We start from the raw sequence: 109,697 nt of genomic DNA, 5'->3' as shown, positions 1-109,697 counted from the left end.
TTTGTTTGTTTGAGACAGGGTCTCACTATGCAGTCCTGGCTGTCCTAGAACTCACTATGTAGACTAGGGTAGCCTTGGGTTTACAAGAGATCTGCCTGCCTCTGCCTCCCCAGTGCTGGGATTAAAGGTGTGCTAAGGATCGTCTTCCACTGTACCTGGGGCTGATTTGGCTATAGCAGACAACCAATGGGCTTCCTGGATCTGCCTGAATCCATGCCTACACTTGAGGTTAGTCTCCAAGCCTGGCTTTATGTGGGTAATGAGGAACTACTCAGGTCCCCATGTTTATCCATCAGGAATTCCGTACACCTCCTCAGCATTTATGGTTTAACTTGCTTGTTTTTAAGAAAGGGTCTCAGGCAGCTGAGGCTGGACTCCATATAGCCAAGAATGACCTTGAGCTTTAAACTCTCCTGCTTCCACCTCCCAAATGCCATGTGCTAGCCCATCCAATCTACATTTGTTAATCATGCTGGGAGAAAATCCATCTTCCTAGGGCAATATAAAGAAAGGTTCAGATATCTTTAGAAAGCTCTTTCACAAAAGAACACTAATTGTCACTCTGTCTTTAATGCAGTGTTGAGCTTAATGATAGAAAACTCTTGAACACTGCCTCTCCTCAACCCGAAAAGCCAAATGACCTATAAGTAACCCTGAAAGAAAACATTAAATTCACCCCAATGAATGGAAGAATGGAGGGGGTAAGCTTGAAATGCCCCCATATGGGGATCCTACTTACTAACTAGGGTTGTGGCGGGGGCTGGGGGAGGGACAGCATCTACTGGTGGGGGGGGGGGATAATAACTCCTAGATAAATTCTGGCTCCCCAGAGACAGAACCAAAATGTAATTCTGTTAAGACTGAGGAGGGTTTAGTAGAACTGACTTACGTGCTTATGGAGACTAGGAAATCCTATTGCCAGCCATCTGCACACTGGAGACCCCAAGATGCTGCAGGCTTGCTCAATCCAACTCCAAAGGCCTCAGAATCAGCAAAACCGACAGTGTAACTTTCAGTCCAGTGCAAAGGCCCAAGACGCTGGGAGTCTCTGCTAGCAGTACTTGAGTCCAAAGGGGTTATAAAGCTCAAGAGCAGGAGGAACATCCCTGCTCCAGAGGAGAATCCACTGCTGCTCTGGGTTCATGTCCTGCCTAAGCTCCCTGCCCAGTGAGTGTCCATCTAAAGAGGTAGCCATTTCCCCACATGCCAGCCTCTAGAACAGCCAACATTCCCACTAATACTTTCCCTCCAGTGTTCTAGGTATCCCTTAACCTAGGCAAATAGACACCTAACCCTAACCACCACACCGCAGAATATGCCTGTATTCACTCCAAGAAGAAAAACTGTAACCTGCAGTGAGGCTTCGCTGTCACTGTTCTCACTAGGCAGGTCTTACAGTAAAACTTGAAAACTACCCATCAAAATCAAGATACTGATTTATTGTGATCCCCTGTTGATACAGCCTGGTAGATAGATTCACATTTGTCTTGCTAGATAGAAAAGCTCAATATGAAGCTACAGTTCAACATAAACTACTGTTAGGACTTTAGTACCTGAAGGCCACACTGCTACTCAGTCAGGGCAGGGATGACTTCTCCAAACTCTTAAACAACTAGCTACGGAAACAAACAGAACAGAAGTGGGTTCTGTACACCAATGGCTTGTGCTGTAAGATCAAGAATGGACAAATGGGACCTCATAAAATTGTAAAGCTTCTGTAAGGCAAAGGACACTGTCAATAAGACAAAAAGGCAACCAACTGACTGGGAAAAGATCTTTATCAATCCTAAATCCGATAGGTAGCTAATATCCAATATATATAAAGAACTCGAGAAGTTGGATTCTAGAAAACCAAATAACCCTATTTTAAAAATGGGGTACAGAGCTAAACAAAGAATTTTCAACTGGGAATACCAAATGGCTGAGAAGTACCTGAAAAAAATGTTCAACATTCTTAATCATCAGGGAAATGCAAATCAAAACAACCCTGAGATTCCACCTCATACCAGTCAGAATGGCTAAGATCAAAAACTCAGGTAACAGCAGATGCTGGCAAGGATGTGGAGAAAGAGGAACACTCCTCCATTGCTGGTGGGATTACAAGCTGGTACAACCACTCTGGAAATCAGTCTGGCAGTTCCTCAGAAAATTGGACATAGTACTACCAAAAGATCCAGCAATACCTCTCCTGGGTATATACTCAGAAAATGTTCCAACTTGTAATATGGGCAAATGTTCCACTATGTTCATAGCAGCCTTATTTATAATAGTCAGAAGCTGGAAAGAACCCAGATGTCCCTCAACAGAGGAATGAACACAGAAAATGTGGAACATTTACACAATGGAGTACTACTCAGCTATTAAAAACAAAGAATTCGTGAAATTCTTAGACAAATCGATGGATCTGGAGGATATCCTGAGTGAGGTAACCCAATCACAAAAGCACACACATGATATGCACTCACTGATAAGTGGGTATTAGCCCAGAAGCTCAGAATACCCAAGATACAATTTGCAAAACACATGTAACTCAAGAAGAAGGAAGACCAAAATGTGGATATTTCAATCCTTCTTAGAAGGGGGAACAAAATGCCCATGGAAGGAGTTACAAAGTTCGGAGCATAGACTGAAGGAATGACCACGCAGAGACTGCCCTACCTGGGATCCATCCCATAAACAACCACCAAACCCAGATACTATGGCAGATGCTAGCAAGATTTTGCTGACAGGAGCCTGATACAGCTATCTCCTTCAAGGCTCTGCCAGTGCCTGGCAAATACAGAAGTGGATGCTCACAGTTATCCATTGGACAGAACACAGGGTTCCCAATGAAGGAGGTAGAGAAAGTACCCAAGGAGCCAAAGGGGTCTGCAGTCCCATAGGAGGAACAACAATATGAACTAACTAGTTACCCCCAGAGCTCCCTGGGACTAAACCACCAATCAAAGAAAACACATGGTGGGACTTGTGTCTCTAGCTGCATATGTAGCAGAGGATGGCCTAGTTGGTCATCAATGGGAGGAGAGGCCCTTGGTCCTGTGAAGGTTCTATGTCCCAGTATAAAGGAATGCCAGGTAAAGGAAGTAGGAGTGGGTGGGTTGGGGAACAGGGGGAGGGGGAAGGGGATAGGGGATTTTTGGAGTGGAAACCAGGAAAGGGGATAACATTTGAAATGTAAATAAAGAAAATATCTAATAAAAAAATAAAAGTGGTTTTGTGTAATACAATCACAATCGAGATAAATGAGCCAGCATGTAAAAGGCAAAATTGAGAGCATTTTCTGAATACAGCAAATCCTGTGCTGGAGAGATGGCTCAGAGATTAAAAACACTGACTGCTCTTCCAGAGGTCCTGAGTTCAATTCCCAGCAACCACATAGTGAGTTATAACTAACGATAATGGGGTCTGATGCTCTCTTCTGGTGTGTGTGTGAAGAGAGCAATAGTGTACTTGTACCCAAAATAAATAAAACGAAAAAAGAAAAAAAAAAAAAACAGAAAAAAGCTCTGAACAAAATTAAAAAAAAAATCCTTTTTACCTTAGATAGCTAAGGATTCTAAGATTATATATTTTTTGTATGTGTGGGGGAGTGGGGGGGGGCACACCTGAGTGTATGCCCACAGAGGCCAGAAGAAAGCGCTCACTCCCTCGGAGTTAAAGTAACAGGCAGCTGTGAGCTGCCTGACGTGGGTGCTGAGAAATCAATGTAAGTCCTCTGGAAGAGCAGCTCCTGATGGTAACTGCTAAGCTATCTCTCCAGCCCAATCAAGAGTTTACTAAAAGTAGATTTTAAAAAGAAAAGTAGTAGTTATGGACACATAGTTGATATGAATTAAAACAAACCATCAAAAGAATAACCGGGTAGGGTGGGGTGGGGTGGGGGGCAGACTGGAGAGATGGCTTAGCAATTAAGAACACTGGCTGCTCTTTCAGAGGTCCTGAGTTCAATTCCCAGCAATTACATGGTGGCTCACAATCATCTATAATGGATCTAATGCCCTATTCTGCCTGATATCCTCTTCTGTCATGCAGTCATACATGTATATATAACACTCACATACATAAAATACATAAATATTAAAAACAGACATTACCAACACATGAAATTGACAAGTTTGCTATGACAGGCATCTTCTGCATCCAGGTTCCCTGCCTTCTGCTACTAACAACTATGTACTGTTCCACTCCCACAATGCTAGGGTTGGTCATTGTGATCCGAGCATAGTAAAGATTTGGTGTTATATCATACTTGAGATTCCAGTACAATCTCTTTGTTCTCTTGGACCACTCACTGTAAGATGTTACAGTGACAGTGTCACAGGGGAGGGGTGCATTTGGTAAGGAACTGAAGCCTTTGATCAGAGTCCATCAAGGAAGTGGACCCTATTGACAATCTAAGAAATTATTTTGCAGTGGGTATTTCAGCCCCAGGCAAGCCTTTCAATGCAACCCATGAGAATACCTGAGTCAAAACCAAGCGTCTCTGTTTCATATCTGTGTGTGCTTCCTAGTACAAACGAATGATAGGATCAGCACCCTCGACATATGAAGAATTCACATGAAAGACAACTAACCATAGGGAAAGAAAGATCAAGCATTAAAAATGGGCTCGTCACAGAAGCGGGAATATAGTGCTCCTTTAAGATGCCCAATATGACTAAGCAGAGGAACCTACACTACAATGAACTTTGATATCCTTTGAACTGAAAGATCGGAATGCCTGACTCTCAAGAGTGGGTCAGGATATGGAACAGGTAGTAACCCTTACACCAAAATTACTAGAATATATAAACACAGTAACTTTGGAGGTTAAAAGTGGCCTTACCTTAAAACTGAAAATGTAACCCTGTCTTAGTGTTCTGTTGCAGTGAAGAGACACCATCGCAGAGGCAACTTACCAAAGCAAGCATTTCACTAAGGGCTTGCTTACAGTTCAGAAGGTTGCAACATCACATCACAGCCAAAAGTAGGCATGCAAGAGTAATGCTTGGAGCAGAACCTGAGGGGTCGCATCTGACCTGCTGCAGGCAGAGAAACACTGGGCCTGCTATGGGCTTCTGAAACCTCAGAGCCCATCCCTAGTTCCACGCCTAATTCTTCCTTAAAAAGCCCACCAACTATGGAACAAACATTCAAATAATGTGAGCCTATGGAGACCATTCTCATTGAAGCCCCTACGAACATAAATTAGGACTTCCACTTCTAGGTATAGATTTCAGAGAAAGTACTGTGTCCATAAACACATAAATATTTGCAAGCAACCTTGTTTAGATTGGACAAAGTTCAGGATTATAGCAGACTATATACAATGAACCATGCATGGATAATCTCACGATGAACCTTGGGTGAAAAAAAAAATCAATCTTAAGACATAGGAATATTCAAAGTATATAACAAGTGAGCTGTTAATATATCCATTATATCCATAATATACAAATAAGTATATAAACAAATAAGTTCTTTTACTTTTCCAATAAACTATGATAAAAGTACCCCAAACTGCCAGTCATCTTCAGATCCTTCGTTTCCTCAGTGGATAGTAGACTCCTGTTAGCAATGGTCAGCACAAGGCATGGTATTCCTGACCGTCCATACAGGGAACCATTTTTCCAGTGAAAAATGGTTCTGTGTGTGCTTCCTCTTCTGGAAAAATGGTTCCTCTTCTGAATTCAGTCATGAATTTCCTAACATGCTGTCTGGCACCTGCAGAGAAGAGCCATGCAGTGATGGCCCCAGACAGCATAGTACCATCTGGGTGCTGACTATATGTATGGATAGAGCAGTGGCCAGAACAAGCAGAGTTGGGGGAGAGGCGGCAGTGAGATGGGGGAGACTAATCTGCTTGAGTCCTGCCATTTCACACCCAGACCGCACTTTTACACTGGCCAATCAGGAAGCCACTGAGCTGTCAAATAGCTGCTGGGATGCCGGACAGCAAACAGTCTGAAAGAAAACACACCAGGCAAAGGGGTTTCCTCTGGTTGTGAACCATGCCAACTTGGTCCTCTCAGCAGGTCAGCAGAGGCAGACTTGCAGAAGGAGACAGACATGATACTCTGGAGACCAAGTAGAGGAGAAGACCATGACAGTTGTGCTGTGTCATCTGAAGAGCTCTAAGGAAACACAAATGCGCATGGTGGGCCTGCTCTCCAGTGTACACACTGTTACCAAATAAGGCAAAAAGTTGAGAGGACCCTTTTAAGGGCATCACTGCAGTGTGGACGGGGCCTGTGCTGCTTTCCTCTCTCCAGTTGCAATGCAAGCTGAGATCCAGCCTTTTGGACCCTTGAGTGGGAAAAGAGATTTCGTTGTGGGGTGGACAGAGTAGAGCCCTCCCACCCAAGGATCTACGACACCAGAGTGAGTAGCTCCATCTGTGAAGACAGTAACGGTAAACCATAGTGAACTTCTGCTTTGTGTCCAGCGTCCACACCTGAAATACTGAGTGAAATGGGTGCGTGCACACTTTTTGGGCTGGACCACATGAGCTGGGACTTCCGTGCTTCATTTTATGATTTTTCTGAGTTACTAAGCAGTAAGGAGTGTTTCAACATTTAGCATATGCCTGTGCATGAAGGCTAAACACATGGAACATCTCTACAGAATCATCTATCCAGGGTACAAAAAGCAAGGAACCTTTTGGGACTCCCCTTCCCCCCCCCCCAATAAACAAAAACAAAATTCAAATGCAAGATAATGGTTCTTAATAGTTCTTAACACTTCTTCATAGAAGAGGTGACAAACCTACTTTTCTACTTATTAAGTTGTCCGATAGATGCTTCTTCAATGTGATTCAAAATTTACACACACATATTTTCCTTAGAAATTCTCCTGAGGGTCGACATGCTGGGTTACCAAATAAGCTTGTTACAAGAGTTCCCATTCTTCTATCATCTCACAAAAATGAGGTATCTTGTCCAGTGAAATGGTGCTGAAATGAGGATGGTAAGTACTCATCTTAGCCGTCATCTGTACCAGACGAGGGTTTGACTTCTTAGGAACCTAAGCCTATGAAATGGCACTTAAATGTTGCCATTACAGACTGCCTTTAAGGGTGGTTGTCAAACATTTCTGAAATTACTCTCCAAAGCTTATGTCTGCCCATTTCCTAACCTCTTGGTGTCTTTCAATTTTCTATGATCTCTATAACTGCCAACAGAAACTGATGGCGGCTGATCTTGCTTGTCAACTTGACTACATCTGAAGTCTACTTAAATCCAGACAGCTTGACACTGTGAACAATTTTCTTGATTGGATCATCTGAGGTTGGCAAGCAAAATCTGGGTCACACCTGGTGGCACCCCACATAAAAGGACAAAGAAAGAAGCTTTTTGCCTGTTTGCCCTTACTCTGACTGGTAGTTTCTTACTTCCTTTGCTGGTATTAGAACCTACTACTTCAGGATTCCAGCAGAGACCTAAGACATGCTGAGACATCCACTGAACAACTCTTGGATTTCTGGCCTCTCCACTGAGAGACACCCAGTGTTGGGACCAGCGAGACCACATCCTCTAAAGCCACTCTAATAAAGCCCCTTTAAAGCATACGCATAGGTATACTCCATGGGTTCTGATTCTCTAGAGAAACCGACTAATACAGCGACGACTAATGCAGCGACGTCTTCTCCACAGGGCTGGATTCCTTCTTTTGTTAATGTTGTTATAAAGCTGCTTTCTTTCTCTAGAGTGGGATTTGACTTCCTTGAGCTCACTCAGCTAAACACCTTACTCACTGTTTTGGACATTTCCCCTGACCCCTCCTTTAAAACTTCTATTCCTTTATAAGCTGCAAACCCCGATGCCATTTTGATGCTATTTTCATTGATCTGCATGTGTCTACTTCCAAACTTGGTGCTGATTTTCATCACCTTAAAACCCCAGCCTCTCACCGCCCCGAATCTCTCCTGAAGTTTGATTCCCTTTGGGCTTCTGAAAACCTGCAGTCATGGTTGGACAACTGCCTTTTATGAGTGACTCTTCTGAAATCAGACTTCCTGAAACTTACAGCTAATTTGCCCCTAGTCACAGTAAACGTTCTCTTCCCATGCATTCTCCTTTCCCAGGAAGCATGGACGCTCTGCAAGTGGTCAGGAAGAAACGTTAGCCAACATACAGTGGCCGGTCGGACTGCTGGTCCAGGGACAGCTCTTACAGATGGATGCAGGAAGACGACAAGGCCAAGGGATGTCTGTGCCACATAGCTACTGCTGAGTAAAAATAAATGCAAATGATTACAGCTGATTTACTTTCACCCTGATTAAGCATCTATTTTTTCCTTTGGCAAAGTTTGGAAGAAACTAAAAACCAGAATAAAGTACCTAAATTAGTTTATCCCAAAGACTACTGTACTTTATAAGCTTAGCATCTCCTTTCATTACCTGGACTCTATCACATTTAAGGCGTTCCAAGTCTCTTTGGTTCCAGCAGCAGTAAAAGATAAGTACACATCTTAACTGACCATGAAAAGATTGCTTTATTCCATGAAAATATTCTCAACAGAGAACACTATCATAAACAAGGCTTTTTACCATTAAGAAATCAATATGTGCACAAAGTGGAAATTACTATGAAATTAAGAGATTTCTTTTAGACAGCTCACATGTTCAAAGTTTAAGAATGGTTTAAGAATGACTTAAAAACTGTGCAAGTCCAAGTGTCTTCAAATGTTATAACCCATACACAGGTTGCACTACTCCACATGAAGGAACTTGCCTACTATGGAAGCAAACACCAGCTTTAGAAAAAAACCCAGTAGCTTGAAAAGAACAGTCTGTACAAGAAAGCTTTGAACTTTGCCCTCTGTGATTGTTAGTCAGACAAACATAAGCACTTCAGTCTCTGTACAGAAGACAAACACAGCCAGGTCACATTTCCTTCTCATTGCTAACTTTTGAAATAAAAATAGCACTACTTTTTAAAACTACTTCATGTAGTCTGTCAGTATAGAATAATGTCACATTATATAAATAACCCTGTAACGAGATTTAATATCTAAAACTGTATAGTTACTAGCCTCAAATGTAATATACTATATGTCAGCTGCATAACAGTGGTGTACTTGATCTTATGAAGGCATTAATGTTCACACAATTGTCATTCAGCTTTAGCGTAACTGGTAGTATGATTCAAATAGCATTGGAAAATATCATTAAAGCAGTCACACGGTTTCTAAAATATTGCTTGAAATCCAATAATACACAGAACGTTTCACATTTTCTTTCTCCCCTCACAACAGTAAGAACCAAACGAATGGAGCTTCAGTGGTACAAACAACCTCCCTTCCACCCCCCACCCCCCGCCCCGTTACAAGACCACTAAGAAATTAGTTCCCATACAAGTCAGTAACAGAATCACAAATTCGCGGCAGGACACATGAGCAATGAGGGCACTAACGACAACCGTATTTACAAGTATAAACATACAGAAATTCCCATTTTACAAGTAAAAGTGCACAGAGATCATTACAAAGTCTCACGCAATTTTATCTGGTTCAAACAAAAGCATCACTTGGAAACAGACTATCATTAAAATAATCAAGGGAGATCGTCACCACCCCGTTAAAAGGTGAAGGGGGAAGGTCCATCAAACGTCTCATAAATACACCGATGAAAGTAAAATGGACTCACACAGGTCTTTAGTTTGATGCATGAATTTGAAGATGCACCACTGCACATGGTAGAGCTCTAGAAGCCACCTACCGAGGCTACATCACAGCTGCGGAGGTGCCACAGTTAGAGGTGGAGCACTGAGCTGGCACATAAAGCCCTTTGTGGGATACTGTAGTGGTAGTGTTGGCAATAAACAGATTTAGGCACTCGATTTTAAGGCAGCATTTGAATGGAAGCAGCTGACTTTTGACAATAGTCCCTTCGGTGTTATTATGCCAGGACTTCAGTGCTGACCAGATTCTCCCAGACTGAGGTGCTGAAGATGTGTCACATTTCAGAGTCTTTAACTGGGCTGTAGGCTAGAGCAGAGATGTTTTCTTTTTCTTATCATAAATACTTCAGGTTCACAGACTATGTCTTCATGTCAAAACTGGACTGTTTGCAGTGGGGAAGTTTTAGCAGCATACACAGATACTAAGATGGAAACATTAGTGCTGAGGTGGCTGACAAAGTGATCTGCACTACAAATGCAAAATGAAACAAAGCTTTGACAAGAACAGGGGATTACAGAGACATGCCTGAAAACTCTAAGCCCAGGTCACGCGAGACATGCAACAGGATGTTAAGCAAGCACAGAGGTGGTGCAGGCAGACAGTGACAAATGGTAAGGGCTCTAACAGACGACGAGTCTAGAAGCCAATTAAACAGAGCTGATGACGACAGTCCTAATGGACAGCCCAAAATAAGACAAACTTTAAGACAGCTCTGTATTCTTTCTGATTTGGTATCAGTAAATGAAAAAAGAGGTCAGCCATTGCTGGCTTTTCTTTTCCTTCTTCTATGTGAACAACTGTGGACTAGGAATTTAAGGACTGGTACTAGAATGACTTTTTAATGTATGGAAATGCTAATGAAGTTAGTAAAAAAAATCTGCATGCATTCATGCAACTTGCTTCTCTCACTCTCTCTTTCAGCCTGACAACTCTAATACCCTCCCCCAAAGCAGCTGCATGTAACCTCCTTCAACATCTTGCCCATTTCCTCAGAAACCCTCTTCAGGAACCTGCAGTCCAGGAGGAAAAAGAAAAAAACAATTACTGAAGACCTTTGGTAAGACCAAAAGGAGCATTCAGTTTAAAGTGTCTGTCCCAAATGTACCTAAAATCATTTTATAGTCAACTACTAAACACACCAGAGAACTCTGAAACACAAGACGATCAAAGGCCAATGTTACTGCCTCCTCCCTTTATCTCCTCACTCAACTAACAAGGATGTGGTCACATGACAACTACAGTGTACAGCTGACTGGACAAATTCCAACAGATGCTTTTGGCAATACATTAGAGAGGTACCTACTCTGACAGTCGACGATCCAACTAAAACGAAGCCCTCAACAGTGGTAGAGCTCTTCCTTTATCTCAGTAAAAAACCTGTCTCCTGTTTCTCCTCTAAGAACACGCCTGCCACACTTTCTTCCTCCATTCCAGACTGTCCTTTACCTCCACTGAGTTAGACTCAACTTCTCCTATGAGTAACTGCCAGAAACTAAATGAACACTAATGAAGTATTTCTAAAAGACACTTTCAAGTGAAAAGTACAAGTGGAAGATTAGCTTGGAATGAACTTTGTACAACATTGAAAATTACCAGTAAACCTGAAAATAGTTTCAGGTCTCAATGCTGTTTTATTCGCATACAAGCTCTACCAGGTGACTTATCCTGCAATCCCTAGATGAGCTCATATTAAATAGATTATATACCAGGTATTCACTTTCTTTCTTTAGGAAACCAAGTTAGGAATAGCAAGGAAAATGACTGTTATTTTACCTAATTATCCAACTATTACTTCTCGCCCTAGAACCTGAAGCTGTAAGTCCAAGCTCCTGAGAGTCAGCTTTCTGCAGTTCAGAACAGGTTTGCTTATTTTAATTCATCAGTCACTGTTGTTTCTGAGGTGCAGGGGGCAGGAAACATTCTACCTATGATTCTCGCCTAATAATCAAATCTATTATTTATAAGGCAGAAAAGCACACATCCTTTACACACACTTAGGCAGGACAGAAAGCAGAAGGCATCGATTAAGCTTCCACACCAGCATCACTTGAACAGTAAGGCGTCAAAGAGTTTCTGGTGGCAGTATTCACACTCTGATCAAGCCTGCACTCAGCTCACATAGTGAACAATGCATCAGGATGCCTTAACGCTTGGGTTTCTGACCTGTTGAATGTGTTGTCGTTTTACGTGTACATGGCACAAACTGCCTGGTTAGTTAGATATAAGTTACTGCACCTTTACTGTTTTTCTCTAGAGTAACATCTATGTATGTTGTGGGAACGTAGCCTTCTTCACCGTTCTGTCTCCGAGCTCTTGTCCATCCATCACCTTTGTCCTCCTCAATAATGTACAGAACTTCACCTTCTTTCATTGCCAGAGTACCTTCATTATGCCCTAGGTGAAAAGTTTTCAAAGCATATGCAGCATTAAAGCACTGCAATGTTAATAAAAGTTATAGATACAACATACTACCAAACATGAACTACTACATTTCATCATACCCAGATGCAAGAGCCCATGGATTGCCACAGTGGCACCCTATCTGTGATTTTCTAGTTTACTCGATTCAACACACACATTCTCATCTGAACTACATAATAAGCCTGTGAGGCGGGGCTGCATAACAGACTCAGCAACCAGGCAGAGCACTATGTAATTTGACAGGGTAGTCTAATCACTGTTTCACAATTCTAATTCTTTCCCCAAATTTGTGTATCTAAAACCTTAATGAAGTATGAATCAGAAAATAGTACCGATGAGAGAGGGTGAAAGACAGAGCATATACAGAAGAGATCCTTGGAGCAAGCTGGCTAGCCAGATCTGCTGTATTAGGAAGCTCTGTGTTCTATTCAAAGACTCTTGAATAAGGTCAAAGAGCAATTGAGGATGAGTCAAGCCTGACATCAGTTTCAGGCCTCCATTTGAACAAGCACCCATGTACATGTATGTGCAAACTTGCACATATGTATACCACACATACACATGAAAACAGAAACCATAGTGTGTGTGTGTGTGTGTGTGTGTGTGTATGTATGTGTGTGTGAGAGAGAGAGAGAGAGAGCGAGCATGTGACAGGGCATAAGTGTGGCAGTCAGGACACCTTCAGGTATCTCTTCTCTTTTCATGTGGATTCCCAGGAACAAACTTAGGTCCTCAGTAAAGGCAGCAAGGGTCTTTACTCACTAAGAGATCTCCCTATCCCTTTAAATATATTCTCTAAAAATGAAGAGTAATTAAAGATTTCACTCAATTGTAACACTAACACATGGAGAAAGGTGATGAATTACAGAGCTTTCTATAACTGTTGATGGAGGTGTTACTCTTCTGTTAGCTGAAGAGGACTTTGTTTTTTAAGAGTCCTAGAAAAGGAAAAAACTAAACGACTGCAGAGAGAGCCACACCACCTCTTCCCAGTCTCCAGCCCATTCTCCAGCCACCACATTACAGGAGAAGGCACTATAGTCAGTAGCAGCCGCTGAGCTGACCACTACTCTGCTCTCATTTGAACGGGAAGCCCGCAGAATCAGCATACAATAGATAGCACCCAGCTGTGCCTTATGCCTGCCTCTCTCTACCATTAACAGCAACAGAGAGCATCAAATGACATCTACAAGCTGTTTGCTCCTGGCTTGGGCCACATGCTCAAGCTGCCACAGCTCTGTTATGCACATGTGAGTGTAAGATCTAGGACATAGAGCTGTAGGTCATCGTCTGTGTTAGGATCTGGCAGCATTTCAATTCAGTTGTGTGTGCAAATGTGTGTTAGGCGATATATTTATAACATAGTTAAAACAAAACTATACAATTACTGAACCAGGAATGTAATTTTCTGACAATGTATCTCTTAGCCACTTAGCTAAGGATGCTAAAGTATCACTTATCTTTGACTTTGAAGAATCAATTTTACCAAATATTACATATTATGAACATCACACCAGGGAGGGGAATGTGCAGGGGAGAGGGTGAGGATGGGAAGAGGAGGGATCAAGTTGGAGGGAGAGGGGCGGACAGAGGGAGAGACTACAGCCTGAGACCCATGCCATGAGAGGGAGTCTACCCCTGATACTTTTAATGATACTCTGCTATGCTTACACACAGGAGCCTAGCATAACTGCATAACTGTCATCAGAGAGGCTTCACCCAGCAACTGGTAGAGACAGATGCAGAGACCCACAGTCAGACATTAGGCAGAGCTTGGAGAATCCTCTAGAAGAGGGGAAGGAAGGGTTGAAGGCGCCAGAGAGGTCAAGGATGCCACAAGAAAATCTACAGAATCAACTAACTTGGGCCCAAAGAGACTGAACTGCTAGCCAGACAGCATGCATGGGATGAACCTAAGCCCTCTGCACATATGTACCACATGTACAGCTTGGTACAGCTGTGGGAGTTCTAGCAACGGGAGGGAGCCTGGGCTGTCTCTGACTTTTGCCTGCCTTTGGATCCCTTCCCCTAACTGTGCTGCTTTGTCTAAGCTCAACAAGAGAACAGATGCCTAATTTTTCTACATCTTGATATGTCAAGGCTGGTTAATAGCCATGGGAAGCCTCTCCTTTTCTGAGGAGGAAGGGGGAGGGGTGGGAAGTGAGGTAAGGTGAGAGAAAGGGAAGACAGGCTGGAGAGGAAGCCATCAGGATGTTAGACAAATAAACATCATCACCATCATCATCATCATCATCATACCATCAAAAGGGTAGATAGCTTTGCAGTGTCCAATGGCAGGCAGGGGATCATCATCTTCGAACTCATCATCAAACTCACTGTGGTGACCATGTTGCTGGGGTGGCCCACGAACTTCTTGGTTTGCATCATCAGTGTAACTTCCCTCAGGGCTAAAAACCATTAAAGTATCTCTGATCAGATATCGCCAACACGAGAACGCTTTGTGTCTTATTTAGAAGCTGACCTCAGGAGAAATTAAGTGTCAGTGCCATCCTTCTATATTGAGTGCGATTTTCAAACATTAACTCTGCAGATTGAATGTGGTAATTCAAAATGATTCTTCACTCACTTTCCTGAAGTAAACACTTCAAAGATGACAATGTTTAGAGCAATGATCAGTAAACACACCTCACTATTCCAGGACCTAAAGAGGACATGGAACAATGTAGTAGACACTAATTTCTCATGTCAGAGACATTCCTGAGCAGAATCACCCAGGCCTACGGCACCACAGGGAGGTTGTTTGTGCCCCAGCTCCTGAGAAGCCATGAGCACAGCATGTGCATGGAGGTGAGCAGCTTCTGGTCCTGCAGAGCAGATGAAGGCCTCTGCCCAGGACGACTGCCCTAAGAGAAGCTCACTTCCTTTTCTCCTTTAACCTGGAGGAAAACTGTAAGCTTAAAAAAAAAAAAAAATCAGATGTAACTTTAAATCTAGCACAGGAGGAAGAACAGCCAAGAGGTAGAAAAAAATTGAGTTCTATGAATAATATCTAGGCTACCTCTTAAATTATTTAATGAAGCAAATTTTTATTCAAAGACAGTGTAAGAATTCATTTTGCTTAAAACCAAGACTCCAAATTCTAATAAAATGAATTCCAATTGATTAAAGGAAATTAGTATGTTAGAAAATCCAAGGGTTACTAATTTTTAACCTAGTAACAAAGCCCAGTGACCTGGAGCTCTTTTCTTTCCTGGAATCAGAGCAGCTGGCTAGGAGGCACACAATCAAGGGGTTTTACCTCTAAACATCTTACACCATTTCCTTCAGCATTGACAACCAGATACAATGGGCATTCTAACTTCGATTTTGTGTTTTTAGAAAATTGAGATAAGAAATATAAAAAAATGAGCCTGCTGAAATTATGCTGCAATGATTAGACCAATATCTGATATTAAGCCAGTCAAATTTTCTTAAAGCTGAAGCACAGTTTACTGATTATCTTATGACAGGAAAAACCAAAACCAAATCCAGCATACTAAGGAGGAAATGTAACAGCAGACCTTGCAGAAAGCTAAGCTGAGAACTGCAAACTAGTAAGATGTAACTCTTTTCTTCTTCATCAAACTCGAAGCAATTTGACAGCACTTTTTTTTTTTTTTTTGGTCCTAAGTTATCCATCTCCACATACACCTTAGTGGACTCTCTCCCATCCCTGGGCTTCCTAAGCCTGCTAGGGTTTCTTTGTTTTTTGGTATTTTTCTTGTTCTGTTTTGTGATATTGTTGTTGTTTTTATTCTTAGGTACTCATGGATGTGATAGACTAGAATTGAACACGAAATTTCCTATTTTACCTACAACTATTACCTAATATACAGAATAGTTCCAAAAGACTGGAGTTATTTGATAAAGTTAGTAATGGAGAGAAAATTGAGAAAAAAGATGAACATTAAATGATTACTGAAGTTAAAAATAAAAATTAAACAAAACAAACCTGACCTTTCTCGCCCCTGTGTCACAAGATGATTTATGTCACTGCTGTGTCTTCTGTCACCTCTTAGACCTGTTTTGCCTTCAACTTCAGAGAGCCATGCCTTCAGAAAAAGACCAAAACAGCAGACAGGTCAGTAAGTTTGAAAGTTCCTAAGGAACCCTGAATTAAAATGCACTTTGAGACTTTATGATTCTTAGAGAAATTTTATTCCAATGTATACAGTGATTAGGTTTATAGTTGACTTTTTTTGTTTGTTTCTTTTGTTTTGGTTTTGCTTGTTTGTTGACAGAGTTTCTCTGTGTACTCTTGTCTGTCCTGGAACTTGCTCTGTAGTAGTCCAGACTGGCCTCAAACTCACAGAGCTCCACCTGCCTCAATCTGGAATTAAAGGTGTGTGCCACCACTGTCTGGCCTTTTATAGTTGAATTTTAAAAATAGTATGTTTAGTTTCATATGAAAGTTCAAATAACAAAATGAGTAGGCTGTTAGTTTGATAATTATATATTATAATAATACTTTCAGTTCATAAAATTTAAACTTATATTGGTATATAAGTCTGGCAAAATCCAATCTATTACAATAAAGTTTATAAAATATTTAAAAATGCACTTTCATCTCAGAATGCTGAGTTAACAAATGTACCTCATTCTTGTGGATTTCCATTCGTAAGCGGTCAATGTTATTCATGGTCTCTGCTAATTTAGGCTGCAGACTTCCTGGATCCCCCATTTGTGGATTTTTCTCATACACATCCTTCATTTTGTTGAGTGCTTCTCTGAGAAACAAAAGGAAACCACAAAATTAAGCATCCACTTCATGTACTTTCAGAGTTCCATTTATCTTTAGAGAGTCAAGTTTATCTGAACCTTAAAAAGTCACACTTCTAAGTTTGGACAAATATATCCTAATTTAAAGACAATTTGTGCAGGGCTGTGTGTGTGTGACTACGTATATACAGTCAGTAATTTAAGGAAAGACTTTTAAAATGTGTATTGCTTGAGTGTTTACATTTAAAAGACTTCTAATAGAAAGAAACATTTGTTCTGTCTTGCTATATTACTTATACATACATGAGCTTAGTAAACAGCTGGTAGAATAGTCCACAGTGTTCTTACATTCATTGTTTCTTAAACCAAATTCATTACTTTGCTTTGTTTTGAGACGGTCTCACTAGATAGTCGAGGCTGGCCTTTAACTCTTGCTCTTCCTAACCTGTGCCATCATTCCTGGCTCTAGAGGAAACATTACTTTATTAGCATTCTGCCAGCATCCCTTATCTCATCCCCACAGCATCACTGTCCTCCTACTCATCTATGCTGGAAATAGTAACCCCATCTTTAACCGTGCACCCCCTTCAGCTATTTGCCAGTTCCTGATAGCCTGCCTCCTCTTCTCTAGTCACATTCTCAGAGATTATGCCCAATCAGTTCTCTCTGATGCTAGCACCCGACACTGTTGACTAGTACTCCTTAATAGTCTGTTCCTGCCTAACCTAAGGCTTCAATTTCCTTTTCTCCTCCTCGCCTCTGCTTTCTCAGCAATCATTCACTGGCTTCTTCTTTGTTCCACTTTTAAATGTCTGTTATATAAATGACAAGGGTTTTCTCATCTCATCCTACACTCCTCTTTAGAATGTTTTGATCTTCAGATGATTCTGCAGTGTCTGTCTCCATCCAGGTTTTTAAGTTCTAGATGTATAGCTCCACACTCACCTAGACACTTTCTAGATAGATTTTTCACAAAACATAAGCAAAATCTTTACTTTCACCCAAGCTTCTTTTTCTTTTTCAATTAATTTTATAGCTCTCTCAGTATCTACAAGTTAGTTCCACAACAACTTCCCTGCCTCCTCTCCTGATCTCTGATCTACTCAGATACAAGGCTCGGTGACCTTTAGAACAGTTGCTAATGTGCTATCATCCAGTTGAAATTGCTAAGGCCCCTAACCCCACTACCAGCAGACTGGTACACGTCGTTAAGACTTTTCCTAACTCATTCTTTTTCCCTTATCCTATTACTTCACTTACACAATTTCTAACCAAGTTCCATCTCTCCATTTATACAGCGAGAGCAACCTCCGATGGCTATTCTGAAGAATTTAATGATGTTTCATGTAAAATGCCTGATGTGTACTTATGATGATCCCTCAACCAATACTGAACTCAATTTATACATTAAAAAGTGTATACAACAGACGAGGCGGTTGGTGCTGGCAAAACTACTTTTGACAACCAATTGCCATGATTTGGGTTTCTGGGTTGTTTTTTTTTTTTTTTTAACAAATTTGTGGAACTCTAACAGGGACTAACAAAATGCTATAATTAAAACAAAAACCAAAAGTCAACCAACCAACCCCTGACATTTGATTTTTACTTATCTAATATGTAAGCCATAATGTTTTCTAGTTTAGGTCGTTTTACTCTTCCCTAAAACAAACAAAGGTGTGTCACGGGCTGGAGAGCTGACTCAGACGTTAAAATCACTGACTGATCTTTCAGAGGACCCAGGTTCTATTTCCAGCATCCACATGGACGCTCACAACCATTTCTTTTTTTTTTTTTTTTTGGTTTTTCGAGACAGGGTTTCTCTGTATAGCCCTGGCTGTCCTGGAACTCACTCTGTAGACCAGGCTGGCCTCGAACTCAGAAATCCGCCTGCCTCTGCCTCCCGAGTGCTGGGATTAAAGGCGTGCGCCACCATGCCCGGCTTCACAACCATTTCTAACTCCAGTTCCAGGAGTCTGCTGGCCTCCACAGGCACCAGGCATGCAGGTGATACATAGATATACATGCAGATCAAACACTCATACATAAAGAAATATAAATAAAATATTTCAAACATTTCAAAAAGTGTTTCAATTGGGATATATGATTTGGGGGAATGATAGGATTGAACTTGGGTCCTCATGAATGCTAGGCCAGCACTTTTCCCACTGACTTATCCCCATCCCAGAACCAACGATTTGGGAGCACTCTGTGTCAGTGTACACATCACTCATTAGTTCCAGAAGGGAGAGCAATGAGGGAGGGCTCAAGGAAACACTACTTTTGATCTGCTTCCTTCTGCAGCCCTCGGTTAAGCTCGTCAATGCGCTGCTGTAACTTCTTCCGCCTCTGCTCTGGTGGCAAATGACTGAAATCTTCTAGTGCTGGGCCCTGAAAAGAGAGTCTAAATCATTATTAAGACATTTTCAGATATTTTGTTTTTTAACTTTACCTTTTTTATAAATGAAGCAACTAACTTCAATTTTTATTTAGCTTCAACTTAAAAAAAATCTATACAGATGTACTAGTAAAATTCAAAGCTTAAATTTCATATTTATAAAAACATGAAAATAGGCAGGAAAAAAAAAGAAATCTTACCAAATACAGGTAATTATTAACTGTATCATATTATTTCAAGTCTTGACAGTTAAAATGAATACACACAAATCTTCTTACAGCAACAACAAAATGGGAACACACAACATTTCTCATTTATATTATTGAACTACTTTGTATATACTCTTACATAGAATTCTTAAGGAAAAAAAATCCAGTCATGACATTTAGAATGCCATGAATATGTTAAATAAAAATATGAGATTCATAGCTGAGCAACATAAGCAACTTACCGCATGAAGACAACTAATTAATGTATACTTCAATACTGCAGTTAGTTTTTGAATGATTATATTTTCTAGACCATTCTTTGGAAACAAATTAAAATCTGATTATTAAAAAAATTAAAGGTGTAGTCTACGGATCAGAAATTACATACATGGAATACACTTCCGGTCTTATGTAAAACCAAATGACAGACCTCAGGTGTTTCTGAAAGAGATGACCCCTGTTTTCTCTGTCTCCCTCCTCTCCAGGTGAAACAGCAGGCTCTAACTACAGTGTGTAACTCACACCCAGATGCTCCGCCTCCGTCTCCCCAGCACTGCCCTTACAAGTGTGTGACACCATGCCCAGGCTCCATGCAGTCCTTTAGGGAACATTCCTCATCAGAAAGGTTTTAATGCTCCTGAATCTCGGTGAATTAAATGTTAGTATAAAGGTGCAGATTCTTCTACTATCATGTCTTTCTCCTGAAGACTATGCCTCACTGTGTAGCCTAGCCCTGAACTCCCAGCTCTGGTCTTAGTTTCCAGGTGTTGGGGTTAAAGGAGTGTGTCACTGTCACCACACTCAGTCCCATTTCTTCTTAAATGTCATTTTAGTCATTGTTAATTCAGCTACATTCTATAGAGATTATAGTAGAACCATTATTAACTACTGAATCCATTTAATATAACCTGTATTAATATATTACATTCCAAAAATAATACTTATTCTTTATTTTTCTCAAAATGGTTGAATATGAATATTATTCTCAATTTTTTAAGTGCTACTGAGACAAGCCTACAAAATAAAATGCATTCTTTCTTTCTGGACTACTTACATCTTTCACAGATGCTTAATAGCTTGATTTTACCAGTTACAAGGTCACTCTGTTCACTTTTAAATTATTGTATTTGAGTAATGTGTGATTTCCCACCTCCATCTAAGCATAGGCTTTTACTAGAACTTAAGTTCCAGACAGTTGTGAGCTACCATGTGAGTGCTGGCAATTGATCCTGGGTCCTCTGTAAGAGCAGCTAGAGGTCTTAATGACCAAGCCATCTGCCACCTCTTCACACCTGTGTCATTTACTTTTAAACAAAAGGAAACCCATTTACAGGAAAAACCATGATCAAATGTTACCATTAATTAATAACAAGTCCCTCCAAGACTCTTTCCACAGTGGCCCATAGACTATGGGCACTCAACAACCATAATGACTAAAAGTGGGGCCACTGTTTAAGTGGCTTTTTTTTATTTTATATCAGGTACTGTCAATCGACCAAACCTAAACTAAATGATGGAACAGCAAAATTTCCTATATAAAATTCCTTTAAACTTACTAGATAATGACCAATGTAATTTACCAGATTCATTCTAATTTGGGGCCAGGGATTACACTATCGTGTAACAGTACAAAGATAATCTACTTTATATTTTGAAAAATAATTCTGAAAATAGTTTAAGGAAATGAAAACATATATTTCAGTTTAACAGGCTTTGGGGGGGAGTTATCATTATCAATTATCAATGGGTAAATCTCCAAATATCTGTGTAATGCTAATGCATTTATTACCTATTAACTGACACCTAATATTTTAACAATAGGAATCAAGACACGTGCACCCCTAACATCTCATTTCAACACTGTAACACATTCTTACATAAGAACATGAAGCAATTCCATTATATTTACTAAGAACTTCAAAAAGCCATGCAAGGCACTTAACAACCTGTCTTATAAATGTCTCAACTAGAAATGTCTACAACAGGAATCTGCTTTCTACATCTGTGAACATAGCTTGCTATGCAAGCACCCAGTTGTTCTTCATAATGTAAATCCATCATTTGTATGCAATAAAGGCAGACAGGACACCTCAAACACAGAGGGATGGGAAACAAATACTCACACACACTCTCACACAACACACAATACCTCTGCTTCCCAACAAAGAACAAAACCCATTATAAAATTAGCAAAACTTTTTTCTTTTCTGGAAAAACCTAGTAAAACTTATGATAAACATTAAATTTGTATGACCTTTTAAAGAAAGTAAATTTTTTAAAAGTGTATTTCTAAATTTTACTTCTGTAAAACATCAACTTTTGCTCTACCATGTACATTTAAATTTTTAATTAAAAAATTAATTCTCTTTAACATTACATGGTCTCTATCTAATAACATTTAAGAATTTGATGGGTTGATGATAGTTAAGCACATTATTATCTAATCTATGACATCCAAAGGTATTGGCATATGTTGGACTATGGATTAAATTATTTGAAAAAAATCATACAAGTTGAAATGTGGAATGTACTTTAACACGTGCTCTGAATTAAATCAAACAATGTCTTTGGAATATTAAATGTTGGTATAGTATATAGATCAGCACACAGGGCTTACCATCTTCATCGACCACTGAATAGTTCAATGGAAAACAGAAAGAAATGGTAAATTATTCACATGAAATCATAATACAGAAGATGCAATAACCCATATTTTTTACAGTATTAAAATAAATTATGTACACTTTACAATCCAAACAATTATGCCAGAAAAAAAAAAATGTAAGCACATTTGGGAAAGCAAATTGCTTGCACGCACACGCAAAAGAAAAAAAAAAAGAAAAAAAAAAAAAAGGAAGAAGAAGAAGAAAGGAAAGCACACACTGATAATGGGCAGATATTTTCTAAATTTACTAAAGCTCAAAACCAAGTCCATCCTCCTGCCGTCCTGTGCTCTCTTTGAAGGAGAATGGTGTGAAGGTGTTTGTTTACTCAGATTGTCCATTTTCAGAAGCACTGAAATTTGAAATGTGCTGACTGAAAAAGATCGAACGTTAGCCATTTAAAAGGAAATTTATGAAATCTTTATAATCTAAAATGTCCTTCTCAATGCTTCACAGAAAGCATGACTTCCTGAAGTTTCATTGCCCAAACACTATTTTGGATTTAAATATATCAAAGTTTGGTAAGGGTAACATTCTTATGGTGTTGTTTTTTAAAAAATAAAAATAACAAATGAGGTACTCAGTATCAAATTCTCTCTATATTATTAGGCTCAACGATTGAGTTTTGCTTTGAGTTTTCTATTTTTTAGGTTTTATTCTGAAATCAATGTGCCTGAAAAATAGCCCTAAATTTATCATTTCACCCTTTGGCAACCAGAATCCAGAGTTACCCTTTCAGAAGACACGGCATGAGCAGAGTCTGAAGAGATCAACTATGGGTGCTCTTATGAATCAACATATCACACACCATTCTGACACCAGGATTCTGCAAATGGCCCAGAATGTATCACACAGGACCACACACACACAAGTGCACATACACACAGTGGCCGAGAATATTCATCAAACTTTACAAATTTTCACACTCAGCACATTTAGCTAGTCTTAAAATGCCTTCATGCAGAGCCCTGGAGACACACGTCAGGGGTGGACATTTGCCTCACACGTGCAAGGCCATGGGTTCAATCCTCAGTATCCCTCATGAAAAATAAAACACAGTCCCTGGTTTCTAAATCATAATTTATTTAAGGAAAGATAGTATATGTCAGATAAAATTTTCACGTAAAAAATTTAAAGACATTAATAAATATCTAGCAAAAATATCTACCCCTTATCTCTGATGAGTTGGCCATGTTTATTAATGATCATGACAAAAAGATGACATTTGCTATCCATTGTCTTTCTAAACTACGCTTAACATTCTTTAGACTGTCAGTACTTTAAAGAAGAAAAAATCATTTTATTTTGCTATCACAAAATTCATAGTGAGAAAGCCAGGTAATTAAGAAAAGATATCAATAGTATTCTTAAACACTAACAAAACTGTGTATGACAAGGAATAAAACAGTTAACTGAGTTGCCTCATCTTTTACACTAATTTTCACTACTGAGTGATATAATTACTTTTCTAATTTATATTTTAATCTTTTAGAGAAAATAGGGTAATTATAGCTGAAATAGCAAATGTTTCTATTTTAGCTTATCTACTTTTACTAAGTAGAAAATAAATTTAAATTCACTGAAAAAGTTCTCTATAAGAACAACATAAATTTGGTTTTAATACATGTTCAATGTAAAAATATCATTTCATATAGAAATAGTTTACAAATTAGAAAACTTCATATAACCACTACATTTTAAGGTCGTACAAAATACAGGAGAATTAACATTAAGTAAAGGAATGAAAACACTCAGGTGTGTGTCATCTTAACACAGGCCAAAACCCCGGGAGCTGTATTCTGAAATCTGTAGGATTATGTATATATAATTAAGACACAAATATGGACTCCTATTATAAGCTAGGTAATTCTATTACTTTAAAAAGGAATTGCTATGAAAACAAAAGAAAGTAGTTATAGAGATTTAAAAAATGCTAATTTGTGTATTAAGCAGTCAAGTTTGGGTGTTCTTCCCACACCCCCACTTAGAAGTTGAGCTCAGAGGGCAAGTGTAGAACCTTCCCCTTGGAACAGGTCTAGGGGCACAGCTGTCAAACTCAAACTCATCCTTCTGATGGAACACTTTTCAAATCCGTAATTATGAGACTGCATATACCAGTTTTTCTTTAAAAGTAAACATATGTATATGTTTATTGTATGTATGTGTTTTAGAGAAGCTACTTAGGAAACATAATATCCAACAAGACAGAAAATAGCATCTGAACTGAAGGTACAACTCAGCAGCTAGAAGCTGTCCAAAGACCTACACTGTAAGCTTAGTGGAATGAAAATCCATGTAAATACACGTTAAAAAAAAAGTTTATTAAGGCCTACTTTCTTTGTGGAATTCTTGAATGGCAAGAAAACATTTCTATCTCTAGCATTAATTTTCAAATATTATCCAGTAAACTCTGAAATATCAATCAAAATATAAAAATGTCAATCCCAAAGATAAACACTTTCCTCCCTGTTCTGTCCTCTAATCCTCTCGTTAGTTACTATGGCAACTAAGACATGGAAATTTAAGTTTTCCAGAATTATAAAAACAATGTGTGACAATTTAAAGCAACATATGAAAATAAACCTAATAATGGGTAAGCTAACCATTTTTAAGTGTTGCTGTTGTAAAATTCTAACTGCAAATTGTTCAATAAGAATGCTGCACATTTAAGATTCTCTCTCCAGGCCTTATAGTTCTAAACTGCATTAATTTTTCCATATAATTAAATTTACTATGTCTCTCTATGAGAAGCAACTTAAAAATTCTACCTCATAACTAAGGCAAGAGATTCCAAATAAACCTCTCACACAAGAATAAACTTCTCTGTGAGGAGCCTTTCTAAGGGTCACAACTTGTCTCCATTATCCACACTCAGCTAATGAAGCTGAATGGTAAAAAAGTTGGAGGAGATGCTAATACACTGGGCTGGTCTGTTATTCCTGGCATCAGGTGTCTAAAATGCACTTTAATTTTGGGAAAAGCTACAAAAAGAAGAGAGAAAGAACACACTATTCGTGTATTACTGTTAATATTCATATATTACTGTTAATATTCATATATTACTGTTAATATTTGTATATTAATTACTGCTAATGATCTGATGCTATGTATGGTTAGCACACCTGTCTTTCAAATAGCCAAAAACTCCTATAAATTAATCTAAATTGTAGCTGTATAATTAAGAGCATTACCTAAAATTCAAACATAAAAAAGTGAAAATGTAGCGGGTTAGGCAAGTAATTTAGTGATAAGTAGTTTAGAGTAAGTATTTCATATACACAAGGACCTAGATTCAATCTTCAAAAACCAAGAAAAACAAAAATTAGTCCTATTAGCATAATGAAGTACCATTAATTTATTAGTAGTGTAACAGTCATTGCTAAGGGACAACGCACTTGAATTTTTCTAGTCTATACATTTTCATTTGCAGAGTACTATTAAAAAACTAGATGTCTAAGGCTGGTCAATTAATAAAAAGCAAAAGGAAAACTATAGTAAAAAGGTTTATATTTAGTTTAAGAAAATGAATTCCATATGAATATTACTCAATAATAACTAAGTATTTTATAGGCCTTATAATTTAATAATACCATTTAGGATATTAATTTGATATCTAAGATTCTGTATTTAATATACTTAATCTTTTTAAAATTTTTTTTGCTTTTGGAGATATCATTTCTCTGTATAACCAAGACTGCTTTTAAACTTCATATGTAACCCAGATTAGCTTCAAATTCTATTCTCCTGCCTCAGCCTTCCAGGTACTGGAATTATAAAGCTGTGTTTCATTCACATCGGCTTTTTAGTTTTTTATTAAGGTATTAGAAATTATATTTTATGCATCTGAAAGTAAGAGGGCATAAAAACAAGCTTGACATTTTACTGTCAACAAAACAAGATTTTATAAAGTTGTTGAAGTCAGCATTAGTGACAAATCATTACAAAGCAACTCCAGTGACAAATTACTGAAAGTCTTAAAAATGTAAATACATTACAAGACAATGGTGGACATATGATTTCACATAAACAAAAAAAAGCTAAAATATGACTGTACCCAGCACCCTCTTTATAATACCATTTCTTATGGTTGAACATTTCAAATGTTATAAAGAGGAGTTGTTTTTACTTGAGGGCAGCTATACTTAATTCTGTGGTGATTTTAAACTATGTCTTTATAGGAGAGCCTTATAATGAGGGTGGAGAGTATTGAAAAGCCACACTACACACACAATTAGGCCATCATGCATTTCAACCCATTATTAAACTTACCCCTCTTTTGAGGCTTCTGAAAGAAGGAATTCTGGGCTTCCCTGTTTTTATTTCATTCATACAATAATGCACGGGCTCAATGGAGAGTGTGAGAAACTGGGACCCATTAGGAGTACTGGATGTGAATAAACTAGTAGGGGTTAAGGGTGGGGACTGTGGCTAATATGGAAATAAAGAAAGGAATCAATAAGCCAAATGTGCATAGTTTGTTGTCCTAAATGAAAATTCTATTTCTGGCAACATATTTTCACAAAATACACTTTAAAGTTTTCTATGAAAATAGAGAATAAACAAAGTTTTGCTAAAGCTATTATCTTTTAAAAGCCAGTTACTTTTAAACAATACCATTTCACTTTTTTTTTTTTTTTTACAAACTGATAGATTAAAATAAAGAGTATACAAATTATATTAGAACAATATAACCTAGACTAAAATAATTTTTTTCTGGATTTCAGCATGTTAGCATCATAATGGATTCTATATAGGTTATATTTAACTTGTACTTGTCAAGAGATAAAGGCATCAACTATAGTTAAAGTTATCACACAAAATACTTCTAAAACTGTATCTGATTACTATAACAGGCAAATCTTCCCACCATCCCTGGCTTTCCTCTCAGGTCATCTCCTCTCTTAAACAAGCACTGGTGTCTCATCTTTGTAAGCTCCGGCTCCTGTGCTGTGACCAAGAGAGGGCTCACCACCCAGCCTCTTCACTGGACGGTATTATTAAAAGCATAGTAAAGCCCGAGTTACCAATAAATGTGTTTTTTAAAGACAGTAGCAGTTAGATAATTTGAGTTAAATTTTATATACTTTCATATGCCAAGATCTAAGACTAAATTAAATTACTTAAGCACACTTTAAAAAATTACAGTGTATCAGACAGAAGGAATACATCTCTCCTTACTGGTCCAACACAACCACTAAATCGACAAGAAAGACAAAGTGCTGGTTTATCCCCTTTGCTCTTGTGTTGAGCTATGTTTGTTTAGCTTCTAAAAATTAGTAGGACATCAAGATCTGGGGCTTGACAAGAAGAGCAAGATTCTCTTAGTAAACTAGAGGTTCCTAAAAGCTGAAGTTAAATCAAAAACACTAAGCCCTTCTCATGAAAATTGCATATGGATAATAAAAGGTTATAGTAGCATGAGCTCTAACAGTTAATTTGACGCTGTTATCATTTATCCCGACTAAGAATCCCCGCTGTAGTAAGCAGTAACAATACGACATTGCCTTAGAATTCTGGCACTCTATATAAATAAAATGTAAAAACATGTACTTTAACTAGATATTAAAACTCAGTTAATATTCTTCCACATTATTAAGTGCTCAAGGTATAAGACTGTTTTCTAATTAGTGAAAGATTAATTGAATCATTCAAGCTGAATGAAATTACTCCTCTATAAGTCATAAATTATTATCCATTCAACGTCTTTTTCAACTTACTAAGTAAGAGTTTGATTAGCATATGGGGATTTTATGTTTTTTACCTTTGGCTTCTTTCCAAAGAGCCACAGCTTGCCCTTGGCCTTCCCCACTGTGGACTTGGAATCCATCTTGCCGCTCTCCTGTTTGGCTGCGCTGATGGTCCCGTCAGAAATGGTTCTGTAAATGTGCTGACTGTAATCTTCAAATGGAAAGTCTCCTGGAGGTTCAAAGCCAGACTTGAAGGAGTCTACAACCATTTGAGAATCCTATACATAAGAAACAATTTTTTAAAAGTAATTTTGTTAACAGTACATTCGCTTTCAAAAAAATTTTTAAATAAATTTTAAAAAATAGTTCTATAGTAATCACCAAAGGCTTAAAGAAAATAATTTCTCCCTGAATGTTAGAAAAAGCATTCAATATATCAATCCCAAGTGAAAAAATATAACACACACATACTTTGAAACTCTCAACTAAAGAAACTAAAAGGCCCTCCTTTTATTATTATTAAATGCAGGGACTCAGTTACAGACAGGCTAGTTGCGAGCTTTCACTGAAGGGCTTGCTCTGAAGACTTGAGTACATGGCACATCTCTGACACTGTTTCCCCTCAGGATGGCAGAATCTACCTGTCCATGCTTCTCAGGAACTCAGCATTTACTGCGAACTAACGAGATCGAAGACTATGCTGCCCTTTGCCTAAGCTGTGATGCTTCTGGCTCTATGTTCTCAAGAACAAGACTGCGCTATGACCTTGACTCCTGATGCCCTCTTCTTCTTCCTCCTCCTCATCACTATTTTACACTGTTTCTTGATCAGCTCAAGCACTAATTCTTGCATTCAAGATGGACTACACAAGATCGATCTGACAACACTAGATCGATCTAACCACATCCTTCTCTAAACTTTCATTAGAATAAGAGCATAATATAATTTAAACACATAGTTCAAAGGTTATAATCTTGGATTAGAAAAAAATATTGGAAAGGAGAGGGCTGCAAGTTTCTTTTAAAGAATAAGAGTTGACCTTATTGTAGGAGTCTAACTTACGCGAGGCTTTCTCACACAAAGTATAATTAAGAAGCAAGTATCCCTTAGGTCACTTTACTTCTTTCCCAAACCATCTCATTAACTCACATGCACAGCCCCACCACACGCACCAACTCAGAGACAGTTACACAGTACTTACTCTCCTTTCATCAACTGATTTTGCTGCAAGAATCATTCCTTCTAAACATTTTGAGATGATAGGAATAACTTTGCGTTCTGAGTCTGCAAACCCTCTGTAACATTCACTGAGTTTAATTGTCCTTCGTTCATCCATTTCTTGTAGTTGCTAATAATCCAGAATTCAAACAAGGAGGGAAATTGAATTTTCTATTCTGTAGAACCATTAGTGACCTCCCCAAAAATATTTCTTCCGTATTACACTTTTATTTTAGACCTTTCAATGGTGCCATATAGACTTAATAATTCTTACAATCTAAAGCCTGTTAAATAAATAATAAAAGGAGGAAAATACAAGGCCTTTAATACTCATATTAATAATAATAATCTAAAACATTAACAACTGGCAACCAGGTCTCTGCTCCACACCTCCCCTACCCTTTTCTCTTGAATTTGGGTAGTTTTATGCTTTCAGGAAATGTTCCATTTAAACACCAAACTCTAGCATTAATCCCTGCCCCCTCTTTTAAAGCAATTATCCATAAGACACAAGTCTAAGATGCGCTCCTTAAACTGGTTCAGAGTACTGGAGTTAAGAGCTAGCTGGATGAAGGATCACAATTGATGGCCTACAAACAGGGACCCAGACCTTACTACAGACTGCAGCTCAGAGTTGAGGGCATGAAAGGCAAACAGTAAGTCACATCACCAAATACCCCCTCTCCCAAACTCACTATGGGAAATATGCTAAGACAGGTACATTCAGCACGTTAAAAGTCATGTTTGCACCCTTGCTCTTAGCCAGTACTGGCCTTTCTCCTCAGCTTCTCAAACTCTACTTCAGATCACTTTTTGTTGTTACTTTCTAAAGTCTGGGGACTTATTTTGAGACCTTTCCTTTTTATTTCTTTGTTTGATCACAAAACGAGACTGCTCTAAGCAAGTTCCAAAGTGGCCCCCAAACACAATAGGTAATTTACTTATAAGTTGAATTTTTGTGCCATAATAGTACCATAGGGAACTGCACTATTAGGTGTGGCCTTGTTGGAGAAAGCCGTCACAGGCTCTGAAGGCATGAGCATATATATATAAGCTCCATCCAGTGTGGCAATTAGTCTCCTGACTGCTTTCGGATCTAGATGTAGAACTCCTAGCTCCTCCAGTACCAAATCTGCCTGCATGATACCATACTTCCTACCATGATATTGGACTGGATCTCTGAACCTGTAAGCCAACCCCAATTAAATATTTGCTTTTATAAGAGTTGCCTTGGTCATGGTATCTCTTCACAGCAATAAAAGCCCAAACTAAGACAATAACACTAATAATAAACATACAGAAAAGTCTGTGGTTTTAAAATAATAACATCTACTTTTCACATAATATAATTAGAACAAAATTTATCAACAGTGAATTTTATACCTAGTGAATTCAGAAATATTCTGATTTCTAAGGTATAATACTTGAGTTTTGGAACTGGAGGTGTAATATCATGTAAAACGCTAGGTTTTATTTCCAAACTGAAAAAAAAAAATTCCAACTTAAAATTAACTCTTTAGCTAGGCATGGTGGTGCATGCCTTTAATCCCAGCCCTGGGAAAACAGGAGCAGGTGGGTTTCTGTGAGCTCAGGCCAACCAGGGAAGATAAACAGTGAAACCTTGTCTCAAAAAAAATTCTCTGAACTCAACTAGACTAAACTTACCTTGTAAATCTGAGGAATTACCACATAAAAATGTTTGTGCTGTTCTCCATTAAAATTTTGCAGCTGTGCAGCATATTCATTTTTATTCTCATCAGCCATATGTGTACGAAGGTTCAACTGCTGTTTGGCCTACAGGCAAAAATGGTCCAAATGATTGCCAAAAATAAAGTGATTCATTTTTCTGAAAATTACAGCAAACCTAAATTGTGTTATAGATAACCCAACAGGTAATGAAAATGCTTCCAGATCTTACAGAGTCTCCTTATGACAATCCCTCTGTCCCTATGAATGAGCTCTCCTCTATTCAATACTATAAATAGTCTACTTATAAAATTCACAGAAAATAATAAATGAAACTAAAATCATAATAGATGTAAATAATGATTAAAATGTTGAGTACTGTAATACTCAAAGTGTTTCCATCTCTAGAAAACCAGAGGCACTTATTTAAAATAGTTCTGCCTTTAATTTCTTGCACAAAGTCAAAGGAGTATTATCTTCTCTGACAAGAATGTAAGTAAAACTGTTAGTTCTAACACAGTGAGTATTAAAAGCTAAACAAATTTCCTAACTGATTGGGTTGGTTTGAATATGCTTGGCCCAGGGAGTGGCACTATTAGAGAAGGTGTGGCCTTATTAGAGGAAGTCTATCAATATGGACATGGGCTTTAAGACCCTCATCCTAGCTCCCTGGAAGCCAGTCTTCTCCTGTCCGCCTTTGGATGAAAATGTAGAACTCTCAGCTCCTTCAGCCCCACATCTGCCTGGAAGCTGTCAAGCTCATGCCTTGATGATAATGGGTTGAACCTCCAAACCTATATGCCAGCCCCAATTAAATGTCCTTCTAAGCATTGTCTTGGTCATAGTATCTGTTCACAACAGTAAGACACTGATTAGACTCTGATCTAAATTAGGAAGTAAGAATTGGTCTCCACAGATTCCACACTGCACACCAGCAGTCTCATGTACATACAAAGGCTGAGGCCAGAGAGGCAACAGAGTGGCAGTGCAACCTGAGCACAACATGGCAAAAGTAAAGGAAGAGAGGGAGGGTGGGAAGAAGTGCGAGTGCTGTGTGTGCTGTGTATACATCAGGGCTATGAGTTACAGAGCACACTATTTTTTTTTTTTCCTTTCTTTTGCTAAGGATTGAATGTAAGGGCTTTATCCTTGCTGACAAGCACTCTGGTTTGATCCTCATTCCCAGTTCTATCTATCTATCTATCTATCTATCTATCTATCCCTCACTCTTAGGATGCTAGCTTTTACAGATGCAGTTACTTAGCTTCTAACACTAGTTTATAACTATATCTTGTTAATTCAGAAATAAACTGACTATGAAAGCAGGGTAGCCAAGATCATAGATAAGTCCACAAAACCTTATTTAATCCACGGCACATCACAAGTTCCTGCAAGTAAATACTATGGAAACTAAATACTATAAATCAAAGTACAAAGTATTTCTACAGAGAAAAAAAATGAAATGAGACAAAACCTGAGGTTCCAGCCTAGAACGTTTCTTCACACACATTCTTTTTCTCCTTCTACCATAAACTATAAAGTGGGACAAAGATTCCAAGTCCTAGCCTCAAGTCCTCCTGACCTGCCAGGGGACACTCCTCAAGGTCCCAGCTAGGATGGAGGTTTCGGCAGCGTATAAAAAAGAATAAAGCTACAAGCTCAAACAATTGAAGCCTAGTCTAATTTTCTAATAATAAAGAGATTTCAAATAACTGAACATTAAGCCATGAACACTGAACTCCTGAAAGTTAGGATAAACTAACTAGCAGCCGTCTTGTATCTCGGTTTCCCCATGCTTAGTGACTATGTAAAGCTAATCCTTGTAGACAAATTCAAGGGTTAAATGTGACTCCACTAAACAAGTAACTTTAAATTGCCTGTGACACAAATTTGAATAACCATTATTTGATAATGACTCAAAGAAGTGTTTAAAGGTGAATGTCAACTTTGATACATGTCCCATGCTCAAAATACTATACTATACAAAATACTCACAATACTATCGAGTAACACATTATTCAATTATGAATATGGTATAATGCTGGAAAGGAAATCATATAATTAAAATTAGGATATAAAAACTTAAATAGCAGGATCAAAGCTCATAATGGATAAAGATGTCCATACAAATTTTAAATACAGTATGTAAGTTATAAGAGGCACATTCTCATACCAATACACATGTAAAGACAAGATAATCATGAACTCAATCATGGGAGTCAGTTCAAACATGGTTGCCTAGATCCTAAACACTCACGTCATATTAGCAAGAACTCAGTGCTCAGATAAGGGAGGTAATCAAAATCAGAACTGATCAGACACACAGTATTACAGTCAGTTTTAGAATTATTATTCAAAACTATTATTTAAAAATGTATTTGACATTTGTCTATGTAACTCAAAATGTGAAACAGAGATGAGTACAGCCTATATAAGGAAATAATAAAGATGGGGGTGGGGTGGGAGCTAACTGAACTCTATCAACTAACAAAGGAGAAACTAAGAAACAGCAGTTACAAGACCAATCAATCTATCAGCAAATTACGCTACAGAATAGCCAGCTCAGAATCAGTGACATGAATTTCATTGAGTAACCAGGTACCATGGTGATAGCTCAATGCTTACATTCTGTAGAGCTGCTGAAGAGGACTACTGAGTCACACCCAATTAGCATACTTGGGCTGTATCTCAGTCTTTTTATTCAATTTAGGAATAAGGAAGAAAAAACTCCTAGCAGCCAGTTTATCCTGAGCATTATGAATGCAACTAAGGCATTATGTTATCATTTTTCCTTCTCAGACCAAGTAAACAACATTTGCATATTTTAGCTTTAGATATAATAATGACGCAAAGGTGTGCCTTCTTTCCATGCATGTAATATTTGGTTATCAAAGTAGGATTGTTGACTGTACGCAATGACTACACTCCAGTAATAATACTGTTTTATAGCAAGTTTAGAATAATCCTCACCTTTTCAACATCTGCCTTGGTGGCATTAGTATCATTATCCAACCTTTCATAACTCTGCTGTGCTTTCTCCGCTTCTCTGCATTCTCTTTCAAATTTCTTTTTACTCTGTAAAGAAAATTTTAAAAACTTATTTGTAAAGTAGCTTAAATGTTCCTAGTGTGTATTATGTACAAATGAACTAAACAATGAAAGTAAACTTTGTTCTTTCTAATTTGGAAAACTAAATGTATTATAACCAACTTATATTGATTCTAATATTTATGTCGTAAATATCAGTTATTGGTTATTGACAATAAAGAAAAATAACATGAACATAATACTCAACTCAAAACATATCTAATTCTCTGTCCATAACAAGAAAAATTTTATTATAAATGAGTCTTCTTTGGTTGGTATTGGTGTTTGCTTCCATGGTTTTTAATCAAAGAAGCACAATACAGTTAAGATGTGGAAATATACTTTCAAAGTGATTTGATGTTGTTTCTATCAGATATCTCAGGAATATGATCAGCAGAGACACAAGACTACTTGTTTTTGTGTTGAGTTTTTCCTTAAACCAACAAAAACTGGGTTGTACTCTGTGGTCCAAACTGGGCTGGAATTCACTTGTGTAGTTCAACCTATCCTTGAACATTTAACCTTCCTTCCTCAGCCTCAGAGTGCTAGGGTACATGTGTCACCACATCCGAGTTTTATCTAATTCAAATTACTATTACTTTAAAAAAGCTATTTATGATTGCTCAGCAGTTAAGAGTACTTGCAGCTCTTGTAGAAGACCTGGGTTGGGTCCCTGTATCCACAAGATTGACTTGTGGTTCAGTAACTCCTGTTCTGACACCCCTCCTGTCCTCTAAGTGCACGAGGCACACAAATGTGCACATAAAAACATGCAAAAAAATTTTTCATTCATAAAAATAAAAAATTTAAAAGCTATTTACAACTGAGATATAATATATACACATGCACACAAGTTTAATTTTTCAATAAACACTTACTGCTATTTCAACCCACATTATTTAAATCTATCAATTTTGTTCTCTGGTTTCATTTTCTCCTAATGGTTTCTGACATGTATAAGTTTGAACTCATACCAGCTATCCCAGTCTATAGTTGTTTTCTTGGGGCTTCCCTTTCCTATAATCTTTGCATCTCTGCTATGTGGACACACTAGGCTCACTATCATCCTGCAGGACCACATTCAACAGTAGCTTTCAGGAAGGTTTGTACAATATCATTTTTAAGGTGAGAAATGTTTTTATTGTTACCACCCATCCCATCCCATCCCCGGCCACCATGTCTATGCTTTCTGAACTCTGGGACAGCCCTTTACCACCACTTTTAAGTGGCTGAGTATAAAGTTGGAAACAGTTTCCTTCAGAGATTTAAAAGTACTACTCTATGATTTTCTGGTTTGTATATAAGTAGGCTGAGATACGCCCAATCCTGTTCTAATTCCTGATTCATTGTAAACGACATGTTTATTTTGTTGCTGTCTTGTTTTGTTGCTGTGACTAAATCTGTTTCTCTCTTAGGTATCTGGAACCTCTCCTAAGAGTTTAGAGATGTCATGTACACAGCTCTTTAAGAGAGGTTACAGCATTTGTTTACATATTCATTGAGGGGTGTGTCCTCACAGAGGTCAGAGGTGCATGTGCAGGAGCCAGCCATCTCCTTCCACCGCCGGCTATGGGGTCAGAGATGAGGATAAGTGTTGATAGCTTACAGCACTGGAAGCTGGCAAATTCTTTCCTCCAGAAATTCATGACTTTACATTTGAAGGCATTGTTTTCCTTGACTTACTTTTATCCATCTTTTTTTTTAATCTAGCATGGTTATTTTGAAAATTTGAAAATTTCTAATTTTATTATGTTGTTTTGTATTTCTAACCTCTGTCTGTTACTTTTACTTTCTGAAAGATGTCTTCAATTTTGTCTTTTTCTCATGGACTTCTTATTTCTCCCTATATGAAGTTCTTTTCTTATTTACACCCTCAATTTTAATAGTAGCTACCTTTATTTCCATGGATATAGCATTTCCTCTATTCCACAGAGAAAATTAATACCATTTTTAGATATTCTTTTTTTTTAACCTCTTTATCCTTTCATAGTTGCTGTTTCTTCTAAGTTGTTTTTTTTCTTCTATATATTATTGTGGTCTCTGAACTGATATTTTCTTTCACTGTCTAGGAATCCTTGTTTGTGTGTTCTTCCTTTAAACTTCCATTAAATCTATTCTAGGTGGGGCTGGCTAACCCTGGTCTTTCCCTCTGGAGTGAAGCAGCCAGGTAGTTTCCTTGGAAAAACCCTGTGTAATTCCCCGACTCTGTGACTCTGTGAGTTTGTAAGAATCCCCAGAGAAAGCCTCTATTAAGTCTGTGCCTGGAAAACGCTTTATGATCTGTGTTCTGAGAATTACTCAGAAAAAGGAAGCAGAAGACTTGAGTATTTTGTACTGACACAATCCCACTGTGGTCCAGTGGCTATGGGCTGACACAAATTGAGAACAGTAACAAACAGGTGTTTTACATTATGTATCTTATTTGTAGAAAAACATACACTTTTCTTGGAACATCGAAGCAATCACAAGTACAAATGAATTAAAAATATTCCTTCCCCCATGTATAATTATACAATATAGAAAATGGCATCTATTCCCTATTCTTCCACAGCAGAACCTGCTTTCAATACAGAGGCTGTTAATTGCTGTGGTTTGCTGTCCCAGTCTCCCCACAGGCTCATCAAAGGCACCTAGGAGGAAGTCTGCTGGGGTCTTCTGCCAGTTTTATGTCCTTGATTAAAAAAGAACAGTGAGAAAGAAATGTTCCTCTTTCCTTGCCCCTGGGTGCAGCCACGCTGAAGAATAGGAAAGAGCACACTTCGATGAAGCAAGCACAGAGGACATGGGGCACTAGTGAAGCCACTCCACGGCTGACTAGGGAGCTGCTGTTTCTGAGCTCTGCACTTAGGAAACTGTAAGTTGTCATCTGGTGCCTTCTGACTGCAACATGGTGCTTCTAACATTAATCTCCTTAAGTTCTGACCACTCTGTCAACATCTACCTCATGGGCCACTCTCTTCTGCCCTCCTTTTAAATGTCACTGTTCATCCCGGGAGCAGTGACTTCTAACTTCTTCCTTCAATTGTTTCACGTTCCTCATTTCCCGTTTGTTAGAGCTCCCTTTAACTATTCCGGACACATTAGGTTTCTATAATTTCGTTGTGACTAAAAAGAAAAAGAATTAGGAAATAGGCTGCTATGTTTGCTTCTACATATTAAATATAAATAATGCTGGTCTCTTTCACTGGACTCCAGGCTCCACAAAACAAAAGCCGTGTCCTATCTATTTATGAACATAGAGGGACCAGGACAAGTAAAGGGCTGACTAGGGTTGAATTTACTTTTTCATAATATTGTTAATGACTGAAAAAAAATACATTATTTGAAATACCTAACTTTTGTAATGGTTCTGTCTTACTTTGTAACCTTTGTAACTTTTCTTAATAACTGCCAATTGTTCTAAAGGCGAGTCAGCACGTATTGTAAACAGATTTATGTCAACACCCATGTCTAGAGGAACCAGCACCTCCTGAGTATAGGAGTATGTTATTCTGTGCAAATGAAAATAGACACTCTCTCGCATACTTATTAGATGCTAGATACTAAAGATGCCACTGACTAATTTAAATTTTAATAACTAAAAATCCTCCCTTAAAGTCCTGGTGTAACCAATTACAAAGAAAATGAAAACAGAGTATTAATATACCTGAGAAGTCTAAATCAGCATTGGTGATTAAAAATCATTGACACTTAAATAAAAATAGAATCTAAGTTTTAAATATTCATTTTAATAGGAAAACATAAAAACATAGCAAATATATGCATGAGCCTTCAAAATGCCAAAGATTTGCATAGTATGAAGAGACACCGGAGTACCTTGCATGAACTTGTAGATTTTCAGTCTTCAAGCCCCTCTGACAATCACAACTAGACATATTAAATACACACACACACACACACACACAACTTTCTTCAGCACAATTCTTAAAGACTACAGTTATCTATTGTAAAAAAATGCTAGCAAAGAGCCAATCACTTGGAAACCTGAACATTTAAAAAGTTCATCTTATACTAAAAAGTCTTTCAATCAAGCATATCAAGTAATAAGACTATAGTGTCTATGTGGACACCTTGTTTATGTATAACAGAACCTTTTTAAAAATCCACTATAAAGGACCTTAGGGAATTTTAAGTAAACAGTATGCAGTATGTTTTCTAAGTCTGTTCTATAAGGTTTTTTTTTTTTCTTCTGCAGTTAGAAGCGTACAGAATTACTGGACTACTGAGCTAGAAGAAAGCTCTTCTGTATTCATATGTTAAAAAAAGGAGGGCCAGAGAAATCTAGTCCATTAAAACATTCAAAAACCACAATCTTAGTTCTCTCCTCTCAAGCAAATAGTTTCCCAAGATAACTGTTTCCTTATTCTCCAAACCCCACTTACTGGATAAGTATCTCTAGTATTTATCAGGATATGAAGACTAAAGAATTTGTCCCACTATTTACATAGGGAAAAAGGAAAATGAAATGAGCTCAATCCTTTATATTTCTTAGTTATTATACAGCAAAAAAAATTTTGGCAGATTATGAATAATAGCTCACCTACTACACAGCCCACAGATTGAGACCTGGACACAGCCTCCAGGAGCAGGTGTCGGGGATACAGGGGGGAAATGGCTTGGTGGGCAATGGTACTTGCTGCTAAACCTAATGCACTGAGAATCAAGGGACCCAGATGTGAAGCTTCATGGGGCTTAGGGGTAAGTCTGTCTGTGCGTTTTTCATTAAACATGAAAACACTGTTACTCACATTATCCATCTGTTTCCAACACATGTCAAGGTATTGTTGAGCTTTTCGTCCTTCTTGGAGATGCTGAAGATTATAACCATCAGCAAACAAACAGAACAAAAATAATTACATTTATATACAAAGGGAATTCCAACATCCTCAAAAGGCTCTTAACTTTTTTTAAGGTGATAAAATATATACATGTATATATAGTTATGCATCTTTAGAGTTACAAAGAAAGTAAAAAAACTTATTTAAAATACATCTTATAGGTTACTTTAATGCTTTTAAAGTAACCTTTAAAACAGGCATAATGTTAAAGAAAATAATGATCATCTTCACAGAACTCACTCTTCTATAAAAAGTCAGGTAACAAGCATCACATATTTTAGGCTTGCAAGGCAAACAGCACTGTCGACAATTGTGTAGCCTTAGCAATGAATGCAAATTAAATCCGACTTTATGGACACTCAAATTCGTATTTTATAAAATTTTACATGCCATAGAATCTTTACTTGTTAATTCTTTTTCAACCACCTAAATATATGAAGTATTCTTAATTTATGGGACCTAGGAAACAAAAGTAAGTGATAGGCTGTATTTGGTCTGTGGGCTACAATGTTGCCAAATCCTGATCTTAAATTCAGATTATAAACTGGTAACCATATCTCACAGTTTTTCTTTACTGAAAATTTTTTCGCAGCATATTCTCATTTCACGATTTTTAATCAAGGAAATTTAGTAATATGGATAACCAGTTTGAAACTGAACATTTAGTTCTAAAAAGAAAAATAATTATTTTCTGAAACTATTTCATAAGACTGTTGTAATTAGATGAAAATTATAAATATTACCATTTTTCTTTCCGTTTTCAGATCATGGGCATATCTCATTAATTCACCATATACTCTGTGCGCCATTTCTTCTGCTACTACCTCTCGCTGTCCTGCATAGTCGTTTAACTCATTAAGGATGTTAAAAAAGGCGATACATGAAGTAAACCTGGCAAAACATAAAAAATAATGAGATTTATTTTTGCTTCCATTACCATTTTTTTGGTGAGGTATTTTTGGTGTCTGGATGTTGATAAGCTTAATATACTCAACCTAATCCCAGCTACTGGTTCTATATTAACTACTTATGCAAAGAAAACCTGCATTAAGCTCAAGTTGGACATATTTAAATATCTTTACATAGCCTTTAATTTATAAATAAAGGGATATTTGGGGTCAAAATATAGTAAGAATACTACCTGCAGGCTCTTTTGACATAGTGGAATCTTTAGGTTGCCAAATGACTGGCCTGAGCTTGGGAATCACTGGGTGGATTCCTAGGCTTGGCCGCTGAGCCTGTTGCAGAGATGGTGCGCTTGTTCTCGAGGACAGAACCTGCCAATCATACCACTCAAATGCATCTTGATAGCTGATCTACAGAACTTTGCTATCAGCTCTGGATACAGCTGCCTGTATGCCTGCCCACATCCTGAATGGAAATGTACCATTATGGTTGGCACCAAAGAGGGATAAAGGGGGCAAAAAATAAGGGTAAAAATGTGTGTGAAGGGAAGGAGAGAGACAAAGAAAATTACTGTGTTAAAATGTATACATCTACTTGGAACACACCAAGGAACACTCTTAAACTGAGGGCTCAGACAGGGCTGGCTCCCTTAAGAATGCTAAGAAGCAATAACATATACAAAAAGCTGTTGAATTTAACCTCATTTAATTTCTACAGTTTACAACCACCTGCATATTAAGATCTCCAAAAAGCCCCCTTCCCAAATCTCTTCTTTTACTCAGGATTCAAAAATTATTCCCCTAATTTCACCACTTTTCATTATCCTGAAATGAAGTGTGGGAAAACACCTTTCTGCTGGAGAATAAACAAGGCAAGCCAAATCCTGGTCTAAATTTTACTTAAAAAATCCCACTTTCATTTATTTTTTAAAAAAGAAAAACCCTAACTATTGATTAAGTTCATTAAATTATCTACCCTCAAGATAAATAGTAGCTTCTTTTTTTTTTAATAAATATTGTGATGTTTTTATTAAAACAACTTTAAAGAAAAACTTAATGAGATTATTTTAGTATATTTTACAAAGTAAAAGTTTATATATGATGTCCTGAATACTTTTAATGTGCAATAGCTAACAGGTTAGCTTTACCTTGGCTCTTCATCTTTGGAGGAACGTTTGGGACAGTACTTCTTAACCAGATTTCTAGAAGAAAAAAGTTTTGATTTTATAAACAATACTTTTGAAATAAAAGTTTTTAACCCTAAAAATTGCCAATTCATTAAGGATTTAAGAGAAGACTATTGTATATAAAACACTTAGGGCAACAACATGATCATCTTCAAACATTAACATAATAACACATGATCACTATATTTTGTTCTTAAAATATTAACACTATTTCTGTTTATGGTATTGTAAGTGCAGTTAGATTACGTATAAACTAAAAGGAATTATAGGAAAACAATATTCAGTATATGAAACTGAGTGATGGAACAAAGACACATTTCAAAGATCATCACTTTTGTTTGACAAATCAGATATTTTTAATAGTAACTGAGGCAAAATATATAAACAGATGCTAAGGGGATAAAAGAGCAACTGGCCACCATCCTCTACCGTGCTCCTCCTCTATGGAAATCCCTCCCCATTTTAAGATGTGGGGCCTCTTTTATACTAAAAGGTGCTCGACCAGCAACCACACCCCTGTCCTCTAGCTTGCCTTTCTGTAATCAAATAATCACATTCTAACTTGTGACTACGTGTGCCTAAATCCCCCTCTATCCATAACATTCTTATACTAGAATGCCACCTTATTTCATACATATGAAATAAGTGATATGATAGTACAGAGACTTTGGAGCTGGCTACACTGGGATATATGGGCCTGAATCCTGGCTAAATAATGTTTATATAACCCACAGCAATTTACACTAATTTCTCTGTTCCTCAGATTCCCATATGGTGTCAACAGCGCCTACCCTACAGATTTCTGAGAAGTTACTGAGATAAAACATTGACCACAGTGCTTTACATATAATAGGTTTGCTTTACAATATATGGACCACTAAAGGTGCAGAGTTTTGAAAATGCGTGAGTGCATGTGCACGCCTGTGGAGGACAAGCAGGCTGCTCCCTGCCCTCCACCGTGGCTGAGGCTAGTGGGCCTCCACACTTCTCCTGGAGACTCTTCTGCTTCCATCGCCCATCTTGACCCACAGTGCTTAATGACATCCAGGAGATGCCATGTCCAGATACACTGAATTCAAACTCAGGCTCTCAAGCTTGAATAACAAGCACTTCACCCATTGAACCACCTCTCCAACCTGACAGGCTTTTTGAGGAGTAATTTTGTGTCTACTAAATCAAAAATTAAAAAGATGAGACACGTATTTTTTTTTTAAAAATCTCATGAGATATTTTCCAAAAGTCTAAGAATACAATGGAATGGAAACAAGAAGAAACTAGCCTATCATCATGATTTAACATAATCATTAAATTATTTTCAGAACAAATTAATTCCTCTTATAATTTAGCTTATTGAGTCCACAAATAATTATGTGCTATGTACTAAGAGGGCCTAAAATGAAAGAGACATCTCTGCTCAAGAGATACTTTCTTGAAATAAGACAGCTGCAGAACAGTAATTATGAAGTGTGGCATGGCAAGGGTTAGGATGAAGTACAGAGAAGGTGCTGTGACAAAAAAGAAAAGCTACCACCAATCAAGTGGAGAACTGGGGAAAAGTTCACCACAATCAGCATTACAAAGTCCTAGGACTTACGTGTGATTTTAATCAAAAGATGAGTATTTAAGAAATGATGACATGCTACTCATTTTAGTCTTATTTCTGTTGCTAGGAGAAAACACACTGAAAAATTACTTAGGAGAGAAAGGGTTTATTCAGGTTACAACTGCAGGTCCTGCCAAGTCAGGAACTTGCAGCAGCTAGACAGAGTCCTAATCAAGAGCAAAGGGAGCATGGGGCACAGGCACCATCTCAGCTCTACTAGTACATAGTCTAAGACCCAAGCTCAGGAAACGATGCCACCCACCATGGCCAGGCCTTCTTGCCTCAACTAATGTAAGAAAGACAACCTCTCACAGACAACCCCACAGACCAACCAGATGGCAACAGCCTCTCACTGAGACTCACGTCTCAGGGAATTCCAGATTGTGCCAAGCTGACAATTGAAATTAAACATCACCATTTTCTCCCTACACACACATAATTTTTAAGCAACTGTACAGGTTCATGCACAACATTTTATTAAATACTACTGATCTAGACTGGTGAAATATAGATCTTTCTGAACAGTATTACATGAACAGACTACATAGCTCTCAAAACAGCTTTTTGTAAAGAAAAAAGGCTAAAATTCCCATTTCTCTGACTATTTGTGTAAAGAGCTAAATAAAAATTAGGAAACTGGAAAGCCCTGAGGGGAATTCTAAGTACAATGAGCAAAGAGTAAGAAGCAAGAAGGAAATTCATGAAGAACTCTAAGTGGGCTCTATGTAGATGGCACACCAAAAATGAACCAGACAATGTTTGGCACTAAGGTAGAAAGGATAAAAGGGAACACAGAAAAAAACAAAAAACAAAAAAACAAAAAACCCTAGTCATATTAATGAACACAATTAAGTTCCAGAAACATAACCAAAACTCACTGTAGCACCTAGATTAATTTCACAATTCACCTAAGTCCCAGCAAAGATGCTAAGTGCTCATCATTATTTCAGGTGTTAGAAGAGTCCTAACTATCAAACTAGTAGTTATGCAAAACCTACAGTCATTCTGAAAGGGAACCCAAAAGGGGAAGATATGAGGAAGAGATGACAAATCTAGGAGTTAATTATATAAGCAAATCCAGAGAAACAAAAATAGATAAGTAGCTGCCCAAACCAGGAAAAAGAGGAAATTACTGGGGATGGGTACAAAGTTTATTTTTGTGATGATAAAAATGTTCTAAAATTATAGGGCTCTGGAGATGGCTGAATCCTGAAGTGTTTGCTGTGAAGCATGGAGACCAGAATTTCATCTCAAGCACTTAAGTAAACAGTGGCATGCGGAGCAAGGCACACCTGCAATCCTAGTGCTATGGAGGCAAAGTAAACATCTGAAGCTGCTGGTAGCCAGCAGTCTGTTTAGTCAAATCAGCAAGCTTACTGCAAGATTTTGTCAGAGATGTCTTAAAAAATAAGATGGGAAGCCCTTTAGGACTCAGGCAGAGCCAGCCTGTCATACACAGTGAGTTCCAGGGGAGTCAAAGATACATAGTGAGACGCTGCGTGTGCGCGCACACGCACACGCACACGCACACACACACACACACACACACACAGAGGGAGAGGTCGAGGGAGGATGATTTATTAGAATGACTTACATCGGAGAGAGACAGACACAAATGGTTCTAAAATTATACAAAAAAAGCACTAAATTGTATATTTTTAACATATAAATTCTATCGTATGGGCTATATTTAATAGCCTACTTAGTTATAACAGTTGTTTAAAAAAAAAAGAAAGAAAGAAAGAAATGACTATTTGAGTAGATGCCCACCTGCAATGGGTACCTGAAATTCAGTAACTAGAATTTATCTTCTTTTCAAACCTTGTTCTTTTCTCACATCAATAAAACAACCATCCACCTAGGATCTGAACCAGGAAGGCAAAATTTGGTTATCACTCTCTACATTTTTTCAATATTCCTCCTACTCTTCTCTCTTTTTTTGTTTTGCAGTTCATCAGGATGACATGGCCAATTCTATAAAATGGGCCATGAGTGCTGATCTATTTCCCATCTGAAGCTTGTTCTTGATGCCTGCTGAAGCAACTGTACAAGCCTTGGGATGAGACCAATATGGAAACAGTCTGGATTCCTGAATTACCCTACAGTCTCATGGACTTAAAGCAAACTACATAAGTACAAAATAAACTTTCAGTTAGTTATGTAGTTTCTGGGATTTGGAAGTTGTTATTCTAGTACAAGCTAGTTTGTTTTAAAACATATCTCATTCATATAGCTATGAAGATGGCCACACAGTAAAGTTAAAGAGCATTTATCAATATGATCCAGGCCTTACTAATCCAGGTCAATGAAAGTCAATCCTTAAACTTTTATTTTATTATAATTCTTGGGAAGGATAAGGAGGTGTGGCTCTGATGACAGGATTGATACTATATGAGTCTGAAATCCCTAAGGGGATTTTGGTTTTTGAAAAGGGGCACTAGAAGGAGGGCACACCACATCACCTCAGGCAGACTGCAGGAGTGGAGTACTTACTGGGATGGGATTAGTCACCCTTCCTGAAAAGGGCAGCAGGGGAGGGGGAATCCTTGCAGAGGATCAGTGAAGTTGGCAGAGGAAGTGTGGTTATCTGCACAGCAGGAATGGGTGGTATCTTTGTTACTCTGCCAATTCTGTGATATAAAGCACCATAATCAAGGCAACTTATAAAATAAAACATTTAATTCAGGGCTTAGGGTGGAGAGCTGAGAGCTTACATCTTGATCCACAAATAGGAAACAAGGAAGAAAAGACTAGGAATGGCATGGGTCCTTTGAAACCTCAAAGACAAGCCCCAGGGACAAACCTCTTCCATCAGAGCCACACCTCCTTATCCTTCCCAAACAGATCCACCAACTATGGGCCAAGTACTTAAACATAAAAGATCATGGGAATCATTCTCATTCAAACTGAATGGGGAGTCTAGCTTTCTTGCTAGGGATGGGGCAAGCATGCTTGGGCAGAAGTAAAGGGGTTACCAGCTTTAGTTAGGACTCCTTACCTGAAGAGGGTGTACAGGATGGGGAACATAAAGGCAGACCAGACGTGTTTCTTAGGCAAGTGGCAGAGGTCATGTGGACTTAGTGAAGAATTCTACTAGATCTTCAATGTAGAACTAACACTAAATACCTCTCAAGCTATTCCACAAAATAGAAAAGGAAGGAAGACTTACAAATTCCTTTTACAAAGCCAGTATTACTCTGATAACCATAACCAAATAAATAAAAGAAAATTGCAGGCCAATTATTTTTAATGACCATAGACACAAAAATCCTCAAAATACTTGAAAGCAGACTTTAAGAACACATTAAAAAGATTATCTATCACAATCAAGTCAGCTTCATCTCAGAGTTACATAGATGGTAGATGAGCTACATAGATGATAGATGATTCAACACATAGAAATCAACAAAAATAATCCACCATATAAATAAGATTAAAGCCACATGATCATCTCATTAGTTGTAGAAAAGGCCTTTGACAAAATTCAACATCCTTTTATGATAAGAGTCCTAGAGAGGATAGGGATACAGGGGATATCTCGACATAATAAAGGCAATGTACAAAGAGCATACAGCCAACATCATCCTAAATGGAGAAAAACTCAAAGCATTTCCAATAAAAATCAGGACTAAGACAACGATGTCCACTCTCCCCACTCCTGTTTAACACAATACTGGGCTGGAAGAGTAAGACAAGTGAAGGAGACAACAGGATAGAAGTAGGAAAGAAGGAAGCAAAAGTATTTTTATTTGCAGATAGTACAATTCTATATGAAAAAGATCATAAAGACTATAACAGAAAATTCCTACAGCTAACAACTACATTCAGCAAAGTAGCAGGATATAAAATTAACACAAAAATTCCGTGGTCTACGTATATACAAATGACAAACCTAATGAGAAAGAATTCAAGAAAATAATGTCATTTACAATTACATCTCTGTGTGTATATTCTAAGAGTGTGTGTGTTGTGTGTGTTTTAGAAGAAATCTAACCAAAGACATGAAAGACTTATAAAAATGAATACAAAGACAATGAAAACATAAAGATGGAAGAAGGCCCTCCTATTTTTATGGGTTGGCAGGTTTAATATTGTAAAATGTCTAGTCTACTACAATTTTAAAAATTCAACACAGCCCCATCAAAATTTGAACCCAATTCTTCACAGAAGTTGAAAAAACATTAAATTTCATAGGGGAAAACAAAAACAAAAACCAACAGGATAGCCAAAATCCTGACCAACAAAAAAAGTGGAGGCAGTATCACCATCCAGATGTTATTCCACTACAAGAGTTCTAGCAACGAAAACAGCAGGGTACTGGCATAGCAAGTGGCTCACTGATCAGGAAAGACCTGAGGACCCATATTTAAATCCACACCTCCGTAGCCACCTGAACTTGAAAGAAGCCAATAATAAACACTAGAGGAAAGACAGCACTTTTAGCAAACAGTATTGGTCTCCATATAAAAGGAAACTTGATCCTCATCTCTGACCCTTTGCAGCTCCAAATGGATCAATAACCTCAACAGAAACCTGAAACCCTAACTCTGTAGAAGAGAATGGAGGGAATACACTTGAACTTGCTGGTATGAGAAAGGACTGACTTTCTGAACAAGGGAGCATAGTCATTAGGATTAATAGTTAATAAATGGGACCTCATGAAACTAAAAAGTTAATATACAGCAAAAGGCCCTATCACTTAGATAAAGGAGCAGCCTACAGAACGGGGAAAAAAATCTCTTACCACCTACATCTGACAGTTAAAGTCTAATATATACAAAGAACTCCAAAAATTAAACAGAAATCAAACCCAATTAAAAAGTGAAGCACAGAACTATACAGAGTTCTCAAAAGATGAAATGCAAATGGCTGACAAACATGTTTAAATGTTCAATATACTTAGCCATCAAGAAAATGCAAATGAAATATTCACCCCATTCAGAATGGAGAAGATAACACACACACACACACACACACGCACACGCACACGCACACGCACACTGACTAATGCTGGCATGGATGTGGAAAAGGGGAACTTACTCACTAATGGTAGAAATGCAAACTGGTGTTTCCACTATGGAAATTACTGTTAAGGTTCCTCAAAAAGCAAAAAATAGAACTACCATATAATCCAGCTATAACACTCTTAGATATATACCCCCAAAACTCTGTATGCTACTCGAGAGATATTCACAAAAGCCAGAGAATGCAAAGAGCTAGAGGCTGTCAACTGATGAATAGACACTGAGAATGTGGCACATTAACACAATAAAATATTATTCAATTATTAAGGGAAAAACCTGTAACATGTGTAGTTGAACGAATATAGCTGAAAACAATTGTTTGAGTGAGGTAACCCAGAGCTAGAAACAAACACTGTATGTTTCTCTCATCTCTGCATGCTAGCTTTGAATCTTCAGATATGTATTTGATTTGGAATACCTATAGAGGCCAGGAATTACCTAGGGGTCATGGTAAAGGACTTTCAAGGAAGGAGATAGGACATACAGGCATAAAGAACAGGAAGACTAGGACTGGGGCGGAGTAGGACAGAAGAGGGAATATGGGGTGAGATAATTAACACCAAAGACCTTTTTGAAAAAGTCATATGGAAACCCACTACTGTAGAAGCTTCCTATAGAGCAACAATACCCGACTAGAGACTAAATAATAAAAGGCTCATTGTCAAGAATGGGTTCTTTTCTTTTGGAGTTGTTGGCAGTGAAGTCCCGTAAACCTGCAAATATTATAGACTATTATAGACTATTGCCCTAGATGTTCTTGGTTGCCCGCTGGAGCTTGATAATTAAGATCTTACTGCTGGAAATACTACATAATTGTCATAAAACATGGCCAAATGAAGCTGGCATGCACCTGGAAGCTTCATTCCTACTAGCCAGCTTTCATAGTGCAGCAAGGTGCTATGAAAGCTACTGGAAAAGAAAGAAAAGTAACTATCACAGCCATAAACCCTGCAGGCTACAATAATGACTTTCTTAGCAAGAGATGCCCACAGGTTCAATAGTGGCATAAGCATCATGGGAATGACCTACCAATTTCTGACTGGATTTAAGCACCACTCCATAAGATGAAACTTAAACATGGCATTATTGCTTAGATAATTGCTAGACAGTTCATGGGCCTAGGGGGAAATCTACTGTTATGTTGCTAAAAGGATACAGTACTAAACAAACTCCTAATGATTTATTGCAATACTTATAGATCAATGCATCTCTCAACTCTCATCTAAGAAGTTTCTATTTGCAGTGGATAGCAGTTAACATAAAGACCCACAACTTGCCAAGGGGTAGAGAATAGACTGAAGAATGCTCAGCCTTTAAGACTACACGTAACATGCATATACATGCATCATCTACCGCTAAGAGATCATTGTGGAGACAAGTCAGAAAGACTGCAGTTGATGACAATAAGGAAATCGTGTTTTCTGGACATGGCAGGGCAGGTGCACATATGAACTCACAGTGCTTGAGAAAGAATGTACAAAACCTGTGCTGCCCCAAGCCAGACCAAATCCTAGCACAGAGAGGGAAGTTGGCATAAAATTGGACTGTTAGCTGTGGAGCTATCAGTAACTGTTGGCTTTTGAGAGAGGGAAAGACAAGTTTTCTGAAAGTGTAGTCCCAGTAAGTCAACACTCAGCAGAATATTACACATCTATAAGTATTTGGGCAGCAAAAATGGTCTTGTCTTAAAGTTTTAAGAGGGGAAAAAAGGCACAAATCTGTGTGGATAGAGAATTAGGGAGTAAGATCTGGGAAGAGTTGTGGGAGAGGTGAATACGATCATCACTGCATGAAACTCTAAAAGAACTAATTGTTTTGAAGTTAAAAAAAGCTATACACAGAAATACTACATGGTCTCACTATTTTGCTTCTGGATATTCAAAAACAATGTGAAAGCCAAAAAGAGATATTTGTACACCTACATCCATAGTAATACTTTTCACAATAATTAAAGATGAAAACAATCCAATTCCCAACAAATGAGCAAATAAACAAAATGTGAATGTACAAATAACGAAATAGAGTTTATCCTTTAAAAGGAAGAAAATAGGGGTGTACCATAGCTTAGGTAGCAACACCATCTCTTTTCTGGTCTGACAAATGTCCACACCTCCTCCAGGAGCCAATGGCAAGTCAGCAAGCCCCTGTTCCTTAGTAGCCACCTAAGAGCAGGATCTAGGGATAAACTGTGCCAACATGATGGAGAAATGCAACAGAACTTGGTAGGGTGTGCTTGTCGGGCACTGAAGAAATGTTCTATAGAAAGATGGCAGTGCAGCACCCATCAAGGAGGGGTACACAAGTACAACTCACTTGGCACCGCATCGTGGAGGTGATCTTTGTTATGTGACACAAACCTAACATTTCATCTGGCCACAATTCTGTTCAGATTTAATTACAAGACAGGACTGTGCACTCAGCGATCATTCAAAGATAAGAACTGCAGCCTAATTCTAAATACTAGAGACCAAACTTGCTAAACAACAGTCCATTCTGAATCTTCATCCTCTATTACTAGTTGGTGGTTAAGAACTAATAAACCAGCTTATGTTTCTATCTCTTTTCTTTTTTTTTTTTAAAGATTTATTTATTTATTATATGTAAGTACACTATAGCTGCTTTCAGACATAAGAGGGAGGCAGATCTCATTACAGAGTGTTGTGAGCCATCATATGGTTGCTGGAATTTGAACTCAGGACCTTTGGAAGAATAGTCAGTGCTCTTAACCGCTGAGCCATCTCTCCAGCCCTCTATCTCTTTTCTATTCCATACTTCTGTACCTGTTTTCCCCATCTATTAAAAAAAATTAATGTTGGAGATATATATTTTTAAAAAGAAAGCATTACAGCATGAATAGTGCTAATATAATATCATGATTTATGCCAACATGATAGCATAAATGTATCATTAAGAACATTATCATAAATAAAATAAACAATGAGCAAAATAACAAATGTCTGTAAAGTACCAAGAGTATTCAAATTCATAGAAAGATAAATAGAAAGGTAGTTGTCAGGGGTTAAAGGAAGTTATTGATTGAGAAGCTATTATTTAATGGATACAATACTTCTCTTCTGAATAAGAGTTATGGAGATGGATGATGGAGATAGTTACACAGCCATGTGAATGTACCTAATGTCAACACATTATACCTTTTAAATGGTTAACATGGCCAATTTTAATAGATTATTTTATTTCAGTTTTTAATACTAAAAAATAGGCTATTACTTCACTCATTACTATGTAATACTAGAACAAAGTGTGAATATACATACTGTTTTAAAAAGACATGCTTCAGTCTCAATGATTATACCTATGCTAGTGACAGATGCTAAGTAGACAGATAATGAAAAAAATAGAAGCTTTAAATATTGATGCCTGAAGAACTCGAGGAAAGAAAAAAATAATCAAAGGAGCTCCAAGATATGAAGGTACACAAATGGTCTTTCATACTTTTTATACCCCAGCCCCTAGGGTTTTGTTTTGTTTTGCTGGTTTTTGTTCTTTGTGTTTTGTTTTTGTTTTTCCAGACAGGGTTTCTCTGTGTAGCCCTGGCTATCCTGGAACTCACTCTATAGACCAGGCTGGCCTCAAACTCAGAAATCCGCCTGCTTCTGCCTCCCAAGTGCTGGGATTAAAGGCATGTGCCACCGCCGCCCAGCAGCCCCTAGTTTTATCTTCAGCATTTCAAGAATATAGTACACATAAAATATGGATGAATGTGAGCTATACATGTAGGTATACCAACCCCACAGTCTATACTCAAAGAATGTTAGCAATGTGTCATTACTGTTGTATGATAAGTGTTAACAATGAGGCTTTTTAGGAAACAGTAGATCTTTTAGAAGGATATTTATTTTCAAGTAAGTTAAAAATAGACAAAAAAATTTTTTTATCTGTTCAATTTAGACTGAGAAACAAACTGATACCACAGACTTAAGTATTATGTTTTCCAGATAAACTCTGCTAAGAAATTTGATCATTTGTTTTCATTGTGAACTTAGATTTGGAGACCAAATGGGAGCCATCAAGCTCAGTACTTGAGTTACAGGTCCTGGGGTGACTCCCAGAAGAGGGTAAAGGACTAAGTAAAGGACACACGACTGACACTACGAAAAACCAAACTATTTTTTTTTTCAGTTTACTGTTTAAACAATGAGGTCCTTAAATAGTGAGAATTTCACCAGGAAGACATTCAACCCAACAGGTTTGAGTTTATTTTGTTCTTAAAAGGCTATATGCTGTACATAACTAAGTTCTGTTTAGATCATTTAGTCTAAGTAAACACTTTATATAACAGGAATATGACCTGCAGTTCTTACTAAAGTAGATGGGCCTGACCTTATTAGAAAAATGACAAGTGTTTATTGAATCATTCCACAAAAATACATGGTGGAAGGCTAGTATACATGTACTCTGTATGTGCTAAAACCTCAACAGTTACAGAAATCAAACTCTTGTGAAGATTAAATGAGACAGCAATTTAATCTCACTGAAAATAACACAGTTCAGTTGTTACAATCCAACTAGCTTAGCAATTGGCTGATAATTAAACTAAAAGGCAGCCATCTTACGTACAACAGTACAAAGGATTAAAGGGAGCTCCAAGGCACACAAAAACATAAGAACAGGAACAGAAGGTAATGATCAAAACAACAAACAGCCATGGTGATAGCCACATGAGACCCAACTACACATATCAAGATGCAGTTACAAGACACCGAAGAAAACCCTTCTTCTGATAAGGCATCAAGAGAAAATTAACAGAATTGAAGAGAAACTTGAAGGGGAAAAATCAGAGGAAACTAAAGTAATATGCCATCTGTAGTTTATAACAGATTACAGAATCCAAAGGAAAGAGTATTTACTCAAATAGAGAGAGAGAGCACTTTCTAAATGAGGTTTAAAACCCTCAGATAATCAGGCTTCTTGAAATGCCACTTGTTTTTAATGAAACTTCATTAATGAGAAAAACATTTTCTTAAAAGGAAGGACTTCTAAACTGTACAGTTAGTGCTTTCTTTTTTTCTTTTTCTTTTTTTTAACCTCAACTTTATAGAAAAATAAACAGCCGAAACCTAAATGTAGAAATTGTATTTTCTGCAAAGCTTCTGTAAGGCTAAAGACACCGTCAATAAGACAAAAAGACCACCAACAGATTGGGAAAGGATCTTTACCTATCCTAAATCAGAGAGGGGACTAATATCCAATATATATAAAGAACTCAAGAAGGTGGACTCCAGAAAGTCAAATAACCCCATTAAAAATGGGGCTCAGAGCTAAACAAAGAATTCTCACCTGAGGAATACCGAATGGCTGAGAAGCACCTGAAAAAATGTTCAGCATCCTTAATCATCAGGGAAATGCAAATCAAAACAACCCTGAGATTCCACCTCACATCAGTCAGAATGGCAAAGATTAAAAATTCAGGTGACAGCAGATGCTGGTGAGGATGTGGGGAAAGAGGAATGCTCCTCCATTCCTTTTGGGATTGCAAGCTTGTACAACCACTCTGGAAATCAGTCTGGCAGTTCCTCAGAAAATTGGACATAGTAGTACTACAGGAGGATCCCGAAATACCTCTCCTGGGCATATATCCAGAAGATGTTCCATCCAATAAGGACACATGCTCCACTATGTTCACAGCAGCCTTATTTATAATAGCCAGAAGCTGGAAAGAACCCAGATGCCCCTCAACAGAGGAATGGATACAGAAAATGTGGTACATTTACAAAATGGAGTACTACTCAGCTATTAAAAAGAATGAATTCATGAAATTCCTAGGCAAATGGATGGACCTGGAGGGCATCATCCTGAGTAAGGTAACACAATCACAAAAGAACTCACATGATATATACTCACTGATAAGTGGATATTAGCCCAGAAACTTAGGATACCCAAGATATAAGATACAATTTGCTAAACCCATGAAACTCAAGAAGAATGAAGACCAAGGTGTGGACACCCATGGAAGGAGTTAAAGACAAAGTTTGGAGATGAGACGAAAGGATGGACCATCTAGAGACTGTCATATCTGGGGATCCATCCCATAATCAGCCTCCAAACGCTTACACCATTGCATACAATAGCAAGATTTTGTTGAAAGGACCCTGATATAGCTGTCTCTTGTGAGGCTATGCTGGGGCCTAGCAAACACAGAAGTGGATGCTCACAGTTAGCTATTGGATGGAACACAGAGCCCCCAATGAAGGAGCTAGAGAAAGTACCCAAGGAGCTAAAGGGATCTGCAACCCTATAGGTGGATCAACAATATGAACTAACCAGTACCCGCCGGAGCTCGTGTCTCTAGCTGCATATGTATCAGAAGATGGCCTAGACAGCCATCAGTGGAAAGAGAGGCCCATTGGTCATGCAAACTGTATATGCCTAACTACAGGGGAATACCAGGGCCAAGAATGGGGGGGGGGGGGGAGGGCGGGGGGGAGAGTAGGGGGGAGGATGTGGGGGACTTTTGGGATAGCATTGGAAATGTAAATGAAGAAAATACCTAATTAAAAAAAAGAAAAGAAAAAGAAATTGTATTTTCTTCTTCCCTTTGAGACGGGGTCTCACTATGAAGCCCTGCCTGGCCTGAAACTCAATGATGCTCCTGTCTCTGTATCTCAGGAGCTTGGATTAAAGGGATGTACCACACCATGCTTAATAGTCTAGTTTATATTTTCATGAAATTTCTACAATTATTACTATGCTATATTTATAAGGATCTGTTAGTTGGAAAAAGTGTGTTACTCTGTTTTGGGATAACTTATTATATTATGACGCAAAGTCTTTATAAAGATGTAGTGTGCACTGGCTATGTGGTGGTAGTAGTGAAGAAATCAACAGAACTAGTGAATCTTGTAATGGTGAGATGCAATATAATGCAATACCCAGGGGCCCACATTCAGCAGCAACAAATAACATGCAAGTAGCTTCCATTTCCAAATCTATAAACTACTACTGAAATCTCAATTTCTTAAAGGGAAGTGTGTTAATAAGAATCATGAAAGCTCGGCAGATAGTGACGTACACCTGGAATCCCAGTACTCAGTAGGCAGAGGCAGAGACAAGTGGATCTCTGTAAGTTTGAGGCTAGCCTGGTCTATAGAGTGAGTTCCAGGTCAGCCAGGGCTACACAGAGAGGTCCTGTCCCTAATTCCCCTGCCCCTACCACAAAAGCATGGCAGATATTACTGAGAAATTAAGTGCTATAGTAAGGATTGAGTAAATATTAAAAATAAAAATGGCTTGTTCAGAACAAACAAACCCTTCCCATTATGGATTTTATATTTTACTATAGGGGTTATATCCTTCAATTAAGAAGCAGGAATTATTTAATAAAATCATTCAGTGGTTCAACTCAGGTAGAGATATGTATTGAGGCACACTGGCTGACTAGAGACTGACTGACAGTAACTACTGAGTTTTTTTAGAATCAATTCTATACAGGTAATATACATATAGCTGGGCATGGTGACACATACTTGTCATCTCACAGGGCTACACATCAAAACCTTGTCTAACAAGGAGGGGGTGGTAGCCTACAAGGCAATAAGACAGTCATACAAACAGCAAACCAAAAAATTAATTTCTACTTTCAGAAAGTCAGTATAAAAATGGGCTCCCTGAGTTCTTCTGAGTTTAAACAGGATGACATGCTAATGGCAAATTCTGATAAAAGAATGTAAAGTGTATACGCTTACCCTCAAAGCTTTACCTATGTAAACTAATAACCTTATAGCAGTGATGCATATAATACCAAACTCCAGTATAGGTAGAGATCAGTGCATCATCAAAGGTCATAAGATTCTAAGTTAGACAGAAATAATCACTCATTCATTCAATGTATACTTCCTCAGCTAGGCTATCTGACTTGGCATGTAAATACAAATGCACATATACAATATCAGATCAAAGGGAAACTCAAAGAGATTTCTAGGAGACTAGTTTATAGGCTCCTTGCCTTCCAGTACAGTTGCTTCCAGTATCCCACACCATCATACTTGCATGTTCTAATATGGAGGCTGGGGCATATAAGATTACAAAGCTATACAAGATTACAAAGCTATACTTCTATGATAGAACATAATACTTCAATTATTTTTACTAAAAGAGAAAACAGTATATTCTTATTGTGCATACACACTTAAGAGATTTTAATTAATTCCTGCCATATATATAATACAGATTTATTAAAATCAGTGGACTGAAGATAAACTTACTGGCAGAGTTTGCACAGCATGCATAGGTATCGTGTTTGAACCCTGCATACACATACATACACACATTGACTGACTTCAGTTGGTTGTCTGTCTCTTGTCTTAGTCAAGGTTTCTATTGATATAACAAAGCACCATGATCAAAAAGCAAATTGGGGAGGCAAGTGTATATTTGTCTTACACTTCCAGATCTATAAACAGCACTTCACTGGAGGAAGTTAGGACAGGAACTCAAGCAGTGCTGGACCCTGGAGGCAGAAGCTGATGCAGACAGAGGCCATGGAGGGATGCTGCTTACTGGCTTGCTTCCCCTGGCTTGTTCAGCCTGCCTTCTTAAAGAACCCAAGAATACCAGCCAGTGGATGGCACCACCAACAAGGGGGTACGGGAAGGGTCTTCCTGCATTGATCATTAATTGAAAATGCCTTACAGCTGGATCTCATGGAGGCATTTCCTCAACTGAAGCTCCTTCCTCTCTGATGACTCTAGCTTGTGTCAAGTTCACACACAAAACCACCCAATACAAAAATCAGTAAATCAAATACTCTCTAACCATTATTTAGCATGACTCAAAACGGATATCAACTTTCTTTGATCAGACACTTTATTTTCTATACTTATATTTACACTGATCCCTCATACCAATCAATATCCAACACCAAAATACAGTTAAACCTAAACTATCAAAACACATGAACATCTGGGAGAGGTGCCATGCCCCTTTAACTCCAGCACTCCAGAACCAAAGGTGAGCAGATTCTCTGTGAATCAGAAGCCAGCCTGGTTACATAGTGAGTTCCAGGCCAGCCAGAGCTACAGTGAGATCTGTCTCAAAAAAAAAAAAAATGTAAAAAAAGAACATAGGAAAGAATTTTAAAAGGGGGTAGGGGGGGGAGATAATGGGAGGTAGACACAGGATGCCTTGGTATCAGAGATGTTTTAAATCATTTAGTCTTACAATGTATTTAAACTGGAGCAGGGCATGACAATACATGACTGTATCGTCTTGGGAGGCTAAGACAGGAAGAAGGGTGGTGAGTGAGAAGCCAAATTGGCTAAGTATCAAGACACTGTGCCCAGTCTCCCTCTGGGGAAAAGTAGGAGAAATATTTAATAACCTGAATACAGTAATTATAAAGGGACAGAGTAGTACCTCACCAAGCAGCGTTATTCTCTTCCTATACATGAAATCAACCTCTGGAACAAAAGTAGGAGGAGCCAGCTAAAAGAGGAAAGAAACAAGGCAAGCCTCTTCCCTTTGAACACCACCACCACCACCACCACCACCACACTATAAACAGCACCTGACAATTCAATCATTTACCAGTCATTCATCCAAAGCAGCAAATCTCCATGGAGGAAGAGGGAAGGAGTAGATGGCTTCAAATTAAGCATGCCTCCTCCCAAGTCTCCTCCCAAACACCTGAACATTAACCCACAGCCCTGCTACCCAGAGTCTGTTAGGATGGAAATGTGCCAGATTCCTTTAAAGAGGCAAATCCTCACACAGAATGGACATGACAAGTCCCATTCTGCCCTATAAAATTAGATTTTTCCACAAATAATTAGGAGTTCTAGCCACCCTGTTTCAATACAGTACAATAGCCTTCCTCCCTTGCAAGTAAGTGAAGCAATAGTTACCAGTCTTACAACACCAGCAAAGAAGCCTGCAACTTAATTAGGTGATTCAGTCCTGTTACTCTAGCAAAACTGAATCTATCATAACCTCTGAGATCTGGGTGTTACCCTGGGTAATTAAGATATACTAGGTTGTCTAAGTTTTATCTTATAAATTGCCAATTTTTTGTTTTGCAATTTGTAATAGCACTCTTTCCAAGTATACCACCACTTTGCTTAGTTTTAAATTACCCAAGTTATACAGTCACTGAAAATTATACCACAAAAATGTCTAAAGTAAAAATAGTCTCGTTCCCTTTCCACCTTCCTGCTCCCAGTCCACAAGAGCAACAACTGGAAACACTTGGAATTGTACAGCTCTCAGGATACATGAAATTTCAAAACTTTACCTAATTATACATACAAATTCAAGCAAGCAGTAAGAGCTACATCCTGCAACATGTTTTTCATACGGATGGACTGAATATGAACAATCTTCTAAGTTTAAATAAGCTGGTATATCTGGTTGTTTAAACTGGATACATACAATAATATTTTTCATCATTCATATGTTGGTAGGTATTTCTAGAAGGGAATCCTACTTTTTCAGCAATGATAATTTTGTGCATACATATTTATGTGTTTCCTACAAAACAGTTCAGAAATTAAAACGCTGAATTGTATTTTGAGGCACCCTGTCCAATGCCGTCTTCTTGAAAGAAAGAGAAAAGGTGACTAACTTTCCCTGAGGACCCAGCATTCTTAGGTTTTCATTTTGTTGTTGGGGATACTCTGGAGGCTCCAGAGGTAGGTAGCTCTGTTTCTTCCTAAACTGACCTAGTTTCTTTGTATTTTTAATCGTTTATCATTTGTCATTTATGTATGTCTTCAATTCACTTGTACTGGAAACTCAAAGCTATAAATTTCTTTTATTAGAATTGAGAACACATTCAAAATCAGATAAGAGAGCTGGAGAGACTGCTCAGTGGTTAAGAGCACCGGCTGCTCTTCAAAGGACTGGGTTTAACTCCCAGATCCAACATGCCAGTTGACAACTGTCTGTATCCAATTCCAGGAGATCTAATGCCCTTTTCTGGCTTCCCTGGGCACTGGGCATACACATGGTACAGAGATATAAATGTAGGCAAAACACTCATAAGCATAATAAAATAAATGCATTTTTAATAAAGCAGACATTTTAATTTGCATGAGTAAACTCTTCATGTTAACCTCCCAGTGGCCCTGCATGTTTAAGATTCCCATATAATAATTTTTGATGCATTTTTAATAAAGCAGACCTTTTAATTTGCATGAGTAAACTCTTCATGTTAACCTCCCAGTGGCCCTGCATGTTTAAGATTCCCATATAATAATTTTTGAACAGATAAATTGTCATTAATGTTATTAATAAAATATTGACAAGCTCCCTATTCGTATTCTTATATGAAAAGTACCTTAAGAAAAACCAGAAGAGAACAATCAGGAAACTAATATAGTATCAGTTTCCATAAATATCACAATAGTTTAAAAAAAGTTTTACATATCATCCACTCATTATACTAGTCCTTTGTCATCCTGCACACAGTGAGTTGGCTACAAGGACATTAATTGACTTTTCACTATCTCCTCTTCTTCCTGAGTCTACTGCCGTTAGCCAGCTTTCCTCTACCATTACCTAGAAGTCAATCCAACATCATCATTTCAAAAATACATTACACAAAATAAACATACAACCTAACCTGAGTCAGAATCACAAAAGGAAATCTTATTAGAATATCTACAAAAACAGTGGAAGTGTGGTGGCGAAAGCATTTAATCCCAGCACTCGCAAGGCAGAGGCAGGCAGATTTCTGTGCGTTCAAGGCCAGGCAGAGCTACAAACTGAGATTGTGTCTTGAAAAAAACTAAAATAAACTAAAGGTGGCGGAGAGACATCTCCCCTTTCTCCTCCTTCCTCCATCCTTCCACTCCCCCCTCTTCCTTCTCTCCTCTCTCAAAGGTACAACAGAGAAGAGAGTCAGTCTGGGATTCAGAGTGGGAAGATGAAGTCTAGAGGTGACGGGGTAGAAAGGAGGGTGCTGAAAGAACCCACACACAAAGAAACAAGGAGCAGTTCATTTCATCCCGAACGGAAATGTGTCCAGACTTTTCAACCACGCATGCCTAATTCATGTTGGGACTTTGTCCTCTGCAATCTGAAGTACCCGGACTCCTAGCTAAAACTTCACAGGATGCTCTTCAAACTTCAAGCATTATTTTTATTAAGTTCCTTGATAAACTGTCATTAATTTCAATGATAATGTTTCTATTTCAACAAAAGCTTAAGATAAGTTCCATCAAATTTAAGATTTAAAAACTCCCCTTCAAATATTTTAACGTATATAGGAAGAAGTTAAGCTCAACACAAACTCTATTTTGAAGACTTGGAAATTCTCAGGTTAGTACATTAGGAAGAATTCTAAAACAAATATCAATAGTAGTAAAAGTATAAAATACTGAATTATACCTCATGTCATGTTTGTTTAATCATCAAACCCCTTTATTTAAAGGCTTGCAGGTAGAAGGTAGAAAAGGGGCGAAAGTCAGCAGGCTCTGGCTGCTTAGGCGGGTTCCCCTTTGCTCTGAGATTTAAGGATTTTAAGTGTCTTTCTACAATCAAACCGACTTATGATCTAGGTAGTCAATACTCCCCACAGCACGAGGCAATGGTTATCTAACTTAACCATCAGTCCTCTAACTCAACCACTATGGCTAGAGCTCATGGTTTAACCCGTACAATACTATTTGCTTTTAACATTGAGCTGTTTAAATGTGTAACTTCATTGCTAAGAAGTGAGAAGTAAATCGACTTACCTCAATTGTTTCGCATAGTTCTGCTCAATTTCAATTCTCTCTTTAACAAACTTGGCGTATCTTTCCAAGAAGTCAATTCCCCATTGGGTATGCTTATCTAAGCTGTCGAACTGATCCTAGAAAATGAAAGCAAGAACAGGCTCAACAAGCTTCAAATTGTTGCCACAAATATTTTAAGCAGTTTCTGATATTTGTACAGAAGTAATTAAGTGTAAAGTATAAAGGGAAGCCCTGGTCCCTCCCACATTCCCCTAAACCAGGACAAGTGTGGAGGACTGCCACTGGTGTGCAACTGCAGCTCTTCCCTGGGCAATCCTTTCCAGATTTTGTTCTTGTCAAGTCTCTACAATCACATAAGCCAATTATTTGTAAGAATCTATTTAGAGTGGTTATCACTCCCCACACCCTGTGCACTGAGGGCTAGTGCCAGACTCGAACAGAGAAGCAGCAGATCTCCAAAGCTGTAGAATGGCCCGCACACCCTGTTTCAAGAACTGGAAGGAAGAGGCAAAGGAAACAACTGTAAAGGCAAACTCAGGAAACCAAAGAAATGGAGCAGGCAAAGAATGGAAAGGGAGGTTGTCTTTTGGGAGGAGAAAGTCATCAGGCTACAGGAAACAACAAACAAGCTCACTCACCAATTGCTCCTGACTTATATGGGCCACACAAGCAGATGAATGGTAAGAGAATGTATTCATGGTGGTGTGCTGAGGAACTTGCCTAGCACCCTTACATGGGAGCTGACCAAACACCAGCACAATGGTTCATGCCTTGGCTGTTCTCACTTTCTATGAGCTCAGGAAAGGTAGTATCTACCCTTTTCCTTTTCCCTGGACTCTCCCGATCCACGTACTATGGAACTATCTTACTGTCACTGTCAAGTGAGTCCTGTGCTCCCAGTTCCTAGGTGCCCATGACCTTTGCTCACAGTCCAAATTCTATTGATAGAAGAGCTTTATCCGCCGGGCAGTGGGGGTGCACGCCTTTAATCCCAGCACTCGGGAGGCAGAGGCAGGCGGATTTCTGAGTTCGAGGCCAGCCTGGTCTACAGAGTGAGTGCCAGGACAGCCAGGGCTACACAGAGAAACCCTATCTCGAAAAACCAAAAAAAAAAAAAAAAGAGCTTTATCCATTTTCATAGGAAAAGGTAAAGTTAATAAAGCAAATAAAAAGAAAAAAACTAAAACAAAATCTTTCTTTGTACGTACATACATATGTATGTATGTATGTATGTATCTTGCTGATTCTGTTTCTCTGAAGAACACTGAGAAAAAAAAACTCTACTTATTTTAAAACAAACAGAACTTGGGACTCTGCAGTTAAAATCACTGACTGCTCTTTCAGAGGACCTAAGTTCAATTCTCAGCATCCTCACGGCAGCTCACAACTGACTGTAACTCCTGTTCTAGAGGATCTTAAACCTTCACACATACATGTAGTCAAGTCACCCAAGCACATAAAATTTAAAAAAACAAAAACAAAACTTAACAGTCATTGTTCTGGCTTCAGCTCCCTCTACTAGGTCTCAACAGATCAAACCAAAATGCATTTGCTCATGCTGAACCTCCCTGCCGACCATGCCCAAACCAAGCTGCAGAGGAGACAGGCAGCTAGTAATAACCAAGGCCCTACGCAGGCCAGTTCTAAGCTGTACAAGCAGTGCGTTAGCAACTTCCACAAGGAAAATAACATTGAAACATTCAAACTGCCTTCTGCTCTATTCTGCCAGCCTCAGCCCTTCTCTGTCTGTAGGACCAGCATACTCCTTGTATTTTATACAATGAAGTGTTGCCCAATACAGACCTGTAAATCAGGTCAATTATAATCTTTAACTTTTTAGTCTTTTGACATATTTACTTGCAATAAATAGATATTAGTATTTGTAGGTGACATAGGTAAGTGATAGATACATTTCCAAACATTCATTATCAGAATATTTTCTCCATAATTCACATTTCTTTAAAAAGGCAACTTACCACTAGCCATTAAAAGTTCCCTTTATCTTTTGAAGAGACACTTCTCAAAATTACATATTATGAGCATATAACTGACAACCATTTATTTTAAAAGGTAACAACTTTAAAACATCCAAGAGATAAACTGAATTTATGAGTAACAGATTTTCAAGGGTCCCTCCCAATTCCTACTAGAAGCACTGAAAACAGTTTGTCTTCCATATACTATGAAAATATTATTTTTGTGAGGTTAACTACAACAACAATATACCTAACTGCTCTATGGTCTTCTCTTATTCATTTTCTCCTTACCTATAAACAACAAAGTGAATAAATTTCAACTTTATTTCAACTTCCTTTTTAAACTTCCAGTCAAAGCACGGGGCTAGTAGTAGCAGAAAGGAAAAATTCTAGTCAAAACACTGCTTTACTGGTAGCCAACATAGTTTTTCCATAGAATATTGTTTTTGTTGAAGTCCTTTATTACTGAGAATAAATGTTCAACACATCTTTTCCTTAATGGCTCACACACAAAAAGATGGTTCTAAATATACTTGCATATTGAAACAGAACCTAACACATTATAATCTGAGAAATACTAGAAATATCTGTACTTTATACAGTCAACTATATGACAACACTGTTGTACATTTTGTTATTGTTGCTGAAAATAAAAAATAAAAATGAAAGAGTCCTCTCAGCAGCTACTTTGGAGGCCAAGGCAGAAGAACGACTTGGGCCCAGGAATTCTTTCGAGGTGTTTTCTAAGCAGCTTCTACAGTATTTAGCTTGTTGCCACACTGCTGATATGTGATGTTAGAGATATCTGTATCTGTAATACAAGAGCAAGCAGGAAATAAATGCTTATTGGGTCTCTGCCCTCAGTTCTTAGCACAACTTTTAAAACCTTTAGAACTCCTGAGTGACAAGACACATGCTTCCTGGTCTTTAAACTCCCAGTCCCCCTTGAACCATACTTGATTTTATGCTAATGAGGTGACCTGGATTGGATTTGGTCATTTACCTAAGGAACCTGTTAGTATAGGATTGAAACTTTTCAGCCCCTTTATAAGAGGGGCTAAGGATTGATTACAATAACCAATAACCAAGGATTTAATCAATATTGCCTAAGTCATGAAACTTCCATAAAAAACCTAAACAATGTGTTTAGAGAGTTTCTTGGTTGATGAACACAGCCATGTGCCACAGGGACCAAAGGTCTCCCCTGTACTCTGAGCCTTTCCAGACCTCATCTTAGGTCTTCTTCATATGATTGTTTACCTGCATGCATCATCAAGCAATAGTAAGGTGTTCTGAGTTCTGTGAGACATCAGAGTGAATTATGACACCTGATTTCGTCAAGCCTTCTGAAGTATTAGAGGTCCAGGATAGGAAAGTGGGGTCAGTCCTATAGTGGGAAGCCCTTAAAATTAAGAGGTCTTTTCTTTATTAAAAACAAAACCTTTTTCTCCAAATATAGTAAGATGACAAGCATTATATTGGCCATTTCTTTTGTCTGCCTATCTATGCTCTATGTATTAAATTTAACCCAGTATCTCTTTAAATCCAAGACACTGGTGTCAATTCATGCTTTACATCCTAGTAGAGTTTTAGACAATACAAAGAATTCTAGTGGATCATTTTGTATGCTCTTTTCTTAAGATTCCTGTTTAAATAATATGCTCTGCTTGTTTGCTGTGGTCAGTCATTATTCCTTTACTGAAATATCACTGGGTTTCTCCAGCATTCAGGAGACACAGAAGGATCAACCCAGACTGAGGCCAGCCTAGGCTAACGAAGTGAATTTAAATCTAGTCTGAGTACATATAGGGAGACCATGTCTCAACAAACAAAACTGCTTTAAAAGTGTATGTTAGTCTTATGTACTTGAATAGTCAAAGACATCCACACTCTAGTTTCACTAGCTGGAGCAGTGGGCTTTCCCCTCAGCAGTGCTAACCCAAGATCTACCTGATCCACACCAAATCTCAGAAGTATCAGCTTTCTCAGAGGTATTTTGAGTTGTTTATCATTTAAAAATAATTAAAAAATAAAAGTTTTAAAACTAATCAGACTATTGAAAAACCATAGTCAAATTTCACTATTAATTAACAGTTAAATTTACAAGCCATAAAATCTAAAATATAATTTTCTTTTATAAGGCTTTCCAGTTTGTAAGACTTACTATTTTAATTAAGGGTGTGTGTGCATGTGAGTACAGGTGCCGTGAGAGGCCAAAAGCATCGAATCCCCCTAGAACTGGAAGACGGTTGTGAGCCTCCACACATATGTAGACAAAACATACTCTTAACCATTAAGACATCTCTCTAGCCCACATTTAATAGTTTTTACAAAAATTTTATATGTATACAATTTTAATTAGTTTGTTTTTTTAGAAAAAGTTAGATATAAATCAAGTAAGACTCAAATGTCCTATATAGTTGAGGGTGGTTTTGAATTTCTAATCCTCCTATTCCAACCTCCAGAGTGCATCCAAGGCTTCATACATGCTAAGCAAGCACCTACCACCTGAGTTAGATTCCTAACCATACAACTTTCCAGTATTAATGTAAATACTTACTACTTGTCTTAGTCAGGGTTTCTATTCCTGCACAAACATCATGACCAAGAAGCAAGTTGGGGAGGAAAGGGTTTATTCGGCTTACACTTCCATGCTGCTGTTCATCACCAAAGGAAGTCAGGACTGGAACTCAAGCAGGTCAGAAAGCAGGAGCCGATGCAGAGGCCATGGAGGGATGTTCTTTACTGGCTTGCCTCCCCTGGCTTGCTCAGCCTGCTCTCTTATAGAACCCAAGACTACCAGCCCAGGGATGATCCCACCCACAAGGGGCCTTTCCCCCTTGATCACTAATTGAGAAAATGCCTTACAGTTGGATCTCATGGAGGCATTTCCTCAACTGAAGCTCCTTTCTCTGTGATAACTCCAGCTGTGTCAAGTTGACACAAAAATAGCCAGTACAATTGACCCCTTGTCAACTTGATACAAACACATCACTAGTAAGCCTCAACTCTTACATTCTTATTCATCCCCAAGATCTAAATAACTTTAAAAGTCCCACAGTCTTTACATATTCTTAAATTTTCAATCTCTTTAAAATATCCATCTCTTTTAAAATCCAAAGTCTTTTTACAATTAAAAGTCTCTTAACTGTGGGCTCCACTAAAACAGTTTCTTCCTTCAAGAGGGAAAATATCAGGGCACAGTCACAGTCAAAGCAAAAATCAATCTCCAACCGTCCAATGTCTGGGATCCAACTCACGATCTTCTGGGCTCCTCCAAGGGCTTGGGTCACTTCTCCAGCCATGCCCTTTGTAGCACACACGTCGTCCTCTGGGCTCCAGATGCCTATACTCCACTGCTGCTGCTGCTCTTGGTGGTCATCTCATGGTACTGGCATCTCCAAAACACTGCATGACCCCTTCAGTCCTGGGCCTTCAATTGCAACTGAGACTGCACCTTCACCAATGGCCTTCCATGGCCTCTCACAGTGCCGAGCCTCAGCTGCTCTGCATGACCCCTTCATGCCTTCAAAACCAGTACCACCTGGGTGACCCTTACACATTACCAAGTCCCGCTGCAGAAGGAGTACAACCTTGCCTATCTCTGGAACACAGCCTCTTTGTGCTTTCAGAAAACACTTCCCAGAAGATGTCACCTTAACATGCTGGTCTCTTCTTAATCACCGCTAATTTCTTAGCTCCAGCTAACCAGCATCAATAGTCCCAGTAATGCAAAGTTTTTGCTTTAGTAGTTCTGGTATCTTGTTAATCACAGCTGATTCTTCAGCCCCAGCTAACCAGAACTACAAAATCTTCACAATAAAAACAGCAATGGCCCTGAAGAGAGTCTTTAATTTTCCCCCTGAAATTTCACAAACCAGGCCTCCATCTTCTGCACTGTTCTCAGCATTATCTTCCAAGCTCCTACACAACATCTGACAGAGCTCTTAACAACGAATGGATCTTCAAGCCCAAAGTTCCAAAGTCCTTCCACAGTCCTCCCCAAAACATGGTCAGGTTGTCACAGGAATACCTCACTCTGCTGGTACCAATTTGTCTTAGTCAGGGTTTCTATTCCTGCACAAACATCATGACCAAGAAGCAAGTTGGGGAGGAAAGGGTTTATTCGGCTTACACTTCCATACTGCTGTTCATCACCAAAGGAAGTCAGGACTGGAACTCAAGCAGGTCAGAAAGCAGGAGCCGATGCAGAGGCCATGGAGGGATGTTCTTTACTGGCTTGCCTCCCCTGGCTTGCTCAGCCTGCTCTCTTATAGAACCCAAGACTACCAGCCCAGGGATGATCCCACCCACAAGGGGCCTTCCCCCTTGATCACTAATTGAGAAAATGCCTTACAGTTGGATCTCATGGAGGCATTTCCTCAACTGAAGCTCCTTTCTCTGTGATAACTCCAGCTGTGTCAAGTTGACACAAAAATAGCCAGTACACTACTGTAGAGTTAGTACTGTAGAGTTAGACCTGAAGACTAAAGGAAGATCAAGAGTTCAAGACCAACCTGACAACCTGAATTTGCTCCCCAGAACCCAAGCGATGGAAGTAAAGAACTCACTTCTCAAAGTTGTTCTCTGACTTCCACAGGAAAACTGTGGCACTCTCATGTCCACCATAAACACACACACATATGTAAATAATGTTTTAAAAATTAAGACTATTGCATCATCACAGTGGGCAGTTTATCACCACTTCCCTGCTCTTGCTGTCTTTAGCACATCTCTCATTCCACATTACTAGCTGCATCTAACTTCTTTGCTCCCCATTTCAGTCATTGTCTCTTCATTTCAAACACATCTGTCCATACCACAGCGTCTGTGAAAGGAATCCCCTGTTAGTTCGTGCCCTAAATTCATCTTATCTCATATTAAATGCAAGAAAGCTCTTCTACTTCTTTTTGGTACTTCTTTTTAATTTTCTAAAATATCCCAAGTGAATTTACCTCAGAATAAGAGGAAAATCAGCATCAACTTAAATGTCCTACACTCTGCATGCATTGTCACTCCAATTGTTTGGTACTCCGATAATGGACTATAAAATGTGCTAGCTCATAAATATATCTATTTAATCTCATTCATCTAGATACCTTAAATACAATTCAGTATAAAACACCTATTACAAAATGTTATATTTTTTTTCAGAAGTCACTTTTAAATATGCAATTCTTGTTTTTATAATGACTTTGATACAGCCTTGCATCCAAATAAAGTCCTAATAAAGTACTCTGGCAAAGTACCAAGGGGCATCACGGTTTAAAGAAGACTGTTTTAACTGAAAGCTGAATAATCACTCTGCTGTCCTAGTTTAGATGTACTTTATGGCTCTATTTGCCTGCCAGAGTTTCTCCAGCACTTCTGAATACCAAACTACTACTAAAGACATTTTAAAAGACCTAACACAACTGACTTTTCTCCTCTTTAGCTCCTATGGACTACAGAAAGATTTTCTTTTTCTTGTCTCATGAAACTAAGAAAGCAATTATGATTCAAGTTCAGTCAATAACATCTACCCATAAAAACAAAAAACAAAAGCCTCAAACAATAATGTGTGTTTGTATCATAAATTATTTTCATGTTTAAAGTAGAATTAAAAATTGTGGGCTGGAGAGATGGCTCAGCGGTTAAGATCACTGACTGCTCTTCCGGAGGTCCTGAATTCAAATCCCAGCAACCACATGGTGGCTCACAACCATCAGTAATGAGAGCTGACACCCTTTTCTGGTGTGTCTGAAGACAGCTACAGTGTACTTACATATAATAATAAATAAATCTTTAAAAAAAAAAGAAAAAAGTTGTGTATTTGAACAACTCAGGCATTTTTAACTTACAATTTTCAACTCAATTTTATATTACACTCACAGTGACTTCAATATCAACACAAACTCTCTGTACTACAATCTCCTTTGTCACTTCTCTTCCTAGCTCTTACTATATAGACCTTAACCTGCCTCAGCTACTCAGTCTCATGGTTATTTCCGCTGTCATTAACATTACCACTGCATGACCCTCCTCCCACACCTACAAGGGAATTCAAGAATCTAATTTAGATGGCTTGTCTTTTTTCTGTCTCCCCTCAAAATTCTAGTCCAGCAACTGTTTGAGCCTCTAGACACTAATACTAACATACTACTACTATCCCGTCTTCATTCCCATCTTTACACATGCTGGATCCCATAAGCCATCATTATTTGTGCTTTGCAAATACTGCTCATTGTCCTTGCCACTGTCAAATCTTAACAATGACCTTATTATAGTCAGTTGGGAGTTTGTTTGAAATCAACCCTTCTTCATGATCCTGTAGAAAGGTAAAGACCGAATCTTGCTGACTGGTCAAACCTTGACATTTCTGTCTGCTAAACTAAGGGCTCCTTAATGCTTCTTAGCTGGAGTCCATTCATTCACTATTACTTTATCCTAGCCAATTATCTCATAGCCTTATTCTCTTGTGTTAAATGTAAACCACCTCCTACCCACTCGGTTCACAGCCAACAACTTTACTTCCTACTTTACAAAAAAAGTGAACAATTGAAGATTTCTATTCTGAAGTAGGATAGAAAGATAGGAAGTTAGCAAAATTAACATGCGCTTTGAAGACTACCAACCCAACATGGAGATTCAGGTTTCTTTTTACATGCAGATGTTTAGCAGTGAATCATACTGAAGGGCTAAGTACATAAGCATGCACATTTACATATATGAATTTCACAAACAACTGCAGTTACAGTAAAAAAGAAAAAGTGTCTTAACCCTTCAGCAGTCTTTTTTGACCCACAAATCCTATCTAAGTACCTCCAGAGCAGTCCTATAATTTCTCTTATCAAAGGTAGAGGTCTTACAGCCTTTTGAAATGTAACTTGAAAGCCACCAAACCAGCTATGCTAGGACACTTGAGATTCACGATCTCATGAGAATCGCATGCCTACATTTGGGAGTGTCTTATCCTTTCTCTGAATGCTTCTCTTTATAATACTCCCCCCTGTTGAAACATTTGTGAATCTCTCTTCCTAATAAACTCAACTCTCTTCAAACTGGCTTGACCCAAAATTCTTTTTTTGGCATCAAAGGCAAGGACCCTAGCTTCATCTGAGCGGAGGTCTCTGAAAGGAACATGAGCTGCATCACGTTCCTGCTTCATCTTACTGGCATTCTAACACTACTTAGCACCAACACAAAACAAACACCTGCGAGCTTTCTGTCTACCTCTGGATCAGCTCCCTATCTTCTGCTTACCTGGAAACTAGTGCAGTCTCCAGGTCAGCTGTTAAAACATTTAAGTCCCTAGGATTGTATACTCTTGGCGTATTCCAGGGAAACAAGCTACAACTAACATGTGAGGAAAGAAACTTACCTGATGTTGAAATGGAAGCATACAATGTCAGAATACCAATCATCTGTCTGTATCTTCTACCCCCGAAACCTTAGCTTTCACTGAGTGACTAGAAAATACATAAGAAAATCCTGAGCCGAAGCCTGATGTGCCATAATATAGGCTTTTAAGTCAGTCATTCTGATTTCTGTTAATTAAGATAGCAGTTCTTTGGGGTGAAGTTGATTTGAGGGGGTTAAAGGGAGAAGCAGAGCAGTGAGAAGTGGTAAGAGTTTATATATTCGTGCATGCATGTGTGCTCACATGTGCTCGTGCACCCACGTGTGCAGACATACATGTGGAGGGTGGTGGACAGTCTCAGTTGTCATTCCTTGGGCATCTTCCATCTGGCCAGCTTATGAGCTCCAGGGATCCTCTTGCTCCTCCATTCCAGCACTAAAATTATAAGCACATGCCTGGTATTTTACATGGGTTCTGGGAACCAAACTCGGGTCTTCGTGCTTACAAGGCAAGCACTTTACCATATGAGCTCACACCACCTCCAACTCTGTCAATACCCTGAGGACTGTGTAAATCAGGCTTTGTGACGTTTTGTCTGGGTGTTGTTAAAGGCATCAATTTTCATGCCCCATCAACTAGAAGAATGAACTTGCTGTTTACTAAAATGGAAGACTGAGTAGGGGGAATCCTGGCTTTAAAACGTTGTGCTGTTTTTAAGAAATTTTCACATGAACTGTTGAAAAGGTGGGTGAACATCTATGTCTGGAATAAAAGAGGAAATGTGGCAAAAACATTCCCTTGGTACAACCTCTTTATAGTTTGCTCTATTGCAAACTGTACATTTGAACACTTCAGCTATGGGCTGCTCCCAGCCAAATGCTACCACACCAAGTTCACAGGATCTATTATTGCTAATTCTGTGTTCCCTCTTTGTCTTTTTTTTTTTTTTAAAGTGAGACTCGCTGCAGCCTGTCCAGCAGCCCAGCAGCAGGAGATGCTCCTCTCACTTCTTTTTTTTTTTTTTTAAAGATTTATTTATTGATTATATGTAAGTACACTGTAGCTGTCTTCAGACACACCAGAAGAGGGAGTCAGATCTCGTTACAGATGGTTGTGAGCCACCATGTGGTTGCTGGGATTTGAACTCAGGACCTTCGGAAGAGCAGTCGGGTGCTCTTACCTGCTGAGCCATCTCACCAGCCCCATTTACCTATTCTTGATTTCTGAACTTCAGATTCTACATCTACAAAACTATACCAATTACATGGCTTTAACGGGGAAAGTATTTAACACAGAACTTGGCACTGGTATTGATTTTTAGTTCATTTAAACAATCAAAGGAAAATAATGCTGAGCTTGGCATTAGACAGAAGATGTAAGCAAAAGCACTGTGAAAGGAGCGCTATTAATCAAATAATTGTAAATTTAATTTTACTACCTAATATTTCTAGGATGTGTGAAATACTAATAGCTAACTAACAACATTTAGAGGTCAGATTATATATTTCAAGCTCAGACAAAATTTGGGTCTTATATCTTCTAGCAAACTCAATTGTGTTTTTACATAATGTAAACTATAGTATTATAACATAGTATAAAAATTACACAGCCAGCCTGTAATGGCTATAATCCCAGCACTTGGGAGGCTGAGGCAGGAGGATTATAAATTCAGAGCCAGCCTGAACTACAGAGTGAGACTGATTCCAAAACTGGAGATGGAGTTAGGAGATGGTTCATTCCATAAGCCTTAAGGGGGACCTGAGCCCCATCTCCAGAACCTACACACAAGACAAAGCTGGGCATGTGGCATGGCAAAGTTCTAGGCTAATGAAAGAGACGCTGTTTTCCCACAAAAGGTGGAAAAGTTGAGGAATGACACCTGAGATTGTCCTCTGACCAACACATGCACATACATGTGCACCCACATACAAAATGTTTGAATATAATCTCTGTCTCAAAAAGAAAATCTTGCTGTGCTAAATCTTGGCAACTGCAGCACACATTTTCTCCTACTTCATTATTGAAAACTTTCACCTTCTCCCCTAAAGAAAACACTTTCTAGATTCTCTTTGGTATGTATGACTTGCCAGCATCACTATCCTTTTTGTTTTCCTGAACATAAACACTGCAACACAAAGACAGTATGACGTTATTAAGAGGCAGGTAGTTTAGTGGGAGGGCAGCATATATAGAATAGATATTCTACTAAACAAAGGGATATCTCCAACTGCTACCCTGCGGGTCAGCACACTACTCAGAATTTACAGAGTGTATTTCTGGAGTTTGCCCACTTAATATTTCAGCCCACAGCTGACCTTGAATAACTAAAATTACAGAAAATAAAACCACAAACAGTAAGAGACTACTGACTCATCTCCCTGGAGCTGACATTTGGTTCTGACTAGCGAACATAATCAGCAGAGAAGCCAAGAGCAGAGCTGTCCTTTATGTGTATACTTTGTAGTTTCACCATGCAAACTCTTCAGGACAGTGCTAGCTTCCTTCTCCAGATTCCTCTTTCAATTCTTGACATTCTCTGTTAGGTTCGTTTTCTTTTTCACTCTGGCCTGCCTCTCCTTTTCCCTTTCCAATGGAGTTTCTTAATCTCCTTGGTAAGTGAAAAGTAAGTGTAAAATCTAATCAAAGGCCCTTAATAGCTAGAAAGGACTTTAAATATCAGACTGTTGTAGATAAAAAAACTTAAGGACAGAAACTATTTGCCCAAGGTAACAGAGCTAATACAACCGAAATCTTAATTTCCTGTTTTCTTGCTTCAACTCAGTTCATTTAGTTAAATAAATACTTTTAAGCTACATTTATTATTTAGAAATCAAATAGGCTTCCTATTGCTAATCTAATCTGAAGTGATACTTAGCTGTTAGTATATTCTTGGGAATAGTTCCAAGGAGTGACCTCATGCTACTCTTACCATATAATTATGGTTAAATGCTGAGATAATTTAGTTCCATCCATATATGCTGCTATATTTTATAAGAAGCAGAGTAGACCCAGACAATACTTTATGCCTTATTTCCATTAGTATTATTAGAAGGTCTTAACATTTACAATTAAGAAATATCATTAACAAATTATATTATATATGCAAGACGAGTCTGTTAGGTAGCTGGTCAGAATTAACAGGCTTAAAAGTTATCAAAAATTGGACTGCCCTTCCTATCCACACCCCATTCCACCTCACCCCCAAGATGTCCAATGAGCTTTTTGAAGTTCATTTGGAGAAGGCTCTTTCCTTCTGGGTAAAAACGGCCACTATCTGGGTTACTTATGTCATTTCTGTAAAACACCGGACAAGAGCAATTTAAGGCAAGTTTGGGCTCCAAGTTTGAGGGTATAGTACATTATGGCCAGGAAGGCAGAGTGCAAGAAGAGGAGGCAGCTGGCCACTGTCAGGAAACAGAGATGAAAACTGGTGCTCCACCCACTTTCTCCTTCCCATTCTGTTGGGAACCCAAACCACAGAATGGCACTGCCCACATCAGGACAGGTCAGTTAAGCCTTTGGGGAAATACCCTTGTAGTCAAATGCTGAGGTGTTTCCATGGTAATTCTAAATACCCCAAGTTGACAAGATTAACAATGCACATCTATTTTGTAATTTTTAAAAATTTTTCTTTAACCTACTCACTCTGTTACATCATCTTTCATAAAGAATGGGACTTGAGTTCTACCTCTGGCCTTGAGTAAATACATAATAAATACATAATATTCTAAAATGTCCAAAAGATTATTCCCAGATTACAAAAATACACTACTGTCCCCTTTTTTAAAAGTCGATTCAAATGAGCAATCACCTGAAGAGAAACCTGCCCTTGGAAAAACAGTCTATTTCAGAAGCTTGAAGAAACAAAACATACCTGAAGACATACTGAGAAGACTACATAATAACACTGCAACTACAGTAGTGCCTCCTTTGATCCCCTTTCTAACAGATACTGAACATGTCACTTAGCAGAATCAGAAGCTGCTTGCTCTGAAATGCTGAACATTCTCTCTTCTCATTCTCTTGCCCTCTCCCTTCCCTCTGTATCCCTGGCCATGCAGTTGCTTGTGGACCTGCATGCCAAACCTAACTGCTTTTTCAACCTCTATTCTAAAAGCAACATCCATCTAGTTCCTTTGGGGACTTGAACAGATCTCCAGTTTGCCTGTCCCATCAGGTTTTTTTGTTTTGTTTTGTTTCTTCTGAAATCAATAAACTGTTCTCAAGCATCCTTCTGGGTCCATTTTTAATTTTTTAAAAATCCATCAGACTAAGAATCCACACTCATGATCCTGTGTTCCCTAGGGACATTTTCATGACCTAGGGATATTTCCAAACAGAAATATATGCATGTTTTAGCCATACTTTCCCTTCTTATTAATTTCATGTGCATAGGTGGTTTGTCTGCATGCATGCAGTGCCTAGGGAACCCAATGAAAGTGTCAGGTTTCCTAGATTTAGAGTTAGTAGGCTGTCATAACGTGCTGGGAATCCTCTAAAAGAGCAGCCATATGCTCTTACCATTCAAGCCTTCTCTCCAGCCCTATTTTCCTTTCTTATAGGACCTAATTTGATTACAATAATGGTTGTAGACATCAAGTGAAAGAGACACGATCAAATCAATGAATCTTCTTGCTCAGTAACAAACTAAGCACACTGACTCCACCCTGACAGTATTCTAACACAAGTGCCAATGGGAGCTTTTTGCTGTAAAACTAAGCACACTGATTCCACCCTGACAGTATTCTAACAGAAGTGCCAATGGGAGCTTCTTGCTGTAAAACTATCATCCTTTTTTTCTGTTCTCTCGGCTTGAAAAATGAGTGTGCTTAACAGTCATGTAAAAGTTCAAGCTCAAAGCTGACCAATAAAGAAAAGATGCAACAAGCTTCAACTCTATGCCAATCAAAAGAATGACTTTAGGGACAAGGAACTCTAGAAGGGCCTGAACAAGTGGAAGCATCTTACATCTCACAAAAGCCCAGGTTATTTTCTATCAAAAAATGGGGTATATTGTCAAGCATGGTGGTGTATACCTTTAATCACACTTGAGAGGAAGAAGCCGACAGATCTCTGAGTTTGAGACCAGCCTGGGCTACATAGAGAGACCTGTATTAAAAAAAAGAAAGTTTTCACTAAACCTCTGCTTTGCCCACTTTTATCTGGGTCAGTCAGATTCTATTTTCACTAGGGAAACTGAATCAATCTATTGATAATCATACTGTTGTGGTTTAGACTTTCCACGCTGAAGGCTTAGTAGCCGGCATCTGACACTCACCAGGAAGCAGTAGAACCTATATAAGGTGGAAACTCATAGAAAGTTGGGGGCAAGTGCCCTTGAAGGAAATACTGGGACTCTAGTTTCTTCCTTTTTGCTTGGTTTCTCTTTGCTTCTTGACCACCTGAGGTGAGCAGCTTTGTTGCACCAGCATTCTCTCCCCTGCCGCACGCACTCACTCACTACCTGGCTGGAGGCCAACAACTCTGTGCTGAAACCTCTAAAGCTCACTCTCCCTTTGATTTATCTCAGGCACTTGTCACTTACAATCAGTAAGCTATCAACTCTGCATAATTTTACTGGGCTCTTAAGATCAGTTCTTTCAAGGCTTGTATATGGCTGGGTGGGTAGAGTACATAGTTTGCAAGCATGAGGACCTGAGTTGAGATTCCCACCAGCCATGTAAAGCCAGGCATTCAGTGTGAGACTCTGAGGCCAGGGCTAGGGAAGAAGCAGATAATACTTGGGGCTCACTGCCAACCAGCCAACCCAAAAGGATAAGCTCCAGGGTAGAGGGGGGTACTTGCCTTTGCTTCTATGCCCCACCAAAGCATGCACCAGCACACACACGAACACAATCCCACTCCTAATTCATTTTCATTTGTGCATGGATCTCTTGCCCCCTTTTTGTCTCTGGTACACTGCATCAGAGATTATTCCCTTCCTGTATTATCATCCTCCCTTTTCTCTACATCCTTCTCATTCATAAACAAACCTGTAATATCTTCCATGCTAAAACCAGTAAACTCCTTTCCCCTCTAGTCCCATTTTTCTGCCTCCTTTATTAGCAACTCTCTTTCTAATAAATTTTCTTTCTGTACTCTCTTTTTCTACCTTGCATTTACTCTGTTCTTCTCCCTCGTTGTTCTCATGCCTATCTAGTGCTCTAAATGAGAATGTCCCCCATAGGACCATACATTTCACTACTAGATAGAAACTGTTTGTGAAGCCTTGGGAGGTGTGGCCTTGTAGGAGATGTGTCACTAGAGGCAGGCATGAGTGTTCAAAAGACTGGCATCAGGCCCAGTGTGTTCTCTCTACCTCTTGTGTGTGATCTGAGATGTGAGCTAAGGCACGGTGGCAAGAAGAGCTGAGCCATCATGGACTTAACCCTTTGGAACTGTGGAGCCAATTAAGCACTTTCGTTTATAAGCTCTCTTGGTCGTGGGGTTTTATTACAGCAATAGAAGAGTAACTAATATAGTGTCACTTATACAAAAAGACCTCCTGTATAACAAATATGTAATCAAGATAAAGACATTAGTGCTGATATAATCCTATCACTTAATTTTTAAATCCATTCAGATTTTGGCAACTGGACTAGTAATACCCTTCACAGGATAAAAAAAAAAAATCAGATCTACACTATGTCACAATTACTGTCTTGCTCAAGTCTTCTTTAATTTGAAATTGTTCTTGTTTTTCCTAAGTCTGCACATTGTTTAAGTTTACAAGTTACATTTCAGTAAAATGGCCGTCAACTTTAGGTTGTCTGCTGCTTCCATTTAACCCTGATTATGGCACTTGGACCACAAACACCCTGTGTCTTTGCACTGCACCCAGTGAGGTGGCATACGATTTCAATCATCCTATTATTCATAATGCCAACTGATCACTTGATTAGGGAGTCATCTTAAGATGCCTTTAAACACAAACAAACTCCACAAATCTCCATCGTTCTTTAAAGTACTTTCTTACTTTCTGAAGTAAACCCTTCATTTTAGGTTCATCTTGCTTTTTTTTTTTTCTGCTGTAACCTGGCATTAATTATATCTAAAAACAAACAAAACAAAAAATCCTTTTTCCTTTTAGTGAGTGAAGATATTCAGAAGCCAAGATTTTAATGCTAGGTATGTTCACTGCTATTTGGAATATCTCACTTACAAGGCTTCTCAGTAATCAGAGTACAAGTAAAGACACCACACACACACACACACACACACACACACACACACACACACCACATTTATTTACTTCTTTAATGCTGCACCTGTGTGTATGTATATAAAAGGTGTTTACAGCAAAATCTCCAATTCCAATCTAACGATACTTTGAATATTGGTAATCCCATTCTCTGAAAGTGAAAAGAACTCTGGCTCTTTTTATCCCTAATACACTCACTTGACACTCCCAGTGTATAAGCAATCTCGCAGGCCACTGCTGACACTTCCCCTCAGATACCTTTTTCCAGTACTGGGTCACATGGTGCTCCTACTTTGGCCTTCTCCATCAGTCTGATGGCAGTGTCTTCCCCCACACATCTATGTTCATGTTCCTCTCTCATCAGCTGGTCCCACTGCCTTGAAGCTGACTGCCCTGTGTACGGATGCCTTCCTTACTCTATGTGGACTCCGATATACTGCAGTGATTATAGCTTAGACTCTCTCACTTAGCCACACTCATTGACTTGGTGGTCTGATTGACAGTGTCCTACAGAAACTGTCCTATTCTCTGTTTGGGTCCTGGCTTACCACTCCCCATTCCTGATGTCCTCAAAACTCATTCTCAAACCCTGATCTAGGATATCACCCTCTTCTAACTCTGAGAAAACTGACTGTGTACAACCTCACCTCAACTACTCAGAAGGTGAAATACAACGGGAACGTTCCTGCAACTCACTCTGGATTCTGTTCCTCATCCTCTCACTTATCCCTAACTGAAAATATCCTTAATTCAAACCACTTGCTAATTCTAAACCAAAGTGAATTAGCATATGTCCTAGAAATTTTCATAAGTAAAAATGCACTTACACAGACAATATATATGTATGTTTGTAACCGCCTGGTGCCACAGGCTATCTCAGCTACTCCAGAGGCTTAGGCAAGAGGGTCACGAGTTCAAGTCCTACCTAGGCAACTAAGTAAAAAACCCTAAATCAATCAATCCCCCACCCCTCTAGGTAAAAAGAAGCCGGGGGTGTACCTCAGTGGTATAGTGCTTATCTAGCATTTACAAGAGCCTGGGTTCAATTCTCAGTACCAGAAAAAGGGAAATTTATTTCTGACAATGAAATAATTAGATGGTCTCTACTAACAATGGTATTTAGAATTAAAGAAAGGACTAAAATTGATGAAGCAGATAAGGTAGAATATTAAAACTATTATTAACATTTACAACTTAACTTTCCAAGATAAAATGTTTTAACCATAAAATGTATTAAACCAGGATATGGTTATAATAGGATATATAAAACAGAAGTATGATTTTTCATATCAAAACAAAAAACGTCTTCTTTGCATATCTACCTTTATTACTAAGAGTAAAATCTTGAGTTTTAGAGTAAATGGTGTCTTTTATACTCACATTTAGAGCACTCTTCCTTTACTCTCATATCTAGAAGCTGTACCTGCTTTATACTTAACTTGCTTTTTATATTTAAAGGCTTAATGGATACTAGACGTACTTAAAGTATCAGAAGTACCAAGAAGTTTGGAGGATGAACATAAAGAGCCTATTAGTGCATAGACCAACATCTTTCACCATGTATATAAAACACCATGCTGTTTTTATTCTAACAGATAATCAATTCAGCAGTTGCTCCTTATACATTGCAAATACTGAGGCAGCACACAGTACATGCAAGTTGTGAGTTCACCTTCCACCTACTCCCAGGATGCTCCCACTTTGTATAACAATAAGCCATCTAATTCTCTGCACCCCCATGCCACCATTTACTCTAGATCCAACCACTACTGGAGATACTGCAGTATGATCTTATTTCTTAATATCTGTTCTAGTTATCCTTCAACTCAAAGTTCACATTTTTCTAGATCAATCATTTCAAAATTCAAAAGTGATCATGTAAGGCATTATAGCAGTTAAGATCATTGATTACTGGCTTAGGGATAAAGCCTAAAGTATTAAGTGTACATACTGGACATCAATATATAATATTTGGAAAAAAAAAAAAAGGCCTGGGCAAGTATGGCAGCCTGCCTGCCTGTCTAAGTAAACAGAAGTAGAGAAGCCACAGAGTGCACTAGGGAAGACACGCCCACTGTCAGCGCTCGCGCTCTCTCTCTCTCTCTCTCTCTCTCTCTCACACACACACACACACTCACACTCTCTCTCTCTCTCACACACACACACACACACACACTCACACTCTCTCTCACACACACACACACTCACACACTCACACACACACACACACACACACACACACACACAATCTCCTCTCCTAGATAGAACATTCTCCAAAGCTTCCTCTCTGCTCTGTACTACCTGCCTCTCTAGAACCCCTCTCCATCTGTGCTTCTCTGAACCCCAATAGACTGCATCAGTGGATTCTCTTGTTTTCTACCTCTTCCTTGGGCCTCTGGCAATCTGCCTATCAGGAATCTGCAAGCTTCCTATGTTCCTCTACTGAAAGTCAAATCGAGCCGGGCGTGGTGGCGCACGCCTTTAATCCCAGCACTCGGGAGGCAGAGGCAGGCGGATTTCTGAGTTCGAGGCCAGCCTGGTCTACAAAGTGAGTGCCAGGACAGCCAGGGCTACACAGAGAAACCCTGTCCCGAAAAACCAAAAAAAAAAAAAAAAAAAAAGAAAGTCAAATCGAATCAGGTACCCCTCAGTCAAAATTATGTAGGGGTCTGGCAACTGCTTCCTCTCCTTGCCTTTAAGACCTAACTAGTGTCAGGCAGTGGTGGCACATGCCTTTAATTCTCACCACCCAGATGGCAGAAGCAGGCAGATCTCTGGGAGTCTCGGGCCATCTTGGTCTACAGATCTAGTTGTAGGACAGCCAAAGTTACACAAAGAAACCCTGTCTCAAAAAACAAAAAGACAAGACAAACAAAAAAGGAACAAACAACAGAAAAAAATGTAAATAATAATAGTGTCACACTGTTACCAAGACAACTGTATTGTTGGTACTGTTTCTTTATTGTTAGGCATGGTGGTGTACTCCTGCAAGGTCAGTATTTCTGAAGTGAAAGCAAAATCAGGAATTTAACAGATTAAACGGCAAGTTCAAGGCCAGAGTAGGTAACATGAGACCATCTCAACAAACCTAGAATGTCTCTTCATTAAATGTTCTTTCATTAGCCCTTAAAGTGTGCTATTTCCTACCAGATCCATGACTAACGCAAAACAGAAATGTGTGTTCAAAGATATGCTAAACTCAGTGCAGGACTTTCTAGGATTGGAGAGATAGCTCAGCAGTTAAGAGTGCTGTCTGCTCTCCCAGAGTACCCAAGTTTGGTTCCTGGCACTTACACTGGACAGCTCACAGCCATCTATACCTACAGTTCCAGAGGTTTCAATGTCCTCTTCCTACATGTAGTGTGCACATACACATACAGGCAAAGAGTCATACACATAAAAATAAGTAAATCTTTTTTTAATGAAAATGTTGCCCATGGGTCTCTTAGGGAACACTAATATAGTGTGGACAGTATTATCAGAATTTTCTTTATAGAAGACTAACAGTCTGCTATGCTACCAAAACCAAATGTATCCTCTTCCTTGACTTTAGTATGCTGTCAAGGTTCTCCAAAGGCCTTCAAACTTCTAGCTTCGTCCACATTTACTTTTCTATCAAAACCAGTTATTTTCCTGATAGATACTACCACAAGAGTTTAAGATAAACTTTCACATATTTAAAAGTTAACTGAGGTGAGCAGATAATGTTTCCAAGTTATACAAATGGAAAAAAGAAAAAAAGAAAAAAAAGAAAAAAGAAAAAGCCAGTTGGTGGTGGCGGTGCACACCTTTAATCCCAGCACTTGGGAGGCAGAGGCAGGCAGATTTCTGAGTTTGAGGCCAGCCTGGTCTACAGAGTGAGTTCCTGGACAGCGAGGGCTACATAAAGAAAAAAACAAACAAAAACAAACAAACAAACAAACAAAAAGCTATACAAGGGCTGAGGGTATAGACTAGTGGCTTGTTAAGTGTTACTAAGACCCTGGGTTCCAGTCATAGCACTGGGTGGGGGCTGGGGGTACACAAACAGGAAACAGGTATAGATACTCAGGCACTATTGGAGAGATGGTCTAATGATTAAGAGACCTGGCTGCTTTTCCAGAGAACCCAAGTTCAACTCTTAGCATCTACACAGTGGCTCACAACCATCTATAACTCCACTTCCAGGAGATCTGATGGCCTCTATGGGCACTGCATGCACATGGTACATATACATCCATGCAGGTATACTGACTGTGATAGCATGGCTATAATGAAGGGCTAGGGAGATGACTTAGAGAAGTTAAGAATGCACATTGCTCTTTCAGGACTCTAGTTCAGTTCATAGCATCCACACTGGATGGCTCAAAACCACCTGCAGTTCCAGTTCTGACATCCTCTTTTGGTCTCTGTGGGCACCTACACTCCTATATACAGATACACATAATTAAAAATGAAAACAAAATCTTAAACTAAATCCATTATCTTTTTTTTAAAAATGCAGATGAAGGCCAGTGGCATGGCTTAGCAGATAAAGGCACTTGTCACTAAGCCTGAAGATCTGAGTTCAATTGCCAGAACCCACATGGTGGAAGGAGAGAACCAACTTACTTCTGTATTCCAACCCTCATGCTAAGTACTGACAATAAAGTGCAGAAATTTACACCTTCACACCGTTGCTGGTGAAATTGTAAAATGCAAAATAAGCAGGAAATTCTTGAAGCAGGTAACAGTTACTCAGTAATTCTGCAACTACTCTCAAGAGAAACAGAAAAACCCAGTCTGAAAAACAGAGAACCATACATCCACTCAAAAACGTAGCCATAAATCTTCACAGCAGTGTTATTCATAATAGAAAAACAAAGAAACAACCCAAATGTCCAATGAACAGATTAATAAAATGTGCATACACACGCAATTAATATTATTTGATAAAAAGAATGAAACACTCACTGATAAATGCTACAATGTGGATGACCTTTGAAATCATTATGCTAAATGCCCATCAGCAGTGACCACATATTTTATGACTCTATTTATATAGAATGTTCATAATAGATAAATCAGCAAAGAAAGCTGAATGGTTTCCTAAGGCTGGAGGTAGGTGAAGAGAAGAAAACACAGAATTGACTTTTTTTTTTCCCCAGAATTGACTTTTAATGAATACCATCTTTTCTTCTGGCACGACAAAAAAAAAAAAAGCATATGAAATAAGCACTGACAGGGAAGGCAATGAGCAGATAAAAGCTCACGGAATGTGGGAGGGAGTAAGAGAGAGGGATAGACAGACGGGAAAATAGGAAGGAAGGAGGGAGTCGGTCAGTGAGTTCATGCACACACACACACATTCGTGTCCAAGTGTGGAGGTTACAGGTGGAAATAGGTGATTTACAGTAAGAAGAGAATTAAGAGATGGAGATGGCTCAGTGGTTAGGAGCACTTGTTGCTTTGCGCACAACCCAGGTTCAATTCCCACCACCAAATGGTGTCTCATAACCACCTGTAAGTCCAGTCCCAGGGAATCTGACACTCTCTTCTAACCTCCAAAGCACCAGGAACACATGTACATCTAAGCAAAACACTCATACACATGAAATAATAAAATATTATCTCTAAAAAAAAGAAAAAACCCAAAACCAGAACTGATTTCTCCCAGTTCTGGTGCCTGCTGAAACTGCTCTCTGCTTCCAAGATGGCCTTTCCATGCTGGACTGTCAAAAGGGGAAAATGGAGGCGCAATCAGGGGACACTCTTGTCCTTCAAGTCCTTCATAAGGGCTCTAGCCCTGTTCTTGAAGGCAATGTCTTCATGGCCTAGTCATCTCCTAAAGTGCACACCTGCAATATTGTTATATTGGGAGATTAGTTTTAACAAATACCAACCAACTATATTTTGGCTACTATGAATAATTCTGTAATAACACAGAAGAGTTATCTCTTTAGCATCTCTTGTCATGTGCTTTACATATACACCCGAGTGAGATTTTGGGATCATATGAAGTTCTAGTTCTAAATATTTTAGGAACGTCCATACTGTTTTCAACGCTATACTAAACTTACATTTCCACCAAAAGTGGCGCACTTGCATGTCCACCAGCACTTACTTTTGCATCATTTTGCCAAAAGCCATTTTTAATGACATACACTGTGTTTTCAATCTGAATTTTCCTGATGAATAGTGACATTTGAACATTTTTCTGTATACTTGTTGGACTTTTGAGTGATGTTTATTCAGGTCAATTGCCCAGTGTGTATATGTGCAAGTATGCCAGCCCATGTATGCAATGATGTGCATGTGTGGGCACACATGTGCCACAGCATACAGATGGAGGTCAGAAGACAATCTCAGGTGTCAGTCCTTGCTTCTACTTTGAGGCGAGGTCTCTTTGCTGTTCACTACTGCATAGACCACATTATCTGCCTTGTGCATGTTCACAGATTCTATCTCCACCTCCCATCTCCCCGTAAGAGCACTGAGCTTCAGATACCTACTTCACATCATAGGACTCAAGTCCTCAGTGCACAGAAGCATGTTACTCCCCCAGCCATCTATTTCCACTGCCCTGTACATCTATTTCTAAGATCAGGTTATATAGTATCTTGGTTCTATATCCTTTAGCAGATAAGTTTCCAAAAGATAGTCTCCCATTCCAGACACTTTACTTTGGTGTGTCTATTTTTGGTTTTGCTACCAACACTTTTGGGATCATATTCAAAACAATCTTTATCAAGACCAATGTTATGGAGCTGTCTCTGTTTTCTTCTAGTATTTTAATAGTTCCAGGTCTTCCATTTAGGTCTTTACTCTATTTGGTTTTATTGTTGTTTTTAGTGTTGTTGGGGTTTTTTTGGTGGGGTTTGGTAAGGATCTAGTGAGGTTTTCTCAAACAAATAGACAAAAACAACCTATCTTTGATCTAGACCAGTGTTTCTCAATATGTAGGTCAAAACCCCTTTGGGAGTCAAATGACCCTTTTACAGTGTCACTTAACATCATAAAACACAAATATTTACCTTGTGATTCATAACAGTAGCAAAATTAGTTATAAAATAGCCACAAAAATCATTTTATGGTTGGGAGGTGCTACCACACCATGAGGAACTGTCTTAAAGGGCTGAAGCAGTAGGAAGGTTGAGAACCAATGATCTAGACAATGAAGTTTGAAAATGTCCTCCAAGATTCGAACTGACAATACTATTGGTGATATAGATCTGTTGGTAGAGTCCTTGGCTGGAGTGCATATAGTCCCGGCTTCAACACTCAGCACTGCACAAACCAAGAGTCAGAGAGGTGGAGGATGCCAGTCATCTCATCATCATGAAATAGAGGGAGAAGATCAGCTGCTCAAGGGCTTTGCTATGGAGCAAGTTTGAGGGAGGCCTAAGCAACCTGATATCTTGTTAAAAAAAAAAAATAGAAAGAAAGAAAGAAAGAAAGAAAGAAAGAAAGAAAAGCACATTCAGAAACACACACAAAATAAACACACACACAGCTTTTACCTATTAAGAACATAGTAACAAATATTAAAATCTCAATATACGAAAATCCTGGATTCACGATAATGACAAACAAGGTTATTTAGATCAATATCACTATTCTACAGAATGGTCTAGATTTAAAAGATAAAATATATCTTAAATAAACTAAAGCAACAAAAGACAACTCAAGGTGTTCTAAGTGTGAAATGTCCTATGCAGGTTCATATATTTGAAAACTTGGCCTCCAGCTCATGGTACTGTTTGGCAAAAGAGTAGAGACTATTAGGAGTGTCTAGCTGGAGAAAGTCAGTCACTCGAAGTTAGGTCTTGAGGGCTACAGCCTGCGCCAGTTCTAGCTGGACTGCTTACTGAGCCAGCGATGTAAAACAAACCATACAAACCACAAGCTCCCAGCACCAATGACAAGAGCTGCCCCAGCCGCCACACCCTCCCTCCTATGGATTATGCTTTATGAACCAGAAGCCAAAACAAATCTTTTCTCCCTTAAGTTGATTCTGTCAGATACTTTGTCAGAGCATCCAAAAAATTGACTACAACAGTATGAAATTACAAGGTCACAAGTAAAATAAAAACGAGCATCCAAAAATGTATGATGTAAAAAAAAAAAAAAAAAAAAAAAAGGCTACCTCTTCTAGGAAGTCTGTCAATTCTGAAAATTTACATCTGTTTTAGTAAAACAGCAAGAGACACAACACAGGAAGAGAAAGCAAATCCAACAACCACAGTAAATTCCAAAACCTTAAACTTGGTTCAAGGTAGTTTCAGATTGGTAGTGACCTTAAACACATAGCAAAAGAAAATTCCAACGTATGCACTGACCATAGGCAGATAATAATTCTCATAGATCTCTGGTCAAAATGGAAAAGAACACACTCAGGAGGACATACTGTATGGCAGCACTTATATGAAAGTCAATCCTTTGTTGCCCAGTTCATTAAGTCATTAATTCATATCGGCCTTCCCTACAGGTAACACCCATCAGCCATAGGCGCACTAACAAAAACCTGGGTGCTCACACGTCTCCTTTTTAGAATCTGAAGGGCCCGAAAGAAAAATATGCTACTTAAGATAATCAGCTGTAGCCGGGCGTGGTGGCGCACCCCTTTAATCCCAGCACTCGGGAGGCAGAGGCAGGCGGATTTCTGAGTTTGAGGCCAGCCTGGTCTACAAAGTGAGTTCCAGGACAGCCAGGGCTACACAGAGAAACCCTGTCTCGAAAAACCAAAATAAAAAAAAAAAAAAAAAAGATAATCAGCTGTACTCAAATACTCAGAAAACAAGACTCCCAGAGCTAAATAAGCTGGGAACAGTTTCATATAAAGAGACACAACTGGTTTCAATACCAAGTTATGAAAAAGATTCCTCAGGCTAAAAGAGATACAACAGATAAAGCTAACCCTCAGAATCCATGAGGGAATGAATCCAGGCGTGTTCACAAAAAGAAAAACTATGAATGCTTAAGTCCCTTCTACATGATGGCACTGTATGTGGTATAACGCAGGCACACCCTGAAAAGGTTTCCACATACTTTAAAACATCTCTACATTACTAATAATACTTAACACAATATAAATGCTATGTAAAAAGCTGTTTTACTACATCGCTTAGGGAATGATAAACTGGGAGTAAAGATAGTGTTTTTTAGTGTTCCATACAGATACAATCTTTTTGAAATATTTTCAAACCACATATGGCTGACTACACTGGTACAGAACCCAGAGAAGGCCAATTAATTATAAACCCAGGAAATAAAAGTGCCTTAAGATCTAAAGCATAATTTAATTACAAAGTTACAGCAATCCATTGAATTACTCCACCAAATCAAGAAGTGTCTGAGTGCTTACTACAGTCAGCTGCTTGTCTAGAAAAGCAGAAACAAAACAGGTATGTTCACATCCTAAAAATAAAATGCTAATGTGACAAAAATGGGGATATCTGCTTCTCAAATAGTAATAAGCATATAAAAGATTTCACACCCAGTGCTAGAAATTGAACCCAAGATACTAGGCAAATAAATACTTGACCATGGAGCTACCTCTCTAGCCCCCTCCCTCACTGGACACTTTAATGACTCTGACTAGTGTCCTATCAAGAAATTAAAGAGAAGCCAAGAGAGCAGTGCACACCTGCAATCCCAGAGCCTGGGAACTGGAGGATGGAGAATTTAGAATTCAAAATCAGCCTCAGATCCATAGAAGCTCTGAGGTCAGCTTGGGCATAAGATCATATATCCCAACCAAAACAAAACGAAACAAACAAACAAAAAAAAGAACACAAGGAAAAACTGTCTCTAAGGCCTAAATATTAAATTTGGATTCAGTGGGGATATTTTAGACCAACCCTTTTCACTATGCCTTTCTCAACAGCTCCAGATGAATCCTAAGTGCTGAATCCCATATTAACAAAGCAATCAGATACCATCTTAGAATGCCTGATAGCATTCCTTCATGCTGCAAAAGAGGTTTCAAAGAACTAGTCTGAGGAAATTATGCAAAAGCAATCACAAATTTTATGACAATGTTATTTCAGAAACAAAAGAAAATGCTGAGAGGCAGGAATGACAATATTAAAATGATCTGTGGTCCCTATTTTCAAAGCACAATTTTCAAATTAAAAGATTTATCATTCTATCATTAATTAGAAAGTGGTATCACACTTAAAAACAAGTCTATTTCACACAAGAAAAAAAATTCTTAGTCCATAAATCATCTCACAAAACTCAAAATAGAGTAAAGCACCACAATCAAGCCGACTACCTTTTCCCATTGAGGAGTCTCTCACTTCCAGAAACAGCTCTGCTAACTAAAGCGATACAGAAGAATACTAAACGGCAGATGAGGAGAGAGGAAGTATTAACACATTGTGGTAATAATTCATATTAAAGATACAGTCAGTTTCAGAACCAGTAAGACTACTGTACTAAAGAAACCAACACTTCAAATATTTTTGCAGGCCGGGCGTGGTGGCGCACGCCTTTAATCCCAGCACTCGGGAGGCAGAGGCAGGCGGATTTCTGAGTTCGAGGCCAGCCTGGTCTACAAAGTGAGTTCCAGGACAGCCAGGGCTACACAGAGAAACCCTGTCTCGAAAAACAAAAAACAAAAAAAACAAATATTTTTGCATGAGTGATGAAACACATGGAATTATCTTCCACAACTTAAGGACATGGTCTGAGTCAAGAGGACTGGCTGTTATTTCAGAGGACCAATGGTCAATGCCCAGCACCCACATCGCAGCTCACAACCATTTGTCACTCCTTTAACTCCAGTTTCAGAAAACCCAGTACCCACTTCTGGACATATACATGCAAGCAAAACATTCACATACATAAAATAAAAATAGAAATTTTAAATAAATAGATAAGATATAAAGGAATGCCTCTTACTTTCACCAAAGAATTGGGGAAGAAATGATCCCTTCTACTAAAGCAAATTATGATTTCCTTCGGTGGTTTGTTTTTTTTAAAGATTTATTTATTTATTTTATGTATATGAGTACACTGTAGCTGTCCTCAGACACACCAGAAGAGGGCATTACAGATGGTTGTGAGCCACCATGTGGTTGCTGGGAATTGAACTCAGGACCTCTGGAAGAGCAGTCAGTGAGTGCTCTTGACCCCTGAGCCACCTCTCCAGCCCCCTTCTGTGTTTTTTTTTAATGGTTCAAAAACTAGGTTGATTTTATGCTAATGCATAGCTACATGTGCACAGACACAAAGATACCATATTCCTGAATCAAGCCAAGCAGTCAGCCAGACCAGCCTCTGCGCTTAGTCCCTATCTCCGACTCACTGCTTTCAAGCTCCTTACACTTAATGCAAGTCAAATCTAACCACTATGATCAGGCTGGCCCAGAAAGCACTTATTCAACGGTCCCATCAGTGCCAGGCTCTATGTCAAGAAGCATGTTGGTAACTTGCTTATGAAACAGTAATGAAGCTGACTGACAATGAAAGAACGATGAGTAAGACATGATCGCTGCCCTCTAGGAACCTGAGAATTCCCACATGCACAACCCTTCCCGTTCTAAAACCTAGCAAAATTGATGCAACCTATCTAAAGCTTTCCCTACAATGAACAGAAGAAAAAGAAACCTTTTAAAAAATAGTTTTAACCTTCAGTTGTCACTTTCTATTCATTTTAGTGTTAGTTCTAAAGTCTTAAGTCACAGCTGGAGAGAGAGTTCAGTGGTTAAGATTATGGGCTGCTCTTCCAGAGGACCCAGGTTCAATTCCCAGTACCCACGTGGTGGTTTATAATCATCTATAACTCAGTTCTAAGGAATCCCTCTTCACACATCCTGGTGTATAGACATATGTACAAACTATATACAGAAAAGAAAAAAGCAATAGTCTTCATCACATGAGCTACTAGAGATTCTTATTTCTGTACAACTGATTCTTTTGTTCTATATATCCACAAAGCCTAGGTTACAGTTTAAACCATATGAACACAAAAGATCGTGGGATAGCCCAACATCAGTCTTTCCACATCTTTTAGAATGCTACTTACTACACATGGCTTCAACTGAAATACAGGCAGCTCTCAGTTTTACTTACTGAGGTAGGGTCTCTAGGGGCTAGCCAACTCTGCCTAGTCTAGCTAGCTATCTTCCTCAGGAAACTTATGACTGCCTCCTGAGTACTAGGATGTCAAACAGCTGCCATACCTGTCTGACTTTCGCATGGGTTCTTCAGGATCAGGGCTCCAGTTCTCACACTTGAACAAACAAGTTGCTTTATCCACTAAGCAATGTTCCCTGACCCAGGTAGCAAAATTTTAATAGGCCATAAAAATGAGATGCATCTGACCTATATTATCTGTCATTCATACATATATATGTATATATACACACACGTATATACATACATGCTTATCAGTACAAATATTTCTTCTGTTGAACTTTAATTGACCTCTCAGAAAACTAAAATGATACCTCCTGACAAGTAAAACTTACTAAGTGAGGGAGTTCTCTGACTCCCTTAGCTATAAAAGGGGGCTGTTAATTACAAAAGCTGTACTTCGGGGCTAGAGAGACGGCTCAGCAGTTACAGAGGATCCATGTTCAGTTCCCAGCACCCATAAAGCCAGCTCACTACCATCTGGAACCCAGTTAGATCAAGGGCACCCAGCACACACAGGGTAAATATACATACATGCAGGCAAAACACTCATTTACATAAAAATGAAAAACTTTTTAAAATCTATACTTTGTGAAATTACTGATTCATATTTAGCCATGATCCTCTATTCTTTATGATAATGAAGTCAACATAATAATCAATGGACAAGATATCATGCATTCTGGAAAAAAAACAAACAAACTGTTGACTCTAGTCACTACCTCACTTAAATGCTCATTTAAAACTAGAAGTCCCTTAAAGCACAGCTCAGATACATTAGCAGTTAATCCATAAAGCCTTAAAGCTATACAACAAAAGCCTGACCTAATCCATTTAGCAAATTACTGTTAATTCTGAAACCCAGGGCCACAAATATAGAAGTTCTATGGAATACCTTTATTTCCAAATTTTAACACAAGTCTTTAAGAAGCATTAAAACAAGTAAGCTTGTTTACTTGTTAGTGTACAACTGTATCCCCAGGAATTCAAGACCGGCCTGGGCTGTACTGTGAAACCCTGCCAAAGAAGAAAGATTAAAATGGCCAGGGGGTGGGAGGGCAGGGCTGAAATGATAGTTCGATAGTGCAGTTGATCAAGTGGCAAGTATGAAGACCTGAATCCACAATGGAGTAAGTAAATAAATTCCCAGAATAACCTGACCACTGAGGAGCCAGCAATGAGTAGGCTCCTGGAGCTCCCTGGCCAGGAGGCTCACCTAATCAACAAGCTCAAAATGAAGGAGAGATCGGGTTACAAAAAAAAAACAAGGTGGATGACCCCTCAAAACACCCAAGACTGACCTCTGTCCTCCACATGCACGAATACCCACACATGCAAACACACACATAAAAGATAAAACAGCAAAAACCACCAGTTACAGCAAATGACTTAGGTTTGAGCATGGAATTATATATCACCAAATTTCTGTGTAACAATGAATTTTCAATCATTAAACCCTTAGGATAGTAATGTGACCTTAAAGATAAAATAAAATGTGACAACTGTTTTCTATATTTATATTTTGATGCGATTTTTCCAGACATCAAATTCCCAATAACAGACAGTATAGGTGCTTGTATTATATTGCAACCTAGTGGAAAACACAATCCTCGTTCAAAGCTGTAAAACAAAGACTAGAGGCACGGCTCAACAGATAAGAACCTGTACTGCTTTTGCAGAGAACCTAAGTTCAAATCCCACCACCCACATTGACAACAACTCACAAGCACCTGTAACTCCAGCTTCAGAATCATGTCCTCTTCTGGCCTCCTTAGGCACCCATACACATGCATGCACATGCAAGCACATGCATGCACATGCATGCAGATTAATCCAATGGCTAAGAGCACTTGCTGCTTTTGCAGAGCACCTGAGTTTGGTTCCCAGCATTTGGGATGAGCCTCATAATTGTCTGAGCTACAGCTCCAGGAGATCTGATGCCCTCTTCTGGCTTCTTTGCCAGATATACCCACAGTCAGCCACAAATAAATACATGAATTTAAAATTAAAAATAAGGGGCTAGAGATACGGCTTGCTGTCTGGTATGTGCGAGGTTCTGGGTTCAATCGCCAGGCACCAAAGAGATAAATAATAAATGTTGTAAATGGAAAATAAAACTATACCCATCTCCATTCACTGATGACACTGTAACCATCACAGAGTGTACGTTTAAAAGGGAAAACCCTTAATCCCAGCAATTGGAGGGAGTCAGGTGGATCTCTGAGTTTAAGGCCAGCCTGGTCTATATGACGAGTTCCAGGCCAGCCATGTTTATAGTGAGACTGTCTCAAACAAACAAACATAAAAGTAAATGGGAAAGGACCAATAATGCCTGAAATTCTAACTGATGTTACATGATTCGTTTACAAATGACGCTCACCATTATCAGAACAATCAAGTGGAGGGGCTCCAGAGGTGTTTTGTCTTGGTGGTTATGTTTGCAGACTGGGCAAACACTTGTGCAGAGTGTTACAGGACAGATTCCTGGGGCAGGGTTAAGTGGGTGACTAGATGAGCTTTTAAGTGTCACTTCTAAAATTCCCAATCTACAGCACGTGGAAAATGAGAAAACATTCGGCCTCGCGACTAAACGATCTGTTTCGAATCCCAGTGAGTGTACATACTCGAAACTTGTCCCTCCTCTCCCGCTACAGAGATTCCCGGAGATTTTCGCAAACAAAGGCACGGAAAATATGCACAGGTGGGATAAAAAGGGGAGTGGCAGAGGCCAGGCGGCGCTCGCTCGAGACAGCGCCCCCCACGTCGCCAATCTTCCCGGCCGCACCTGAGAAATCACTGCCCTGCACACCTCCACCCTCAGGTGGCGGCGTCCCGAGCGAATTCCCCGACCTATAACCCTCCGCCTTGCACCTTGGTCGGACATTGGGTATTGTCTGCAGCCTCCAGCGCCCAGGAAAAGCACGGAAGAAAGAGAGCGAGAGAGAGAGAGAGAGAGAAACAGACCGACACACACACACACACACACACACACACACACACACACACACGAGAGAGAGAGAGAGAGAGAGAGAGAGAGAGAGAGAGAGAGAGAGAGAGATGAGAATAAAGAACGAGAGGGAAATCAAGCGATCGGCAAGCCGCGCGCTCCTTTTGCCAAAACGAGCGTCCCTTCCTCGATCCCTCTACCTAATTCGGGTCACAAAAGCAGACCCGCCAGCCCAGAGAGGCTGCAACCGGAGCTGGCCGGCGCGGAGTCGCGGGCGCCCTAGGTCCCGAGCAAGGAGGCAGCAAGAGAGGGAAATGGGCGTGTGGGTTGGGCCTGGCTGGCCCCAGGCCGGGCTGGGAACAAAGCCGCCCGGCTCCCCCTACCTGGAGCTGGGGCGTCGCCCAGGCGCGCGGCGCGGGGATCCAAGCGGCGCCCCTTCGGGACAATGGCTCCCTCCCCCGCCGTCGGGCGCGCGGTACAAAGGCGCGGCGCCCGGCCCGGGACCCGTCCGCAAAGTCAGGCGGAGGCTGGAGAGGGGACGGCAGCGGCCGTCCAGGGTTGCGGCCCGGGCCCCTCGGAGGGAACCCCAGGCAGCCGCCCCGTCGCCTCCCCGCCCGCAGCCGAGCGGGCTCTCGCGGCACAAAGAGGCGCCGGAGTCCGCGGCGCGCCAAGCCCGGGGCTCCCGCCGCCGCCGACGGCGCGAGCCGCTCTGCTCCCCACACTCACCCACAGCTCGGTGCCCCAGCTCATGGCGGAACCTGAGGCGACTGGCGCCGGCCGGCTGCTCCCGCTGTCCTCTCTCGTCCCGACTTTCCCCACCTCAGCGTCTGCCTCGAAAGCTGCCGCCACCACCACCACCGGGTTCCCCAGTGAGTGAGAGAGACACGACTGAAGCGAGCCGCCGCCGCGTCCCCGCCTCCCGGCAGCGGGGAGGGAGGGAGGGGGCCGGGGCCGAGGGGAGGCGGGACGGCGGGGAGGGGGCGGGCCGCGGTGCACCCTGGGATCGGGGCGGGCCCGCACTCGCGCGCGCCGGGGCCGGCGGGGGTCTCCTCGGAGCAGCTCGCCCGTGGGGGATCCTCGGACCCTCGGCGGCGTCCGCTCCGGCCGCCGGGCTCAGCGAAAGCCGCGCTCAGACTCCCGCTCCAAAATGGAGAGCCAGGGAGGACGCCCACGGCCCCTGCCTTGCTCGGAGACCACCCCCCGCTCAAAGGAAGCGACCCCACACGTCAGCGTTCCCTGCCGAGCCCTGACAAAGAAACCACGTCCAGACACTGGAGCAGAGGGGTGTGTGCGTGTGTTTAGTTAAAAAAATCTGCCTTCGTAAGGTAACTTCTCCGTCCAGGCTTGGCGCTTCAGCCCGGGATCCCCGGGAACCACAGACCTGTAGAGGTCAAACGTCCAATGTGAATGCAACGTGTCACACGACGTGTCTGGTTTGGTTTTTTTTTTAAATAAAGCATTTTGATTTTTATTGTAAGTTCTTTCGGGAAACCTTTTTTTTTTTTTTTTAAGAGGCAAGCGATCCCGTAATCTTTTGGGGACGTTGCCATGGTAAAAGATAGACTTGGTGGAAAGCGAACCCGACTGACACCTGCAGGAGGTGAGACGCTGCTAAGCTTGCCCGAATTCTAGGCTCGTGGCTAACTCCAGGGGCCGGTCTCTCCCTCCTCACAGCCCTTAAAACAACCTGTTCAGAGCCTGAGGCGTCTCTTGCCTCCGATAGGAATCTTGGCTGCAGACCACCACTTGCTTTTAGCTGTGCTGAGTTATTTCCCAGCCTGCCTCCACTGGCAGTCAGCAAGTTTGGCTGGTGCTACTAGATACCGCGTACAGTATGCTCACTAACTCCCCAACATATGCTTTAGTATTAATTGCTTGTCGCTTAAAACACACATTTTCACTCTATAACCAGTAGAGTACTCTTCAGTGAGTCATGACAACTGAATGCTTCAAGGTCCCCCCACCAACAGACGTCTTATCAGCCTTGAAACTCCTCCCTACGGGACCCGGACCGGCACAGGTGTTCCAGCTTCTTCCGCCCCAGCCTTCCTGTTTACCTAGTTCTGCTCCCCATTGAAGTCCAGGCAAATAGCCAGAGCTCTCCAGGCAGTCTAACCACCACTCACCAAATTCTTTGCTATCCTTTTCTGAGGTAGGCTGAGCAAACGAATACTCTCTTCTAATTAGGTTAAGGCCGGTTTTTTATTTTTTTTTTAATGTTCTTTGAAAGTCGCTGAAGCCAAGTGTGATGACGCACACCTGTAATTTTAGTGCTCCGGAGGGGAGAGGCTAAGGTGGAACTACAGGAGTCAGAGGCTAGCCTGGGTTACAGAGTGTGCAGTGGTTGGGGGGTGGGGGTGGGGTGTTGGCAAGAGAGAATATCTTCCTAAGCAATAACTTCTTTCCACCATTTTTCTATATTTCTCTATTTCAAAAAGGCCTGTCTCTTTCAAAGTATGTCTCCTAACAGTGCTAATCACCTCTCCAGTCTCACTCTCACTCTCTAGATAGTATGAAGTTAATGTAGCAATCACAGGTTAAACTCTTTAGTAGTGGAATGTACTTTTTTTTTTTTTTTTTTTTTTTTTTTTTTTTTTTTTTTGGTTTTTCGAGACAGGGTTTCTCTTTATAGCTCTGGCTGTCCTGGAGCTCACTTTGTAGACCAGGCTGGCCTCGAACTCAGAAATCCGCCTGCCTCTGCCTCCCGAGTGCTGGGACTAAAGGCGTGCGCCACCACGCCCGGCTAGTGGAATGTACTTAATAAATGGTTGTCTCCTTTAGAGCTATTCCAGTGCTAAGATGTAACTTACCTAAGCTCTGCCGTGGAAATTAAGAAAGACCTAAGGACCATAATTCAAACCAAAATTACACCTCTAAGAAGCAGAAAGCAGGTGAATCTCTGAGTTCAAAGACAACCTGGTCTACATGTGGAGTTCCAGGATAGCCAGGGCTACATAGACCGTGTCTCAAACAAAAGTAAAATAAGCTATTAGTCATATTAAGACTATACTATCGACATAATTCCCCAATAAAGCAAAACGTTTTGTCTTCAAGCTGAGCCATTTTTCTTTCCCTAAAACTTCTGAATAGGACTTCACAGTTTAAACAACTCACTGTCTTAAAAGTAAAAGTAGATTTTGAGCTGAGGTTATGGGTAAAGCACTTGCTTAGCGTGGATGAGACCTTGCTTAGAGTTCAATTTTCAGGTCTGGAAAAAAGCAACAACAGCAAAAACCACAGAACCCTAGATTTGAATTAACTAAAACCCAAGCAGCTGGCTACACCTGTGCTACACAGTGTAATTTTTAAAAATTACATCATCAGTTTTAACTACTGCAGCCTTGTCTGCCATGTTCAACATCGTGGGCACCACAAAAATAAAATCAAGTTCTTACAATACAGGAATAAAAGTGTCTATTGTTATATTTTGTTTTAAAAACTAATATTAATCAAAATTAAAAACATATACTATCTAAGTCCTCGTTCCTAAAATAGTTGATATTTAGCTAGGCAGAGATGTTTTACACACACACATACACACACAGTCACGCAGCCAAATGCTATATCACAGAGGTTTTGTGGGGGAATTTTGGGGTTTATTTTCATTGTGTGTAGTAAGTGTCTTAGTTAGAGTTTTACTGCTGTGAACAGACATCATGACCAAGGCAACTCTTATAATGACAACATTTAATTGGGGCTGGCTTACAGGTTCAGAGGCTCAGTCCTTTATCAAGGTGTGAACATACCATTGCCCAGGCAAGTATGGTGCAGGCAGAGCTGAGAGCTCTTCATCTCTATCTGTTAGAAGACTGGCTTCCAGGCAGTTAGGACAAAATTCTTATAGCCCACACCCACAATGACACACTTCCTCCAACAAGGCCACACCTACTCTAACAAGGCCACACCTCCTATTATTGCCACTCTCTGGGCCAAGCATATTCAAACCATCGCTGCGTGCATGATGGTGGTGCATGCTCCAATGTCCACGTAGAGGTGAGAGGACTGCTGTGGAGTCAGCTCTTTCACCTCTGCATGCGTCCTATCCATCAGTGGTGCACCTCCAGGCTTACACTGCAGTCACCTTTGCCTGCTGAACAATCGCACCAGCCCAGCCAAGCAGGTTGTATTAGTCAGGGTTCTCTTGAGTCACAGAACTTATGGGATGTCTCTGTATATTAAGGAATTTATTGTGATGACTTACAGTCTGTAGTCCATCTAACCCAACAATGGGCAGCTGTGGATGGGAAGTCCAAGGATCTAGTAGTTGCTCAGTCCCACAAGGCTGGGTGTTTCAGCTGCTCTTCTGTAGAAGTAGGCTCCAACAGATGTGCTGGCAAGTAAGTGCAAGAAGCAGGCGAAGAAGAGTGAATCTTCCTTCTTCCAATGTCCTTATGGAGGCCTCCAACAGAAGACCCAGATTAAAGATTGGATTTACTACCACGCATGGATCTGGGATTTGCTTTGTCCCAGGCTGACCTTGAACTCAGAGATCTCCTTACCTCCTGAGAGTAAAGGCGTGTACTACCTTGCCTGAGTCTAAGCTTTTCAAGGCCTCTATGCCTCAAGATCTCTAGGCCAAGATCCAGGTCAGAAACTTGTGTCTTCCAGCCTCAAGATCTGGATCCCAGGTGAGCCCTCCATTTCTGGATGAGAGTTCATTCCAGATATAGTCAGGTTGACAACCAGGAATAGCCATCACACCGGTCAAGCTATTTGTACGTTTTCATAGTCATTTTTGAGTAGTTTAAGTTAACATCATTTCCATCTTTAAACTTCCAACTCATGATTGTGAATATTTTTATTGTAGTGAGGGTATCGTCCACTGTGGATGCTCTGGATGCTCTCCCTAGTCTACCTGGAGGCCTAAACTTTACAAAACTGTTCTGTCGATGGCACCTTTTGGCTACTTAACCTATTGGCAGTGAATCAAATCGTGGTTTCTGTTTCAGACTGCAGAAGTTTTGAAGGGAAGCAACACTACGAAAGAACCAAGGGAATGACTCTTCTACACCTATTTACTCCACTGAGCAAACTGTAAAATCCTACATCACCACAGAAGCACTGTTACAATGTTAGTCTTGTAAGACAAGTCAGTCTTTCTCTCTCTCCCTTATGTAGGTCATGATGACATCCAATAGCTATAGCTACATAGCTAAAGTAAACCCGGCAGTCTTGAACTCCTGATACTCTTACTTCTATTTTGCAAGGGCTGATGGGCCACTTCAGCTTGACACACTGTTTCTTTCCCATCATGGAAAAACTCTTTTAATGAAGATGCAAACCTCTGGTTTTCCTGCCTCTAAAGGGCTGAGATGCCAACAACTTGACAGACTGTTTCCTTCCTAATGCAGAGAACACTTTGACAACTGTTCACTTTCCTTCAGGCTTGTTTGAACCCCAGTCCATAACCAACCATCGAACTGTTGTGGGGTTTTTCTTTTATCACGTATTTATTCCAAAATAAACCCCTTTTTAGAATTCCTTTTTCTACTGAGTGGGCTTCTGAGGTTTTTATTTTCAATTAATACAAAGTAATTCTCCTCTATGATCCCATTGCGTCACAAACATTTACCCCAGGCCTTTTCCTCTTTCTAGTTTCATTGAATACATTGTGACTTTTTAAAAAGTCCGGTGTTCAGTGCTGCATCGTGAATATGTAATAATTCACGAGTGCAAACATCCCAATCTCCAAACCCTTGGTTGCAAGGAAGAAACAAAACCTCAGTCAACTTAGTACCTGGAATATCTGGAGCTCCCGTTAGCGTGGATGTGTCAGTGTCCCAGCCCTGAATGAATATCAGACACCATCTCCACTCCCCAAAGTATAAACAGAGCACGTAGCCACTAACATTCTCTCATTACAAATACCAAGGCTGTCTTTTAGAACTGAAAACTATTTTTTTTTAAAGTGCAGGGTGGAATACACCTGTCATTCCCCCACTGCAGAAGAAGCAGCATTGGAGGTTCAAGGTCCTTCTCAGTTACATAAGAGTCTGAAGCCAGTCTGGGCTACAAGAGACCCTGTTTCAATAAATGAACAAAACCCTACTGAGGCAGTGTCCACAAATTAAATTACTGTCTGTCAGTAAGCCAGAAAATCAAGCTAAAACCTTATTAGGAAAAATGTCAAAAGCTGTTTTAAGTCGCCAATGGAGCACCACACAAGAAGAATCTTACTAGCTCCCTGATTCCGTGCCAGCGGAGGGAAGAAAGGCGGTAGCTAGTTAATAGTCGTCACTACTTTCTGTACTGCTAGAACTGGAAGACATCCAGACTTCAAGGGCATGGTTTAAGGTGGCTCCCTAGAGAAAAGGGAAAACCAGGAAGAAGGAGAACAAGGTGCCTAGACAGGCTATTTTTTCTTTCTGGGGAATTCTACTTTCCATTATTAAATGCAGTGAAAGTATCTCCTGTAATGATCCTGATGAAACTTAGCAAAAATAAGGAAGAAGAAAATAAATAAATAAAAAGTACCTGCTGAGCACACACCCAGTCCCAGCACTCAGGAGGCAGAGGCAAGAGAATCATCCATCAGATCATGGAAAGTTCACAACCAGCCTGCTCTACAGTGCAAGTTCCAGGCTAGTCAGGGAGATACATGGAGACCTTGTCTCAAACAAATGAATGAACCAACGAATGAAAAAAAAAAAAAAACCAAGCAAACAAAAGAAAGAACAGACCTATATAAGTCAAATGGAATAGGTCTGTCTAAAGAAGCGACCTGCTTCTGCACATCTATGGGAACTGTCTCTCATTTTCGACTACACAATGACAGGATGTGCCGTCTTAAAAACAGTACAACACGGGGCTTGGTGGCTAAAAGCACCAGCTGTTCTTGAAGGTAAACTGGGCTCAGTTCAGTTCCCAGCACCCACATGACAGTTTACAACATCTATAAGTCTAGTTCCAAAGGACCAGATAGCTTCTGGCCTCTGGGCACCAGGCATGCACAGACTTACATGCAAGCAAAACATAAATACACATAAGACAAAGTAAATAATCTTTAGAAAATTTAAAAGTCAAATATTTATGTTAATTCTCTTCTGAATAAATATTACCATTTTTTGGATATTTAGTATAGTTTCTTAAAGTAGTTTAAAATTTTTACAAGCTAAATGGTTTTTTTTAAAAATTATTTTAACTAGCATGTATGTTTGCTTGTATGTATGTATGTATGTATGTATGTATGTATGTATGTATACGCACTGTGTGCAGCACTTTGGAGGTCATAAGAGAGCAATCCAGTCTCCTAAAACTGGAGTTATCGGCAGTTGTGTGCCTCTGTGTGGGTGCTGAGTACAGAACGTGGGACCTCTACAAGAGCAGTTAGTACTTGTAACCATTGAGCCATCTCTTCAGCCCCTCCACCAGTTCCCCAACTAAACCACTCCAATGATTTCTCCTACTTGTTGGTTTGTTTGATATTGATCTGTATTAGCAAATTTTAAGATATGAATATCAATTCACAAAAACAACAAGTAGTTCTCAGTGTTCCTTTTAGGAAATCCAGTCAGGACTGGACATCATCATATATACCTGCAATCTCAGCACTTGAGAGGCGGAGACAAGAGGATCAGGTGTTCAAGGTCATGATTGGCCATGTAGCTGGAAACCAGCCTGGGCTACACGAGACCCTGTCTCAATATAACACTAGTATACTAGGAATTTGTAGCCTCAAGCTTTTCTACCCTGCCTCTTCCCATAATATTAACTCTGAGACTTTATTTATGAATGAATGCCTGCCTAGGCCATAAGCTTTGGCTGGCTTCTCACTAGCTCATAACTTATATAGCCCATTTATTCTAACCTACGTCTGCTACATGGCTGGTTACATATCCTCGGTTTCATTTGTCCACCTTTCCCAGAGCCCAGGGACAAATCTCCCAATCTTTACTCTTTCCCAAAATCCTGGGATTGAGTCATCTAGAATGCCTCACCTTCTATTTCCTAAGCCTATTTCACCTCAGCTAACAGACCATCAGCTTTTTATTGACAGGTAATGATTCCACACAGTCCATAAGAGATTCTCTCTATAGGCATTTATTTTCTTTCTTTCTTCTTTCATTTTGTTGTGATACAAGGTCTCACGCTGTAGTCCATGGTGGCCTGGAACTAACTACGTAAACCAAGATGGCTCCAGACTCTTGGTATGCCTCATATGCATGAGCCTTCTGAGTGCTGGGATTGCAGGCACTGACAGTGACACCTGTCTTGGAATTAGATGTCTAACTTTCTAAAAGGAACTTTGAGGAACACTAAACAACAATAGCATTCTGGTCGCCCAAATCCTGTCCTTCTTACATAGAAAATACAACCATCCCACCCCAATAAGCCCCAAAATCTGAACTCATTCACACATCAGCTCCACAGTCCTTAATTAATATCATCTAAATCAGATATTAGTGAGACTCAAGGTTTGATCCCCCTTCCCTCGCCCCCCGCAGCTGTTAGACATCAAATTCAAGGCCTCATGCCAGTGGTTCTCAGCCCCCAGCCTTCCCAGTTCTGTGCCCCTCTAATATGGTTCCTCAGGTTGTGGTGACCCCTAACCATAAAATTATTTTTTTGCTACTTCATAGCTGTAATTTTGCTACTGTTATGAATTGTAACGTAAGTATCTGTGTTTTCCAATGGCCTTAGCTGGTCCCTGTGAAAGGGTCATTAGACCCCACCCACCCAAAGAAGGTCATAATCCACAGGTTGAGAACACTGCCTTATGCCTACTAGACAAAGATTCTACCATTGAGCTGTATCTCAGCTCTTGGTTGTTTATTTTATTTTATTAAGTTCTAATTATACACACGGACAAGGAAGTGTCCGTGCACTGGTCCCGAGGAGCTGGAGTTACAGGTATGTGTAAGCCACCCATTGTGGGTACTGGGACTAGAACTTGGGTTCTCCACAGGAGCAGTGTGTGATCTTAACCGCCGAGCTGTTGGGTTTGTTCTAGCTGAGAATTCATGGTATCGCTCACACTAGTCTTGAGTTCACCATCTTCCCGCCTCATCTTTCTAAACTCTGGGATAGCAGGTGTGACGTAGCCTCACTGTGTGCTTCAGTGAGTCACCAAGTTCAGGCCATGTGATTTATTCCAAGGCAGATTCTCCTCCGACTGTGATCATACGAAATCAAAACAGGAGACACGAGACCAAAGTCATATGCTGAGATAAGTACAAGACAGACAGCCTCTTTCAGAAAGGGAGAAATGGGCGGGAAAAGGAGCAGCAGATTCTAGCCCACCCTAAAGCTCCACATGGAGACGCCAATCGTCTCCTTTACATTTTTTCTCTTCCTTATTATTAATGTGTGTTTACGAGTGTTTGATGTGTGTGGGTAAACATGTCATTGCCTGCATGCAGAAGTCATCAGACAACTCTATGGGGTCAGATCTCCCCTTATACCTTTATGTGAGTCTCAGGGATCAAACTCAGGTTGTCAGGCTTCTGCAGAAAGTGCCTGTACCCACTGAGCCATCTCACTGGCCCTTCAATAAGTCTCAAAGACAGGAGAAAAAAATATCCTTCTAATTCCATGTTCCACACGCTGAGCATGCAGGATGGCTGCCAAGGACTTTGTCCCTAAGGCCTAGTTGAGCCTTGCCTGTTCAACAACTCTCATGGGTTAGTGTTCTCTACCTGTAGGGTTGGTTCCCAGGCTGGCGTTTGACATCAGTGGCCTGTTGCCAGCATTTTTTCCCCTGGGGAAATGTAAACAAACACCTACTCCTCCTTATAAAACCCCGATGACAAGACAAACCAGCATCTAGTTCCATCAAAGCCCAACTTGGTGAACCCTTACAGGGCTTGGGTAAGGAGTTACTGCGTACAGGACGGGCTACCTGGGGCTACCCTGAAGCAGTGGCCCTAAACATCTTAACCAGAGATCTCCCATCCGTGTCTCTGTCCCTGGCTCCCACTCCCAATCCTTCGTCTGTATGCTCCGACCCCTCCTGACCCCCTAGGCCACATGTAATAAGGACAGAATTGTAGGCAGCCGGCGCCTAAAAGATGGCGCAGGTCTCCGCCAACACCACTGCGCAGGTGCTAGCCCAAATCTGGGGCCAACCCCTCCCAAGTGGGTGAATGCAAATTAAGGTGCAGGCAGACTGACCAATCATCCCAGGAGGACACATAGCCCTCCCCAGTGCTTGGGTGTATATAAGGAGTCCTCCCTGGGTTCCCGGGGTTCCAGTAGCATCGAGGCCGTGTTGCATTTTTTCCTTGCCTGCCGAAGTGGGTGCACACAGCTGTTCTGATGACAAAGACGGCTGGTATACTCGCGGAGAGAATTGTGCAAATCGGTGATTGGCTCCCATCTCCACGGGATATTGCCACGCTAAGGGTTTTCAGCAGGGGCTCTACTCCTGTGACCGTCCTCTACCTGGGACTCCAGGCTAGCTGTGACATTCTTTGAAATCTAAGCGGATGACATCACAGCTCCACAACTCTTGCAGCATGCAGGTATGCAGAGTTCGCGCCTCACAGACTCTGCCCAAGCTTGCTTCTGTGTCTTGTAGAACAGTGTCAAGAGCTACACCAGGGCCTGCTTGAGCCATAGGTGGGGAAGCTGAGGAGCACTGCACTGGAATGCATGGAAGAGAGTCCAAAGATCGGTCCTAGCTCACCCCAGCTCCACAAACTATCCTCCCCGACTGATGCTCTGGGCCTGTAATAGGAGGAATAGGTCAAAAGACCTTGAAAAATGCTTAGAGTCAGTCTCTCACTGCATTGAATAGAACCTGGCTTTCTTTCTACCCATAGTACTCTCCAGTGAATGAGATTGCTATGAGATTGACCACATATTTCATGTTCTCTACTAAGCAACAGTTTTTTTTTTTAATTCTTTACATGGTGTTATGGTTTGAATGAGTCATCATAATTCAGTGTAATCCCCATTGTACTCAAAGTATGAAAACTTAAGTCAATTGTATTTGAAGGTGGCATCTTTGGAGGTAATTAGGACTCAATGAGATTACACACACACACACACACAATTCCCACGATTGCATTAGTGACTTTTTAAGAAGAGCAAACTGGTCTGATGGCACAGTGGGTTAAGTTCGATGACCGTTCAATTCCAAGAACTCACATCTTAGAAACAGGAAAAAAAAAAAAAAAAACCAAAAACGAAAAAACAACAACAAAACCAACTCCTGCAAGTTGCCCTTTGACCTCCACTCTCAGGCCTTGCACCCACTTACACATGCACATACACATAAATAGATATGGTTTTTAAAAAAGGAAGGAAAAGGAGAACGAGGAAGAGGAAGGGGGAAGAAGAGAGGAAGGAGGAGGAGGGGGAGAGGGGAAAATAAAAAGAGGAGACTCCAAGTAAACTTTCTCTGGCTTACCATGCCATGCCCTGAATGGCCTTGGACTCTGCAGCGTCAACACCAGCAGGAAGGGCCTCATTAGATGTGGCTGCTCCATCTCCAACTTCCCGGCTACCAGAGCGGAAAGACCAACAAGCTTTGTGACTTAATCTGAGGTATTCAGTTCCAGCCACAGAAAACAAAGTAAGACAAGTGACCAGGTTAAGCGCTGCCCAAACCTCTCTGCCCTGTTTTCCTTTCGATTACAAATGCCTTCTTTTGGGTGGAGCATCCAACCCCACCTTGCACAGGCCAGGCAAAGGCCACCTGGCCACTTAACTTTATCCATAGCGCCCCTCCCCCCGACTTTTTAGAAATAGTATCTCACTGTCTCAGACTGGCTTTGAACTCAAGCGCCTCCTGCCCCGTCCTCATTCTCCTCCTCGCCAACGCTGGGATTATGTGCCACCATGCCTGGCTATATAAATCTCATCTTTAAATCATTTCTTTTTCACTCTCATTCTACTGTGGGTGGTGAAACGCAGCCACGCAGCCTCTTCAATACCGGGTTGCTTAGCGATTTCTTATGTGAGATGTTCCAGCTTTGTGCTCTTGAGTGCTGCTTTCCTAGAGTCCAGGAAATAAATGGACTTCTTTTTTTGTTTTGTTTGGTTTTTTGGTTTTTTTTTTTTTTTTTCGAGACAGAGTTTCTCTGTATAGCTCTGGCTGTCCTGGAACTCACTTTGTAGACCAGGCTGGCCTCAAACTCAGAAATCCGCCTGCCTCTGAGGTCTCCCGAGTGCTGGGATTAAAGGTGTGCGCCACCACGCTCCGCTCATAAGTAGATTTCTTTTGTGTTCTTTACTGTGTAATGAGGATGGTCTTGAATTCTACGGAGTGTTTTGTTATTATTATTAATTTTATTTTTGTGAAGATGGGTGTTTTGCCTGCAGGTATGACTGCCACTACTACATGTGTGTCGTGCCCCAGAGGCCAGACAAGAAGGTTGGGTCCCCAAAGCTGGAGTTACAAAGGGTTGTGAGCCACCCTATGGCTCCTCTGGGGGGGAAAAAGCAGTCAGTGCTCTTAAAGGATGAGCTGTCACTCCAGCCCCCAAGCTCCAGTTTCCAGCACCTTCTCCTCAATTCAATCTAAAGCCCCACTAGGGTAGCCATTACTGCTCATATTTCCATGACCACCTACATGGTCTCTTTAAGTCCCAGGCTTTCCCTACAGTTGACTTCTGAGCCTTCGAGAGAATCGTCCTTATCTTTCCGTCCATGACTGTCTGGACTTTTCTGACTTAAGCCTCCAATCTATCCAGCATCTATGCATTCCTAGTCCACTTCTTCCTTTTCCAGTACTTGATATACACATAGCCACACTTTCTGCCAGTTTTCTCTCTTGGGTTTTGGTGGTGCTATCAGAGAATAGCAGTGAGATTCGATTTCTTTTGTTTCGCAGTTCTGGAGGAAAGGACTTCCTGCTATGCCATCCATGGCATGATGACATGGTGGTAGAAGGCAAGAGATCAGGAGGAGGCCACTCATTTAAATAACAACCCATCCTCTTGTTAACTACCCGTTCCTGTGTTAGTGATATTAACTCACTTGTAAGGGCAGAGTCGTGAAGACTAACGCCTCCCACTTATTGCATTGAGGATCCTGTTTCCAACACAAACACTTAACGAGATGCATTCAGACTATAGCAGCTACTGAGAGACTACAATCTTTGTTCAACTCCAAAGTAACAGAATCTTCCCATACAATATGATAACCCATGCTTCTCTTTCATAATTTCATAATTTCTCTCTCTCTCTCTCTCTCTCTGTGTGTGTGTGTGTGTCAGAGAGAGAGAAGAGAGAGAGAGAGAGAGAGAGAGAGAGAGAGAGAGAGAGAGAGAGAGAGAGAGAGAGAGAGGCAGAATCTCAAGTTACCTAGGCTGGCCTTGAACTCCAGGTTCAAGCTGTACTGTGATTACGGTATGGACCACCAGGCCCAGGTCAATCTTTGCTTCTTACTCGGGTTCTAACATTTGTGATTAATTGTCATTTGGTATTCCCATCACATATTATCAGTTTACTTAAGGTCATACATCCAGGAGCTAGAGAGACGGCTCTGTAGTTAAGATCCTGCTTCTGTTCTTCCCGTCACCTGTGTGACTGCTCTCTAGTGCCTGTAACTCCAGCCCCAGGGACTCTGACGTCCTCTGGCTTCTCTGGGCACTGCATACATTGTAGTAAAACACTCATACACATAAACTAAAATAAACCCAAAATACTATACATCGCAAGTGTGCATCCTTCATGGCAGAGTCTTATACACTTAAGTAAAAACTTGATAATTTCCTTAGCGGCAATAACAATGTGGTAGACTGAAAACAAGCATTAGGGTTAAAATGAAAGTTAGGGTTAAAACGGAACAGTCGGGGATACTGCCGAAAGAAGGTAATGAGACTTCAGCTAGGTATATAGCCAAGACCAGATAGGAGGAAGGACAGAATTCTGGTCTTGAAACCCCAGTTCTGTTCAATCCCGTCCCCAGCAAGGGCAAAGCAATCACTGCTCTTTCCCCTAGTAAAGTCCCAACCTCATGGGCAGTGAATCACTCATTGAGATTCTTGCAATTGTGGGTAAGGATAGCTTCTAAGAAACCATCTGCCTGTTTCACAAAGGACACCATCCCAAACATCCTTGAGAATGGGGAAGGGGAGGAGGGATGGCAGGCAGGGGAGGAGGGATGGCAGGCAGGGGAGGAGGGATGGCAGGCAGGGGAGGAGGGATGGCAGGCAGGGGAGGAGGGATGGCAGACAGGGGAGGAGGGATGACAGGCAGGGGAGGAGGGATGGCAGGCAGGAGAGGAGGGATGGCAGGCAGGGGAGGAGGGATAACAGGCAGGGGAGGAGGGATGGCAGGCAGGGGAGGAGGGATGGCAGGCAGGGGAGGAGGGATGGTAGGCAGGGGAGGAGGGATGGTAGGCAGGGGAGGAGGGATGGCAGGCAGGGGAGGAGGGATGGCAGACCAGAACCTGATACTCAAACCAGTCCTCCCTCCACTCTGGAGAGCGGATTTAATTTTCATGCCTGCTTTCTCATCTATTCCAATACACTTTGAATGTTTGTTTGTTCTACCTGTGACTTGGCATGAATTCTTCTCTTTTTCTTCTTATTTAGTTTTTATTCATAATCATAAACTTAACTTTGCAATCTAGCTAGACTTGAAGGGGAATGAGGAAAATATGGAACCCAAGAACTTCAGTGAGAGCAGAGATTACAGGACATTGAGAGCAGATGGGGTAGGGCCGCTCTCCTGAGCTACAGAAGGAATGGTTTGATGGGTAAAATGCCCACAAGTCAAAAGAAGTTAGAGTTGTCCACAGTCGGAAATGGTGATCTTCTTGCTGGTCTTGCCATTCCTGGACCCAGAGCGCTCCGTAAGGTTCATGACTTCTTTCACCTTCCCAGAGACCACGTGCTTGCCATCCAGCTATTCGGTCTTGGCAGTGCAGATAAAATACTGGGAACCGTTTGTGTTTGGTCCAGCATTTACCACGGACAAGATGCCAGGACCTGTGTGCTTCAGGATGAAGTTCTCATCCTCAAATTTCTCCCCGTAGACGGACCTGCCGCCAGTGCCATTATGGTGTGTGATGTCACCACACTGGCACATGAATCCTGGAATAATTCTGTGAAGGGAGGAAGCCTTATAGCCAAATCCTTTCTCTCCAGGGCTCAGAGCGTGGAAGTTTTCTGCTGTCTTTGCAACTTTGTCTGCAAACAGCTCGAAGGAGATGTGGCCCGAGGGCTCGTCATGGGCCGCGATGTAGAAGAACAAACACACGGTGGGGTAGACCATGGCTGCAGCAAGCAGTGGCATCTGCAAAGCCATGCATTCTTCTCTTTAGGGAGCACAAGGTCCCATATAACTGCCCTGGTTGGATAAAAGAGAATGTTCTTGGGGGTGGGGGTGGGAATGGGGGTGGAGGTGGGGTGGGGAGTGGCAGGGGGGTATCACTCCTCATCCACAATTTTCAAACTTAATTAGGGTTTTTGGCTGGGGCACCAGCTTAGGACCTTGAACACAGCAGGGAGCACTCTTGCCACTGGGTTGTGTTCCCAGCCACTTCAGCTGAGATTCTAATTCCCATTTCAAAACCACTGTAACTCAGATCTCAGATATTTCTGAGGGAGTTGGTCTTATCATTTATTTTATGTCACCTAGGTTGTCTCTAGTACAAGGCATTCTAGGGAATGTTGGTTGAAATAAATACCTGTGCAAGGCTCTCAAATTTAGCAGCTAAAAACCACAGAACTACCAGTTGAATTCAAAGCTCAGAAATTGAAAGTGTTGCACAGAATGGATTTAAACAATTATGTACCAACTAATGATGGAGACACACCCTGAGAAATGTCTTATTGCATCAAAGTGCATCTATCCCATAGCTGAAATCTTATACACCGCCATCATAAACACAACCTGTGGTTCCCCACGACACTGGCATGTGCCCTAGGACTAGACTAAAATATCAGTTGTTACCTGAAATTCAAATTTAATAAAGAATCCTGATTTTTATCTGGAAATAACAAATACTTTATGCATTAAACCCCAAGGTTGAGGGCTTTGGAGTAGATTTATCTACACCAGAGATTTTGGAGAGTTAATGAATGCTTGAAGTAGTTTGTAAATGGCGATCGCTCCTTTGTTCGTTGTTTGAGACAGGGTTCCTTGTAACTCAGGCGGCCTCACACCCACTCCATAGGGAACGACGATTTTAAACTCCTGATTATCCTGCTCCAACCTCCTAAGTCCCAGAATTACAGACATGCACCAACAAGCCTGGCTTATAAAATATTTTTAATAGATGTGTCTGTTGTGCTTTTCCTGGGGAACAGAGGGGAGGCCTTTATTACTGATTCCTAATAAAGATTTAGAAATCTCTTGGAGAACTTTAATGAATTTAAAAAAATCTGACAAGGTTCAGAACAGTAAGTGAGGATGCTTTCACTTTTGTCTGAAAGAGGAGCTTGGGTGTGTGGCCTCGAATATCTGTAATCCAGCACCTAGAGAGTGAAGTAGTAGCCTTACTATTCTCAGGTCAGAGACAGCCCCGGTGCAGAGTGAGTTCGAACCTAGCCTGAACTACAAGAGTGAAAGACCCTGCTTCAAAACTCCAAAAAACCCCCAAACCAAACCAACCAACCAAACAAACAAAAAAACAAGAAAGAATGAAAGAAAGAAAGGAAGGGAGGAGGGAAAAGGGAAGGGAAGAGGAGAGGAGAGGAGAGAAAAGGAAAGAAAAAAGAAAAAATAGGCCCTTTAAGACCACAGAACAGAATGCTTTTGGAAGGGATGCACATAAAACAGGGACGGAGGGATGACAAGATTGAGACGATCTTCCTGCCCACTGTTACTCTTTTGTGCTAGCTGATTTTCTCACAAGGTACACGTTTTGTTTACTTAAAAGAGTTTGCAAGACAACAGTAATGAACCCTCGCAGTATCCAGGCCTCCCCCAGGGGCCCAGGGTGTCAGCATTTCTAATTCTTTACTGTGTTGTGTTTAAACGTTAAGAGCACTCACAGTTCCCAGGGGCATTTACTCAAACAAACAAACAAACACAAATGCATACAACGTTCACTCAATACACACTATCCCTTGAGTCTCCCAGGAAAGAGTCAAAAAGTAAACTGACTCTTTTCAGGCTGGGGCAGGGACGCTCTGTTTGGAACTTAAACAGTCAAAGCACTCAGTGGTCAGCAGTGGGCAAGACCGGAAGTTCCTAGGGGGTTCAGTTGCAATTGCAGGCTCAGAACAGCAGACTCTTAATTAATGTTCTTGGCCACCAGAGCACGGCAAGAGGTAATTGAGCCTTTATTTATACCCCTAATAAGCGAGCTGCTTTTTCTCTGCTTGCACTGGGCAGGGCCAAGAATAACAACAGCCGGATGTCCTGCCACTCCTGGAGACTTCCCGTGTTCTGGCGTCCTAAGAATCTGCCCAGCCTGCTTCAAGGTGACACGCCACCTGCTCATAACTGATCGCACTGCTGCTTATTAACTCGCACATGCCATTTGGCTTTCTAAGATTTCTTGACGGGAAAGTGCGTCGCCAGCTAGCGTGGCTTGAACAGCCCTGACCGGGATCATTGTTCTGGAGTTCACTGCAGAAAGGGTGTCTCTTTACTGGTACCTTTCTCCATCTCAGCAAAACTGGCAGCCAAGCGGTTCTTTGTAGGCAAACATGCAATCCGAGGAAACAAAACAAAACAAAGAACCTGTTTATGTGGACTGAAGATGAGGCTCAATGGCTAAGAGCACTTACTGTTCCTATAGAGGTCCTGAGTTTGATTCTCATACTCACACCAGGCAGCTCACAAACGACCTGTAACTCCCTCTCTCTCCAGTCTCTCTAACCTCCATAGGTCCTCACATGCAGAAACCCACACAGTCACAGACACGCATACATATAATTAAGAATAAATAAATTAATAAAATGTTTATGCATACAGATTGTAAATAAAATTTAAAAATTGTGCACATAGATTGTTAAAGAGAAATCTGTTTATTACCTTTTCTTAGTGTTCTGGCATTGCCTGATGCATCCAGAGGGAAGAAATGGCACAGATCACACGATACAGTGCATTTGATTATATTCACAAAGCCAACTTGGGCACTACGAGAAGCCCATGCCCTAGAGATGTGGTGAGTTTCTTTTGACAGCAATTCTGGGGCTCTTCAGTCTTTAAACTGGGCAATCTCTAGAGGCCATTGTTAAGTGTTTCGTGTATTCTTTGGGAGATAGTGCTCTAAGTCTCCCTCAGTCATCCTGAATTCGAG

General features: G+C 40.0%; 1 protein-coding gene and 1 pseudogene across 2 annotated transcripts; both read right to left on the bottom strand.

Annotated features, from left to right (window-relative positions):
• Window positions 1-8,431: 8,431 nt before the first annotated feature.
• Fnbp1l (formin binding protein 1 like) lies at window positions 8,432-92,475 on the bottom strand. Of its 2 annotated transcripts, XM_029475133.2 has the most exons (16): window positions 92,280-92,475; window positions 59,992-60,107; window positions 40,637-40,690; window positions 39,327-39,474; window positions 38,494-38,556; window positions 33,629-33,733; window positions 30,638-30,766; window positions 28,956-29,102; window positions 27,829-28,032; window positions 26,337-26,495; window positions 22,022-22,036; window positions 19,079-19,188; window positions 16,676-16,808; window positions 16,039-16,133; window positions 14,341-14,489; window positions 8,432-12,054 (listed from the first exon to the last, which is right to left on the bottom strand). In XM_029475133.2, the coding sequence occupies exons 1-16, from the start codon at window positions 92,301-92,303 to the stop codon at window positions 11,876-11,878; spliced, it is 1,830 nt and encodes a 609-aa protein (XP_029330993.1). In that variant the 5' UTR covers window positions 92,304-92,475; the 3' UTR covers window positions 8,432-11,875. The 2 variants fall into 2 exon arrangements, with proteins under 2 accessions (XP_029330993.1, XP_029330994.1); XM_029475134.2 differs by lacking the exons at window positions 22,022-22,036; window positions 26,337-26,495; window positions 92,280-92,475 and adding an exon at window positions 69,642-69,753 and having other exon boundaries at window positions 8,433-12,054.
• Window positions 92,476-106,225: 13,750 nt separating this feature from the next.
• LOC110291712 (peptidyl-prolyl cis-trans isomerase A pseudogene) lies at window positions 106,226-106,717 on the bottom strand (annotated as a pseudogene).
• Between the last annotated feature and the right edge of the window lie 2,980 nt (window positions 106,718-109,697).

Source organism: Mus caroli, unplaced genomic scaffold, assembly GCF_978045245.1.
Source record: "Mus caroli unplaced genomic scaffold, Mus_caroli_1 scaffold_3, whole genome shotgun sequence".
NCBI classification, from domain to species: Eukaryota; Metazoa; Chordata; class Mammalia; order Rodentia; family Muridae; genus Mus; species Mus caroli.
This window is presented reverse-complemented; position numbering and strand designations above follow the sequence as displayed.

Excerpts from the sequence above, each read along its gene's own strand:
- Fnbp1l (XM_029475133.2), bottom strand. The coding sequence starts at position 92,303 with ATGAGCTGGGGCACCGAGCTGTGG. Across the intron at positions 30,767-33,628 it reads CCAAGGCAGATGTTGAAAAG|GCCAAACAGCAGTTGAACCT; the intron begins GTGAGGATTATT and ends TTTTGCCTGTAG. Across the intron at positions 26,496-27,828 it reads TCTTTGGAAAGAAGCCAAAG|CCACAGTCCCCACCCTTAAC; the intron begins GTAAAAAACATA and ends TTTCCATATTAG.